Source organism: Microtus pennsylvanicus, chromosome 1 (genome assembly GCF_037038515.1).
Source record: "Microtus pennsylvanicus isolate mMicPen1 chromosome 1, mMicPen1.hap1, whole genome shotgun sequence".
Taxonomy (NCBI): domain Eukaryota; kingdom Metazoa; phylum Chordata; class Mammalia; order Rodentia; family Cricetidae; genus Microtus; species Microtus pennsylvanicus.
Genome location: NC_134579.1, coordinates 59,239,806 through 59,382,888, shown reverse-complemented (window position 1 = coordinate 59,382,888; position 143,083 = coordinate 59,239,806). Strand labels below are relative to the sequence as shown.

Here is a 143,083-nt window from a genome sequence, read left to right as displayed (position 1 = left end):
ATGTTCATCATAAATTGCAGAGATGGGACAGTGAGCAAGAACATGCCTATGCAAACCTGAGGGCCTGTGTTTGAATCCTTAGCACCCACATAAAAAAAGCCCAGCATGACTATGGGTGTCTGCAACCGCAGCATTGAGACAAGACAGGTGGATCCTGGGAGCTAGTTGGCCAGCTAGCCTAGTCAAAACAGTAAGCTTTCCATGCAGTGAGAGACCCTGTCTCAAGCAAGAGTCCCATGCAGTGAGAGACCCTGTCTCAAGCAAGAGTCCCATGCAGTGAGAGACCCTGTCTTACAGGAATAAGATAGAGGAAACCATCCAACGTCTTTCTCTAGCCTCTGGATGAGTGTGTGTTGGCATTTGCACCTACACACTCATGTACACAACACACCCATATACCTATAACACACATGGGTGAGGAAGAAAGAGAGAGACACACGCAATGTACCCCCACTAATCAAGCTTTGTAACTTACAACACTGTGTGTAGTTCCTTCCAAGACACCGAGGCTTAATGGGAGCTGCCACTGCCAAGCCTCCCAAGGGAGTACAACACTACAACTTGCTATCTTGCTCCAAAGTTCCATGTCTTCCCAATGCATGCTGCCTTCATGTCGTAGTAAAGTTGAAAACTCACAAGTCAAGCCATCCAATGTCAAAGACATCCATCTGCACCACTCTTTGAAAAATAAAATCATAAAAGCAGCACGTGACTGGGTGTGGTACAACTCAGGAGGTAGAGACAAGAAGAGGAAAGGTTAATGACCAGTCTGGGCGAAGTAGTGAAAAACAAGTAAGTTTTTAAAAAGCAAACAAGCTTTAGCTAAAAAGATCACTCAGTGGATGAAAGTGGTTGATATTCTTGCAGAGGACCTGGATTCAGGTCCCAGCACCTACATGGTGGCTCACAAGTATCTGTAATTCCGGTTTCAGGGGATCCGATGATCTCTCCTGGCCTCCACATGCACTAGGCACACATGTACTTCACAGATATGCATGCTGGCAAAACACTTAGACCCATACAATTTGAAAATTAAGCAAACAAACAAAACCACATGTCAGAGGCACAGGAGCCACAGAGAAGGGCATGGAAAAATGATTTCAGGTCCCCTTCCTTCTTCCGAGCTGCCTGGCCACAAAGATATGCTTCTTGAAGTGGTCATAGTTCTTTGTCCCTACGGGATTTCCAGATACCTTCTGTGTACAGAGAAGCGAATATGTAATAGGGTTCTTTTCACCCAAACGTAATGCATTTCATTCTTGTACCTGGTCTTCTTCATTCAGCATTTTGAAGAGCTTTCCATTTTTAGCACAAATAAACTCTTTTAAATGGTTGTATGAGATGCTAGAACAGTGGTTCTCAACCTATGGGTCGCAACCCCTTTAACAAACCTCTATCTCCAGAAAAAATATTTGCATTACAGTTCATAACAACAGCAAAATTACAGTTATGAAGCAACAACAAAAATAATTTTATGTTTGGGGGTCACTGCAACATGAGGCTGTATTAAAGGCTCACAGCATTAGGAAGACTGAGAACCACTGCTCTAGGAATGGACGTGTTGTGAAGGGTTTACCAATTCCCTCCAGTTGAACATGAGATTGTCATTCTCTTAAATCCCAAGTAGGCAGCTCAGAGACTCCATAGTCATCCCTGACTTTTCTCACGTCCTCATTTGGTCCTCTTAGGAATCCTTGGAACTCCAAACTCTGGGACCGTGGGAGCCGGATGGAGCCGACATTTCTGGTCTCAGGATGGGAGGAGCAGGGAGACTTGTTGGCACCCACGGGCTGAGGTCTCCCGGAGCACAGGAAGCTTAGAAGGAAACAAACCCAGGGAAGTCATCAAGAGTCTTTGTGTCTTGAAATCGGCAGCCTCTCGACCCATGCAGGGGTGTTCAACCTGCGTCCCATAGAAGCACCTGGGGAATGTCTCCAATCTCAGAGCCAGACCACATTCAGGGCCCATCTAATTAAACCGGAACCTCTGGGGGCAGCCCTGGGTCTCCACTGTCTGACAGTATTGGAGTTATTTTCTTGCACTGCCAGAAGAAACCACAGCACTGAAGCTTGGAAGTAATAAGAGCACAGCCAGCCTGCGGCCCTTTATTTTCCTCTTCTTTTCAACCCCGTGAGAGAGAGCTCTGGTGTCCCCACGGCCTACAAGTCAGAATGCGTTTAACCACCCTGCCTACAAGACCAAGTATATGGAGCGGTTCTTATTTAATTCCTGGCTAAGTTTTTATTTGGTCACCTTTTTTGACTCTTATTCAAAATTGTTTATGTAAATTGGTAAGAAGCTTTTAGCAGGCAATTTGGCAATCTGTTTCAAGAGCCATAAAATGGCTCAGGATTGTTGGCTTAGATATTCCATTTTTGGAAGCTAGCCTAAAGAAATAACATAAATATGGAGAGACTACTATATGTGTAAGATGTTCATTGTACCATTATTTATGTTAATTGAAAATTGTAGGAATCCAGTGTCCAATGTTAACCGGAGTGGGTAAGCTGTAATACATCTTTTTGGTAGAATATTAAGTAATCATCACCATTACAATCATGAAGACAAAGTAATAATATGGAAAATGCTTGCATTATAAAACGAAATGAAAACACAGGACCTAAGACTGTGTGAATTGACTACAATCTGAAGTGCATGCATAGGAAACAAAATATAAAGGAAAACTCAGAAGAGCTAAACGCTCATGTAGATTATTCTAGGACAACAGGCTCTTCTTTGTCTTATTTTTAGAGGTTTTATAATATAGTGGTACAACTATTTAGGTGAAACAAATGGTAAAATAAATCTCCATATCTGCCTGAGACTGGGGATGCCTCAGTGATGTTAAAATTACTATATGCAGTACCGAGGCCACTCTACGGGGCCCCGTGTCTCAGGCTGCCCACAAAAGGCTTGTTAATAACGTTCCAAATCAGACTGTCTTTGGCCTCTGCTCCGCCCTCATAGCATGGTACCAAACAACTCATTCCTCCTTCGCTTGCTTCTCTATTTCCCTTTGATGACACTGGGAACCGAACCTTGTGTATGTAACAAAGGTGTTCTACAACTGAGATAATCTCTGGCCCCCGTCGTCTTTTTGATGGGGGAAGAGGGGAAAGGGCTCTTGATAGAGGGTCTCACTGTAGCGTGGGGCTGTTCCAGAACTCACTATGTTAACCAGACCCAGTGCAAATTCTCAGGAATCCTCCGACTGAGCCTGCTGAAGGCTGGGATTACAGGTGTGAGCCACCAGCCTCAGCTTACCTCTCCTTTCTAAACCTCACTTCCCTCATTTGAGACGTAGTGGACTCACTGGGCAGACATGCAGGAACCTTCCAGTACTAACACAGGAGACCATGATATTGATGACAACTCTAGTGACAAGTGTGCTCAGATCCCCTGACTGGGAGACTGAGGTAGCAATTCCCCGTTGGGCCATGTGTGTGGGCAGGCTGCTTTCACTCCTCATTTCTCCATTCAGAGCTGCAGCATCTCATCCTGTAAATCCTGAAAAGCAAAACTGAATGAGTGCGAGGCAAATCACACCTCTGGTGATTCCTCGGTGTCTCTCCCATGCAGTCCCGATAATGCTGCAGAGATATGCAGGAGGGCCATTCGCAGCCAAAGGGGAAATCCGGCTCCACCCCCACCCACTTTTCATCTTGATAAAGTGATTTTCCTCAACAGGCAGAGGATGAAGAGTCATAAATCAGTGACAACATAGCTCCTTGGGGTCTGAGCAGCCCTCTGCTAGAGAGCGGTCGGTGGATGCTCCAGGCCCGGAGCTAGAGAATTACGGGGGAAGGCCAGGGTGGTGAGAAGCAACGATGGCTCTAATGGGAAGGAAAATTGAAACCCCAGGGTTTAAAGAGAGCAATAAAGGTGATGATGGGAGCTGAAGTCTACAATCCACAGAGCGCCCTCAGTCATCTGGCAGGAGGCGGAGAGAGGCTAGGCTTAGTGCATTTTCCACATCACTGAAGCTAACTGTTGCTATGCAGGGACCTGACCTTTGAAACCTATTAAAATGCGTTTTCATCTTCATAAGTGTCTATGCGGGACGTATTTCAGTCCTTCAGGGAAAGGAACTGAGAGATTTCTCATTATATATTTATTTGAGTGATTATTTGTGTGATACTGGCATTCCCCGCTGCACCGTATGTTCGGCGAGGGCAGGGACGTCGTACGAGCTCCACCAACTTGTCCGAGAAGGCACATGAGGAGTGAAGAGAGGCCCCCGGCTGTAACACACTGGATTCGTTTGCTCAGAAACAGTTTGCTAAGCTACACAGAAATGGAGCTGCACCTGAGGGCTGCAGTTTTGAGTGTGGGGAGTCGTAGGACTGCGGATCGACCAGGATGAGAGCCTGGAAGCCCAGGAGGTGTCTCACCTCTGCTTTGGACATTCCCATCTTTTTCCTCGTTTTTATTTTATTTATTTGTTATTGTTTGTTTGTTTTTGTCTTTGTTTTCTCGAGACAGGACTTTTCTGTATAGCAGCCCAGGCTGCCCAGGAACTTGCTTTGTTGACTAGGCTGGCCTCAAACTCACAGAGATCTGCCTGCCTCTGCCTCCTGGGATTAAAGGCATGCACAATCACCACCCAGCAACCCTTCCCTTTTTATTGCCTCTCCATGCTGGGCACCATCTCCTGCTCTGCAGAACAGAGCTGACTTCATCTTTCAGCTTGCTGGTTCTCAGTGTCTGGAGACTGCCCCTTGTCCCCTGTTGTTTCAACCTCTGTGCTCCCAAGGACAGGACTCCAATCAGCATAAACTGGGACCAATCAGGTCCCAGTCCTGGAAACTATAGCGGTGTAGTGGAAGGAGTGCCCTGGATACAGACACTTTGTTGCCTTTACATACGACTAACAGCCTTGAGGGGCAGATGGGCCTCTGCAGACAGAAAGCAGGATGAGGAAGGCACGTGTATAGATAGCAAGGGGGAGGCAGGAGCAGTGGGTGACGTGGGCTTTGGCATCGGCATCCACAGTGGCAGCCGTGTCTTGGCACTACAGTAATGGCATCAGACAGGACGACCCATGGGACTGAGTGATCGGTGACCCCAGGAAACGCCTGTAAATTGCTCTTTTGGAAAAGCCCCAAAGTCAGCTTTGCGTTTGGCTATGTGTTTCTCTCCAGCGGAGCTGGGTGAAGGTCATGGCCTGCCTGCTCTTGGGGGCAATGTTCTGCAGGTTGCCTTTCTGCAAAATTAATCAGCGAATCAAAGGTCAGAGCTGCCTTCTCCCTGGCAATTGCGGCTCCTCCAGAGGAGCTTTTTCTTCTCCACCGTGGCAACGTGTCTTAACTCTTCCACAGCCTGAGGACCCACATCGGTTCCTGCTGCGCTTCTGCCCCTGGTGACTAGACCGGGAGCTCCTATGCCTACCAAAACACCAGGTGTGTGTTTCTTTTGCTGTTGCCAAGATGGTGTACAGATCTATTTTGAGCCAATTTTATTGCATCACAGACAGCCTCTCTTCCTCAGCAAGAGACACATGTCTTCATACATGATCCTGGTCAGGATTTCCTCGGGTTCATTTTAATGTTTGACTTTGAACAACCTCTCAGGCACAAGCATTATGAAAGCCCTATCTGTAATATTGTCACAAGACTAAATAAAAAAAAATCCTCCATAGTGTCTACATGATAGAGCAGCCAACTCATGACATTTGTTTTGTGATAATACTTCATATTCGGAATATTCCCCTGGTCCATAGGTCGGACGAGCAGAGTAACTCAGAGCAGGCAGGCAGGCGAGGGAGGAGGGCAGGGAGATGGGAAGATGCTGTGAGGCCACAGCCTCGGGGAGCAGTTCATAATTATCTAAGTAATAAGCTGTTCTGCTTACCTAGAGAGGTCCACAGTTCTCAAATAATCATTTTGACAGGTTCAAAAGAATGTTAAGCCCAGTTAGGAAAAGTATCTTTGCCGCCTCATGACCAGCCGTACAGATATGAAAGAGTCCTTTAGGGGAATTTCTAGAATGCATTGGGAACTACCAAATGGAAAAGGCTTTCATAAAACAATACAAACCATCAATAAAATGATTGAAGAAATGAATAGACTTACCGCTAATTCATATAACAAGAAACAAAGACCTAAGACAGTTTAGGAACTCTTCATTTTTTTTTTTTTTTTGGCTTAACAATGTCACTAAAGAGCAAGTTCTATCCTGTCTCATTCTTTTCCATCTTCAGTTCACTAGCCTGCATTGCTCATAGCCAGCAAAAGCTGCACTATCTCTGGGCACCACATACTCCACACATCAGCTTCCAGAGACAGAAAAAGTACAGTATTCTCCTTGTATCTTATTTAAGACTAAAAAAAAAATTCTTATTATGGTGTGGTGGTTTGAATTAGAACGCCCCCCCCCAGGTACATTCATTTGAATGTTTGAATGCTTAGTTTGCAGTTAGTGGAACTGTTTGGAAAAGATTAGGAGGTGTGGCCTTGTTGGAAGAGGTGTGTCCCTGGGAGTGGGCTTTGAGATTTCAAAAGTCCAAGCCATTGCCCATCCAGTTAGTATTCTCTCTCTCTCTCTCTCTCTCTCTCTCTCTCTCTCTCTCTCTCTCTCTCTCTCTGGAATCTTTAGAAATGGGGCTTAGAGGGAGGAAGAAGGTTGCAATAAGGCAGATCTTGAGGGCTATAGCTCACCCAGCTTCCGACTTGGCTTTCCAGGCTTCTTGAGCCATGAGGTTGAGACCAGCTCTTCAGCAAGCTGCCCCTGCAGGTGTGCTCCCAGGCACACAACAACAGCTGTCCTGGGCTGTGTCCCTTTGAACTGCGAGTCAGAGCAAACCTCTCTCCCTGAGGCTGTTCTTTCCTACAGTGTTTTGTCATAGATAAATGGAAAGTAAGTGTCTCATGTCCCACCAAGCAAATGGCTGTTAGTGACTCTCTGAAATTAAGTCAAGTGTCTTTCCCCAAACTAATTACTAACAAATTAAGTAGTATTCTGAATGAACTAAGATTGTTGATTAGGTTGGGGCAATCCACCCCTAAAATATAGATTTGTGTCTGAATAGTATACACCATTATACTAGCAAGGAGATAGTAGAGGAGGAGGGCTACTGGTTAGAGAAGCAACAATGCCTGAAGCAGAAACAAATACATAAGTGTGTGTGAGGGAGGGTGGGAGAGGGAGGGTGTGGGGGGGGAGGGAGTGTGTGTGGGTGCTTGACACAGGGAATTGAACTTAACACCTCACACATTGCAGCTAAATATAATACCACCAAGCTAAATTTCCAGCCCTCAATACAGAACTCTTGATTCTAATCTATTTTATTCTGCTTGAACCCCAGGACATTTGATTCACTGACTTCTACTGAGATAAACATCATTAAGCCAGACATAATAAAAACCCAGTTTCAATACATAAAACTGCTCAAGAGAGACCGTAGACAACGAAGAGTTTCTGGAAGGAGCTACAAAATCGGTCCATCGCTTCAGGATGAAGTGACTTTTTTTTTTATGAACTCCATCTAACTGTGTCCTACATGGAAACAGCACAGCAGAACTTCGGGACCTCAGGCTCCATCAACTGCATGTGATGTGCGGACTCCACTCAGCTTTTCAATTGGCACCAGGCCACAGAGAGAACGACCGTATGCTATTAGAAGGAAAAATGCATGCACCTTTACCTATACATCTGTCTATCTGCCCACCTTTTGTAACTGTCCACCCTCCACGGGAGCTGTGATGTGCTCTGTGACACTTCTATTAGAGGAATGCAGGACTCCCTCCCCGGGGATAACGTTTGTCACATTGCCAGCTCTGTTCTGCCACATATGTTTCCCCTCCAGTTTGACAAGCAGGATCTCTCTATTGCAAGAAGCAAAAACCACTTACAGCTAATGCATGAAGAAAGGGAATGTCTTTGGAGTAACCATAGAATCAAGGTACGTTCCGCGGTTCTGGGCACAGGGATTAATGGCGGCTCCTGGGAGTAATTAATTCTGTATGATGACACCCCTGCTGTCAGGGTTCATGAGTCTTGTAAGAAATTCTCATTGGCTGAGCTTAGATACAGGACTCTCCTTCTAGCCACATGTGAGAGAGAATGGCCGAGTTGTACTGAACGTACAATGAGGGCGCTCATTCCTTGGATGAAATTGGGATCTCCCATCAGCTTGGGGTAGTTGTTAGGTAGACAGATACTCCCCACCCACCCTCTCACCCTCAACCATACCGCCCACCCCCAACTCTACCCTCACCCCCGCAAAACAACAGCAAAGCAATGACTGCTGGAGCTGGGAGCCATACACAATCAACACATTGAGCAAGCGCAGACTCAGAGAATGCGATAATAAAACATTTATTTTATTTCTCATGTCTTTCTAAAATTACTTGATGGAGCTGACATGGTGATACATACCTGTGGTCCTGGCACTTAGGAAACTGAGGCAGGAGGATTATGAGAAGGGCTAGACTGGACTACATAGCCAGACCTGGTCTCAAAAAAAAAATCAATCAGTAATAAGCAAATAATTAGATAAACCTGCTCATTGGAAGAAATCTACAGTCCTGTTTCAGGATGTAAAACTCTAGTCATTTCTCCTTAACAAAACAGCCTGTAATCACTCTAAGGTGCAAGCTCAATCCTACATTCAGTCATAGAATTACAGCAGGTAATCCTGTTAGCGTTTTGCTCCTCATTCAAAGATGGCTCCTCCTCCATTCCCCAAGTGGGATGAGCCAGGCAGCAAGCTGTCTGCCTTGGCTCCCATCACGAAAGGGAAAAATGGAAGGGAGGAGAGAGTGTTTATTTGACTGGTACTGTCCTAAAATGGCCTCGGGTTCTCATAACACAGTGGATACTCGAACCTGGCTCTCTTGTGGACACCGTCATGCACTTGGAACCATTTTTATTTTTCACTAACGTGTAATAATTATACATGTGTGTGAGACAAAAAGTGAATGCCACACATACCCTATTTAAAGCGTAACGACCAAATCAGAGTAATGGCCATAGCCACCTTCTCAGCCACTTCTCTTTTCTTACTGCGAACACTCAGTCCTCCCTTCCAGCTGTTTTGTAGACCCTTGAATGTTTCAATGGCGCTGGTTCTCACATGTGCTCACAGTGGATTCTCGGTATTTGTTAAGACACCATAGCCTCTCTGCTCGGCTGTCAGCTCGTTTCAACTCATGGCTCATTAGAATTTGTTCATTTACTCTTTTGAAAGGGTTCCATTTAGTCCTCAACAGTCATCTTCCTGCCTGTTTCCCAAGTGCTGGGATTGCAGATGCGCACGGCCACATCCAGCTCTCCCAGCTTTGTGAAAAAGTCACCCTACTGTGCTAAGGAATACTAGGGTGTGCTCCATTTATTAACCTGTGACAACCCAGTGCCCAATAAGCAACCTTTCTCTGTTCCCTCTTTCCCCTTACCTTTCTCAGCCTACCCATTCTCTACGCCTGTGCTATCAACTTTTTTAACTCTTATGACTGATATCACTTTATCTGGGCCTGGTTTATTTCATTTAACATGGTGTTCTACAGGCTCATCCATGTTGCTGCAAATGACAGACTTTTACTCTTCTCATGGTCGCATGGTAGTCCACCGAGTATGTACTTCACATTTTCCTTATCCACCCCTTGGCTGATGGTCATTTAGGTTGCTTCCGTATCTTGGCTATTGGAGTAATGTTGCAGCGAGAGTGGCAGTGAGGATGTCTTTTGACACTCCAATGTCGCATCCATGGGCTGTACACCTGTGAGTGTGATGGATGCCCCTTATGCTTGTTTTTTATTTTTCGAGGAATGTCCATACGGCTTTCTGTGATGGCTTTACTAATTCTGCTGGTGTGTGCAAGCTGTCTCTCTCCATCTTTGCTGTTGGTTCTTGGCTTTTGTCCTTTTGATGGCTATCGTCCTTACTGAGGTGACATGATACCTTGCTGCAATTTTGCTTTGCTTTCCCTGGATGATTAGCGGTGCTTAGCATTTTCCATCTACCTGTTGGCCATTTGTGTGTTTTCTTTTCGTGATACCTATTCTGATCGTTTGCCCATTGTTTAATTGGATTGTTTGCTTTCTAACTGTTGAGATGTTTGAGTTGCTTATATATTCTAGATATTAATCCCTTGCTGGATGAACAGTTTGCAAATATTTCCTCCTGTTCTGTGGGCTGTGTCTTCACTCTGCTGATCATTCCCTTCGCTGTGAAGAAGCTTTGTCATTTGATGTAAGCTCATTTGTCTGCTTTGACTCTTGTCACTTGTATTCTTTGGGTCATATCAAAAACAGCTTTGCCCATTCCATTGTTTTGAAATGTCCCCCGTGTCTCCCTCGTTGTGACTCCCCTGCTATGTCTTGGACCACAGCACCCTCAGGCTCCTGCTCACCACTCCCGTTCTTCAGCTGTAGGGGGTGGCATATTGACTTTTCTGAGAGATCCTAATGAACGCCTCTTCCTAGGCTTAAGCTGAACATAGGTCATAATGGAGAGTGTGTGTGCACATGTGTGTGTGTGTGTGTGTGTGTGTGTGTGTGTGTGTGTGTGTGAGAGAGAGAGAGAAAGAGAGAGAGAGAGAGAGAGAGAGAGAGAGAGAGAGAGAGAGAGACTCTTGGCCCAACTGTCCCTAAAGAAATCATCTTAAGGGCTGCAGAGATGGCTCAGCAGTTAGGAGAACTGACTGTTCTTCCAGAGGACCCAGGTTCAATTCCCAGCACCCACATGGAAGCTCACACTTGTCTGTAATTTCATTTCCAGAGGATCTGACGCCCTCATACAGACGTATATGAGGGTAAAAACACCAATGCACATGAAATAAAAATAAATAAATATTTTAATTAATTTTATTTTTTGCTTTTACTTTTTATAAAGAAATATTTTTTTAAAAATCATCTTAAAATAATTCTCTCTTTCCATTTGATATTCACTTTTGTATCCCATAGGATGGAAACAGTTCAAGAACTGCAGGTTTTTAAAAACATTTTGGCCAATAAATGACAATAGTTTTTGTATTCATTCTTTATTTCTTTAATTTTAAATGAGAATATACATTTTCAAGTGTCTCGTCAATGTGTACAATAATGAAAATGATTGATGGAGTTCTGGGCTGGGGATGTGGCTCAGTAACAGAGCACCAGCCTCACACAGGCAAGACCCTGGGTTCTGTTCCCAGCATAGTAAACAACATCAAAGCAAATCAAAAGTAAACACAGATGGTGCATATGACAGTTCCTTAATCCTCCGTGGATCCTCTGTTATAGGTATTATCATTATTCATCATTATTATGAGTGTCGTCATCGTTATTAATACTATTATCTCACTTGCCAGGTGAGCCCCAGAAAGATAAATTGAGGTGTCCTAGGTGATCAGTAGTGGGTGTGGCTCCTGCCAGGGTCTTCCTCCTCTGTTCATTTGGCATTGCCTTGCTGCCTTCCCTCCGTTTTTCCTTCCTCTCCTCTCCCTCTTCTTGTAGTTTTCATTTTCCCAGGGAGCACTCCAATTTTACTAGCTATTGTCAACCTGTTCAGTTCAGTTCTACCTACACACACAGTAACAAATATTCAGCAAATGGTGAACAGACAACGGCAAGGGTCAAGACTCAAATGTAACTCTGCCTGAGTCCCAAAAGAGTCTTATATGATAGAGAAGTAACAACTAACACCCCCACAGGGCAAATGATGTTTCAGGCATCCTCATAGTTCTCTTGTTATAGTTCTTGATCTCAGGTTAAATGATGTGCCCAAGGTCACACAGCTGAGATGGGGTGGAAGAGAGAAGAGATAAATAAGGACTTACAACACGGAAGTCAGCCAGCTTCTAAGTGTGTGCTATGTGCCCTTTTCTCTGCACCATCTTCATTACTGTCCCAGATTTGAGGCATTCTCAGCACAAGAAGGAGCTTTCAGCTTCTGTTTAGCTTCTTTTCAGGCCTCCTGAAGCTGGGTGCTCATAGAAGGAGCCTCTCTGGTTAACTGAAGTGTAACTATAGCAACAACAACACTGAAAACCAGAACGGGATGTTACACCCACAGACTCAGGTGTACAAACATGTAACTTTATTTTCTTATAACTCAAGTTAACATTTGACCTCAGGCCTTTATTCTGCCTAATTCAAGAAATGTTATATTCCTGGCACAGTTAAGCACATTCAACAAAATTCAGTCTTTCTCAGACCGTTTTGATTTAAAAGTTACTAACTCGGGATGGTCTTACCTTTCCAAGAATGGGTCATAAGATGACGGGTGGTATAGGGCTGAAGTTCTTTGGACCTTAGAGGCTGGCTGTGGTGGTTTGAAAGAAAATGACCCCCAAAGGGAGTGACACTATTAAGAGGAGTGACTTTGTTGAAGTAGATATAACCTTGTTGGAGAAAGTGTGTCACTGTAGGGACAGGCTTTGAGGTCTCTATTGCTCAAGCTTCTCTCAGTGCGGCACTCAGACCACTTCCTGTTGCCTGTGGGATCCTTTTCCATTCTCAACTCCTCTCCAGCACCATATCTGCCTGCATGCCACCATGTCCCACAATGATGATAATGGACTTAACCTCTGAACTGGTAAGCCATCCAGTTAAATGTCTTTTAAACTTTATAGGAGTTTCCATGGTCATGGTATCCTTCATAGCAATGGAACCCTGACTAAGACAGTGATGTACAAGATGTCCTTGAATAGAGCCTTCACTGTCCTGGTGCTGAGTTGTGGTCATATCCCAACAAGATTCCTTGTGGGGACAGTCCTTACCATGTTTCTCTTGGTTTGCTCTTCTCATCCATCCTAATCTGAGCTCTGACTTTTTCCTCAATTTTCTTGCTCAATTCATAAGCACAAGAAGTACCTCCCACACCACTCTCGGAGTAGAAAAAAAAACCAGAAGTTTTTATCTTTCTATCGCCTTGATTTTAGACCAAAATAAGATAGAAGGAAACCAATATTCAAGATCTGAAACACCAGGCCAAGGAGATGTAACTTTATTTTCTTTACTCTTCTCACGGTCGCATGGTAGTCCACCGAGTATGTACATCACATTTTCACATCAGTGTGCAAAGGTGCTTGCCACCAAGACTGATGACCAGAGTTCAATCCTCATGACCTTCACAACAGAAGGAAAGAACCAATTCTAGTAAGCTGTCATATTTATGACCTCCACAAATGTGGTATGGCATAAAAATAGATAAACAATCATAATCTTTTTTAGAGGTCTCAAGTATTGCTTTGTGTGATGGTTAGCCACTTCACTAGATTGAGAGCTACCTAGGGGATTAATGAAGCACACTTCTGGGTCTGTCTGTGGTGGCATTTACACAGATAGCTTGCCTACAGAACAGAAACTGACAGATGAAAGCCTTGTCTGAATGTAGATGGCACCATGAAATGTAAGTGGAGTTTTTCTGTGCTGTCCCACCCTCTCCCAAATTTCTGGTGACTGCTTCCCAAATAATTGCCTTAGAGGCTTAATATTACTTATAAATGCTTTGCTGATAGCTCAGGCTTGTTACTAGCTAACTCTTACATTTTAAATCAATCCATAGTTCTTATTTACATTCTGTAACATGGTGGTACTTCTATTAGCAGGCATGTGTATATCCTGCTCCTTCTGCATCTGACTGATGTGACTCTGCCCTTCCTTTTCCTCTTCCCATCATCCTTAGTTTGGTCATCCCACTTATACTTCCCTCCTGGCTACTGACCAATCAACATTTTATTGAACCAATTCAAGTGACAGATCTGTACAAAAGGATTAATTCAAAGCAGTGAAGTAAGGGAGAAGTCTGCTAATGTGATCTCTCTCTCTCTCTCTCTTTCTCTCTCTGCTTCCTGACCACCACTAGGGAGCAGCTTACTCTTCCATCTGCTCTTGGCTGCCAATGCCCATCACAGGCTAACAGCAACGGAGTCAGTCCGCTGATCATGGGATGGAACTGTAAATCCAAAGAAATCCTTTTGCCTTTTCAATTGCTTCACTCTACTCCAATATTTTGTCACAGCAATGAAAAGCTAACACATACATTATATCAGTATATCTTGTCTTCCTCAAAGCAATGCTCTTTCTCATTTCCAAATTTAAATACATCTGCATGCCTATCTGGTTATCTTCTCGCTTTATTAGAATGATCAAACACTGAGAACGTTCTCCTCACCTAGGAACTTCACAGGTGTACACCTTTGGACTCCATCATGAATAGGCCAACCTGTAACCAGGTCATTCACTGCCAACCATCTTGATCCACCTCAACCATAGCCTACTGCCACCAGAGCCTGTGATTCTTGTCATGGACCATCTCAGCCTCTGCCTGGCCCCAAGGTTTACTTCTTTCATTCTTGAATCCATCAAACCCACCAACTAGCTGGTGCCTCATTTGTTTTTGTTTGCTTGCTTTTTGTACTTAAATGTCTGTTTGTTTAAAAACTTGTTTGACTTGCCTTGAATCCTTTTTGGAAATAGTGAGGCCTATAGTAAAATTGTAACAAAGGACACTATTATAGTCTTTTCTGTTTCAGTGGCTAGAACAACATATTATGCAAGCTGTGAATGCACCATGGTCTCTCCAGATTGCTTTCATTTGGATGCCTTCCTTGTTTAAAGTCTCTATGTCTGCCTGCCCCTCTTAGGCAGTTATCCTAGTTAGGCAAAAGAAAGAAAAAAGAATAATAGCATTGGGTTTTCTATTACAGCCCAGGCTCTGTGTCGAACCTGTGTCTACATCATCTCTTTGGGACATCCCAGGTGTATAGGGTCCTAGATGGAAGTCAAGCCATGTTCACCCTAAGACGACCAAAGAACGTTCAACAAGAATATAGGGATTGGTTTCAACCTCCTGTAGAGGGGAATTACTTTTCTGTACTTGAGGTGAGAATCCACCTGGAAAAGAGGAATTTTCCACTAATTCATTCAACAAATATTTGTTGAACTTTACACTGTATGCAGCTCGGCGCTATGCACAGGAGGTACAATGGCTGCCGGGATGCGGCTGGTAAGAATTATAGCGAGGAATTTGGGGAGAGCGTCGGTTCCCACTAGTTAAGAGAGGAAAGCCCAAGAAATCAGCTTTGTGATTTTTAAGTCTCTCCTTTTCCCCCTAAGCTAATGAGGCTGAGAGAGGGTGAAGTCGTCTCACACTGGTCTCAGGGGAGGTAAGACACTGCTCGAAGTTCACTGACTTAGTAATGAGTTTTCCCCACAGACCTCTCTGCTCCAGCTCACCCTGTGTAGTAAAAGAGCCTTGGGATTCTTGTGTTCTGCTGTCAACACTCAGGGCCTTGGTATTTATCACCTTTTAAAAATCTTTTAGAAGGGGTTGGGTGAAAGGGATTACAACCCCATGGGATTCTTGGACTATCTGCAGTCCCCCACTATTGGTTCTGAATATCTTAAAAATCTGATTTTAGTCTTGCATACAAATTCCCTTTCTGGACTGCTGGCTTTGGCCAAGCCAGTAACCCCTGCATCCCTGAAGGCAGCAGACCAACAGCATTCGGTTCTGCAGTCTGTATCCGGCTCTTCACTGTTGAGGGGCCACGCTCACTGCCTTCTTCATTGCCGACCTTCTAGGTGGACATATGTCAGCCTCCCTGGGTAGCCGTTTCCAACTCTGACATTCCTCTTTCCAGACCCTGTGTGAATTCATTTATATTTCCCTCAGGTCCTACATCTTGAAGTAATGTGCTCCAGGAGTTTATTACCCATTTCTTTTATTTGTTCTAGCTGTTCCTTGATCATCTTCCCCTCCAGCGAGTACTTGGCTTGTGTGAGTCCATGTTCACCTTCTCCCCGGTTATTGATGAGCGTGATGAGTCCCACCCTGCCCTTGTCCAGTCTCGGGGTGTTCTTAACCTTTGCAGCTTGTCTTCTCCAGTCGCACTACTAGCTTGTTTTTCTCTCTTCCTCCACCAGGAACAGGGATGTGCATGGGTGCACTTATTTTGAATGTGTCCCTCCCCTTGCTGACAATGGCATGTTTTCTGAGAATTTGGAACTGAGGAGTACTTGAAACTCATATACTGGGAGCTGGGAATAATTTCAGACATTCATTTCAGACATATCATTCATTGATAGCAACTCCACAGGGTTTGGATTTATTTGTTTGTTCGAGACAGGTTTTCTCTGTATAACAGCTCTAACTGTCTTGGAACTCACTTTGTAGACCAGTCTGGCCTCAGACTCACAGAGATCCATCTGCGTCTGCCTCCAAAATGTTGGAATTAAAGATTTGCACCACCACCTGGCAGATTTGTTTATTCTTTTCCTTCCTTCCTTCCTTCCTTCCTTCCTTCCTTCCTTCCTTCCTTCCTTCCTTCCTTCCTTTCTTTTTAATGTGCACTGGTGTTTGGCCTGAATTTATGTCTGTGAGGGTATTGGTTACCCCGGAAATGGAGTTACAGACAGTTGTGAACGGTCATGTGGGCGCTGGGAATTGAACCTGGGTCTTCTTGGAAGAAAAACCAGTGTTCTTAACCCCTGAGCCACCTCTCCAGCACCCAGATTTGTTTATTCTTAAGCATACTGTATGCACCATGTTAAACTTATCTGCCCTCTTTCAGCTGATTTACACAAACTGGGCTGATAACAATAAAAATGAATGTTTAGTGCAATTTTTAAATGTCCCGAGTGGAACTTGTGGTGTCTCTCTTAATCTTTTCTTTCTGCAACTTAACGGTTTATTAGCACCAAATTTTGGAGCCGTGGACATAAGGAAACAGAGATTAAGTAGCTTGATCAGCACACGGCTGGCAAACGGCGGTGCCTAGATGGAACCCCAGGCAAACGAGTATTTTCAGCCTTGGTGCTCCGAGCACTCAACCCTAGTTCTGTGTGAGGATCATGTGGAAACTTTGGAAAAGGTGAAAAACTTCCTCATCTGCACATTTGCAAAGGGGTCCATCGCCCCTCTAAACCCGTAATCCGTGCACCCAGAGAGACTGTGGGGCTCACCTGGACAACATAGCAAAATCTTATCTTAAAAAAATAAAAAATGTAAGCCAGGCATCAGTGGCTTGTGCCTTTAATCCCAGCACTCAGGAAGGCAGAGGCAGGCAGATATCTGCTGGTTCAAGGTCAGCCTGGTCTGCAGAGTGAGTTCCAGGACAACCAGAGATACACAAAGAATCCTGTCTCTAAAAAATAAAACAAAACAAAAGGTAACTTTTAAATATATGAACTGCATCATTCTATTTATATTAATTTCCTACTTTGCTTAAGTTCCGGAGTCACCGCCATAGTTCTTGTGTTTGGTTACAGGAGAATTTGTTTGCTGTAAATCTTCCTCTGTATCAAGGCTGAGTCACTCAGAGCACACTGCCACAGCTCACCTTGGATGTGTGCCTCTCCTGGCAGCCTCCTAAGAGTTGAGCCACCATGCCTGCCTCGTGGTAGTGAGTTTTAAACACACAGTTCCGTGTGGCATTGGACACATTCACATCGTGCCCCTGTCACGCCTCCATCCCCGGGCCTCTTGCATCGTTCCCAATAGAAATCTCTATTTGCTAAACCATAGCTCCCCCTTTTTCCTTCCCCCAGACAAAGGCATGTTTACATGCTCGTATGTGAACACATGTAAGCTTGTGGGTGCATTGTGCATGTGGAAGCCCACTGATCATGCTGGGATTTATCCTTGATTGCTCTTCTCTCTTATTCACTGAAGTAAGATCTCTCAGTCAAACCCAGAGCTTCCTGAGATGGCCAGTCTCAACAGCCAGGTAGTTCAGGGATTCTAGTGTTTGCCTTCAGAGGCAGGGATGATTGGCAGGAAAACCATTTTGTTGTTGCTCGTATCTAAGATAGTTAGCCCAGCAAGGACTCATCTCACCTTTCCCTTGGGTCTTGGTCTATCCTTCTTGTAGAAAAGACTACCTTGCCGATCTGCCTTTGCTTTGGATGTAAGTTCCTTTGTGTAACACAAGAGTCTCCTTTGTTTTTAACATTAGTAAGCATCTACAACGCACCTAACATTTGTGTGGGTTCTGGGCCTTACACTTTTGCGTGCAGAATGCTTCCCATCTCCCCGACCCCTCACTTCTTCTATGAGTAGGATGCCATATACATGCAGCAGTGCAGTATTTGCCCTGCTGTGTCTGGTTTTTTCACTTCATCTCATCTCTTCAAAGTCTATTCTTATTGAAGCACCGATGAGGACAGCCTTTGTTGTTAAGGTTGAACACTACTCCATTGTGTGTCTATATTATATTGTTTATTGATTTTGTTTTCTTTCTAAGCTCAAATTGGCCTTGAACTTTCTATGGGATGTAAACTTCACAATATTCCTACCTCAGTCTCCCAAATGCCACACACCCAGTCATCCTTGTGTGGATTCTTGCATGAAAGAACTTTCCGTTTATCTTCTAGAGGAGGCTAAACTTGCATTGCTCTTCGTTTTCTGTCATTGAGTTTTCTTTCTGTCTGTCTGTCTTTTCTTTTTCATCTTTTTCCTTCCTTCCTTCCTTCCTTCCTTCCTTCCTTCCTTCCTTCCTTCCTTTCTTTCTTTTTAATAGGGACAGAGTTTCTCTGTGTAACAGCCTTGGTTATCTTGGAACTCAGTCTGTAGACCAAGCTGGCCTCGAACTCACAGAGATCCACCTGTCTCTGCCTCCTGAGAGCTGGGATGAAAGGTGCACCACCACAGACTGGTGAATCTCTTATTCTTTTCTCTTCTTCTCCATCTTATTTTGGACTTGTCTGTCTTCTGCAAGCCACTGGACAGTCACTGGGGCTGTCACACCAGCCTTATAACTGTTCCTCTTCCTCTAGTCTGCACGCTGTCACCTGTCTCACATGATCAGCCTCTGCCCCAAACCTCGAGGCTTCTGTCATCTCAGCCATTCATGACCCAGCAGCAGCCCCTCTCATCCTTCTGTGTACCCAGTCAGTACCACTGTTGTGAAAGCTCCCTCTCTGAAGGTTGGGAACTAGGTCCCTGTATCATCATGTATGAGTTACCTTGTCCAGCTAAGGCATTTTGCCTGCCTCTTGTTTCCCCAGTGTGAGAATCCAGCGTCATGGAACAGCAGAGAGGAGTCATTTGATTCTGAGACTGGAATTTTTCTGGACCTCTCAACCACTTGGGGGATGGGGTCCATCCATCTTGGCAGGAGGTTTCCCCTTATTCTCTGTGACCTCTAAGCAGAGGTGCAAACCCTTCTTGATGACAATCTGGGACCCTCTTAGTCAGATGTACCTCTCTGGGTAACCTCCAGCCACATTCATCCTATCCTAAGCCAGTTCTGGAAAGTTATCACAGATACTGGAGAGCACTGAGCAGCTTTCTCTGGGCCCAAATGCATGTAAGAGACCCCGGGTCCTGGTCTGTCACTGAGTGCTCCCCTTTGTCCTGAGTGCCAGGAAGTCTGGTGTGACCCCTAATTCAGTCATGCTTTCAGCCTGTCTTCTGGCCTTGACACCTCTCCCTTGCTCCTGATTTACACTCAGCCCAAATCTACATCCTGTACCAGGACAGTGGGAAAGAGCAAGGGAGAGAGGTGCTTGGGAGGGCCCGAGGAGAGAAATGATACCCTGGTATCAGCCCATGGGCAAGACTGCAATCAACACTCCACATTTCTGCTGTAAGGTCCATCTTCTATTACAACCCACTTAAAGTACCAGTGTAGGCGTTATCTAAGAGTAAACCAGTGATTTCACAATGAAACATCTGGATCCAAGTCTGAGCTCTAAGAGGACCAGCCCTATCACCGTGCCTCAGTTTCCCTACTTGCAAAATGGGGACAGTTAATTCTTACACACACTAAAACAGTATTCTGAGCTTCTTCTGTTAAGTACTTTTCTGTGGGTGGGAGCTGCAGCTTTGCTGAGGCCGATTCTGCCTTCACGGCGCGTAGATTCAGGTGAAATGTCAGGTGGCAATAGTCAATAGCGGAAGCTGAAGTGAGGAAATGACCCGTGTGGGCATTTGGCAGGAGAGCTGTCCAGATGGAAAACGTCAAACACAAAGGCTCTCTGGCTAGAACCTCTGATCTTTGAGAAACAGCGGAGAAACAGTGGTGGTGTGGCTGAAGAGAAGCTGGGGAGGGGACATGGGGAGTGCATGGTGTCAGAAGGAGCCGCACATACCTGGGTCTGGAAAGAACACGGCCTACGTGGGGATCCACAGAAGGGTTTGGAGCAGAATGATGGGACGTGACTTAGGAGGGCTTCTGTATTAAAAGTGGCCCAAGACACAAAGATGAAAACAGGAAAAGCAAACGTCAGGGCAGAGGAGAATGGCAGGAACCGGAAGCTGGTAGAGATGGTGGTAAAAGTGGTGAGCGGAAGACAGGCCTGCAGACACAGCAGGGGTTCCTGATGGCTTGCCTGCGGGTTACTTTGGCCTTGAGGAATTAGAAGAATGGAGGGCTTTGTTGGTTGGTTGTTTTCTGGGGCTCTGCATGTGCTGAGCAAGTTCTCTCCCCCTGAGCCACAACCCCAGTCCTAAGTTTTTATTTGCTACAGTGGAGTCTCAGGGAAGCACTCATCTGATGCTAGGTGTCACTCAGGGTGAGCGTGGGAACTCAGCAGGCATTCCTAGAGAGCAGTGGTTTTCCTTCTCAATGCTGCGACCCTCTGATACAGTTCTTCATGTTGTGTCCCCAACTGTAAGATTATTTTCATTGCTACTTCATAACTGTAATTTTGCTACTGTTATGAACTGTAATGTAAATATCTGTGTTTGACAGAGGTTTCTGTCCTGCCTGGCCTAGTAGCCATTCAGTCCCAAAGAAAAACATAGAGGCCTACATTAATTATAAGCTGGTTGGACTATTAGCTCAGGATCTCTTATTAACTAACTCTTACATCTTAAATTAACCCATAATTCTTGTCTGTGTTAGCCACGTGGCTTGGTACCTTTAATCAGTGAGGCATTCTCATCTTGCTTCCTCTGTGTCTGGGTGACGACAGCAGACTGAGGATTTCTTCTTCTATTCTTGTTGTCCCACCTATACTGCCTGGCTACTACTCATCAATCAGTACTTTATTAAACCAATACAAGTGACAAATCTTTATAGGGTACAAGACCATTGGCCCACCGTATGTGTTTTCTAGTAATCTTAGGTGAACCTTATGAAAGGGTCATCCGAACCCCAAAGGGTAGCAACTCACAAGTTGGGAACCATTTCTGTAGAGGGAGGAACAGCAGTTAGTTATATTTTTGTGTGAGATCAGAGCTGCAGGCATGAGCCTGAGTGTTAGCAACACAGAGATGGTGTTTATAGACAGGTGACGAGAAAGATCAGCTCCAGTATGCCTGTCTCCTTCATATGCACATGAAGGTCAAAGAGACAGCAGATAGAAGACGCCTTTTTAAACTATAAAGTGCTATGCACATTGCAAGAACAAATTATGACCATGGCCAAGGGCATCATATAGAGCAGGACTGAAAGAAGTATGGGCAAATGAAGGGAGCATCATGGAATCCTGTGGACCTAAGAAACCAGTTATCAACCCTTTCACCTTAGCCACAAGGCACTGAGGTCCAGGAGGTCATAAAAGGCTTGTTCAAGGTCACCCAGCTCCTCAATGACCTAGCCACCCTGGAGCCAAGAAGGCTGAACTGCTGCCGTCATGCTGTTTTCACCACACAACGCACCTGCTCACGTTTACTGCCTCAGCTCTCTCGGAATCTGTTAACCAGGACCAAGTAATTCTTCAAACACAAATCTAATTATATCGCCTTGCGCTTTTACACATGCTATTTCCTCCGCCTGGAATACTCTGCTTCCTCCCACTTCTCAGTCTGGCAAATCCCTGCCCTATCTTTCGTTCCCAGTTAGAATGGCCCTTTTCAGGGAAGATGTCCTTAGCTTGCCTGGTAGAGCCGGACATTGGCCCTCTCAGTGCCAGCCGAGCCCTTGTCCTGTGGTTTCTCTTGCATTGACTAGAATTTTACCTTCTTCCCGGCCTGCCTGGGAGGGTCTTCCCATGAACTCTGCACCTCACATAGTGAGTGGCACTTAAATTTAGGGGGAAGGAAGAAAGGAAGGAAGGAAGATCCCTCACGGTGGTTGAGGACAATGGCAGAGCTGTCATTTAGTGACACTTCAGTTCCTCTGACCTGAGTGTGTTTTTGGTTCACAAAGTGACAGTGACTTCTGAGATGGGAATTTGCTTTTTTTTTTCCCTTTGTCATCTCACTGCACAATGAGTAGGCAATCCTGGGACCAGGAAACTATTTGGACGTTATAAGTGATCTCTGCTTTTTTGTTTTGTTTTCAATTTTCTTTCTCCTATCAGTATATTGCTGGCTGTTGTTTGCCTTTTGCTGTAAGACAAGATTTGTGCTAGTGCTAAGGCTATGCACAGGCATTTACACACACACACACCACACATACACACACACATAAGGCATGTGGGTGATACACATGTGTCTCTTGGGAGAAGCTGCACTATATTCTTTTTCAGAGAGAGTTCTGTCACCCAGGAGGGAGGAAAGGGGACAGCCTTGTCCTCCCCTCAGCTCTGTCACCCAGGAACCTGAAAATGTGTACTCTTCAGTCTCTTAGAATCTCAGTGCTAGGTAACACTGGAATTTCCCCATCAAGAGTGAACGCTAAGACTCAGCTCACCCCCTGTGTTCACAGCTCTTTGACTTGTTTGTTTGGGATAATTCGGTATTAATTACTGTATTTACATTCAGTTTAATTAACAGTGTTTGAGTAGGTGGAGGATGGCTTCTACCAGAGGTGATTATCGCAGAGGTGATTGCAAAGGTCTAAGGAAGTGGCAGAAGCTGCCGATGATGGGACCAAGACTTGGGATTTTGTTCCAAGTAAATAATTCTAAGATTCTCTCCAGGATGGGTTTGCCAATCACTAGGGAATGCCTGGAGTAGGTGGTGAGGCAGGCTCATAAGGAAACTAGCCCTTCTTTATAGTGTCCAGCTTCTGGAACTCTCTGATATTGAGAGCCCTTGAGTAATCACTGATAATCAATACAACACAGTAGGATGCAATTAGGATTAATTAGCTCAGGGTTGCACGCAGGCTTGCTCCCCACCCTGTGCCTCCGAGCGTCTCTCCTTTGCTCTTCCTTGAAGAGGATGGTTTCCTTTCCTGTTTTCCCAGACACGCGTGTCATCTCTTCTCTTCCTGCCCCAGAAATGGGTATCATCTCTTCTCTTCCTGCGCCACCCACACCCAGCTCATTCATAAGATGTAGATGAAAGCTAGGAGGGAATTAGGGATGACAGTGGGAAGAGAAAACAATCCAGACAGTGGGAAGAGAGAAGGCTGGTGAGAGGCTGTGTGAAGGACAGAGGCTTTGAATGCTTTTAAGAGAGAGTTGTAGCACACAGAACCATCCAGAAGGCATTTGTCTACTCTCTCCTAGTCAAACAAATGAGAGGTTCTCTTCATTCCATGCAGTTAATGAAACTAATTTTTTTTTATTTTAATCAAAATATATTTCTAGGGGTTGGAGCGGTGGCTCAGCAGTTAAGAGCCCTTGCTGTTCTTGCAGAGGAGCTGAGTGTGGTTCCCAGCACCCACATCAGGTGACTTGCAACTGTCTCTAACTCCAGTTCTGGCGATCTAACACCCTCTCCTTGTCTCCATGGGTACCTGAATACATAAGGCATTCACTCACACAGACACACAAACATACATATAAAATAAAACCAAGTCTTAAAAAGAGACATTTTATGTCCCACGTACTTGTATCTTTTCAATGGCAGAAACAACGCTCTAGGGCAGTGGTTGATCCTAACACTGTGACCCTTTAATACACCTCTTCATGGTGTGGTGTCCCCCAACCATAAAATTATCTTCATTGCTGCTTCATAACTGTAATTTTGCTACTGTTATGAATCATAATGCAAATATCTGTGTTTTCTGGTGGCCTTAGGTGACCCCTGTGAAAGGGTTGCTTGACCCCAAAGAGGGTAGAGACCCACAGGTTCAGAACCACTGCTCTAGAGGTTGAGAGTGTGTGGGAGGGTTGGGGCAGCGCTTACAGTATGGAAAAGGTCCAGATTGGGCATCAGGAGAACTGACCACCCGCCCTCCCCGGAGATTCTGCCAAGTGGCTTCCACTGCTGACCTTTTTGTCTTCGCGAGGTTTGATCTGTGTTCCACCGCATTGCTTCTTCTGAGCTGATCTCTGCATTAGACCTGTCTCTGCCCAGGCGAAGCTCTCTCCCCTCCCCTTCTTTGCATCTCTCTCTGGGCCCAGAATAGGCTTTATCTTTGTGAGTTCCTCTTTATTCAGCACATTATGAGTTTCAGCATTTCTGTTGCCCTAGAAAGTCTTTATCTCTGCGATCTGGCACCGGTTCCCGTTTCACAGCACCTCACAAAGGGCTTTCTTAGAGCACAGCCTTTCTGTTCCATCACCCTGGGGGTGCTGGGCGGGGTACTTCCCGCTGCCTCCATCCTTCGGCTTTATCCAGGGCTTCCTTTACCCAGCATTTTGTGACATGAAGTGCTTCACCTGGAGTTTATTCTAGTCCTCCAAGGCATTCCAGAAAGTCTTCTAATGTTTTTATTTCCCCAAAGTATTATTATTTCGCGGTCCTCTCTGATTCTCTCTTAGAAGCACACTTCTCTTGTTTTTAATTTTTCTGGTCCTTTGTCTTTCCCACTGTTTCACTTCCTTAGGTCACCTTATTTGATAATTAAAGTACCCTTTTCGTTCAGCAGAGGGCTCCCTTTCCATCCGTGCTTGCAGCGGTGGCAGCTAGGGCTTGAGGCTTGCTCTCCACGACTTTTCCCTGCCGACTTCCAGCCACCAGAAACACGAGATCGCTGAAACTTGGAAACAATCCCACCCCGCTTGGCGAGGTTGTGCTAAGGGTCTCTCTGCTGTGGAGATTACTCCGCCCCTCGTGGGTTCGTGTAACCCATGGACACCTTCCCAGTGTCCCTGAGGCAATTTCACTCCCTAGATCCGCTGCTGGTTCTTCTTTTTAAGGTTCGGTAGGGTGCACGACACCAGCTCCAGTTTACAGCTGAGGAAACTGAGGCTTGAAGAGGCTCTCCCAAGGTCGTGTAGCGTGTGAGGCTGACCAACAACTCGCCAGTTCTGGCTTTTCGGTCCTACTCAGCAACCTAACATCTGTTACTGGAGTTTATTACAAATCTACCGGGTTTGGTACGCGGTCCTTTTCTCATTCAAATTTCAATCCACAGGCAGGAAAATGTTTTTCCCTAGCTAAAAGGGCTGGAAAATTGAGCAACCCTACGTGTGTGTGTGTTGGGGGGGGGGCGGCGGGGGTTCTCAGGCTCCAAGTTGGTGTTGGTTTGAGATGGGGTGGCAGAGCACGGTAAAGGTAGACAAAAGATGGCAAGGGCTCAGAGACCTAGGACAGAGGCAGCTTCTGTCCACCCTTCCGGGTACCAAGGAGATCTGGGGCCCGAGCCCTGCTAGGGGGAAATGGGGGTGCAGGGCGCCCCCTCGCGCTCTCCCGAGCTCCTCGGGGCTGGCCGGTGAAGCTCTCGCAGTGGCAGGTCCTCTCCATCCCCCTCCTCCTTTTCTCTCCCGCTCCCCTCCTTCTCTCCTCTGGCTTCCAACTCCTCCCCCACCGCTTTTCCCCCCTCCCCTCTGCTCCCTCGCTCTCCTCCTCGCGGCTCTCTCAGGCGCGCGGGGTCTGGAGCTAGTTGGAGCGCGGGGGTTGGTGCTGGAGCCCAGCTCCGCCGAGCCCGGTGGGTCGGCGGCGCATCCAGCGGCTGTTGGAGCAGCCGGAGTGCAGCGGGCCCAACCGGAGTCGGGGACTGCAACGAATCGCTGAGCCCTTAGCTGGAATCCTTCCTGTTCGGGCGCCCCATTCCCAGACGGGCCGCCAGCACTCGGGTTCGTCACCGTGGTCTGCACCGCCCGGAGCCCAGGGCCGCGAGGAACCCCGCACCTGCGCGTGCTGCTGCGGGGAGGTGAGTCCGGGACCTCCCGGCGCTTTTCCCTCGCCGGCTGGGGCTGCAAGTTGCAAACTTCAGCAACTAGGGTGGGTTGAGGGGTGGGAGTCCGGGGCCGCTGGTAAGTTGGAGGCAGGTTGGAAAGGCTGCAGGGGGCAGGAGAGCGGGTTCCTGGGCTTCAACGCTGTCCAGGGCCACCTCAGCTGGGGCGCCTTTGGTGCTGCTGCGCTCCTGCCACCCATCCTGCTCCGGGTTCTCGCTCTGCTGGGCTGCAACAGTGGCGGAGACCCAGAGCTTCGGCCTGGGGTGGGAGACCGACGACGGAATGCCTGGGACAGGGGCGCGGAGACTGGGCCGAGATGGAGGCTCAGCAGAGGGCGGGCGGGTAAACCTGGCAAAGGGAGAGTGAGGGAGGCGAGGCGCGTGGGAACGCGTGGCCGGCTCAGAGTGTGAAATCTCCCGCGCAGGGACGTCCCCGCGCTACCGCCACTAACTCGGCCCTCACCGGATTCTCCCCCCCCCCCACCATAGGATACTCCAGCCTTGACTGGGTCCTACGTAGCCCAAGGCCCTGGATGGAGAAGCCCGGGGACCCTCGCTCCCGCCTTGGCCAGTGAAGTGGGTGCGGCGGCGGGAATCCGGGACTAGAGGAGCGATTTCTTGATTTATTTTTCTCATGGTAATTTGTCTTTGTGATTGGGGCTGCCCATTCACTTTCTGCTCACGTCGTGCGGGAGATCCAGCGCGGAGGGAGGGAGCAGGGGGCGCTTGGGCACAGTGAGGGATGCGGACTGGAAAGGGGATACGGGGACCCGAGTCGGGCGGGAGCGGAGGTAGAAGTAGCCGGAGGACCGGCAGAGAAAGAAAGCGAGGCTGGAGAGGATCGGCCAGACGCTGTGGGTTTCCGCTGCCTGCCTCAAACTTTAAAGAACCAGACGACCACCTGAAGCGCCAATTTCACCCCTCCTGGTCCCCTTTCCCAAGCCTGGTTCTAAGTCGTCTCGCCCTGCTTGCGCCAGACAAGAGTGGGCCTTGTGTTTGGATCCAAAGTGGTGGCCTCGGGATCTTGCCCCCAGGCCTGCGGTCCTCTCCAGGTTTTCGGTGGGAGAGGAAGAGAACCCGCAAAGCTCATCTGGGCAGCCCACCTTCGTGGGCCGCGCGTTCTACATCAAGCAAATAGGACTAGGGTGCTTGAAGTTTACCTGTGTCTAGAACCTACAAGATCCTACCTTCTCTGGCCCCAACTGCGTTCTGTTTCCTCAGCCCTTCTCTCTTCTCCCATTGCCCGCCCCCACCGTGTACCAACTTCCATCTTCCCCATCCTCACCGTTCCCCAGGCTTTTTAGCCCACCCTTTTCAATCTTAACCCTTCTCGCCTTTTTCTTGGCATTTATAATTGGTTTCCCTTCTTCCGGAGCCCACGACCTTGAGGAAGGGGCAGAGGAGAACTCGACTTTAGAATGGGATCTAGTTAGTACGAGTGGGGGGATGGTTGCGAGGGGAGCAAAATAAGAGGCTTGAGGGGAAAAAAAAACACCCTGACTCAAATCGAGCTTCTTCCAAGTGCAGGGGGACGAAGGATATAATGAGAGTAAAATGGGGGCGGGGTTGTGTCTGAGCAGCAAGAACCTTCTGACCTTTATAGGAGGAAAGAACACCTGTACTGTAACAAATCATGCAAGGTATGTGTACCAGGTAGAGTGTGTGTGTGTGTGTATGTGTGTGTGTGTGTGTCCCTTCTGCTTATCACCAGCTACCACCACCAGTTTGGGAAGGAATGGCAGATCTTTCATCTCTATATCTCCTTCAATGCAAGCCTCAGGCATTTTTAAAGCACCTATGGTGTGCAAAACTCAGTACTAGGTGCTGATTAAAACAAACCAACAAGTCACGAGCATGCCTAGGGCAGAATTTCTGTCCAGTGAGACTTGGTGCCCAGGGATGGACATAGGCTCTCCTAGGAGAAGCCGACTCCTGGGCACAGGATTGGGGCCCTTCCTCACAGCTCTCTGTATACAAGGAGGGTCCTGTGGGTAAGGGCCTGATGGGAGGTGTTCCCTTATTTCAAGAGCCAGACTGAAAGGCAGAGAAACTGAGAGGCCATCTGATTCTTCTTTCACATTGGGGTTGGAAGAATCCTGACTTGAAAGTCCTTCCGTCTACTGCTGCTGCTTCTTCTTCTTCTTCTTCTTCTTCTTCTTCTTCTTCTTCTTCTTCTTCTTCTTCTTCTTCTTCTTCTTCTTCTTCTTCCTCCTCCTCTCCTTCTCCTTCTCCTCCTCTTTTTCTTCCTTCTTCATTTTTTAAAAAATTTGGTTAGTCTTAAATTTTCTTTTAGATTTATTTTACTTTATTTGTATGAGTGTTTTACCTTCATGCATGTATGTGTACCATGTGTGTGCCTGTTGGGTCCCCTGGAACTAAGATTATAAATGGTTGAGGATGCTGGTAATTGAATCCAGGTTCTCTGCCCTTAACCCCTGAGCCATCTCTCCAGCCCCCCTCCCAGACCCTTTGAGACAAGATCTTAGTAACTTAGGCTGACCTCCTCTCGTACTCCTCCTGCCTCGGCCTCCTGATTGTTGGGATTATAGATATGAGTCACCATGACTGGCTTCATCTCTTACTTCTTACCAAGGTTCAAAGATGGGAGAAAGTTCAGAGATTGGTGTTGGGGAGATCAGAAACTTAGACCCTGCAGAATGTAAGGCAGGTAGCAACATGCTGATCAGGCAGGCAATTAGAATAGATTGGTCCAAGGACAACTGTATGTTTAAGTCAAACTGTTTGAATGAAATGATCCAAACAAACCCAACTTATAACTTTGGAGCTATTTGACTCTATATCTACAGGTCAAAAAGAAAAATTTGCCAGATGGTGGAGGAGCATGCCTATAATTCCAGCACTTGGGAGGCAGAGGCAGGCGGATTTCTGTGAGTTCGAGGCCAGCCCTGGTCTACAAGAGCTAGTTGCAGGACAGGCTCCAAAACTACAGTGAAACCATATCTCAAAAAACCAAAAGAAAAAAAATTAAGATTCCAAGATATGAGAGTATCTGCTCTGGAAGGGCTTGCTATTATGTTTCTCTGTACCTTGGGGTCCACTGGAATAGTTCTTAGCCTGCTCTAATTTGGATCCCAGCTTCCTCTCGCTTTCAAGGCCTATAAACGATCTTCTGAGATATGATAATTCCTAGGTCAGGGACTCTGAGCACTGTGCACCCATTGTTACGGTTCCAGATATGGAGCTGAGGCTTGGACTCAAGCTCCTTTGTCAATCTTCCCACTGTAATCTAGCAGATGTAAACTAATTGTATACTTTACTGGGGAAAAATAACTATGGCATTCCCCCACTTTCTAATATAGAAAAACCTTCAGAAGTATGAAGAGGGAAAGCTGGAAATTCATGTTAATTCTTCAGGACTCCAAGGGATAGCCAGAAAACCTTGAGCCCCGGGTATGGTTCTCAAAGAGGGGAGGGAGTCCCTAGAAGAAGTGGGGAGAATGCTAGCCTTTGTAGAAAGTCACACTAACAAGGCTGAAGAAAGGTTGCTCTGTGGAGTGTGTGGATTTGGAAAGAAAATGGTATTCGTCTAGTTCTTTGGTACTTTGACCGTAAAACTCCTTTCCTTGGGTCAGTTCTCCTTCTATCCCATAGGGGGTCAATTAGATACTATGGCCAACCAATTCATTGCTTTCACTGAGGTCTGAGGTGAGAGAGTTGACATAGAAGATGAGAGATCAAAGTTTGTGACCAGAAGCCATCTTCTATATATACTTCCTCCAAGGACCCAGAGCCAAAGTCTAAAATCTACCACTCACGCCTGCTTCAGTAGCCAAATGGGTCTCATGATCCTCAAATGTTGATTTCATTATTGTCTGGGTACAGGGCAACAGAAGAAGAGAAGTAGGCAATACACTCCTCTTCTCTAATTACCTGCCACCCACCCTGTGCCAGGCACTGTGCTGGGAGCTGTAGATACAATAGTGAGCAAGTCTTGTCTTTAGTCACCCTTGTGGGTGTGAATCAGCATCCCCAGGAGAACGCCTACATTGCCTCGATGCCGGTGCTAGGATTTACTGTGTCTGTGCTTCCTCCCTGTACATTTGTCTAGGTGACCTGACATCTAAAGTCAACTTGTCTGAGGGATTTGGGAGCCCAGAGTTTCAAATGAGAAGGCTAGGATTCCACTTTCTCAGCTGATACTACAATTGCTTCCAGTGACTTCAGACTTGTTCTTAATTTGTCGTGTGACTGGGCATCTCCCTTCTACCTGGGATGTGGACAAAGGCAAAGCCAGGCCTCTGGCGATGACAACTGTTGGAAGGGGATATTGGTTGGTAATGTACACTTCAGGGTTTGAATGTCCCTGCTCCTGGCAACATCTCTGTCTTATCCAGCTACCCGATCAGTGCTTCCATTTCTTATGACGTGTGGGATGGATGTGTGCACGGTAGTTACCTCTATAGAAGGAGTTTTCTTTGAATTCGCTGTTTTCCATTTGAGTTCAATCATCACTTAGGATGGTCTTGCATTTCTGACAGTGTTTAACTCGCTTGGTTTTCAATGTATGACAAGATCCCAAAGTGCGTGTCTTAGCTAACATGGATTCATTGAATAGACAGAGCAGAGCTCTCTTTTAGCTTGTATGGGCAGCACCTTTTTAGAAGCAGAAGGCTACTCTTTCCAAACCTCCCTCTCTGTGGCTGGGGTTTGATGACATCTGCTCAGCTGAGGGTGTTTGTGTCATTCTCTACATTGGACAGAATTCCTTCGTGGGCTCTTCTGAGGAAACCTTCCTTCAACCAGCTTGTTTGCTAGAAAGTGGCAGCCTGAGACGTTCCAACTGGAAGCAGAGTTCTGGAAGGAATGGGAGAGAAGGAAGCTGTGTGCTCCGTGCCTCTGCCATGCCCCTTCTCTTCTTTTCTGCTTTGGTGTCTTTGCCTTCCTGTGCTGAGAGATATAAGCCAGACCTTGAAGAGCACACACTTTAATCTTGACAGGAGCAGGGAGCTTACTGACAAGAAATTATTAGAGTTGATGACTTGAAAGTGGAGGGAAAGGATGGTAATTTCCCGTCCTCTTTGCTATTGGGTATCCTAGAGAAAGGAGGAGGGATCCAGGACTAGGAACAGCATGTGAGTATTTGATCTTGAGTTAAGAACTCACAGTTGGTCCATGTCTCGTTCTCCACTGTCTGGATTGAAACTGGGGGATTGAGGATTCTACCTGGCCTTCCCAGAGTGTACGGACAGAAGGCTTCAATCTGCATATGCTGAGTCCCGCCATGAGCTGCCTCATTGATCTGGCTTTAATAAGGACGACTTAATCAGACTCGTACATAGAACTTGCTTGAATTTGAAGCCCTGTCGATAGCATCGGAATATCTGTGCATCTGAACCAGCACTTCTCTGGCTGACTAGCGTCTTTTGTGATGGGAAAGGTTGGTTCTTGGAGGACAGCTAGTAACCATCTGTTCCACCCATCCCCGGAGGATCAAATGAGAAGAGATTGGTTTCAAATAGTGAGGAGGCTGGGTTAGCACTGGGGGCGCTCTCTGAGTTGTCTGCAAAACTATCAGATTCCGCCTCTAGAAAAAGGCCATCTCTGACATTTCAGTCACCAGTTTTGAACAGAGACTGCTGTAGCTTCTTGACCTCCCAGGGGTCCTGCCTTGACTCTTTCGGATTCTTTGTGGGGGATGTTTTCTTTAGGCCAGTTTCTAACCCCCCCACCCCCCCACCCCCCGTTGGTAACTCACCTGACAGCCAGTCTCTGACTTCACAGAAAGCAAGCATTCCCCTTTAAACCTCAGCCTAAGCTGAAAGTCCCATGGAACTGAGTGTGCTGTTGAGGTGTGGGGTATGTGTGTGTGTGTGTGCACACTTGCATATGTGCAGTGTGAGTGTGTGTGTGTATGTGATGAACACATGTAAAGTACATTGCACGGCTGTGCACTATGGTTTTGACCGCTAGATTTATTGTTTTGTAGATTTAGTTTTTGTAGCTTCTTCCTTCCCTAGAGCTGACATGCGGCCACCAAAGGGACAACTTCACAGAAACTGCTTGTGGAATGGCAACGAAGGGCCCGTATCCCCTTTCCAGCCCAGCTGTCTACCTGAGCCAGACACCGCCCCGACGCCCCCCCCCCCCGCACTGTTGTGATGACTTTCCTAAGGACCCTTCTGGATCCAAGCTGCAGGGAGAACAAAAGAGCTGCAGTTGGTTCTTGATTATTCAGGAATGGATGGATCCTGTGCTCAAAGCGCAGCAACCAGAGGCCTCTTCCTCTTCTTCGGGTGTCTTCAGTAATTCTATATCTGGAGCGAGAAGCTGGGAGATCTTATCAGTTAGTACCAACCTTTGTTTCTAGCGTCCTGTCTCTTCTCTTTCTCCAAGGCACCTGGAAGAGACAAGAAGCCTCCGAGAGGCCTCATCCGCCTAAAGCAGACTACTTTCAGGGGCCACAAATTTGCTTTGCTGACTGACAGAGTATGTTTCTGCCCAAAAGCAGGGCAGAAGAGGAAAATACCACTGGGGCCATGCTCTGGTAGATACCCCCAAATCCTGGCATCTTCTCATCCTGCCAGCTTTTGTTAAGCTTGTAGTTTGTTTTCGGAGTCAGTTGGTACGCTGGGTCTCATCAGGATCTGTAAGCACACTGCAGTGTCCTTGAGCAAAAGCCTCCAAACCGACCAAGACCTGATGAGTGCCTCTGCTGATGTCCCCAAGATGGAAGGTAATTTTCTTGCATAAGGCAGGTGCTTTAGGCTGTAGCTCTCTAGAGGCTTGGCGTGCTAGGTCCAGGGGACAGAAGGCTGTATACTACTGCATCCTGGGAGCACAGACTTGGTCCTCTGAATCCTGGGAGCACAGACTTGGTCCTCTGAATCCTGGGAGCACTGGCCTGGTCCACTGCCTCCTGGAAGCACTGGCTTGGTCCAGGCTAGTGTTGAACTTGCCAGTTCCTATAAGAGCCACCTGAGGAGCTTTGGATATAAATGTAATGGGGGTAGGAAGACGGATCGGTGGTAAGAATGTTTATTTCACAAGACTGACCATCTGAGTTCAATCCCCAGAATCCATATAAAAATCCAGTGGCTGTGAGGTATATCTTTAACCCCTGCACTCTTACTGCAAGCTGAGAGCTGGAGACAGGAGACTCACCTGGACGTTCATGGGCCAGCTGGCTTTCAGTATGCTGTGCAGTGGTGGACACTGAGAACCAGCTACTGAGAGCTGTCCTCTGACCTACACACACACACACACACACACACACACTATAGCATGTGCATGCATACACTCACATATACACACACAGTAAAGCAGAATGTGTAACTGAGCATGGTAGCACATGCCTTGAATTCCAACACTAGGGAGGCAGAAGCAGGTGAATCTCCAAGTTCGAGGGGCAGCCTATCGCTGTCCACATAACTGATTACTGTAGGCAGAGACTGTTGCTCGTTTTCTAGCCACCCAGACCTGAAATAATCACACAGAAACTGTATCAATTAAAACACTGTTTGGCCAATAGCTTAAACTCTTTATTAAGTAACTCTTCCATCTTAAACTAACACATTTCTATTAATCTAAATATTATCACAAGGCTGTGGCCTGTGTGTAGGTGTCTCTTTGACTCTGCCTTCTTTTTTTCCTCTATCTCTGTTTGGAATTCCTGCCTTGTCCTATTCTGCGCTGCCATAGGTCCAAAGCTGTTTCTTTATTAACCAATGGTAATAAAACACATTCACAGCATACAGAGGAGAATCAGAGTACAGACCAGCCAAGGCTATATGGTGAGACCCTGTCTCAAAACAAAACAAAAATCTGAAATATATATATATGTGTGTGTGTAATATATTTTATATATATGACAATGTATATGAAAATGATAATTATACATGACTGTTCTATCCTATACCTCAATTAAGTTAGAATTAAGTACAGCCTGGGCATCGGTGTGTGTGTGTCTCCCATACGCAGTCCTGGTTGGGAGCCACTGACCTAAATCTTTCCTAGATTCCACCTGGCCTCACGCCAAAGGCATGCAGCGTTTCTTCGCCCTGGCTCTTCTAAACGGTCCACTACTTTTTCATCAGCACCAGCTCCTGGCATTCAGTCCCGGCCACTGCTTATGCTCCTGTATTCTGAATTTAATGACTTTTTATTACAAACTGATTATAGGAGCTCTTCTTAATATAATTTTTGGCCATTTTTTTCTTGGAAAGCATTTATAAAAATAACACATCTAGCCAACACTTTAGCATATTTTCTGTAGAGTGGTATGTACTCAACTGTGGTCATATGTCTGGGATATTTTGCATCCAGCTCTTTCACTTAACAACATATTGTGATAATTTTCCCACGTCTTATTTGTTTTTTTTAAACGGACTTCTTAATGGCTGCCTGTATTTCATCATATAGATGCACCATAATTTATTTAGCAAATGCTCTGTGGTTGGACATTTAGACTGTAAGCCATTTTTCACCATTATAAATAATGCTGCAGTGAACATCCTTGGACATAAATCTTCAGGCTATTGATGATTATTTCCTCAGGACAGATTTCCTGAAGTGGAATATTTATGCTCTTTTTAACATGGTCCATTAAGACCATTTCTGACTGATTTCCTATAGCAGTAATAAGTTCTTGAATTCAGAGCTAAAAAAGCCAAGCTTTTCAGTGAATTCTGGGGCTGCAGAATGACCGCTTTGCCCTTCCTGACATGGGACCAAACTCCCTTGACCGCTAGATTCTTCTAGGTTCACCCTCCAGATGAATTTTATATAAAGCTGCCTTGGCCTTTAGATGTACACTCGGTGTCTTCTACCTCTGACCTTTCACCTTCTCAGCCCTTGCTCTTCCACATCTGATCCTTGAACTCTGCATTCAGAGCCTTGATGCAGTTATTCTATAATAGCCACTATCATTTATTGAGCTGTTCCTATGTATCAGGCAGGGTGCTAAACATTTTAAATGCATTGTCTCCTTTCACGCTCATGTGCTCTATGTACAGATATTATTTTTATCTCCACTTTCCACATCAGGAAATTGAAACCTTGGAAGATAAAACAATTTGGCCAAGGTTACACAGCCAATAAGATGTGATTTAGACCCAGAATCTTCATGCTTAATGACTGCATATACATTTCTTCAGTCTTTTTAGTAACTTTGGCTTGTGATCTCAACAGTAAATGTTCCACCAACATCCTATGGGTATGTGTTGTGCCTTTCTCTAGCAGAAGAGGGGAAGCTGCTCACATATGAATGGCAGAAGAGTAGGTGTGTTAGACATTCTTTCCTTTATTCATTTGTGTTTTTGAGACAGTCTCACTATTTACTTCAGGCTGACCTTGAACTTCTGATCCTCTTGTTTCTGCCTCTGGAGTGCTAGGATTGTAGGCGTACATCTCAACTCCCTTCCTGTTTACTGCCTGGATTATGTCCTTGTTCCGTCTTCCCGAAGAGTCTGCACTAGGAGACACTCTTTACCTCCTCACCAACCACTGCCAAGTTCCCAGCATACCTTGTAGCAGAGCAGATCCAAGTATGACACACCTCTATTACAGCTTCTCCTGCAAGTTGGGAGGAGTGAGCTGCCACTTTCTCGGGGTGGGTTATCAAGCTGCCAGGGAGGTATGCTCTGATATTACGGAGGAGAAGAGACCTCATTTTGTTGGAAGTCAAATATTGCTTCACGTACAAGATTGGGTATATTCTTACATCTGTAACATGTCATTGCTGAGAAGGCTGCAAAGGGGTAACCACGTCTGTCTATTCTGATTGCATCCTGGCTATGACCAAGCACCAGGTAGAAACGTGACACAAAGCTCAGATGAAAGAGAACATATCGACTGGTGGTTACAATGTCCACGGAAAGAAGTGACACGTCAAGAGACCTTTCTTGGGCTGTAGGGAATCTGATTTGGGGATTCCAAAAGAAAAGCTGCTTTGTGGCAAGCGAGCTTCCAGAAAGTGAAGTTTCCCATTTTTAGCCAGGATTTGGATAAGACTGGAGTAATTGAGCTTATCAAATTTGTTGATGACAAGGCCATAATGGGCAGCTTCTATAAAAGACAGAATAAAGATTCAAAAATGATCTCAACAGACTGGAATGCTGGGTTTAAACTAACAGAATGAAATTTAACAGGGGCAGATGGAAAGTCGCATTTAGATCACAGAAATTAATTACTGAAGTTCTTGAGGGGGCTGGGAGTGGGGGCAGACCTGATTTGGCTGGGAGCCTGAGAAGCAGATCTGAGGGGTTTGATGCTGCACAGACTTCAAAGGAACCCCACAAGGTGATTAGATCACTCAAAACAGCACCATCTTAAATGTCACAAAGAGAGGAGAGAGGCAAGACCTGGGGCGTGTTCTCCCTGGTCATCTGGGATCATCTCTAGACTTGGATTCTCAAGGAGACCTTAGCCAAGTCAGTGGAAAGCACTTGGCTTGAGGAGGGCGTTGGAACACTCAGCCATGGAAGCATGGGTAATAGCAGTGACTGTGCAAAGAGACGGGGAAATACCTGTGGTCGCTATCATGGTGGCCGACTAAGGGAGGAGTAGGTGTGCACTAGGAGAGAATATAGAGCTCTTCAGCCTGGGGGAAGCAGAGGACTGTGGAATGGAGAAGTTCTAGAACTCAGGATTTCTAGAAGGCACCAGACGGCTTCAGTGAGGTAACTGTCTATTCAGTGAAGTGGTATTCCCTCTGTATGCTGTGAATATTATTGGTTAATAAAGGAACTGCTTTAGGCCTATAGCAGAGCTATAGGGGATCAGAGTTAGGTGGGGAAAACAAAACGGAATCCTGGGAGAAAGGAGGCGGAGTACAGGAGAAGCCAGAGACAGACACCGGAACTTTAGCCGGTAAGCCACAGACACATGGCGATACACAGATTAATAGAAATGGGTTAAATTAATATGTAAGAGTTAGCCAATAAGAAGCTAGAGCTAATGGGCCAATAAGTGATTTAAATAATACATTTTCTGTATAATTATTTTGGGGCTAAGTGGCCAGGAACAAACAAGCGGCCCCTCCTCCAACAAATTCTCTTCCTCCTTTAATTCAGTTCTGCCTGGGAACTCCCGTCCTGGAGACAGATGACGGCCCAGCCCCAGGCTGGAGCATTCAGTTCCCTTCTGATACCTTCTGAATCAGCAGTTTCTGTCACCTAGCTCTTTAAACCTCTAGGGCCTTGTACTTCTTGTTGGGGTTGGAGGCACCGCTTTGGATCTTGCTCCTTCTGTTGCTGGATGCTGGTGACACTTATTTGGAACTCCTCCTACAACTGGTTGTTAGGGGAGCTGGGGAGAGCCTTGGAATGAGTGTAAACTGAAGGGTTGAGACAGATGGGATCAAAAGCAGGGTGACTATTTTTTGGCAGTGGGTTTTATACAAATTCTTAGCCCCCTCCCCTGCCCCACACTTTATGATTAAGGATGATGGGTTTAACAGAAGATGACAGGATGTGGTCAGCTTCCCACTACTATAACACCTCAGATAGTCATAAACACCAAAGATCTGTTTTGGTTCATTGTTTCTGAGGTTTCAGCCCATGACTGGTTGGATCGCTGCTTTTGAGCCTACAATAAGGCAATATATGTTGGCAGCAGTATAAGACCAAACCATTTATCTCACAGCCAGGACATGAGAAAGGAAAAAGGAAGAGGCCAGGGTTTCACAGTCCCTTTCATGGGCATACCCACAATGGCCCAAAGACCTAAGCTCCATCTTTTAAAGAGTCCGTCACTTGTCAGTAGTGCCATGCTGGGGAACAAGCATGAGCCTCTTGGGGACATTGCAGACCCGAACTCTATCTGTGCCTCTCGTGGATTCTCACCATTGGAATCAGACTGGGCTGGAAGGTTTTCTCCCCATCGGCATCATAATCGCCCGTCTGTATGAGTGATCCTGGAATCCTGCAAAGAGAAGCCTCGGGCATGTGCTCCCCTACTCCCCTCACAGCCCACAATAGTGTGGGGCTCCCTCAAGTTGGATTTATTAACTTCTTTTTACTTTGAGGTGAGGGGCCTTGTGCACACCAGACAAGTGTTCTCTCACAGAACTTTATCTGCAGCCTCTTTACTCTAAGGTACCAACTCCCAGCTCTGAATAGAGAGAGCCAGGGCTGCGATCCTCATCCCGTATGCCCCCGAGTGCTCCTGAGAGCACCAGCAGCTTCCTCCTCCTAGCTCACCAAATCTCATCTGAGTCTTGCCCTTAGTCCACAGTTCAACCTGCTAAAGCTGACTAGGAAAAGCCTTGAGGGTAAAACGTCTATCTCACGGTGGCCTCTAAGCTTCAATAGGTAAGAAGCCTACATTGGTGGCATGCCAGGCAGGAAGGGGAATGGCCCCTTCTTGGAGTTATTAAAAGGTGTGAATCTTGAGCCCTTCAGAAATAGAAAGCTTGTTTTTCCTAATACGCACAAGGTATTTGGTTTATTATGTATTTACTTATTTGCGATAGCCCCTAGTAGAAAGCTCTTGTCTGTTTCTCTCCCTATGAGCTGCCGTGCTGTCTCCATGAGCTTGCTCCTAGCAAGTTCAGGCCCTCTCGTCTCCTCCCCTCTTCCAAACAACGTTAATCCTCTGATGCATCTCTTTATATCTGGAGCCAGGACTCTGAGATTCCCCCATCACCCAAGGCTTTGAGACAAGATTGGGGATACGAGTGTTCTGAGGGTGGGGGTAGCGGTGGGGCTGACCAGTCCAGGTACCACACCTTCTGTTAGGGTAACTTCAGTTTTGATCAGATGCTTTGAGCAGTCACACTGTTGTTTTTTGGTTGGCCTTACAGTCAACCATCGACCACTTCCAGGTCCTTTTAACATAAACTGTTACAGTCCATCTTCCTGATTTTGTCGTGATGCTTCAGGAGCTTGCTAGGCCTGCCATGGCAAAGTTCTATCAGCAGGTGGACCACACAGCAGGTATGTGCTGTCTCATAGGCTGAGAAGTTGGAAGTCCAATACGGGCGGGGTTGGTGCCCTCAAAGGGATGTGATGGAGGATTTTACTGGTGCTGCTGGTATTGACTGGCAGTCTTGAGTGTTTCTTCACTTATAGATTTAATCTATTTCTGCCTTGGTCTCCACTTGTAGCATCTGTCTCCAGATTCCCCTCTGCATAAGGACACCATTCACAATGGGTGAGGGGTTCACACTTCTCCTGAATGACTCCATCTAATTCGATCTGCAAGAACCCTATTTCCAAATAAAGTTCTTCTGAGATATCAGGGGACTAAGATATTGATAGGTGATTTTGTGGGGGACATGATTCACCCTGTGAGTGTGTTGTAGCTTTTTGGTGTCCTGGTTGGGACTTTGCTGTTTTCCCTAAATCGTTTTCTCTAGTTGAGTTCCATCTATCTCTCCAGCTGATTGGAATCTTGCAGGCCGTGTTTCTGGCATCCAGTATCTCTGCTGTTGCTCCTGGCTTGCACTGCTTCCTGTGTGTTGATCCAAGAGACTGATAAGACATTGAAGTAGGTTGGAGCCCTACAGCAGGCCTCCTCGTTCCTTCCAAGGCCACTTGGGAAGCACTCCCAGGGTATGATCGTGCAGCAGGGACACGTTTTGCCAACTTCCCACCTTCCAGCTTCCTTGTCTAACTTGGACACATGATTTTGTGAAGAGCTCAGATGTTTTGCTCGAGATCAGCGCTGTGAGTAAACCCCATTTCCCTCGTCTGCAGTGTGGTGACCCCGTCAGTGGGAGAGATGGGCTCCGCCTGACAGAACTTTATTACAGCGCACGAGCTGTCTGCCTGTGATCTCAGGGTCCTGTCCAAGTGCCCGCCACCCTCTATTAACAGTCTCCACAGGACTTTTTCTCAGGCGGCACACTGGCTTTTCTGCTCCGTGGTTTGCAAAAACAGCCTCAGACCCGTCTGGAAATGAGGGCTGCAGTGGCCTGTCAGAGCCTCCCCACACCCCTGAGGTTTGCCAAGATCCTGTCAGGACTCCTGTAAGACCCCCACAGCTGTTTGGAACCTCATCTGCATGTTCCCTCTTCCTGGGGCCAAGTGGCTTGCCTGCATTCAGAGCAGCTCAGACTGTGGCCTTCCTGGCAGCCTCTGGGGGCCCTCGGGTGCCTGAACTGTTGTTCTCTTGTTCCCCTTCCTGGGGAGGCTCATATCCTCCCAGATAAGATGAAGCGGAGGATAACTCAGGACCCGACCCAGAAGCCACTGGATCTGTCGCTGCCATCTTAGTTCCTGTCTTCCCCTCAGATGTGAAGGTCGGGCACCTACCAAGGTGTGCTCTTTGGAAGCTGAGTTGGGGCAGAGAGAGGTACCGGTGGGAAGATCTCACCTCTGCTGAGGCAGCTAGACTAGAAGCAGCATGAATGACAGAAAGAGCCAGCAGCCATGTAGACCAGGGTTCGAATCCCCTCTCAGCCATTTACCCCTAGGGTGACTTAGGTCAAATCATTTCTCTTCCCAAAGACTCAGTTTCCCCACCTGCAAAATGGCCATGGTACTTGCTTCAGGACTGCTGTGGAACTGAACAAAATATGTTCCTTTTTGTAAAGCAGGTGACCTGCAAGAGAGCCTGATGAACCTCAGTTTTCTCAATAAGCCAGTGTGTCTGCAGCGCGCAGGAGGGAGCTGTAGTCTGACCCGGCTGGGGAGGGGAGGCCCGGTAAAGCAGGGTCCAGTGTGAGGGGCTGAGTGCCTGCTGTGTCTGCCTTGAGAGCACTGACAGAGAAAGTGTGATTCTGAGAGAGGCCAGGAACTCCAAGCAGTTCCAGTAAGGGATGCACAGTGCGGGAGCTCATACTGAATGAAGCACATCTCTTAAAAAGCTGTATGCATTTCAGTTCATAAGTCCCTAAGGGTAGATGTGGCTTTATTACCCCATCTTACAGATGGGGCTACTGAGGCACGCCAGGCTGGGGAGATGTTAAGCTGTCTGTGACGGAACACTGGGCTCTTCCTGTGCGCCTTGGCTGCCTCCAGCTCTCTCCTCTTTCTGCTTCCTTTCCCGTCATCTGTCATGTCACCTGCCTCCTTGGTTCCACCTACAGGATTTTGTATTGAAACAAATCATCAGACTATCTCCTTCTTGGAGATGGGCTCGCAGCTCTGCTCCAATCTAAGGACCAGGACGCATATGGGGCCTCACGCTGACCCTGTCCCTTCCCCCACTCCTCATTCACTATGCTTGAAGGGAGGATTTGAGGCCACTCTGACTATCCTGGTGTGGCTTAAGGGGAACTCTTTAGCATTGGGGTAGTGGGTGGAGAAGGAAGAGGAGGGAGGTGGTCCATGTCGGCTCCCATAGTCCTAGATCTCAGGGACTCCAAGGATGAGAGGGGGAGGCAGCTAGATGGCTGCTACTACTAATTAATCCGTGATTTTAATTACACTTCACTGCCCTGTCCTGCTGTGAGGAGGGATTACTCAGAGATTGTCACACCGGGCTAAATGTCTGGAACCTTTCCACTTCAGAAACTCCTTTCCTTGTGAGGGCAAGCCTGGGTCTGAGGTGGGGTAGAGATGGAGGGGACATGCTGGTAACTTACTCATAGCCTGGTCATCTGCGGGGAAGACCTTCCTGATGGTGACTGAAATTCTCTGTTGGTGGTTTGGTGCTGTGGCCACCTCCAGGGGTTCTAATTGGAGGGAAATGAGGGCGGGGGGACACAGAGGGAGAAGGGAGAGGTAACCTTATGGTGGATGAATGCCTCCAACTACAAGAAATAATTCTGGTGAGACCTGAATTATATTCCCAAATAAAAGCCACCTTGTGTGAGAATCTACTGTGAGCTAATCTCAACTCCTCAAGAAGGACTGGGAGAGGAGAGAGAGAGGAGGAGGAGGAAGAAGAGGAGGGGAGGAGGAGGAGCAAGAGGAGGACAAGGAGAAGGAGAAGAAGAGAGGGAGGGAGCGAGGAAAGAGGGAGAGAGAGGGGAGAGAGAGAGGAGAGGGAGGAGGAGAAAGAGAGAGAGCTTGTCTTGTAAGTGTAGGAAATGACTTCCATCCCCAGAACCCGATAACAATGCCCGGCATGGTGATATGATGGTATACACTTGTAATACCCATGCTAGAATGCTGGAGACAGAAAGATCTCTGGGGCCTGCTGGCCAGCCAGTGTAACCTAACTGGTGAGCGCAAGGCTAATGAGAAACCCCGCTTCTAAGAAGGTAGACAGTTTCTTGGGGAATGACACTCAGGGTTCCACTCTCGTCTCCATATCTGTGCACAGCACTCACATGAATGTGCACATATATGGACGTGCACATACACACAGGCACATTTAAAAACATTACCTGCCATCCCATGACCAGGCTACAGGCTGGTCTTCTTTGGTTGCTGGGCCTCTTGGGAGGAGGAGACAGCCCGCAGTCTCCCAGTGAGTGAGGTTAGAATGAGGTCCCGAACAGAGTGCTGCTCTTGAGATGGAGGAGAGGTTGAGAGCCTCTTCTGGCAGGAGAGGCTCAAGTATTTAAGGGATGCAGCATTTTCCAGTGAGGATTTGTTCCTGGGAATCAGGGTGACTAGGGAATGGTCTAGGTCCTTCTGTGTCTTGGCAGGTGATGGGTTTCACAAAACCCACTCTGCCCTTTCACCATAGGAAATGCTTCCTCCACCAGCACAGACCCAGGCTTTTTTCTCTCCTACCCTTGTCTCTCACCTCTCTGTCTTCTCCTTCTCAGGCTCCAGAACTGGTTCTCTCCCAATAGCCTCCCCAAGACAGCATCCTTGATTTCGTCCTGAACCCTCTAGCAAGTTGGTCCTTCTAGTTGAGTGACCATGGACACTGACGGAAGTTGGTGCGAGGAGGCCACAGCATCCTCAGGGTTTGCTGAGAAGGCCTGTGAGCTCCCAGTGTTTCCCCTGTTTGCTGGTAGTATTTGCATCTCGGAATGAGTCATCAGGAACCAGGGTCTCTGGTCACAGTCAGGTGTGTTGGGGAAGAGGATGGGAATGTGGAGAAATGAGCACCTTTCTATGTGGTCACTGCAGCCTACAACAGCCTCTGAATATGAAGGAGCCTACATGGGGAAGCAGACACTGCTGCCCAGGATCGTGATTGGCTGTAGGGATCTGACAGCTCTCAGTCAGCATAGTGCTCCACGGAATGTTATTGATTAATGAAGATCCCTAGGCTTTCCCATCTCCAAGTCCCCCTTCAAAGCCTGGCACACACTTCCTGACATTTTATTAGCCAGATCTTGTCATGAGCACACCCATGTCCCAGGACTGCTGGGCTTTGGGGAGATGGGTTGAATACAGTGTAGCTCTAGCCTCTGTTCCCCTTTGCCCAGGCCACTGCTAGGTGACGAGGCCTCGGTCACTATGCGCTGAATTCTTAGCACTAACTGAATTCGTAAGCACCCAACCCCCACTACTCCTGAACCATAAGTCTGTTTGCTTCCCAGAGACCCCTGGTTTTATATTTCCGTGTAGGCCCAGGGGTAGATGCTTTGCACCCCCAGGACCTTAAGGTGACTTTCTGAGTGTTTCTCTCTGTATCTCTCTCTTTGTTTTGAGACAGGGTCTCTCTACATGGCCCTGGCTGTCCTGGAACTCACTATGTAGACCAGGCTAGCCTCAAAGTCTCATAGATCCGCTTACCTCTGTCTCTTAAAGGCATGTGCTGCCACCCTAGCTTCAACTTTGTGATTCTCAGTACCAGGAGGCAGAGTAGGGAACCCAGGACTCTGTCCCGTCCTTTGTGGGGCAGTCATAGAACACACACAACAAATTCTCTCTCCTCTTTCCCTCCCCCATCTCTCCATCACCCACTCCCTTCTGCTCACAACTTTGCTAAGGAGACAGTAAATCTCTAAATGCAGAGGTGGGACTGGTGTTGCAAGGGTTGCACTGTGCACTTAGGCATAATGTCTGTGGGACTTGCAAGGGAAGCTGGTAATTAGAACCTGCAGAAAGAATATAGACTCTTCCTCAGCCTTGGTCCCTTTCTTGTTTTGTTTTTGTTTTTCAAAACAGGGTTTCTCTGTAGCTTTGGGGCCTGACCTGAAACTAGCTCCCTTAGACCAGGTTGGCCTCGAACTCACAGAGATCCGCCTGCCTCTGCTTCCCGAGTGCTGGGATTAAAGGCGTGCGCCACCAGCACCCAGCATTCAGTCCCCTTTCTTTAACTCACCAGAGGGATGTGAGGACGTGTGAAGGGAAGGGAAGCAGGAGAGTCTCTAAGCTGGCTCCCCAAGGAGTGGAGCCCTGAGTGTAGGTGCACTTGACAGGAGTGGGGTGAAATGCCCTTTTATCTCCAGCTGAACTGCTGAACCTTGATTTCCTGCTAGCAGCTCTGCCTGCAAAGCGATGGCCCTGTCACAGGCTCACCGGCTCAAGTTTTCCACAGCCTCACTGGAAACTGGGTGGCATTGATGGAGCGGGCTACCTGGATTAGCTCTGGCTCCCCCTGCCCAATTGCCAGAGGACCTAAGGTCTTGTCCTAGCGACTGTTCCTGGGTGACATCCAACTCAGGGCAAATGCAGCCCTCCTAACTCCTGCCGAAGTCTGAGTCACCACCTTTCAATATGAAATGAGGATCCAGGAGAGACCACTGCCATATTCTGCTGCTTGAATGATCATCATTCTACCCTACCTCCAGCCAGACCCACTGGCCCTTCTCCACAAGGAGAGCCTCCTCTGGCCCGGTAGGCTCGAGCTTCTATTGTCTGCCAGGTTTTCCAAGGTGTGCTGTACACCACCGCATTATATAGCTACACAGAGTCCACGCTGCTAAAAACCCTTCCTAGTGCAAGGTAGAGGTTGGTACTTAACACCTGAGGGGCCCTGGGTTCGAGTCCTAGCATTGGAAATAAAGAAAAGAAAACCCAGTCCTTCCTGGTGTCCTTTACACCTCGTCTTCATGGACCACCCCTGCTTTGGGTTCCCCTGCCCCTGGGTTTCCAGCCAAGGTGGATACAGTGTTCCTATTTTGTTGGGTGCAGTCAGACACCTACTCTGCACTCACAGGAACCAGTGCTTCCCTAGTGCTGGGGAGGGGAAAGAATTGACAAGAAGCCCTGCCCTGTGAAGCTGTTTTCTGAGCAGGAAAGACAGAATTAGTAGTGAACTCAGTGGATCGTTTGATGAGCCCCATAAATCCTGTCAGTGTGAGATGTTGATAAACATGCTAAGATGTTGTCTTGGTTTGGCCATCCACATGAAAGCAGAGAAGGAAATTCGAATTCCCATATAACGCTCTCCATACTTCAACCCTCATTGGACCCATTTCCCCGATTTTCCCCAAGAGGTTTATTTTTCCCTATCATCTTTTATAAAGGTTATTGAATTACAGCTGTGTCCCTGTCGTGTGTAGGTGTGTGCATATGCGCCATAGCTCAGGAGTAGAGGCCAGAGGACAATCGGCAGGAGCTGTTCCTCTCTCTACACCCCATGGGTCCCAGGGACTGAGCTCAGTTGCTGAGGCTTGGTGGCAGATGTCTCCATCTCTCCAGCCCCTCTCTGGCATATTTGAAAGCACATTTCAGATATCACAAAATTTTGTCTATAGCTACTTCAATGTGCATCTCGACTGATAAGGATAGATTCCGCTAACAAAAGAAAAAGAAACAGACTTGCCTCACTCCATGTATTAAAAGCACCTTGAGGGGAAAGACAAGAGGTTGAGAAAAAGTATCGGGGCTTGGGAGTGAAGCAAGGGGCTGACTGTGTGCCTAGCAACATGCCCAGCTCCACCCTGCGCTTGTTTGGTTAGAGGCAGGACGCTCCTTGGATACTCAGTTTGTGACTGATTAGGACCAGACCTTAGGAAGTGAGACATTAGCTTGTAGATCAGTGATTTTCAAGGCTCAGAGCATACAACAAGTGTGTGTTTCACCTAATAGAGACACGGATGATTTCTATGCCAAAGAAAAGATAGCTCCATACATCATGATTTCACTGCCCTGGAGCATGTCGGCCAGTTCCGTCTCTGTCCCGGACTAATTTCTGCATACTTTTTCTACGTGATTGTCCAGACCCCCCCCCCCAAAAAAAAGACATCATTCTTAGAATCCTCTTTCAAATCAGCTTTGCTCTTCCTCATCTGGGAGTTGGGTAGCTGTACTCACAGGACCGTTCTGATCTTTACACTAGAGACAGGCTTTTACGTGGCCTGTGTCTTTCCTTAATCAGATGCCTACCTGGACTGTGCATTGGTGGATTTCTGGTGGAATGGACTTGCAGTCTATGAGGGAGGAATCCAAGTGGGGGTCGCCTAAAGAGAGGGCCTGGCTCTGCCATGTGGTGTCTCATCGTCGTGAGGGAGAACTGTGGTATGGCAGAGATGTTCCGGGAGGCTACACAGAGAGCCTTTGACTGTCCTTGATTCCTGGGAGCAAGGTCTTAAGAGTTGAGTAGTAGAAGGAAGAGGGCAAGAGCAAGATGTGTGTGTGTGTGTGTGTGTGTGTGTGTGTGTGCATGCACGTTCACGAACATGCACTTGTGCGTGTGTACGTTAGAGGTTAGGAGAGATGTGCCCAAGAGGGTGTACTGGTTTGCCAATTTGTCCCGTGCTTAGAGGGCAAGGGTGGCATGATGGGAACGTTCTTTTATGTCTAAAAATTACCAGCCTCATGCTCCTCTGGGTGGGAAGTTCTCTTTTATATCTTATTCCAATTATTCCATTATAGTTCAGGCCCCGGGATGCAGAGAGAGGCGGGGAATATCTGGAAATGCAGCTGCGGCTGGGCTGTGGGAGGGCTTGTTTGTAGCTCTGAGCAGCTGCCCTTTTCATCCTGAGAGGCAGTGTTTCTGTGCTGAGAGCCCTGGGGGAGGGGCAGAGTCTTACTTGAAATCTTGCTGACTACGGTTGGGGCTTCCCTGGGTTTCCAAGTCTGGGATGCTTAACAAAGAGCCCACAACTTCCCTTTGTTTAAAGATATGTATTTTCCGATCCCAGCCTTCTCAACCTTCTGGGAACCTGGGGATTAAAAGTAGGTTTACCCTCTAGGGTCCTGCCCTAAGGGGAGCATCCAGTCTCCAGTTTCCAGTCTCAGCCTCAAAGGTACAACAGCAGTCATGCAAAGCGGATACCCTAGCAGGCTGGAAAGGGGAAACGCTACTGTGCGTAAACACTGACTGTTTTCAATATTTAAAATGGCCTGGAGTAGCTTTAATGACATCCTTTTCTGTGGAGCGAGGATGACTTTTGAAAGTTACGCTGTCAGAGGCTGGGAAACTGGCTCAGGATCTACCTGAGTTTGGATCTCCAACATCCACGTAAAACATTGGGCATGATAGCATGCGTGTAATTGCAGTGCCAGGGGAGTAGAGGCAGGAAGATTGCTGGGGCTGCTGGTCAGCCTGTTGATGAGCTCCAGGTTCCATGGGAGACCCTGTAGAAGGGTTGGAGAGATGGCTCAGCAGTTGAGAGCACTTACTGTTCTTGCCAAGGACCTGAATTTGGTTCCCAGCATCCGTACCAATGCCTCACGATTGCCTGTAACTCCAGCTTCAGGGATGCAATGTCCTCTTCAAGTCTCCATGGCACAAACAAACCTGGACACACACATACATAAATAAAAACAACCAGAAGAAGAGGAGGAAGAAGAAAGTAGAGAGTGACAGGGGAAGAGACCCAAACTGATCTTTGGCTTCCACATGTGTGCAAGTGTGCACAGACCACCCCTCCCAATAACATTGTACATGCATGCCCAAACACAACAAACATGAACACGTACACTCACGCAACCCTCACACAATTTTTAAAAATATTTTTTTTATTTTTTTGTGTATGAGTGCCTTGCCTGTATGTGTCTATGTGTACCACACATGTGTCTGGTGCCAATGGAAGTCCGAGAGGACTTTGCATCATCTGGAACTGGGATTACCGGTGGTTGTGACCTACATGTGAGTGCTGGGGACTCAGCTCAAGTCCTCTGCAAGAGCAGCAAGTGCTCTTAACCACCCAGCCATCTCTCTCTGGTGCTGCATCCTCTCCACGAATTTTAAAAATATCTAAAATGTAGTTGCCTCGTTAGCAGTGTGTGGGGGGGTGCTCATTAGTATCTGACCCCCATTGGGAGACAGTAAGGGGACTTTTTTCTCCTCCTTGACCATCCATCATCACTCCATCATCTTGCCTCCTGTCCGTCACTGCTCCCTTCTTTATCTCTTCCCATTTCTGCTATCCCATGGGTCACATCTAATAACACCAGGCAGTGGAAACACCAACACGGACGGCCCATTCTTACAACTGTACCCAGTGCACGGTGGTCCTTTGGGAGGGACAGTACTGTCTGGCTGATGGATCAGTCACATTGGTTGTGAGCCTGGAAAGAACTGAGGTGGTGAACTCAGGGAGCTGACGGGGGAAAGTGCCAATGAAGCCAAAACCTGGCTACCTCTGCTGGACGAGACTCAGGAGTCGGGACTCCCTGGTAGGAGTGTCTCAGGGGCAAGCACTGCTTTCTTCCTTGCCTAGAAAGAAGTAAAGAATACAGTCTTCTAGGGCTGGAGAGATGGCTCAGAGGTTAAGAGCACTGACTGCTCTTTCAGAGGTCCTGAGTTTATTTCCCAACAACCACATGGTGGCTCACAGCCATCTATAATGAGATCTGGTGTTCTCTTCTGACATGCAAGCACACATTGAAGGAATGTTGTACACATAATACATAAATAAATCTTTAAAAAAAAATAAACCAGTATTTAGAAAAAAAAAGAATACAGTCTTCCCTCAAGGCCAACCTCTATTTTATCCTTGGGACAGCTGCTGTTCCCCAAGGAGTCCTGTGTCCTAATTCATTTCCTCTTCTCACCTCTCTGACCCCCAACATTAGTACTAAACATAAAGTGAGCAACTTATTAAAGATGGAGTCGGGATGGCATGGGAAATCAACTGCAACAGGAACCTATGAAGCGGAAATTGGCACAATGCCATATAATAAGAGGCTGTGCCCTTTTTGGCTGTGATGGGACCAGGTCTGTCACTCTTGGTTTTCCCAATGACCCAGATGCTGTCACAGGTGGACGAGGTCTCCAAGTAGGGGAATGTGGGAAGGGGAACAGTGGGGTCTGCCTGCAGGTCATGCTTTTGAGCATGAGGCACTGAGTGGATGGGCTTTACCAGACTCAAGGGACAGAACTGTGCCTGTCTCCAGAGCCCCCTCATTTTATGCTGACCTTCCCAAAGGCAGAAGAGAGAGTTCCATGTGGCTCTGGCTTTCCCTTCCAGAGAGCTTTTCCTACAGAATATCCTGGCTCCTCAGGAAGGTAATGGTAGGGTTGATCATCAGATTTACTAGAGCAACGTTCATAAAAGACAGACTTCTGGTCCTCCCATGCTGTTTGGGTCTGCTAGGTCTAGGTAGAGCAGGGAGTCCCTGTGTTCTGAAAGAGCAGCAACGTGAAACAGATGCCCACTACTCCCGCAGCATCCGGAATCAGCTGCCTGACCCAGCGAGGAGGTGCAATCCATTTCCTTCACAGGACAGAGCCTGTGAGGAGTCTAGCAGTTGACGCATTGTTGCCCTGGGTATCATATTTGCAGTCTGCACCAAATTCCAGCTCTCCAGAGAGGCTGGGTTAGGTCCTTCCTGACTTCGAAGTTGTCTAGCTCCACATTTACCCCTTAAAGCAGCAACACTTTGACATTATTAGCCACTACGTCTGTGCTTTATAAAATAGATTGTGTGTACCCTGCCTTTTTAAACAGAGTAATGCAAGCATAAACATAACCTTTTCTGGATGCCCCAAGGGATGTTAAAAACCTTAATTAATGTACTAGGCTATAATTCACTGGGGCGTGTGGGACAATTTGCTTATACCAAATGGCCCCCTGAGGTTCAGGGATTTGGTTCCTGCTTTTTAGTTTTTTAGCTGTACTTCCTGCTGATGGATGTCCCTTCCTGCTAGATATGGTGTAGCTGCCTAAAGCCCGTTTGTCTTCACTTTTAATTTGCATTTATTACACAGGTTTAGAAAGTAGATAACTCGGGCCAAGAGATGGCTCAGTATGCAAGTGTTCTTATTTGGAAAGCCCAACAGCTTGAGTTTGATCAGATGTGAGCCGGGCGGTGGTGGTGACGCACACCTTTAATCTCAGTTCTTAGTAGGCAGAGGCAGGTAGATCTCTGAGTTCGAGGTCTAGCCTGGTCTACAGAACAAGTTCCAGGACTTCCAAGGATACACAGAGAAATCCATTCTCGAAAACAACAACAAAAAGGACGTAGTGGTGTGCGCATGTGATCCCAGCGCCCTATGGCAACCAGGCAACTGGAGATAGGAAGCTCATGGACCTCAATGTACGCAGCATAGAGGCAGAACAGTGAGGCCCTGCCGCTATACACACACACACACACACACACACACACGCACGCACGCACGCACACACGCACGCACCAAGCACTTTCGCATGCCCCTAGAAACAAATGATCTAAAAGAGTAAACGGGTAACCAGAAGTTCTTGTGAGTCAGTAGGACCGAGTTCTGTGCTTAACTTCCCTCTCTTATGCCACAGTCATTTTGAATGCCGCGTGACCTCAGCCTAAGGAGGCAGTTCTGATGGGCTCGAGAGCAGGGCTTGCTCAGAGATGTAATTTCAACTGAAGAGATTGGAGGAGAGGGTTTGGACTGGTTTCTAGGAAAGCTCTTCCTCTCTGGCAGCAGAACCGCCGGAAGTCACTCTCCAAGTATCCAAATCATCCAGGCTGCCCTGATTGCCCCTGGGAATCAAATCATGACCTCGGCAGCTTCCATGGGAAGAGGCCTCCTGGGGACAGAAGGGCGGGGTGTGGGATTCTAGCAGCTGGCAGAGGGGAGCAATGGAGAACCCAAACTGCAGGAATTTTTTGAGCCTCTGAACTCCTCACTTGTAAGTTACTCTGTTTGCTTTGGCTTAGGGCACTTTGCAGGGAATTGGGCTTTAGGGTGTGTGTTTGAAGCACATTCAGTGGTGAGTCCCGAGGCTTTGTGGTGCGTGCGTGTGTGTGTGTGTGCCTGTGCACATGTGTGTGAGTTTGGAGGCCAGAGACTGACACTGGGTATCTTTCTCAATTGTTCTCCACCTTATTCTTTATATATAAATAAATAATTTATTATACTATATAAAATAATAATATATTATTTATTGAGACAGTCTATCACTAGTCCTGGAGATTGCCTGATTTGGCTAGACCAGCTGGCAAGCAAGCCAGGAGGTTTCTCCTGTCTCCACTCCCCAGGAATGGGGTAACAGATTCCATTACCACATTACCACCCCTGGCTTTTACATAGGTGTTAGTGGTCCACCCTGTGCTCACATGGCAAGCACGTTACTAATGGAGCCATCTCCCTGGTTCCAGGTGTTACATTTTGATCGTGAAATGAGGCTTATCTCTTGGTGAGATTTTTCAGATGGGAAGTGGCTACTCCTGCCTCTGGCTCCTTTGGCAGCACCCAGCCCTGTCTGGGCAGCCACTGGACAGATGGATTTGAATTCAGCCATCTGCATTCATCTGCAGTCTGCCTTTTTCCTGGGTTGCATTTATGCTGGCTGCTCTTTCCCGAGACAGGTTTATTAGGATGTTAAAGACATACTACAAGCTATCAGGGCTAGCAGTAATGTCTCGGGGGTTCTGGGATTGTGTTCACTGGTCTGTCGCCGTACACTGGGAATGACAATGGCCGGATCCAGCCCTAACTTTCTGTTTGGTTTTATTTTAGACAGTGCTTCCTAACTTATAGAGTGCTGCCTCATTCTCATCATAGGGCTGGGGTTATTACCACTTTACAGATAAAGGGCCAAAGGTCTTCAGATTTACATTTCATAACTGGGTTTAACACGTTAAATTTTAAACCGACATCCCAAATCCTTTCTTTTGAAATAAATGATCCTGTGTTCAAAAAGGAGCCTTTCTTTTAATACTTCCGAAACAAACACTCCAATGTTCTCTCGGAGACATAAATAACTCCTCAGATCACAGGTCAGGGCGGCAGGAGGCCCCTCCCACTGGGGCTGCCTCTGTCCATGTGTGCCCCCCCCCCCCCCCGTCCCCATGCTCCCTTCTCCTCCTAGGAACTGCAATTTGCCATCAGGTTAAGGCGCTTCAGGATTCACAGCCAGTGCTTCTCACTTAACTAATTGGTGCTTGTTCTTCCAATCGGGTGGAAGCGGTGTTTGCCTCTGTCTGTCTGCTCAGGCAGGCTTTGCAGCTAAAAATGAACTGTGAAACCAGGGGGGTTCTTATTTCAGACGTGTCCACACGGTGGTTAGCTGCACAGCAGGACTCAGGCAGGTCCGTTTCCGAGGAGGAGACACCTCCTCCTGACTCTGTCAAGAGTGTAAAGAGCTTCTTGGCAATACCGTGCGCCAGATTCATGGGGAAATGAGCTTTTCTTGCATTCCTCATCTTGATACCATGCCTGTGCTCCCTGACTCCAGCATTCAGCTCCAAGCCGTACTCACAGTCTCTTGCCTTGCTCTCTCCCCATTGCTCCGTGGGTGTGATTCATTCACATTTCCTTGCCCTTCGGTGTCCCCATTCCTGTGATCCACGGGTGTCTGGATAGTTGGGCAACTCAGCTGCGCACCCTGTTCAGCATCCAGCACCTCTGGTTATCAGGCTGATCTTTCTCACTTTAAAACATATGGAAAAATTATCGTGTGGAACACTCTGACGTTGTTCTGAAGATGGCATTGCGTGTCTCTTTGTCCCTTGGAGCACAAGCACCGTGTTCTGTGGTGCTTTTGTAGGATTCATCCCATCTAGCATTCACCTCGAGTAGAATTTTAGAAATGTCATCAGTTTGTTTCCCAATAAATACCCGAGGAATGTCTTCACTTTTCTCTGCTTCATGCATTCTCAATGCTCGCTTCTCCGGACAGTAAGTACCTTACCCGGCTCCTCAGTGTGAAGCTGAGAGCAGCGTGTGTCATCTGAGTAGAACTTTAAAGGGAAGGAGTGGGTGTGGATTCAGCTCTTATTGTCTGAATGCATTCTTCAGTGTGTTGAGAGTACACTATGGTTTTGCATCTTGAAGGGAGACAAGTGGGAAGGGAGGAGCTAGAGGGGAACAGGGTTGGGTGGTTGAGTACGAAGAGAGGAAGATTTGAAGGCTCCTCCACAGGCCTGCCAGCATATCAGATGAGAGATGGATGGGTTTCCCCAGGCAGGGGACAGAGGCTCTCCTAGTCTAGGTGTGGCTTTGCGGCTCTGTGAATTTTCTGCTGCTACCCAAGGTTGGAAAACATGGTGTGGGTAGTGTCTTCCTCAGAGCCCACAGATCTTGGTTCTCTGGCTTCGTTTACATCTTTATAAAGTTCTGGATGCTGCCCAGCTTTGCTGGAAAGCTCACACTCAGAGATTCTGAGCTGTGGCCAGGCGCTGCTTTCCACTGAGTGAGAGATGCAAAAGTGCGGGGTGGCTGGTAGGAGGGGAACCCCACATTCCCAGTCACCTGGGGTCACCCTCGGGAACTCTGAGTGCTCAAGTTTCTCATTCCTTCCCCCAGGTATCACTTCCATCTCCTTCCTGCTGTAGCTCAGCACTCTGGAATTTAAGGGGCTCTTGGACACAGAATATACCTCGTTCCTCCCTGATATACCTTCCAATGGTCCAGCCTGCTCATTTCCAGCCATTAGGCCCTGGGGACTAGTGCGCCAGCCAGTCCCTTCTTGTCTCTCACCTGACACAGTTCTCCACCATCACCTCAGACACTGTATCCAGAAGTTATCAGAGTCACTTTGCCAAACCCAAACCATACAATAAAACTGGGAAGCGATGGAGGAGATTTCATATGTGTAAGAGACAATAAGAACTGTTCTTAGAGACTCTTTTGGAGCCACAACCTTGCATAAAGGCCATTGCAAAGTTACAAAAGGGTACTCCTGCAAAAATCTATTCAATAGCTGTGCAACCTTGGACTGGTGCCATCCTTGCTATCGAACCTGAACAACCTTGATTTTAATCCTGTGGCTGAGGATTATTACAAACTATTTTATGTAATCTTCCTTATTTTACTTAAAAACAAAAAATGGCAAAGGCTCTCCCTTGCATTAAGCTCACCGAGTGTGCACACTGCCATTGTTTTTCAAAAAGAAACGCCTTCAGTCTTTTGAGAAACTATTTGTCACTGAGTTTGACAGTGTCAAGGTGACTGGAGAACTCTAGCAATAGTCTGGTGGCTGGGATTACTAAGGTCATTCCTTGGCTGGTGCCTCCCCTTTACTGTCCAGCAACCCCTCAGTAGTTCAGGTGAGCGACAGGCTTAGTGTCGGGGAGAGTTGGGGGAAGCTCTAGTAGGTCTGAGACTTGGGTTCCTGCTCTGTCACTTCCTGGCTCTGTGACTTTAGTTTGCTGACTTCTGTGTCCTCATTTTTCACATAGTTAGGTTTGTTTGGAGGTGCAAAGCACTTGGGATGGTGCTGCGTGTGTGCTAAGAGCTCTAAGGCATTTTGAAAAATTGATTTTTTTTTTAAGACAGGGTTTCTCTGTAGCTTTGGGGCCTGTTCTGGAACTAGCTCTCATAGACCAGGCTGGCCTCGAACTCACAGAGATCTTCCTGTCTCTGCCTTCTGAGTGCTGGGAATAAAGGCGAGCACCACCACTATCCGGCTTAAAAATTGATTTTTATTTGTATGTGTTTGTAGGCATGTACATGCGCACACACTGGTTGCCCTCAAGGGTCAAAAGAGGACATTGGATCTGGGGCTGGAGTTATAGGCAACTCTGAGCAACCTAACGTGGGGAACCAAACTCAGGTCCTCTGCAAGCAATATCAGTATGTGCTTTTGGCCACTGGGCCATCTCTCTGCCCCCCCCAAAGCCCTGGCTGTTCTAGAACTCACTTTAGGGGCCTCGAACTCCCAGAGATCTGCTTGCCTCTGCCTCCCGAGTGCTAGGATTAAAGGCATGCACTACCAGCCGACTAAGCATTTTCTATTATTTGGTTTTGTAAGGACTAATTCTTCCTGAGGCTGCCCACTAGCCTCAAGTGAGACTTGTCCTGGCAGACACTTGCCTCATGAGCAACAGGTCCTTGGCCAAGAGACTGAGAACCTTGATCCCACACCCACCACATGCACCTGCCCATCCTGGCCTCTTCCCTCAGCCTAGCTCCTCCATCCTGCCCTTCCTCCATTGGGTCTTCTGGAAGGCAGCTCATCTGTTTATTTCATTCTTTCTTCCTCTGCCCTCAGAGTTAGCGAAGGTGTTTACTGCCTTCTTTCAGATCATAGTACTTGAAAGCCAGATTCTGGGTGCCATTCCAGAGATCCTGCTCCAGGGTGTCCAGGTAGGGGCCAAGAACGTGTGTGCCACCTGATGCTGGTGGCATAGCCCACTCATTAGCTCCATGGGTTCTATCTGGCTGCTCAGGCTCAGGAAGGGAAGGGGAAAGGCTTGCTGACCTTACTCTCAGGAGGCCCGGGGCTCATTAGCTCGTTCTGCAGCTGGGCACCATCTGGCTCAGGTACACACGTCATCATCCGTGGTGGGTTCTTAGAAATTTGCTTAGCATTTCACTCATGTTTTCTTGTGTGCCTCAGCTTAGAAGGGCTCCTTTGGAGAGTGGTTGGTCCTGGAAGCTGAGGGGTGGCATTGCCTTCCTTTGGGAAAGCAGTGAAATGGGAAGGGGCCCTGGGCTCGATCTCCTGGACCTCTGTTGTGAGCTTCAAGCCTAGACGCCACACACAGCCAGCCGCTGTGTGACCTCGCTCGAGTCACTCGCCATCTTTTGACTTCACTTCTCTGGTCTGTAACACGGAGGGCTACCCAGGTATAAAGCTGTCTTTCTTCTTTAAAGTCTGGAAGTCCATGAGCCTATTTAATTGTGCTGACAGCTTTAGAACAGCTAATTAATGAGAGTTTAGTGGAAACACAATTAAGTGATAATGAAGGCCTTAGAAGTACATCTCTACTTCTTGTAATGAGTTGAGCCTATGAGACTACAGAGTGTGTTTTCACTGAGTGAGCCCCCGAGAAGAGAAACAAAGAGCCACAGGCTCCCACCCTCCTACCTGGGGACAGAAGGAGGCCAGGAGTCAGGAACGAAGTCACTTGCCGGAGGAAGTAAAGTGACAGACTGTCCTACATGAATGAATCCATTGACAGACAGGAAAGGGTTAGGAACTGTGTGGGTGGAACAATATTTCTGCAGGGGTGGATGTCTTCCCCGGTGGTCTCCTAACATCCACAATACCATGTTCTATGCTCTTCCATCCAGTGAGATCGATAAGCCCAGAAGTGTGCGTGCGTGTGTGCATGTGTGCATTGCATGTATGTGTGCATGTGTCTCTCTTTGTGTGTGTGTGTGTGTGTGTGTGTGTGTTACTCGCACTGAACATTAGGCCTTGTTCATACTAGGTGAGCACTCTCCCACTGAGTAGCATCCCCATTCCTCTTTTTATTTTTGTTTTGAGAGAGGACTTCATCAAGTCGCCCAGTTTGGCCTTAAACTTATTGGTGTAGCCTAAAATGGCCCTGACCATTGCATCGTCAGACCCCAGGCTGCCAAGTTTCTGGGATTATAGGCCTGTACCACCGGTCTGAATTTAGAACTTTCTGATCAGTCTGATGATGAGAAATGGAGTCTTGAAGCAGTGTCTATCCTGAGCCAACAATAATAAGAGACTGGGATTCTTTTGGGCTTCTGAGTTCTGCATGGCGTCAGGGAAGGGCAGGGTCCCCTGCTCCTAAAGACTCTGATCCCATGAACTTCTCAAAGATTCTCAAAGACAGCTTGTAACTTTGGCTGCAGAGACTTTCTCTGGGAAATGGGGCATAAGCATTATGCAGAAATGCAGTCTCTTTGCTGCAGAGGGAGGGAGGAGGAGAGAGCATTTGTCTGGGTCCTGCCCTAGAAATGCTTCAAGTAATAAAATCAGGATGGCTTAAGAATCCATTACCCCTCTGGGCCTCCCACAGCCAGCCTCGAAGCCGAGGGGGAAGAGGCCTGGGGACTGGCCAGATCGTGTGGCTCCAGACTCCTCACCTGTACTGCAGAGAGTGAGGTGAGGCGATCTGAGGCTCCACCAGCTCTGACCTCAAGTGGGTCTGGAGGACATCATTGGTGGAGGTAGGGGCAGAGCCGCGACTGAGAAGAGATGCCAGAAAGTCAGTGGGGGAAGGATGCAGATAGAGAGGAGCTAGGAGATAAAGGGAAGAGTCCAGCGGGAAGTGAGAAGCCATGATGCCCCTGATCTTGCCCAGTCAGTCACCTGGCTGTGACCTTAGTCCACTTAGGACCTAGGGACCCTGGCTCCTACACCTAAAGATGGAGGTGCTAACCTCCATGTGGTGAAGCTGGGATCGATAGAATGTCATACAGGTATATAGGGACTTTAAAAGGGGCTGGGACTTGTTAGAGGGGAAATGCTACTTTTCCTGCCAGTGTAAACAAAGGAAGAGTTTGGAGTAGGGAATGAATGACCTGAAGGTATACGAGGAAAAAAACGGAACCCTCCCTTGGTGAGGCATTTGCCTGCCCTCCAAGAGTCAATGATTCGGGGCCCGCCTCCGTAGCCCATTTCTACATCTCTGGCTGAGGAGGCTTTACCAGGCAAGCTAGGAAGGCCGATGGCACTCAGATCCCCTCCCATGGGCACACATCAGGCAAAGAGCGGCCTTGGTGTACTGGATGGCTCTTAGAAGAACAGACACATAGAATGAAAATGTATCTTAAAAGAATTTCTTAAATCAGCTGATGTCAAAATAGTACTAACAGTTGCCTCATGCCTGAATGGCTGAGAACCCCATAGTTGCTGCTGCTTCATCCACAAGGCTGGTGTCTCAGGGATCCCAGTCTGGTACCTGAAGCCTAGAGGCTCCTGAGAGCCGCTGGTCCTTCATCCACACTGGAAAGTGGGAATGCTGCCTCCGAAGTGACGGGAGGAGTCAGCAGCAGCAGAGTCTATCCAGAGGGAAGGGCAAGCAAGCACACCTTCCTTCCGTCACACCCAGTCCAAGTCTGAACTGCTACAGAAGGAGCTGCCCATGTTTGGGGTGGGTCTCCCCACATCACTTAAGGCAACGGGGGCAATGAGGTAGGCGAGGCTTCCTACTCAGGCAATTCTAAGTCGCTTGAGAGTAAAGCCAACCATCATTACATTTAGGCTTTTGGTGCCTGGAGAATTTCTCAGTGCCTGTCAGACCTAGAACACTTGAATGATTGAGAAAGCTGGTGTAAGAGGCTGGGGGAGGGAGGGTGTTAGCCATGTTCTCGTACCACGACAAAACACATGATGACCACAACTCAAGCAAGGAAGGGTTTGTTTGGCTCCCACTTTGAGGGTACAGGCCACCGTAGTGGGGGACATCATGGCAGCTGCAGTCAGCATCCAGAGAGAGAGAGAGAGAGAGAGAGAGAGAGAGAGAGAGAGAGAGAGAGGAATTCTGGTGCCTCGCTCACTCTCTCTCCTTTTTGTTCAGTGCAGGTCATGGGATGATGGCATCCACATCCAGGGTTAGTCTTCCCTGGTCCGTGGAACCTTTCTAGAAACACGCTGACAGACACACAAGAAGTGTTTTCCATGGTGATGCTGAGTCCCGTCAAGGTCCCACAGAGGCTGTGGTAAAACCTGTAACAGAATCTCAGACCAAGGGAAGAAGGGATGGGAAAGTAAAAGGAGAGAAATCTGGGTGAAGAACATTCTGGAAAGCCTAGACAGGCCCCTAGTCCAGACATGTCTGGCCTTCCAGGCCTTCCATGGGCCATTCGTGCCTACATCTCATCTTGGCATGAGGCAAGGCCAAGGTGGGGAGGCACAGGGCTGGGGTCAGGGCAGCCGACTCCCCTGGCAGACTAGATTTATGATTTGGCTGAGCTGGGGAGAGACGGAGCCTGCAGCCATCCGGGCCATGAAAAGCAGCCCAGTGTTTCTTGGAGGAGCCTCGGTGCCAAAGGCGGGGGCATCCATCTGGCCTCTCTGTGTAGTACATTTGTCACCCTGGAGCTCAGGGCCTGGCTGGCCTTCCTCCGGCCTGCTAAACCCATTGAGGCCAGCTCCCTCCTTCAGAGGCCCTTGCTATGGGACCTGCGGTCCCAGGAGGAGCTGCAAATAGACATGGGGCTGATGCCTACCTGGAGACCTTTTATGATTTCCATGGAAGCCTGTGTCTGACTGTCACCCCCTGGGATTTGAAAGCCTGGTGTGAGAGAGGTGCAAAGCCTTCGGGGACGGCCAGGCCTGTGGTCTCTCACTGCATTCCACTGCTGCTGGGGAAAAGAATTGAAGTCTACACATCTGATCTTCTCAATTCAAAGAGCGAGAGAGACAGGGTCTGAGAAGACCAGCAGGCCAACCAGTCATTGGTAGCGTGGGAACTAGAACTCTGGCTTCCTGGCTCCCCAGCATGATCTCCCCATGACTTGCTCATCGTCCACCCCTCTTCCCCATCTCAGGCCTGCTGCTACCCTGTTTCAGCCTTACCTCTTTGGGAGAAGCTTCAGGATGGGTCACATGTGGCCCAGGCTTGACGTAAGCCTCTGTGGTCACCTGCCCAGGGTGACCTCTATACCCAGGTGCTCAGGCGGTGGCTGCTCTTCTCTCCCAGGACATTTGGGGTTCCAGAGAGTTTCTTGTGGGATACAAGCTCTTTCCTTTCCTCCACTTCACTCTCAAAAGCCCTGGTCTCTTGAAGCCATGGTCTGTCTGTGTTGGTTCTGGTTGTATATGCCCTCTTGACACCTGGTCTGTTCCAGAAAAATCCAGACTAATGCATCTTAGGGTAAGGGGCTCCCTCCACCTCAGAACTCCATTCCCTTGCTCACAGAACCCCCAAATCCCCCGGTTCTCTTTCCCAGCTTCATCTGCCCAGTTCTATCTTCCACTTGGTCTCTTCTCTCACTGGATATATAAAAGTGTCTCTGCTTTTTTTTAACTACCGGAACTTCCTAGAGCTGGGTCTTTACACATTTGTTTGTTTAAGAGAGTCATACGTAGCCCAGGCTGGCCTGGAGCTCCCTATGTAGCTAAGGATGATTTTGAACTCCCTGATCCTACTACCTCTCCAGTTCCCAAGCTGAGATTACAGTCAGGTAACACCGTGCCTGGTCTCATGTGCTGCTGGGGAATTAAGCCCAGGGCTTCGTGTGTGTTAGACAACATCTCTACCATCCGAGCTGCTTGTACAGTCTCACTACTTTGCTTGTAGCCTCCCTGAAGGCCTCCTTCCCACAGTCTAGCTGCACGTGGGCTCTGGTGTTGTCTGAGGCCAGATCTGCTGGGTCGGTGGCACCTTGACTCTTGAATCCCATTTGCTCATCTGACAAACTAGATACTTAAGAATCTATGCAGTTGGCTTTCTGTTTACTTGACACAACTGGGTTATCTGGAAAGAGGGAACCTTAATTGAAAAAAAAATGCCTTCACCAGATTGGCCAGTAGTCAAAACATCGGAGCATTTTCTTGATTAATGATTGACGTGGGAGGGCCCAGTCCACTGTGGGTGGTGCCATCCCTAGGCAAGTAGTTTTGAGTTGTATAAAAAAAAGCATACTGAGCAAGCCATAGGGAGCAAGGCGGTAAGCAGTGCTCCTCCGCGGCCTCTGCATCAGCGCCTGCCTCCAGGTTCAAGTCCCTTCATGACGAACTGTAAGCCCTTCCCTGCCTCCCTCTGATCTCCCCTCCCACACACAAAGTTGCTTTCGGTCTTGGTCTTTACCATAGCAACAAGCAAACTAGGAGGGGTTCCCAGTCTCCATACAACAAAACTAACAGAGACTCAGCACCTCATTCAAGGACATGCAGAGTGTATATACAGTGCTAGCTATGCCTAGCTGGTGAGCATAGGCAATTCCCTGTGCGGAGCTGCCTGGTCTAGCTCGTGACCTTTAGACCCTGGCTGACACTGAAGATGGTGGTGATCTGTTCTAGGACACTCATGCCCAAATTGAAGATGTCACCCCATTGCTGCCTCCTTGCCCATTTTTCCCTTCAAATCCAGCAACACAAACCAAGCATGAGGTGTGGGAGGGGGTGGGGAGATAGATGGAAGATAGGCAGGAGCCTGCTGCTGGTTTCCGGGCCATGCGGGACTAAGTACGGAGGCAAGCCATGGTCATTTTCCAAGGATGTTAGAGCCACAGATGGAATTCTGAGCTTTGTCATGCTAGCCAAGATTGGAAGGTGGCCATTCTCACAGGAGAGGGTGAAAGTAAGGGCTGCATAGCATTTCCTCCCTTGGCTTTCCCCAGGCCTGCCTTTTTCAGCAGGCATTGTGTGCACAGCTGAAGTCCCATTCACTTTTTCCTAGGGTCACCAGGGCCTGGGGCCAGGTAAGGTAGTGGAGGAGGAAGCCCTAGGCTCTGCTCCTCCCCTGACCCAGGACTCTCAGCAACTAGAGAAGAGGCCTATGGCTCTGGATGGGAGCAGGTACTAAGACGTTCTGGACTGTCCCAGAATGGGCATGGGGCTAGGGGCAGCGTGTGTAAAGTGAAACAGGAAAGCACCGGACTGGAGCAAGGGAGGTCCAAACTGCTGGTTTCCCAGAAATGTGGCTTCTTTCCAAGTTGTTCCCTGAGAATATTTGGCAGCATCCGCTGTGGGGGAGACAGGAGCAGAGCAGTGGCTTTATCACCCACCCTTCCCAGCGGGCAGAGGAGGCATAGCATTGTCTGCTCGTTCTGGAACCTGGCATCTAAGGGAGCTGTTTGCTGGGCTCAAAACCAGGAGAGAAGTCTGGGGAGATTAGAGTGAGGCCACAGACTCGCTCTGCTTCTCATCCTCTTCTCTAGTACACACACAGACACAGACAGATGCACACACATACACACACACTCACACATACAGACATATACAGATACCCACATACAAACTCACCCACAGACAGATACACACAGACACACATACACACACTCAAGCTCACACACATACAGACACATACACACAGACATACATGCTCACACACTCAAACTCACACACAGACATACACATAAACTCACAGAGGCACACAGACACAAAGACACATACACACATATGTATACACAGACACACCCCACACAGACACACACGGACACAAACACACACACAAACCCAGACACACAGAGACAGAGAGATACACACACACACACAGACAAACTAACACACACACACAGACAGACAGACATACAAATAGACACAGACAAACCGACACACACAGATAGGCAGATAGACATGTATCAAATAGACATGTAGACAAACACAAAAACTCATACACACAGACACAGATAGATACACACAGAAACAAACTCCTCTCTCTCTCTCTCTCTCTCTCTCTCTCTCTCTCTCTCTCTCTCTCTCACACACACACACACACACACACACACACACACACACACACACAGATAAACTCAGGTCACACTCTTTCTGCCTGTGTATCCTACCACTACTTCCTTGTGCAGAAAAAACTGCAATCTTTTCTGGAATGAACTAACCAATCTGAGAGAATAAATCATCTTTAATCACCCCTGGGCTGCCTTTGAGGAAACTCCAGAGAAGGAGGCCAGCCCTTGGTGCTGTGGCCCTGGGCCCAGCCAGCCAGGAGGACAGTCCAGGAGCTGGTGATTGGTGTCCCACCATTGAGATTTGAGAGCTGCTCACAGCACTTTTGTCTAGTACTGGGAGCAAGGCCGGGCAGTGCGAGAGACAATTGGAGCTGTTTAGGCCTGGCTCCAGAGCTGTGTCTTGCTTTCCCTAGGGCTGGACTCATCCACCCAGAGCTGCCAGGGAGGATGGAGATGTTGTTTTCTTGCTGATCCCACTTGAGTACAGCAACCAGGATCGATTTTTACAGGCAAATGTTTTCCCTCTGATCAGCAGACCCGTCCTAGCTCCCCTGGGCTGAGGCACGTTGGCAGAAGCCTGAAGCTCTGGTCCCTCATCTGCTGCTCTCTGGGACCTGGGGGCCTATGTGGTCAAAGCCCTGCTCTGCCTCTAGGCTTGAGCTGGATTCTGAGCTCTGCTTCTGGGGGTGGGTGAGTGGCCATCCAGGCTGTTGTGTTAGGAGATCATCTCCTGCCTGCCGTCTCTGTCCCCCACACCCCGTCTAAGCTGCTTATGGTGAGTACTGGCACGGATGTCCCTTCTACCTTTGTTGGCTGTGCCTATCTGAATCACACTTCTGAGAAGTTCTGAGGCATTGGAGACTGCATTGTTCCTTGGCTTTGTGCTGTCTGCAGGGGGGGATCCTAGGGAGGGGAGTCCGCATGGGGTGAGGAGGTAGGATGCTGGGGGTGGGGTCTGCAACTAGTTATCTCAGGAGTAAGGATCCGGAAGAAGTTTCTTACACTTCTCTCTCTCCTGGTTGATAAAAACACACCTTAAGAGTTTGTGGAAGGAGCTGGGAAGACGGCTCAGTGGTTAAGGGTGCTTGACTGCTTTCCTAGAGGACCTGGGTTCATGTCTCAGCACCTACATGGAAACTCATTAACTGTCAGTAGCTCCAATTCCATATGGACCAGGCAGGCATGTGGTGCATATACATACACGAAGGCAGAACACTCATACACATAGATAACTACATGTAAATAAAATGACTACATGCTAATAAAAGTGCATGGAGTGATGGCCATGCCAACACGCCTGTTCTCACAGGGGCTTCAGGTTTCAGAGCCAATGGGTCTTTCCCAACAAAACGATGCTGGCTGAAAGTGAGAAGGGCCGCATGAGATTTAGCACTTTCTCAGGCTGTGGCTCTCTACCCTCCTCCGTGATGTCACCACCGGTGAAGGTTTCTGCCCTCCTGGTCACTTCCTCAGGGGTCCCTGTCCCTCAGGCTGCAAGGACAGCCATCAAAATCATCATTTTTTTTCTAACAATGACAAATCCCATCTGGAATGTGTATAAAATAAGACAAACTATGGCTGGGAGTGCTACAGCTTTGGGACTTGGGGACCTTTTTACAGCTGTGCCTTTTGGTGGGCTTGCTGTTTCCAGGTTGGGTTTCCTCTAGATGGAGGTCGCAAGGTTGCTATGCTGAGTGAGTTTAGCTTCCTGTATCCTTCCGTGGGCTCTCCTGTCTCTCGCCTTCACGGCTAGAAGGGCAGGCTGTCTAGCTTTCTGTGTGTACCTCTGACCCTGTCTTGTCTGGTGACTGCGAGGGCTTTGCACGTCTCGCTGGCAGTTTCATAGGATGAGTGTTTTGGACAAGATAACCTCGAGGTCCTGTTGGGAACATCTCCAACTTTCCAGAGTGTTGTTGAGGGGTCAAAGCTGAAGGATACCTTGACCCCGTTCTCAATAAATCTCAATCACCCTGTCCGAAAATATGAGGCAAGACTGGAGGGCCGTGATTCTGACTCCTTGGAGGACCCTTTCCTTGCCGCTCAACACTGATGGCAGGGACACTATTTTGTGGGAAGGGTTTCTCGAAACGAGATCCAGCGGCATCCCCCGCCTCTGTCTGCTAGATACCAGTAGCATCTTGATTTGTGGCAACCAAACTGACTCTAGACATTGCCAGAGGACCTCTTAAGGCAAAAGTACCCCTAGAGGAGAATGGGGGGTCTACACTTACCCTGCTGCCGGGCATCTGTTCCCCCTAGATCTTTATATGCCCTTGGCCCTCATGACACTGGGTCTGTCAGAGACAGGTGAAGCATGGTATCTGTGACACCAGTGCTCTGGGCTTTGGGGAATCTTGTTCATGATCTTACCCATTCTAGGCTGAAGAGTTATTTCTGGTCTTCCCCGTGGTCACTAGGCTGCAGACTTCCCAGTGGAAATGTGGAGGAGTGGCTTCGGGTGCTGGCCGGGAGTCTCCTCCTAGGAAGTGTGAAGTCTGGCAGGACAGCCCATCTCAAGGCTACCTCTATTCCTGCCTGTCCCTTCCAGAAGCCAAAGTGTCACCAAGGCCAGGACAGGTACAGAGCTGCGTCAATGGTGTGGAGCTCTGCCTGCACAGCTGGCTGAATGAGCCAAACACCCTCTTACGCACAATGAAGTACCAATTGAACCAGGGGTGGAAGCACATGCCTGGAATATCAGCATGTGGGAGGTAGAGGCTGTAGAGTTGGGAGTTCAAAGCTAGCATTGGCTACTTAGCAAGTTCAAGATGAGCACTGGTTACACGAGACCCTGTCTCAAAAAACAGCAAAGAGATAGATAGAAGGAGAAGAGGAATAAGAAGGAGAAAAGAGAAGGAGGCTGAGACAAGGACAGTCACCAATCGAGGGGATTTCTCTTGCTTTCCTCGGATTGTGTTACCCTTTCATACAAAATACTTCCGAGGAAGCATAAACAAGGGCCAAGTAACCTTTTGACTCTCCAGGAGGACTCCACAGAGATGTTCAGATGCTGTAATCCAAGGCATAGGGAGCCGTGTAGTGCACATGCATGCATGTGTGCATGCACAACTATTTCAAATGCTGTAATTCAAGGCACAGGGAGCATGTGGCACGTGTACATGCATGTGCATGCACAACTTGAACATACTGTGAAAAACTTGGATTTTTTTTCTTATTTGGTAGTGCATTTGAGAGGCAGGAAGGATAGGTGGCTCACGGGTCCCCTTTTCCCCGTCTTCCATCCACTGCCCTCAAATGTGTCTCCAGAGCTGACACATTAGCACCAAGGAAGGACTTACAGACAGCCCCCAATTGCAGGAAACTTACAGCCAGGCTCTGATTTGTGGAATGAGGCTGAGAGGTGCTTCAGGTGCCAGAGAGGAACAAATCATCTGCTAATCAGCCCGCTGGGCTTCTCGGTGCCCATGGGATCCACTTGGGCACAGTTGATTGCGAGGATGCCTGATTCTGGCAGGTGAGAATCCTAAACAAACAGCTGCTAAAGATCTGGACCAGAAGTGATGGGACAGTGCTTCTGGAGTCTAGGCAACTCTGAGGAGCACAGCATACTGTCCAGACAGCTCAGGTCTGTATGGCCTGTGCCCAACTTCATGGGGTCTGTCCCCCGCAACAGTTACTTCAGGGCCTCACCCCTTTCTCTGGTTTTCTTTCTCCCTCAGTGAGCTGATTTTCTCCAGACAGCTTGAGGGGAATGGGAACAGGGAGAGAAATCTCACCAGATGGGCAGCTTCAGGGCCATATACAGCTCCCCTTTTCTCAGCTTTCAGCTTGTGGGGTGAGGGTGTGCTGAGGTGAGGGTTTGCAGACCCCTGTGCCGGGGACAGAGCTGGTCTCCACTGGGGCTTTGAGTGCTTTGGAACTGCTCTTGGTAACTTCTTGGACTGGTGTGAGACTTGCTCAAAGTGATCCAAAGTTCAAGAGGTTTTCTTGAGGCCCAGAGGCCCAGAGTGCTCCCACAGAGGATAGACACAGGAAGTGCACTCAGAACTCCTGATAGGCCGGTCTAGAACCCACCCAGGTTCCGAGTGAGGACGATGCCTCTGCAGGCACAGTGCAGCCCTGTGTGGTCCTTCTACACTGAGTTTAGATGACACCAGTTACAGATTCCAAACTCCAAGTCCTTCCTGGTCTGTGTGGCTTCTGGGAAGCAGCGGAGAAATGAACCCTTCCATTCAAAACTAGATGGGACTGAGGAACCATGAAGCAGGCAGTCAGCAGGTGTTCTGGTCAGATGCCAAAGGGTTTCTTCCTTGATTGGAACAGGGAGAGGGATGTGCCAGGGTGAGGGCAACATGGGGCCGAGGGATTTGGGCCCATGCTGTGCCACTTAGTAGAGGCCTGCTGTCTTTCCCAGCCAGGAGGTCTTAGGTAGAAAGCTTGCCCAGGTGCAGTTTCTCATAGGAGGTACGGGAAGGAAGGTCTGTTACCTGGGGGACAGGATGCTGTGTTCATTGCTGAATTTCTTTCTTTCTTCAATTCGCAGTGAGTGCTTACTAGTCCTATGTGGGGTGATGTTGTCTCCATGGACACTGAAGACAAAGACAGAGCCATGTGGCAGGTGGGGTGGGGGGATATGTGGGCATGCACCCTTACATCACAAATCCAGATATGAGATAAATTGGTTTTCTGGCTTTCCTCCAAACAGAGCTCTCTGAGCCCTACCCCCAAGGCCTTCAGCAGATAACAGATGTAGGGGGTCAAGTCACAGCTGGAAGCAACATTGCCCCTGGCTCCCAAGTCCTATGGAGGCTTGCTGATCTCTGCCCCACTGCCCTGATTGTTTACTCTGGGTTAATTGCTTTCCATAATCCGTTAACTCCCCCCATCTTCTACTCTTTTCTACTGCTTCACTTGGGGGCAAACCTCTCCTCGGTGTCTTTTGGGACCCTCCAGTGAGACTCCCGTGGGTCCTTGCCTCTGGGTTCACCCTACACTGGGGTTTCATGCTAGAGCTGGGACCAGGCCGTCCTGTGTCCCTGGGAAGGAGGCTACCAGGGCCTGGGTCTGCCATCAGATCCCCATCACTTCAGCTTCTTTGTGTAGAAAATGAGGAGTTTTCTAGAGTGGCTGATCCCACAGCGAGGACCCTGGAACTGCAGCAGCAGCATGGGGGGATTTGTTAGAGAGTTCAGGGGTCAAAGTAGAAGTGGGAGTACCTGCCTGTACTCTTAGCCCTAGGGAGGCTGAGACGGGAGGATTGCCCCAAGTTAGAGGCTACCCTAGAGCTACATAGCAAATCCTAGCTCATAAAGATAGATAGACAGACAGACAGAGAAATAGATAAATAGATAGATAGATAGATAGATAGATAGATAGATAGATAGATAGACAGACAGACAGACAGACAGACAGACATCTGGGCTCAGGTTCAGCAAGCAGGCGTCCCTCTGGTGATGCAGAGACAGCTGGGGTTGGACTGCCTGGTCCCCTCTGGGGTCCCCTACGATCTTAGTTCCCCTTTCCATCCTCTCATCCTCTTCCAGCGTGCAACTCTGATGACTCACAGAAGTCCTGTGACTATATCCTAGACTGCTGACAGTTATCTTAAGGGAGCCATTAAATTCTCATATGCTCTCAAAAACCCCACCATGCCCTTGCTCATGTCTCTCACCTACTCAGCTCCTCGAGGCCTGGCCTGCTCCCTAGATGGCCTCCCAACCTCTTGTTTTATATAGGACCATTCCCATTCTCACAGACAGTGCCACCAAGTTTGGGGAACAATGTCACAGGGCTTTTGAAGAGGGTGGAGCAGATACAGGGGTTAATCTTGGCTGGGAGTTTTTCCAGGGCTAGTTTATGTCCCTCTCAGTCTTTTTCTAGAGGAGGCTGCTGAGGTGCCCTCTCCCCACCCCCGCACGTGCAACCAAATGAGCAATTGGGAGTATCCAGTGCTCGCAGCCCCCTGAGAAGTGTGTAGCCTCCCAGGATGCTGTAACATAAACACTCCTGCCCTTTCAGTGCCTGTGGTAAGAGCTAGGCAGGGATTTTCATGCTGTCTCACCTGGGTTCCCAGAGGGACAGAATGCCCTAACATCTTTCTCCTGCTGCTGGCATTTAGCCCATCGCTGAGTTAATCCAAGCAATCCGAATAACAGGTTTGCAGGAAGAAGACCTCTTGAGACCCTCAAATCCTACTCTCTGGGGCCCTGATAACAAACTAAAAATCCTGTCTGGCCCCCCTGCAACCATTCAAACATGGTACGTTCAAGCCAGTGTGGCTGAATTCTGCAAAGACACCCAAAGAAACAGAACACTCGTGTGTATCCCCTGAGAACAGGCATCCAGGAGGAGGAACTGGTCTGTGGTTTCAGGTTTAGAAGAGCTCCTCTCTCCTACTGCCCACCCCACAAGGCTTCCCCTTCCTGAGTCTTCAGTCTCTTTCTTCCCCTGTTAGGTGGAGGGGCCTCAGTCTCCCGCAGGTCGTGAAACGCCAGCCCCAGCTGGCTCTATAAGCTCAGGCTCCCTGTTCCTTTTCTGCTGCTTCTGCGAGGGCCTGGGCCCCAGTGGAGACCTCTCCGGGCCTCTGTGCGGTCTCCAAGGAGCCTGGAAGAAATGCAGTGTGAGAAAACAGCCTCCCTGCCCTTCCCCCACCGTGCTCTTCTTGTCCACGTCTCCCACCCACTCAGCTCCTTGAGGCCTGGCCTGCTCCCTCGCTGCCCTCCCAGACTCATGTTTATGCAGGAACGGTCCCATTCTCATGGGAAGTGCATCAAAGTTTGGGAAAGAATGTCAAACCGCTTTTGAAGAGGGTGGAGCGAATGCAGGGTTATAGGGTTAACTTCAGCTGAGAGATTTTCCTGGCTGAGTGGATGCCCCTCGTGTGTGTGTGTGTGTGTGTGTGTGTGTGTGTGTGTGTGTGTGTGCGCGCGCGCGCCTTCAACATGGGAAGAGAGAGAAGGCAAACACTCAAGACTCACTCCCTCTCTCTCTATACCCCTCTGGAGCTCACTTCAGCTCCAGTGACCTTTATACCTTATCTGGGGACACCAGCAGGGGCTTACATTGGATTTAAACATTCATTCTGGTTCATGGGTGAAACGAAGCATATTTTTTTGTTTTCATATATTAGAAAAAATGAAAATATGTGTGAGATTCTGGCCTGAAGAACTTTCACAAGCGCGGGGATCCCTTTGCTTTTGAAACATGAAACTGGGTGAATATCATTGATTTAAATAAAACCTGGAGTCATAGTTGTTGGATGTGTCAAACTGCACGTTACAGGTTGCTCCGTTAGTAATTCCGAGAGCACCTGTCCCTTCCAAAGTGTGGCGGGTCCCTCCCTCCCTTCTGACAGTTTGTGAGTAGTGGCCAAAACCTTGAAGAGAAAAATCCGTCAGAAGCACGTTCTTGTGTAGGACAAAAGACAGCCTTATGTTTTCTGGTGAAGACAGACAAGTCCTTGTTGCCAGCCCAGGAATTGTGGGAAGCGGAGGAAAACTTCAGACTGCGGTGCCCACAATTTGCTCACTAGAACAGTCAGCTAATCACATTCACTCCCTCAGCCCTTACCTGGACTCATCGCTGATTGTTCTTCTTCTTTTTATTGTCCTGAAGACTGAAGAGTTGCCTACCCCAACGCAAGCTTCCCTTTCTTTTCACGTGTTAATTTATTCCTTGGTTTGTAGCATGTTTTTCCAAATGTGAGCCCGTGTCTTTCACGTGTAGCAGGGGTCTGAGGAGACAAAACAGAACTCTAGAGTCGTGTGACCACCTCGGGAGGGGATCTGGAGGGGACTGGCTTGACAGACACCCTAGGCTTCTCAGGGCCCAAACCACTGCTGCAACTTTGCAATGCTGGGCACCTGTGGACTTGGAGGATGACCTCCCAAATGTCACAGACACCCTCCCCCCTCCCGCCCTGTGATCTTCATTCCCTGGTCCAGTACTTTCACAATGATTTCAATGGCTGAGGACAAAACTTTCCCTTTTTTTTTTCATTGAAGTAATCGCTTTATTTTCTTCTATACTGATGAGTGGAAATGTACTGTGATTCCCGGGAACAATCGATTCTGTAGGTCATTTAGAAAGGAATGTCAAACAAGTTGCATCCTCACGCACACACAGGAAGATTGATGGAGGCTGCCTGCTTTTAAATCCTATGGTGTGCTTTTTAGAAAGAGTTTGGGCTCATTAAAACACCCTATTCTAAGCACTGCGTTCATTCTAAAACAGTTTTAGGATCCAGAATTGTAACTGAAATCATATAATTCAAAGAAGTCTTAGGGACCAAACAAAGAAGAAAATAATATATTTTCCTCCCTTCTGTATTTTTCCTATGCCTTCTTCACATTTTCATCCACGTCCCTGGGGGAATCCCGTGCTGGGCAAATTTAGAATAAAATCTACTTTGCGCTCTCCTGCTCAGTGGCTTCCCTTGTCGTTATTCTCGAAGAAAAACATGTGCATGTGCCTGGAATCCCACCATGGGTTTCTGCTGCAGGAGAGATGCCCAAGAGCTGCAGAGACCTAGCTGTGGGCCCAAACCAACCCTGGATAGACACCAAGCGATCCTTAGGTCAGCAGCTTCTGATTGACAGAGGGGAGGAAATAATGGCCTGGGAGGCCCTTCTCACAATGACTCCACCCCTCCCAGCCACACTGGGAGTCCTGGGGGCTCCCAAGCGCTTTGTCTACAGTAGCTACCAGGATGGAGAGGTTGAGCACATGGAGGTGGTGTAGGGGTTTAGAGCCTTTAGAACATGTCTGCAGCCCTCAAAGGGTCCCTCCCTGAGCCTTTAGACCATGCCTGTGGCCCCAAACCCTGGAGATTGGCCCAGGGTTTGGAATGGGTTTACAGGTCTGCTTGGGAGAGTCAGTAGCAGAGAAAATCCCTCTCGTGGTTCCTGTAGGAGGGAGAGGGTGGCCTCCTTCAGCCCTGCCTGCTGCTTGTTTGCTGCTCTACACAGTAAACCAGAGTGCAAGGCTGATGAGTTAATTTCCTACCAAAGCCAAACTGGGGGCGACCTTCCCTCCTTCTCTGTCCTTCCCCCTCTCCTTGCTGCTTCCCTTTCTTGCCTCCACAGCAGGCAAGGAAGCCAAGGGAGCAGTCTATTGTGCAGTTACTAGTGTTAGGCTGAGGAAACGCTGGCAACAGCTCCTGTCTGACTCCATTGTTGTCTGAGTAACTTCAGGAGCCTTAGCCTCCTTGTTTTGCTCAATTGCTGTGACAGCCCACATCGTCAAGTCGAACCCCACAACTCTCCACACCCAGCACAACACAATCTTGCAAGCTGTTGTTCTGGAAGCTCACGGAAGCCCCAGCTCCCTGTCCTTCCATGTGCTCCCGATGTACCTAAAAAGTATTCTAAAAAGTTACCTTGAGCAGGGACCATGACAACAGGCTTTGGCCAGCCAGACACAGCAGGGTTCAGAGCCTTACGAGGGACACTAAAGGAGTTTGGTTGTTCACCCCAAAGAAGAGCCCCAAGGAGAAGGGACCAGAAAGACAACGTGAGTGAATGGATGCTGTTAAAGCTTGGCTTTAATTTTTCTTTTCATTTTTAAGCTTTGAAATATTGTTAAGAGCAAAACAGAAAGGCATCCAAAGTAGGCATCTTGGTAATGGAGCATGCACAAGCTTAGCCTCTTTTCACCCATATCCAGGTCAAGTCAAGAGAGAATCCTGGCAGCTAGTTCTAGAAGTTTCTCTGAGCTCCTATCTCTACCTTCTCCCGCCCCAAGGTTGCTAGACCTCCATGTGTGTCTTTCCAGGTTGGTTTGTTCATCTTAACCATCTTAACATAGAGAAGGCAAAACTTCATGTCCACAGCTCAGAACAGCACACGCCACGGCACACCTACAACAGAAAAGATTCAAGTTAGACCATTAAAGGAATTTCTAGCATTTAAAAGGCCTAGAAATTGGTGACCTAGTGACAGAAAAAAAATGAAGGGAAACCTCCATACCCTTGAGATGACCCAGGTGTGGTTTTACCAGGGGTCAGAGATGAAGAAAGGTTCCTAAGAGGTCATCCAGGGGCTGCCTTCCAAGAATGAGGCTGGTTATGCAGCTGAGAGGTCCGTAATTGAGTGGGGAATGGAGACCCATGGTCACTTCATCCTGCAGTAGCTCTGTCTGGCCAGCCTGAGCCTGCCTGGGTCTGGAACCCCTCCTTCTGTGGTTGGAGGCATGCTCTCACTCCCGAAGCCTTTAATCCTGCCTGAGACTCTCAGAGAGAGTGATTCTCCAGAGAGAATGACCGGCTGGTGGACAGGCCTGGGATCCGAGCCCACCCCATTCCCGGGTGACCAGGGCAGCCGAACAAACACAGTCTGGCCTCAGGCCCAAGAGACACCAGGCAAGGTGCCTGGAGGAAATGGGGCAGTGGAATACGAAGAAAGTGAATGGTCTCCCCGCTTTCTTTCCATTCAGTGTGTGGTTTCCATGGGGCCCCAAATGTGTTTATAGGCAGGAGACCCCGGGGGTGGAGGACTCTGGGGGATCTGGGCTGCAAGGGAATAAGAAAGGGGAGGTTGGGAGGGGAGGGAGAAGCCTGGGGCACTTAAAAAAAACAAGTAAAAAGTTGGCTGTTGAATGCTTTTTGCTAACCGTAGTCAATTCTTAATCACCCTCGTAATGGGAGGCAGCAGTGGCCAGAATGATTCAAAGCACCAAATAATCCCAAACCATTTAAAGGACATGATTTTTAAGAGAGAGAGAAGGAGGTTTTCCTTCCTAATGATGTCTGGCTCGGGCTCATGTTCAATGAGGGAAGTATTAACAGCGAGCTCCCCAGGGGCCAGGGCTTATTTAACATGTTTATAAATTATTTAGGGTTCACGTTTTCTGATTTTGTGAATGGGTGCTGGGACGGAGGCTGTCAGGCCTCTCAAGGACTGGGTACTCCTTAGAGGAAGCCCCTGAGAAGGAGATAAAGGCGACATAGAGATGAGAGATTAACCAGTATTGGCCCTGGGATGGGGGAAGGGGTCCCCACCTGTGTCCCCAAATCTGTGACTCAAAGGAACTGTGATGTCCGCGCTAAGGTGGGTGTCTCATGGCTCCCAGCATCTCCTGGATTAAGTGCACTCCAGGCCCCAGCAGTAGGGTCCCTGCCCGCACACCTGTCGCTCCTGCCATGCTCCTGATGTGACCTGTCACACTCTCCAGCTAAGACAAAGCCTGAGACCAGGCTTCTGGCTTGAGTTTCTCCATCTGTTTATGCCACACTGAATCCTGGCTGCCACCCAAACTTGCCTCTTGCCACCTTCTGCAGTGTGATTTCTAGCCATGGCCAGGGTTCTGTGATTTCCGGTGGGTTCTCTCCTCCTTCCCGGGAGCCTTCCCTAGGCACTGCACTGCTAGAGCATCCTGGCTGGGAGCCTCTCCCGGTTTGGATCAAGCTCTGCTGAGCGACAGCCAAGGTGTTCCTGTCTCCCTCTGGCTCAGATGCCTCCGGAGCCTCCAGAGCCTCCAGACACAGCCTGTCTGTGATGTGGGCTGTCCAGGTGTTAGCTGAGACAAGTGGAAACTTCCTCTGGAGGAGGTAGCTCAGCTTGGATCTAACTTTCAGGGTCAGTCAGGTCTGGTGGCTCACACCTGCAGATTCCAACTGCAGATTCAAGGTCAGCCTTGCCTTAAAAACGGGACGGTAACAATCACAGTAGCAACAATTCGGTGACTCTTACTACACGGGTGAAACGCTCAAAAAGGCATTTATTCATTTCTTTTAAATTTTATGAGTGTAGGTGTGCATATCTATGTGAGTATTTGCCACATAAGTGTGGTTGCCCACAGAAGCCAGAGGAGGGTGTTGGAGCTCCTGAAACCAGAGTTCCAGGCAGTTGTGAGTTTCCTGACGTGGATAGTGGGAACTGAACTTGGGTCCTCTAGGAGAGCAGTGAGTGCGCTTAACCACTGGGTCGTCTCTCCAGCTCCAATCTTCATTTTTAGTTTTTAATGTATGTGTTTTTGCCTGGATATATGTATATGCACCAAGTGCGTGCAATGCCTACAGAGTCCAGAAGGGGGCATGGGATCCCCTGGAACTGGAGTTAGAGGTGATTGTGAGCTTCCAGGTGCTGGTGGGACCCAAACTTGGGTTCTCTACAAAAGCAGTAAGCGCTCTTAGCTCTGAGCCATCTCCCCAGCTCCAACATGAGGACCTTATGCTGAGAGAAATAGTACAGTCACAAAAGGACACATGCTGCATGATCCCGCTGGAATGCACAATCAACGACAGAAATAGAACGGCGCTTCATAGAAGCGGGGGAGGTGGAGTGTGGAGTTGCAGTTTCATGGGCATAGGGATTCAGCTCGAGAAAAACGAAAAACTCTAGAGAAGGGCAGTGTGCTCAGTGCCACCGAACTGTGGCCGAAAAAGAGAGTGAAATGGTTGCTTTTGTGTTCTTTATATTTTGCCACAATAAAAAACAATAACAGTGATTTGACCCATTGCCCTGCTTGTAGGAGGAACACTGCTTGTGGGAATGATGGGCATTGACCTTGCAGCCATCAGAGAAGGTGGATTACTCTGTTTAGCCTATAATCCCACACACTCAAAATCAGAGAAAGCATCTATAGGCCTTGAGGACCACACCATAGTGAGTCTCTTTGGACTTGAGATGGCTTTTGTGTCATGAGTCATGTGCCATGGCTTAAGGAGGAAATGGGCTGGGAACCACTGGCATGACACATTGGATAAACATGAGGGCCTGAGTTCAGATTCCAGAACTCATGTAAAACTGGGTACGGTATCCATAATCCCAGTGCGGAGGGGAGGCAGAGGCAGGAGAATCCCTGGAAAGTCACAAGCCCCCTAGTCTGGTATAGACAGCTGTAAAGAGCCAAGAGGATCTCTCTCAAATAAGGTCGGAGGCTGGGATGGATCCAAGGCTTTCCTCCAACCTCCACCCTCGTGCATACTGCAAATGTAAAAGAAGAAAATCGGAGCAATAGGGCAGAGCTGGCCCCCATCAGAGACCACTCTGGACATCCACCCGACAGGCTCCATCTAGAGGGACTACAGACGCCCATCACACAACCCAGCATCCCTGACCGCCCACCATGGCCGCCATCCCCCGGCTGCTTCCACAGCATCCCTGAACCTAGTCCTATATTTAGCTTATACCAGCTCTGGGGGTTACAAGCTCCATATAAGTTAACTACCTGCTGTGTAAATAGCACTTGCTTTCATTTGTGCTAATGCTGCCTTTTGTCTGCTTCTGGGGCCGCCCTTCCCCCTCTCTCTGATTGCAAGCAGGCACTCACAGGTCAAAACCACATGTCTCTCAGCCTCAGCTTCAAGAGCAGAATTCACAGTCGGGACATCCCCCTCCTATGTCCTTCCTGAATGGAGTCAAAATGTTCACTCTTGCCCCAGAGAGGCAATCCCTTTCAGGGAGAACAGGCTATACACACAACCTGGAGAGAACCATGTTTCACAGGGTCCGGCTACCTGACTGGTCAGTTTGACAAACCCAGGGGGTAAGGCCAGAGCTTTCCGGGGGGGGGGGCATTCTGGATGCTTAGCCATGATTATGGCTTCACTTATTTTCCCCCAAATATGTGTCCTCACATATGCAGGGTACTGCAAAGCTGGCACTATTATTGCGGGGCGGGGGGAGTTGTTTGTCTACCGCATACACAGCTGACTAATATTTTGTCATTTGGGAGGCTTTGATGTCATCCCCATAGCCTGCTAGATCCTACTATCCCTTCCACCATTCACAAAAGACCAGTTCATTATTTCCTTCTTCTTTGAGGTGGGGGCAGGGGTGCGTGTCAAGACAGGGTTTCTCTGTGTAGTCCTGGCTGTCCTGGAACTCGCTCTGTAGACCAAGCTGGCCTTGAAATCACAGAGATCAATACTGCATACTTTTTTTCTTTAGGAAAAAAAACAAAACAAGCAAAAAGCAATAGGAGGGGACACTCTTGCCACAAAATACTTGTGGAGGTCAAAGGACAATTAGAAGAAACTGGTTGGTTGGGGTATTTCTTCTTGGTGGGCTTGCCTTACTTTGCCATTAGAGTGATAAGGAGTCCCTGCTCGTGTCCTCGATCTATAGCTCTTCAAAGACCTGGGGACATGAGTTCTTCCTGTCCTAACGTCTAACCTGTTTTATCTCATTGTCTGTCCTTCAGGCTGTGGATTCTAGTCCACTGTGATTTCTTTTCTTTCTTTCTGTCTATTTTTCCTTTTTCCTTTATTACTTTATTGTTTTGCAAGGTTGAGGGGTTGTCTGCATGTACTGTATATCATGTGTGTGTGGTGCTCTTGGAAATCGGAAGATGGCATCAGAGCCCCTGGAACTGAAGTTAAAGTCCTGAGAGACCATGTGGGTGCTGGGGATTGAACTCATGACCTCTGGAAGAGTAACCAGCACTCTAACCACTGGGCCACAGCTCCAGCCCCTCTATCCTTTATTTGCAGAGAGTTCTTTACCTCTGACCACCTGATCTCTGGAGCCCCTCCCCTGCTGCTGTGTAAGCGGATGAAGGCTGGGCAAGAGCTGGGCAGGACTGGGTGAAGAAAGTCCAAGGAGTGTTTGCGGTCACATGGGAGGGTGGCTACAGAGCATCTCAGAGCTGGGGGTCCATCAGCAAGTGACTGGAGCTGCCAGAAGGAGCCACCTGCCGCCATTTCTTACTTGAGTGTCCCCCTTCACTGGGGTAAACAGAGCACACATTTTTGAGCACCTTCACCTTGCATCAGGTGCTAAAGGTGACATGTCTCTGGAGAGACCTTGCTCTGACCTCTGCCCTGTAGAGGGCTTGGCAGGAATCTCACCATCCCTGGCTGATGCCTCTGTCCGCTGCTGCCCTTGTTCTTTCCAGGTGATTAACAGTGCTGGTGCTGGGACCTAAGCAACGGCCCAGTTTCTGGTTGAGTCATCCCCTTTCCATTCCCATTTGGTACCCAAGCGGCCGTTAGATTTTTGTTGTCATTGTTGTTTTTTCAAGGGGTGACATAATTTTGACCCATGGACCACAGCCATACATTAAAAATCAAGCTGTGTCATAACAGGCTTTTACTGCCTTGGATCGATTTTTCTTCCTTTCTGAAGGTGCTTGGGATGCGGTGCGGGTCCCCCACAGCCCTGTGCCCTGCCTCCCCAGCTGGCCTGTGTGCATTCAGCTGCTGGCTTCCCTTCCCCAGCTGAGTGAGCGCTTCTTTTCAGGAGTAGCCTAGTGCATGCAGCTTCCCAAGCCATGATCTCATCGGTGTGTGAGGCCAAGCACGTCCACGCTACCACCCCACCAACACACACAGAAGACTGCCCGAGGGCTGGTTTGGGGTGGTTTCGGGGACACCTGTAGCTCTGCTTGCTGTTTGTCTGCAACCTCACCTGCCGATCCTCACCTGGGACCAGACTGTGGGCTGGTTCCCCAGTACTCGGAGCCCCAGGGACACAGTCTGGCTGGAGATGCCTTCCTGCCTACGCTCTTACCTCCAGCGTTCCTTTAGTGAGTGCCAACCGCACAACCTCCCAAAGAGGGCGGATGGGAACCATCTGGAGTGATGCTGAGAGTGTTGGCTGCTGGGCTCTTTGCCAGACCTGAGGCATCGGAATTGCGGTGGGGTGGGGGGTGGGGAAGGCATCTGCATTTTAAGGAGTTCTCCCAAGTGATAACCCTGGGGTCTTAATGTTGAGATACGATGATTGTCATTGTTAGTTTTATATGTGTATTAGGCTGGGCCACGGTGAAGCCTGGATGTTTGGGTATTTCTGTGTAGGTATTTTGTTTAGATGAGATTTAACGTTTAAATCCTTGGAACATGAGAGGCTACTTGACCCAGGCAAGTCCCTGTCTCCTAGCCCTGGCTTTTCCCTAGGTGGAGGGTTTCACACCTACTGCCTATCACAGAATAACACTTAATTTTAGGATCACCAGACTTTGCAAGCACAAATATAGACTGTCCAATTAGCTGGATGTGGTGGTACATGCTTTGAACCCCAGCTCTTGGGAGGCGGAGACAGAAGGATCGCTGTGAGTACCAGGCCAGTCAAGGATACAAAATTAAAAAAGTAAAATTAAAAAAAGAAAGAGAAGAAAACGAGGAACGAATGGATTCCAGAAAGCAATAATATTTCAGTTAAGTGTGTTTCATTCAATACTTGGAATATACTCACCACTGAAAACATGTCATTTATCTATGATTTAAATTTTATCTGGCAGTTACAGCTCTGGCCACTTGCTCTGTAGCCTGGAATCGGAGCTTGCTTCCTGACTCATGGCCTTTTTCAAAAGGTTTTCTCCTGCGCGGTTCCCTTGCATCCTTTTGTGGAAGGGATGGGGAGGCAGAGCATCACCACCGTCACCATCACCTTCATCCCCATCCCCATCCCCAGTGCACAGCGGGAGCTGAGGCTTGGAGGCTGTCAGAGCTTCCCAGCTGGGATCAGAGCAGCCCTGGCTGCACAGTGTAACCACCTGGAGGGCTTTTAAATCACTCACATGTTTGTGCGATGTGTATGATGTCTGCAACCTACTTTGAAATGCATCAAAAAATGAAATGGATGAATGCACGGTAGAGGGATGATGGATAGATATGATAGAGGAAACATAGCAAAATGTTGATGATAGAATCTGGGTGGTGACGGTACAGGGCTCACTCTGCTATCTTTTAACTGCTTTGTGGGCTTAGAAATATTTCTAATATAATGTTAGAAGGAAGAAAGGGAGGGGGAGGAAACACCAAAAAGCAAATGAATTTGTATGCATGACTCCCTTCCCATGCCAATTAAATCCAAATCTCTGCAGGTCAGGCTGGGGCAGCTTTATTTTTTCAGCTGCCCAGGTGATCTGATTGGGCTCCGTATACTCAGTGCCACTTGTGGGGTATAAGTACCTTTCATCAGTGATCCCCCAAATGAGGGTGAGGTTGGTTGAGGCAGATTCTGCTAGCCTATCTCCAGAGTTCGGATGCAGTAGGTCTGGGTCTGGGACTAATTTGCATTTTAAACAGTTGCCAGGGAATGCAAATGTTGCTGGTGCTAGTACCACGCTTTGAGAAGAGCTGCCCACCTGTGCTGGGAGCAGGTAAGCCACATGCTGCACCTGTTGGCAGAGGGAGCCAGATTTCAAGAGAGGCTGGCATCTGTCGGAGCCTTGGAGGACAGGGGTTCTCATTGGAGGAGAGCCATTCTAGTCAGACAGCTAGGTCTGTTTGTGATGGGGAGGTAAGGACAGAGGGAGAAGAGGAGACAGGTTTGTGCCAGATGGAAAGGGCCTTGCTATTCAGGGCATTTGGATTTGATGGTGTCAGCAGTAGGGAGCTGGTGGGGGTTTTTCAGCAGCCGAGTAATGTGCCTGAATTGTCACTGGCTCGTTGTCCTGGCAGCTCTGTGTACAATGGGATGGAGAAGCGAGAGGAAAGATAGAAAGTAGACCGAGGAGGCTATTGTGAACGTCTGGAGTGAGAGATGGAGGACCCACGTTGTCACAACACTAATAAGGATGATAAAATAATAGCTGACATTTATTGAGTGTTCTCTAGATGCCAGACAGTGCTGTGTGCTTTTGCAAACATTATCCTTGCATCTTCGAAACTGCTCAGCGTTCTCTTCCAGATGAGGAAACTAACTCAGAGAAGTAAAAACGGATAGCTGGGCTAGGATTTGGGCCAAGTGTATCTTGAGTCTTCAGTGATGACCCAAGCTGAGCCTGGGAAGAGAGAGAGGTAGTGAGAACGAGGTCTCAGCATCCTTTCGTTGTTGTTATTGTTGTTTGGTTTTTTGAGACAGGGTTTTTCTGTGTATCTCTGGCTGTCCTGGAACTTGCTCTGTAGACCAGGCTGGCCTCGAATTCAGAGAGATCCGCCTGCCTCTGCCTCCCAAGTGCTGGGATTAAAGGCGTGCCCTACCATGCCCGGTGGTCTTTGCATCCTTAGAGAAGCATGGCTCAGGGTTGGTGTCCTTCCTTTCCCTGTCCAGGCTGAGGCTTGATCTGAGAGAGGTACAACTAACAGTGAGCATCTTCTGCCTTCTCCGTTCACGCACGGTGGCAGTGGCTCCAGTCACACAGGCAGGAGCCAGCAAGGCTGCCTTCCACCCTGCCTCAGCCCAGCGGGAGCCCTCCTCTTCACCTCTCCTGCTGTCCAGCACTTCCCAGGGCTGCCCACACGCCACACCTGCAGCCACTCGCCTGAAGCTTCCAGGAGGATGTGGCATGGCTTCTCTTCTAGCTTCCAGGCCCCTGCTTTCCTGGGGACTAAGCAGAGACCATTTGCAGGCACTATGGACTTTCTTCCAGCAGATCTCTCTAAAGGCTCTTCTGTCCCCAGGCTGCCCCAGCAAGGCAAAGGGGAGCGGAGTGGGCATAGATGCAGGCCTGCACATAGAGAGCCTGTTGGCTTTCTTACAACTGAGCTTCATGGATGTGGTGCCAGATTGGAAGAGAGGCATTCAGTAAGTACTGGGGGGGGGGGGGCTTTGTCATCCCTTGCCCATCGTTCTGTCTCAAAGAAGGGCGCTTTGACACCCAGTCAGAAAGCGTCTCACTGTACTTCTCGTCAATCCTCTTTTGCTACTTGTAGTTCCGTTATCTGGGCTTAGGGCTCCCTGCTCTGCCCTTACCAAGCCTTATAACCTGCTGGCCTTCTAGGCACTTCTACTTGAAGGGTCTGTGGGCTGGAGCTCTGTCAAGTGCACATCTATGTGTTTAGGGATGTGTTTGGGACAGCAGTGGGGTGCAGCCCCAGACCTAGCCTTCATTCAAACCTGTCTCTTACCTCTCCATGCAGGACGTAAGGGGTCCCTTGGGTCAGAGGCCTGGGATGGGAGCCATTCCCAGAAAGATTGGTGAACAATGGGCTGGACTAGGCTCTGTCCAGGACTAGGCTGTCCTTCCCAGCCTGTCCTCATCAACCAGCCACCTGCAGCCTCCCCACTCCCAGTCTGTGGCACGTGGCATGTGTTGGGAACAGATGGGGAGGGTGCATGGGCTCCATCTCCCAGCTGCCCTCAGCCAACCATTTGCTCTCCAGATGGACCTGGGCACTGTGGGGGTGGAAACCCATCACCAGCCAGCCCAAAGCCGTGCCCTGATGAGCTGGGACACAATTATGCTTTAGTTCAGGAATCTGAGTTTATAGCTTTATCCCCACCTCCAGACCAGGAATTCTGCTTTGTAAAGAAAGTCACCTGGCCTCCGGGAGAAGATCTCTGCAGTGTTTGTTTTCTCTTCCACTCCCACACCACTCTGCCTGGGTTCTACATGGTCTCCCTTCCCAGGACCCTGCTGCCCATGATGTTCAAGCATCACCCAGCTCCATTGCAGGCTGATGATTGCAGCCAACGCCACCCTAACAGCAATAACATAAAGTCCAAAGGAAGAAGCTCCGTTTCACATCCTTCGCAGTTCATCTTGCTTTCTGGTCCCCATCCATATTCCACCCACATCCATGTCCCTACAGATATCCATGTCCCCACCCATGTCTGTGTCCATGCCCTTAGCCACAAGTAACTCTCAACTAATCCAAGGTGCACCCTCAAAGTGGGACTTGGGGCACAGGAAGGAGACAGGGGCCAAGGACAGACCAGAGGATCTGGATCTGTGGGCTCCAACTTCTCATCTGTCAAATGGGAGTCATGGAAACCCACCTGCAGCTTTCACAGGACCCCGGTGGCCTCATAACTGTGAAGATGTGTGACAACCCATGCAAAGGAGGGACACAAGGATTCTTCATGAGAGCACACTGCAGGGTCACCTATGTGCCAATCAGCCTTAACATTCAGATGAGGCTCTCCCCTCTAAATCTGTGGGATCCTTTGGATCAATCAGTAATAGAGAAAAAGGAAAACCCGGTGTGATCCAAAGGCAATTTTTATTTGACTCAAACTCTGGGGGTGACTGACCCAGGTTGTTTTGCCCACAAAACTGGGTGTAGGGCTAGAATTTGAGTGTGATGGATGTCAGGGGAAAGAGCGTGCGTGCATCATGTGGGACAGTAGAACCATTCATGTTACCCTTGCGTGGTGGTTTGAAGAAGAGTGGCCCCCACAGACTCAGGTTTGAATGCTTGGTCATTAGGGAATGGTGCTACTGGACCAGTATTAGGAGGTGTGGCCTTGTAGGAAGTGTGTCATTAGGGGTGGGCTTTGCGGTTTAAGATGCTTAAGCCAAGCCCAGTGTTGCTCTCTGTCCTTCCTGCTGCCTGTGGATCTTGGTGTAGAACTCTAAGTTCCTCCAGCACCGTGTCTGCCTGCGTGCCACCATGCTTCCCACCATGATGATAATGGACTAAACCTTTAAACTGTAAGCCGGTCCCAATTAAACGCTTTTCTTGGTAAGAGTTGCTGTGGTCATGGAATCTCTTCACAGCAATAGAACAGTGACTAAGATACCATGGCTATAATCTGCACTGGTTTGCACATACCAAAGTTAGAGTGTGTTCCTAAGCATTAGTGTGGGGCCTCGGGGAGCATATTGCTGGGCTCCTGGAAAGGCAAAAGAAACAAGTACTTAGAGACTTACTTAGAGAAGCACCATCACTGGCTGGCCTATCTCTGGGTGCCGCGGGCAGTGGGATCAGAGGACTTATGCTGTAGTATGAGAAAAGCAGGCAGTGGAAGAACTTCCTGCTAGAGTATAAGCATTCTCCATCCCATCCAGCTATAAGTGGCCGGGCCATGGAGGAGCTATTGAGAAGCACCTGCTGAGTGTGGCTCCTGTTCACAAGTACTTCATCTTTGCTGCCAGTGTGTGAGGTCTTTACCCTGACTACATGATGCTGTCACAAAGAGAAGTGAGGCACTCAGCCCAGATAACTAAGAGTATCCTATGAGACTGGAGAGATGGCTCAGTGGTTAAGAGCACTTATTGCTCTTTCAGAGGCCCTAGTTCAATATTCAGCACCCATGTTGGGCAGCTCACCCCTGTCTCTAACTCCAGCGCCAGGGTATCTGACACCCTCTGGTAGTCTCCAGGGGCACTTGCATATACCTGGCATACATACCCATGGGAATTCACACAGATACATAAATGAAAAATATTAAAATGCATGAAAGAGCACCATGGCCAGTATGGGTCCTGTCAGGGCAGTGTCTTTTGACTAGTTTAGGGTGGCTTGCCTCAGGGCTTCTCGCTCACAGTCATGCTGTTCCTCTCACACCCCATCTTCCTTCTTGAAAGTTCCTTGGACGACTTCCTGTGTAGAGGCGCACCACCACCCACACAGCAGCATGTGACACCTTTTGCATTGGGCATTCAGAGTGAGAGACACATTCATTCATTCAGCAGACATGGAGCTGGGGATCCCAAGATGAATAAAACGAAATTCTTGCCAGCTTTCTGCAGGCCTATTAATATCTTGGCTCCTCGGTCCGTGATGGATTTGCAAAACATTCCTGATCAATTACCTTGAACAGAATATCACCTGCCACATCTCTCTTCTCGAGGCCGACTGCTTTATGGATGTCTATACTTTCAGTTATGAGTGGCCACATTTTCCAGAGTCCCTTTGGCTGACAGCAAATTCCTTACTCTTTGTTCTGCCTTCTTCTCATCTCTCATTCAACAAATCAATCTCAGGGTGAATGACACATTGGGTGCTGGCTTAGCAGCCATCCAGGCAGCTCTCCTGCCCACATAGACCCCCTACCAGACTGTTCTCTCTTGCTCTGATGCAGGCCCTGGGATTCAGGAGTTGTCTTTGGACATAATATTTTGTGTGGCGATGTTGCCCCAAGGCTAGGCAACCTGTTTTCTTTCACAGGCCAAAAGATTAGCACCCAGGGACCACATCTTGGCTGAGCCTTCTCTTTAGAAGGAGGTAAAGAACTCTCCCCTATTTCTCACCTGGCCATCTACCCTTCCTGTGAGAGTGGCTGCTAATGACTGTAATCTAGAAAGGCCCCTAAATAGGAGGCCATTCTGCTCAGCACCATGATTGGGCATTGCTTCTCTGTTGAGTGTGGTAGCTGAAGAAGCCATACCAGCGGAGTCACACTGGTCACGATCTTAGTTCCATAGCTGGTGAGCTCTTTGCCCTACAATTTCAGTTGGACAAGTCATGAACATAGCTGGGCCTTGGATCCTCTGGAGTAAAAATAGGGCAATGGTACCGCCTTGCAGCAGTGCTTTGGTAGTTAGATAAGATGTTGTGATATTCCTTTATCCTGCAGCCAGCTTCCACCCTGAGAAGCATCCCTTGGGAACTTACTAGAAATGTACATTTCGGCCCCTATCCTAGTCCTGCCCAATGAGAAAACAGAAAGGAACCCGGTGATGTGTAAGCAAGCATGGCTGTAGATTCTAATGTCCACAGCAGGCAGAAACCACCAGGCCGGAGACTACAGAGCAGTTGACAGTGGGCCAAATCTTCCACAGATGTGTTTTGTTGGCTTCTGTCATCAGCTGGAGCAGAGGAGCAGCTGTCCCCGGGGCTGCCATGCCTCCCGAAGAAGCACACAGTTGTCACCCTGTCCCTGCTCTGGGTTCCACCAGCTGGCCTCGCTCACTGGCTCTCTTGTCACTCTGGGCATCTGTGTCTGCAGCCTGGGCTCCAGGTCAGGGTCGCAGGTGATCCGTCCCCAGGCAAGGAGAGCTCTGTGTGTGCTGGCCCCGACGCAGATCCACAGGAAATAGGAACAGGGTGGACCACATCCAACAATCGGGTCCTGCAGTTTTCCTTCAGTATTTTGTTTGAAGTGTTGTGAAATCCCAGCCCATCACACACACCCACATTCAACTGTAAGTCCAAAAATACCCTCCCTAGCCAAGCAGATGATTTTTTTTACATTCTCACTACCTCGGATTATCTGCCTCGCCGATCTCGGCCACCCCCGCCGCTGGCACAGCTAATGAGCGGTGATATTCCCTGTGCTGGTAATGGTGGAGGAACAGAAAGGGCTGATGGCTCCAGAGCTCACAGTAGTGACCCGCTCAGTGGGTTACCACAGGGACTTGACAGGGCACTGGAACTCCTAAGGACCTGGAGACTGTGATGTCTGGGAGGCCAGACTAGATGGAAGCTGCCTGTGGTCTCACTGGAGAAGCTAAAATAGGCCAGCAGCAGCAGCAGCAGAAATTCTGACCATGTTGAAGAACATGGGTTCAGATGCCAGCATGGGATAGGACATGAGGACAGGACTCTGGGGAAGGGAATGTGAGCTTAGCTGGACCCAGCCTGGGATCTCAAAGGAGAAGACACCTGAGAGACAAGCAGCTCTACTCCAGTTCTCCAGCCTGGAAAGAGCCCTGGCCTTCCTGGCTTCTGCCCCTTAGGGAAGCCTGTTAAGAGCCTCCCTGGAAGCAGCCTAAAGAGCCTGGACCTGTGCGTCCAACAAAGCCTTGCTTTGTCACTGCCTTGAGCCCTGGCAAGTCATCTGGTCCTGCAGTCATTCAGTCCTAAAGAAAACACACAAAGGTCTACATTAATTATAAACTGATTGGTCCGTTAGTTCAGGCTTCTTATTAACTTTTTTGTTTGTTTGTTTGTTTTTGTTTTGAGACAAGGTTTCTTTGTAGCTTTGGTGCCTGTCCTGGAACTGGCTTTTGTAGACTACACTGGCCTTGAACTCACAGTTCAACTCAAGTGCTGGGATTAAAGGTGTGTGCCACCACTGCCTGGCTTCTTATTAACTCTTATAGCTTATATTAGTCCATAATTCTTGTCTGTGTTAGCCATGTGGCTTGGTGCCTTTTTCAGCGAGGCAGTTACATCTTGGTTGCTTTGTGTCCGGCTTCCTCTCTGTCTGGGTCACAGACTGCAGACTGAAACTTCCCTCTTCCCAGAATTCTTGTTCTCATTGCCCTACCTCTACTTCCTGCCTTGTCTCCTTGCCTATACTTCCTGCCTGGCTACTGGCCAGTCAGCATTTTATTAAAAATAATACAAGTGGCAGGATAAAAGACCATTGTCCCATAGCAACCCAGCTTCTCTGAACCTCAGGTTCCTCATTTTGGAGACCACACCCCTACACCCCCACACCCAAACATGTGATTTTTTTTTGAGACAGGGTTTTTCTGTGTAGCCCTGGCTGTTCTGGAGCTCACTTTGTAGACCAGACTGGCCTTGAACTCAGGGATCTGCCTGTCTCTGCATTCCAAGTGCTGGAATTAAAGGCATGTGCCATCACACCCTGCTAGAAAAATCTGCTTTATTGGCATATAGAGAAAATAAAAGAAGATCCCATTTGTAGACCAATTACTACATCCTCTCCCACAGAACAAAGGACACAATAAAACGTAGATGTAATTATAGTTATTAGGAGGTACACACTGTGTGTTTTTGTCAGAAGACCTAGTATCTGGGATTTGATGAGTCGAGGATCACTTGTTAGGAAAAATGTAATTAAATATAAGCATTAATTATGACCAGAAGGTCATAGAATACTCAAAAGAATGGTTCCCCTGGGAACCTATAATCCCAGCACTGAAAGATAGGAGGACTGCAATTTTGAGGTCAGTCTGCAACTTTGTGAGACCTTGTCTCAAAATAGAAAGTTAAAAAAGCGCAAATTTTTGGGTGTAGCTCAGAGTCAAGAGCAATTACTTAGCATATGTAAGGTCTTCGGTCATCCCTAGTAACACACGCACGTGCACGCGCGCACACACACACCCACACACAGTGGATTTCCTAAAAGATTTACAAAGACACATACCATTCCCTATGGTCCCTCCTAAATGTTTCAGTAGCAGAGAAACATGCAAGGTTGCTCTGAGAGTGGTAGGTGCCGTACACTACTGAGGTCACCGAAGAGTAGCTGCAGTGAGGTGGTCCTTCCTTTCCTTAACCCAGATGCCTTGGATGGAAGGAAGAGCTGTCTTGCCTGGAGTAAGGACAGAATGACCTCAGAGCGTGCCCACACAAAGCATATTGTAGGGAGACACATACGGTAGGGAGATCAGAATTGAACTGAGGTCCCTGCCCCTTCTTACCGAGAAATGCAATTCCAACTGTCAGGGGTTGGGGTGGGCTTCATAACAGCAGACCACCTCTCCTTTTACTTTTCAATCAAAGAAGCACAGCAGTTGGGGTAGGACCCTCTAATCACACCCCATTGCTAGGGGATAAGATCACCTTCCCTTTTCTGGCTCAAGTTCATCGTCCCTCGGGCAACCAAAGCCAAAAAAAAAAAAAAATGGGCCCTGAGTGAGAGATTAACACTCATGCCTGACTCTTTGAAGCTTTGTCAATGGTTTAGAGGAGAAGAGCGCAGACCACAATGACCAGAGGAATAATGAAGAGGCATAGATGAAGAAGCCAAATTAAACTGTAAAGGGCTGTCCCATTCCCTCCTAAGGCCTTTTCTAGGTTAATACTTATGAATCTATGAGCCAGTGTTGCTGGGGCTTGTCTGGATGATCTGGTAACCTGGAGGCCAATTGAGTTTGGCGTTTGCAGCTCTCTGGAGAAATGTTTCTTCGCCTTGGAGAGGATCTGTAGTTTCCTTGGAGAGAAGGGGTTTGGAAAGTCAAGAGAGCAGGAAGGATACTTGGTGATGGGATGGGTGCCTGGACCCGGGATGGGAGCTCAGCTGACTCAACACCAGCCTTTCTCCCAGTTCTGAGAGAGCTTTAGAGGCCATTAGGGAGGTGACTAGAGGGAGAAATATTAAGTTTTTTTTCATCCAAGGCAGTCTACAGGATCATACTCAAAAGTGCATAATTGCTGAGATAAATCTTCTAAGGCAAATCATGTTTAAACACTTTGGTTGTATTACCTTATTATAATAAACATTCTTAATTGAACTTTCATGCTGACTTGATTCTCATAACGGTACATGAAATATAACTTCTGGTGACTTCCCCTATTCAAAATGGTTGCTTGGAGTGGCTGAGTGTTTGCCTGAGGCAACTCACCTAGTCAAAGTAATCCATGGCTAGTAGTAAACTTTCAGATAGTACTCCTGACATCTGGGAGAGAGAGATAGTACTCCTGACATCTGGGAGAGATGATAGTACTCCTGACATCTGGGAGAGAGAGAGATAGTACTCCTGACATCTGGGAGAGAGAGATAGTACTACTGACATCCGGGAGAGAGAGATAGTACTCCTGACATCTGGGAGAGAGAGATAGTACTCCTGACATCTGGGAGAGATGATAGTACTCCTGACATCTGGGAGAGAGAGATAGTACTCCTGACATCTGGGGGAGAGAGATAGTACTCCTGACATCTGGGGGAGAGAGATAGTACTCCTGACATCTGGGAGAGAGAGATAGTACTCCTGACATCTGGGAGAGAGAGATAGTACTCCTGGCATCTGGGAGAGAGAGATAGTACTCCTGACATCTGGAAGAGAGAGATAGTACTCCTGACATCTGGGAGAGAGAGATAGTACTCCTGACATCTGGGAGGGGGCCAGTATATTTAGGACAACCACTCTGTTGTCAGTCTTTTAGTATTCATTCTAAATGTGAATCTCAAATGAAAATATTTTTCACTTGTCTTCAGTGCTGGTTCTGGGGGCTTAGAAAGGTTGATGCTATCTATCCCAGCAGTCTGGGAACCCTACAAGGGAGCCAGATTAGGAGCAAGTGGGGAGGTCTGATTAAGTGCTGGTTAAGAAGGTAGATGGGCACTTTTGGGACTAGTAAGGGGGTGGGTACTTACGCAGGGAAGACGGTCTAGGTTGGCCTTCTTGGAAGAATGGATCTTGAATCAGCTGGAGTCGGGCTAGCTGCTAGAGCCTTTCCTGCCAGCTGGTTGTGATTGGGGAAGCCGTGCCAAGAAGTGGTACATCCATCCATTCATGACTTCATTTACAGAGAAGTCCTCGTTGGCTGAACTCCCATGTTGGGGCAGGCTCTGTACTTTGCTCTTGGGAGACAGAGAGGAGAGAGTTCCTCAGAATTCCCATCCAAGGCAGACGACCATCATTGGTGTTGGTGTCTACTCTAGTTCCTAAACCCAAGGCTTAGGCCATTCAGAGTTGGAGTACAAGATGCCTGCTGGTGACTTCACCCTTATTAAATGATGCTCACTTATCTTCTTGGAGAGAAGGTGTTAGGGGAGGGAGTGTACCATGTAAGAATGCTTTGGGTTTCCGCTAATAGAAAAATACCCACAATAACTTTAAACCAAGGGATTTAAAATCACTTTACAAGAGGTCTAGGTCTTTTCCCGGTGGCTCATCAGTATCAGAATATTCTCTTGCCCCTCAGTTTGTCTCCTGCCTTGTCTCAGTTAAACCCTGCTTGCTCTAGTTGAAGCTATCACACACATGTACTAGACAGAGGGTAGAGGCAGGAAAGAGGTTGATATCTATCTTTTCTTTCCTTAAGAACTTCAGCATCTCCCCAGGACTTGTAGCAGGCTTCTGTTTAGGCTCCTCTGGCCAGTTGCATGCCCCTCACTGAAAGGCAAGCATCTGATCTGGGCTAGGAACATTACCACTCTGTGCAATGAAGGGCAGAGGTGTTGGGGGATGGGGAGGAAACATCAGACCGGGGTGTTCTTCAAGTAATGAGACCGACTGTGTGTTTGTTTGTTTTTGGTAGGTGTGTGTGTGTGTGTGTGTGTGTGTGTGTGTGTGTGTGGTGTGTGTGTGTAAAATGCATGGGCTATCAGGTGCCCTAGGAGGCTAGAAGCATTGGGTTCTCCTTGGAGCTGGAGTTTCAAGATGTTGTGAACCACCTGATGTGGGTGCTAGAAACAAAACTTGGGTCCTCTGCGAGAACACCACGAGCTCGTGTGTTCTGAAAATAGGATTGACACTTGACTTTTCATTAAATATTAGAGAGTCAGGGACTAAACCCCAGCCCCTCTGGTTCTCTCTCCAACTCAGCCAGGAGCCGGCTTTCCTGCTTTCTCTTCAGCTTCACCCACCACAGAGGCCCTCTGGGAAAGTTAAAGGGAAAGCGATTGAAGGCAGAGAGGGTGTTAATTAAACACCAGATGTTTAGCTGCGTTAATTAATGGCTCTGTCACCCTGAGTGGCACCAGCCTTCACCCTGGTGCCTCTGACCGCCTCTGGACTCAGAGTCTAAAGCTGACGAGCTCATGCTGTCCGGTGAGGCCCGAGGACAGGAGAGGACTATCAGACCAGGAGAGAGATGTCAGACATTCTGGTCTATCTGAGTGACAGAGAAGAAAAGCCCGGAGGTGACAGACATGTTTTGTTTGCAAATGTAGACATGTCAAAAAATACAAGCGGTTGACATCATTTAAACACGAGGGAATTGAACATACATCAAGATGTGTAGATTTTCTTTAAAATGGATAAATCTGGACCAGCATCCTCAAGGCAGCAAGCAGTTGAAAGCAATGGGCTGGAAGGTAGCTGTCTGCCCCACCCCACCCACTCTGCCAGACCTGCAAATGTCTGCAGTGGAATCTGCTGTCCAGGTTCAAGACCTAGACTTGGCGATGAATTCAATACGGTAGATTGGAGAGAGGAATCTGAGGATGCTGCAGTACGAGGTGAGATGTCTGGAAGGATTGCAGGACCATGATACAATTGGGGAACAGTCCATCTGTTGGTCATACCATCAAGGTGGAGCCGGTTAAGGAGAAAGATAGAAGTCCAAGGCAATAATGAGAGAGAGCTGTCCCTGTAGTCAACAGCCCAGAAGAGAGCACCTGGAGCTTTAGGAAGCTGATGCCCTTCGGGGAGGGGCTGAGACCACCCAGGAGCAGCCAATAGTGATGGGAGAGGAGATTCAGACTCCAATCTTGAGAGACATTAGGTCTGGCTCTCCAGTGAGACTGAAAATCAGCCACCGTGTCTTGGTGCCTTATCCTCTTTCAGGAGCGTTATCACGGATACCTTCAGAACCAAAGGCTTTAGTCCCAGACGGAAGTGTGGATGCCGCTGCAGAAATGGCCCAGTAGGTAACCATGGCTGAGGAGCCTCTGTTCAGCTTCGGTTACTGACGGTCTCTGAAAATCTTTCCTTTCGGTGGAGAGGCCAAAAAGGCAGAGCTTCAGGGCCAGGAGCCCCCGGGCCAGCCCTGGGCTTTCCACTCCCCTGACATTAGTGGCCGTGCATGGGGTGGAGGAGTCTGAGCCTGCCTTCCCTGCTCGGTGGGTCTTCCCATCTGCTGGTGTCACCAGCAGCACAGAAGGCAATCGGCAGATGTTCCTGGTCTCACTTCATTTCCATAGATTTACAAGCATCCTCGTACGTGTTACTGAGAAATCGGGTGTAAATCCTATTTTAAGAATATAGAAAAGCCTGCTTGTCTACTTGAAGAATGCTTAGGAAAGTCCTTTTGGGAACCCTTCCTGTAACTCTTGTGTCGGTGTTCATGAATTTCTGTGGCAATGCCTGTCACCTATGCTGTCACTCCCATAGCCTCCTGTTTGTATCTCGTGGACACCCTCTTCCTCACGGACAGACATTGTCACCCTGGCCAGAGCCTGTCCCTTCTCTCCTTCCTCTTTGCTGCACACTCATGGGCCCCGATTGTTCCTTTCTGACACTGGAGCTCTGGCTTACTGCTGACATTTACTGGCAACTCCTCCCCTGTCCTAGAAGTCAGGACAGATGACTCTCTGGGTACCAGGAATGCGATGGCTGGGTGGGAATACCTGTGGTGGGTGTGACAGATAATGTCCACCAAAGGTGTCCCTGGCTTGATCTCAGAAACAATGAGATATCACCTTACCTAGGAAACAGGACTTAACAGAAGCGATTCAGTTTAAGGCTTGGGAGTGAGGAGTCTTGTGGGATTCCCTGGGTGGGCCTTATATAATCTGAGTCCATGGAAGTAGAGGGCCTTTCCAGGCTATGACTCAAAGCAGTAGTAACAGGGCAAGAGTGGGTAGGGGGATGTGAAGTTCCTGGCTCTGAAGCTGGAGAGTGGGTAGCTCCTTCGGAGCTGCAAAAGGCCTCCAGATCCAGACTCCAGATCAGGTTACAGCAGGAATTAAGCCCTGTGGGACCTGAGATGGACTCTAACCCATAGAACTATAAGATACTAAGTTCCTAATTCTGTGATGATTTGTCTCGGCCGCAGCAGGAAAGGAATCCGTTGGGCACTTGGCCTCCCGCCATGGCCATGCTAGGGACAGACTTGCTTAGAATTCTCCCCTGCCTTTGTCTCTCGGCTTCACTCCATCTCCTATTATCCCGGCCAGATGGCTAAATTGTGATGGGCAGTGGCGGGGACTAGCTTCATTTATCCAGGGGTGAGTGTGCCCCAGGAGAGGAAGAGTGGATGACAGTAGGCGCCAGACGGAGGGGCGAGCAGAAAAAGAGCTCACTATCCAAAGGGGAGGCCATCTCACACACCTCCAGAAACCTCAAACCAGCATATTTTAGGAATCACAATTTTTTTAATGAAAAAATATCATTTTATTTCATATGTATGGGTATTTTGCCTGAATGATGTCTGTGCACCAAGTGCATGCCTGGTGCCCATGGAGACCAGAAGGGGCACAGATTCCCTTGAATTGAAGTTACAGATGATTGTGAGCTGACTTGTAGGTACTAAGAATTGAACCTGGGTCCTCTGGAAGAGCAGCCAGTGCTTTTACCTACTGAGTGGTTCCCTCCAGAGCCAGAAGCTAATATTTTTAAGAAATTATTGTAACAGATATAGAACATAAAATTTATTACCTTAATCATTTTTAAGCCTGGGGTCCACGGTATTAATGCCACTCTCCCTCACCACCATCCATCTCCAGAACCCCCTTCCTTCTTGTAAACGCTCCCCACTTAGGGCGCACTAGGTCTCCTTTCCTCTCAGCCCGTGGCGGCCACCTTCCTTCTCCCCGTCTCCATGAATTTGACTGTTGTAGGACCCTCGTGTAAGTGGAGTCATGCGGTCTTTGTCTTTTTATCTTAGCTCATCTCACTCAGCATCATGTCTCAAGGCTCGTTCAGGCTAATGAGTTTCCTTCAGCACCTTTCTTTTTAAGGCTGAAGATGAGCCCAGTTTGTACCGATCGTAGTTTGTCTAGACATTCATCTATCTAATGATGGGCGCTCGAGCTGCTTCTCCATTGTGGCTGTGGTGACTAATGCTGCTCCTAACGTGTTGCGACAGACAGACAGACATATACTCTTAATTTGTACAGATACTCTAATCCTGTTTCCAACTCTCTCAGGAGATACCCAAAAGTGGACTTGCTTGGTCATATGATAATTCTATACTTAGTACTTAAAACAACAGTTCTCACAGGGTCACCTATCAGATACCCTGCCTATCAGTTATTTACATTACAATTCATATCAAAAGCAAAATTACAGTTATGAAGTAGCAATGAAGTAATTTTATGGTTGGGGATCACCACAACATGAGGAACTTTATCAAAGTTGTTTATTTATTAAAGGAAGGTTGGAAACCACTGACTTAGAAGAAAGAATCTGGCTGTCCCTTTCTCTTCCCACCCCCTCATCTCAACCATAGGTAAGGGTCCAGCTTCAGGGGCATCCACATTGTTGTGCCATAGCCAACACCCATCTGTTGGAGTTCTTTCAATGACAGAAGCAACCCTGGCCTTGGAGGGGAAGGAGGAGTGGGCTCTGTCTGCTAAGGTCTGTGTTCAACAGATGAATCCGTGCTGGGGAACCCAGCAAAGTCCAGGCTTTCTGCTGCATTCGAATCTGTTTTTGAGCAGTGGGCATGTTTTCAAATGCAGTTCCCATTTTCTTCAGCCTCGGAACATCTGATAGCAAAATGTTTTCACAGAGGGTGCTTGCCCATAGGGAGGGGACAGGCGGCTGCTCTAATGAGTAGATAAGCGGGATGCGTGTTTGGCAATGTCCTTAGCATTTAATTCCAGTAATTAAAGTAGGCAAGCCTCCTTTGTTTTCTTTTTCCTTGCAAAAACAATGAAATATTACAGGCCATTTGGGGAGCAGGGAATGAAACCCCACTCCGCATCATCTTGTCACAGTGCCACCATCATTGTCCCACTTGTGATACTGATCCATGCAAGGCACAAACCCAACCCGCTCTCCAGCTGATCCCCCTAAGCCGTGCTTCACCCCCATGAGGTGCCTTGACCCATGACCTTCTCCCTCCTACGACTGAACCGTGCATCTGGTCCACCTTCATCCCCCCTCTAGGCTTTCGCTACAGGGCTTCCTCAAGATGATCACACTTGAAGCATGGCGCTACACGCCTGCAATCCTAGCAATAGGAAGGTAGAAACAGGAGGATAAGGAATTCTAGGTTATCCTTGCCTACATAGCAAGTAAAGGACAGCCTGGGCTACATAGGTCTGTCTCAAAACAAAGAAACAAACAAGCTTTTCCCTCCTTTGTTTTCCTAAATGATGTAGACACTTTCTGCGGCTCTTGTTTTCAGGTCTGACCTGTAGTTGACTCATTCAGAGAAGTAAGTCCAGGGTCCACATTCACAGGGTAAATGAACTTCAGAACATGTTGAGGAGGGTACCCCTGGAGTGGCCTGGGCTCCACTCACGGGGCTCCAGCAAATGCCGTACCCGAACACCTGTGCTGTGTGCTGAGGGCCAGCTGTAAAGCCTGGCTGTCTGAGTTTGTATCCGCTTTCTCCTGGTTTGGCATTTTCCAAATTACTCGTCTGTGCCTCTGTTTCCGCATCCAGGCAATGGGAATAAACATTAATCTGTCTGGTCCATAAAGTTATGTGGATTAAATGGTGCGTCATCGAGAGCATGGTTACATAACACTGTCGTGGTGGTTTGTTTTTCTGAGTCTTGGTTCTGCCACTAGCTCTCTACCTAGTCTTGGAGGGCTGGACATGCCCTCAGTTTCCTCCAAAGCCTCAGTTTTCTCTGAGCTAAAGCCCCGCGTTGAAGCCAGTGACCTGTGAGAGCTTCATACGCTAAGCAGTGTGAACTCTGTTCCGTTGGGGTGTTTGATGGCAGTTGGGAGGTATGGGGAGGACTGCACAGATGACTCTGAAGTTCACGCGGGACAAATGGACAACTTGGAGGTTTCTAGAACCCTGGGAGAGAAATGCAGCTGCAACCTTGCAGCTCCTCATGCTGCTGAATGCAGAGGGGATGCTGAGGTCAGTCAAGGAGCTTGCTATTGGGAGCATGTTAGAGGCAAGGAGGGAACGCTCCCCAGACCCTCACTCCCTCGGTTCAGAGTTGTAAAATGCTGTGGGCCCTCCCAGCCTTCAGCAGCTGTTCTTTGCCTATGTGGACCAACCTTCCCTCTGGGCCACTGGGGCCCAGAGGGCCCAATTGAGAAGAAAGGAGAAAATCCGTATCCAATCTGTTCTATTCAGAGCAATGGATGGAATCTGCATCCCAATGTTACCTTTGTGTGAGTTTGGCCAAACTGGGCCCCCCAAGTGGTGAGCGATGTGTGGGTGGAGAGATGCCTCCCATGTCTGGCAGAGAAGCACACAGCTGAGTATTTGGTGGCCTGCGCAGGGTGTGGGAATGAGGGGCAACCTCACACCTTTGCCTGCTGCCAAACCACAGGCCAAGGGACGTCTCCTTTGCTCTTGCTCCACCCCGTCTTCCCCTGCCCCGTTTCCTCTTTTCCTTTCCTTCTCTTTTTCTCCTCCTTTCTGGGGCAGACAGCCAAGTGAAGATTTTGAGTGGTAGCAGAGCGAGGGGTGGAGATGGATGTTGGGCCGGAACTCCTCCTGGACAGGTCTTAGTGGAGCTGAGGGGGCAAACATCTCTTTAGCTGATCCCTTAGCTTGGCCCCTGGCTTGAGGCCTGGGCTGGGGGAGGCATCCAGGTGGCTGTCAGCCCTGGCTGGAGATCTGCACTCTGCCCCGTCCATCTGGCACCCCTGGCATTTGTTCCTCCTCCCATGCTCAGGACCTGGATAAACGGGCTCCTGCAGCCCGAACTCGCAGGAGGCTGATTTGTAGCAGGAATCAGCTTAATAATTTATAGCTAGAAAATGCTCTCCTTGGGAAAAAAAAAGAAAGAAAAGCCAACTCAGGAAACCAAATTAGACTCTGCAGGCTGCTGAGAGCACGTGAAACCAGGGCTGCAGAGTGTGCCCACAGGCCTGGTGGGACTGTGTCATGGAGGGAGGTTGACCAGGACTCCCAGTTCCGTTGTTAACAGTGATGGGACCTTGGGCAGGTTCTTCGGCCTCGGTAACTTCTTTTCTCCCAGCCAGCTGAGCAATGGGCATCTTGCAGCAATCTGACAAAGTTGCCATACGATCTTACACGCTATGAGCTCCGTATATTCTCTCTGAACATGGTCTGTACACTCTAGCCATTTTGGTTCAAGTCCTTATCTTTTGGGTTGAGAACTGTTTTTTTTTCTTCTTTGATTTTACTCCCCTGCCCCATTCAATGAAAAAAAAGTCCTTGCTTAGTCTGTGAAGTTTCTGCACCCCATAAGTCTTTCCGCCGACCCAGCAATCTAAATCAGACCAAATCAAGCCAAATTAGAAAAAGCCCAGGTTTAATGGATAAAATGCTCCCGATGATTTTCCAGCCCCTCCCCCTGCCCCGAGAGGCGACAGGAAAGAATAACGTGAAAACCACAGATCTGTTTTCTGGGGGGCAGTTTAAATTTCCTATGGGAATGTCCCCTTTTTGTCTAAATAAGACAGAACTAAACCAAATACAACTATACACAATAGTAACAAATAAATATAACAATCAATATTGAGCAAGAAACATATAACAAAAGTTTTGCTAAACATTCTATCTCAAGGAGTCTAAATAAGGTAGAGAGTAACTACAATTATCTAATCTTTAACTCCGCCAAAGATCTGAGAAGGGAATTAATATTACTTAACAAACGAGAGATATCCAAGATGTGCAACAAATGACAGAGACAACTGACTACCTGAGCAACCACCCAAAGTCTCGTTTGCAATGTTGAGTCAACCAACTTTGGCTAAGGCCTAACATAACTGACATACCATTATTAAAGGCAAGGAACTTTCTTAGAATTATCTTATCCTGTCTTGGCAAGATAAGACAATCCTGTTTTATCCACTTATGGATATTTTGTATCTTTGTCAGTAGTTGAGGTATGGGCTTTTCTTAACCCAAAGGCCAGTTCTGCCAAGAAGACAAGCTCCCAGTGGAGTGTCTTTGGTGCTCAACGTTCTCTTAGGAGTAGAGTGGTGTTGTCAGGAGCGATTGTGAAGGGGGGTCATCATTTGGCAGGCTTTCTGAGATGCAACAGGATTTGGAGAGAGATAGGGGAAGGGGCTTGGAGTAGAACTTCCACCAGAACATTCCAGACTCTTTGGGTATATGGACGCCAGGGGCTGGGGTGAAGCTTCCCCCAGAACAGTCTGGGAACCCCTCCTCAGCAGCAGCCATTTGAGGGTTCCCAGTGCTACTGTTTGGGGGCAACTCTGTGGTCATTGTGCCTGTCAAGGCCTCTGGCCTGAGCTTTCAGCTTCATTTCCCTTGTCTCTGGTGGGTGTGGGAGGCCCCAGATTCAGCAGTCCTCCAGGCCTGGGCTCTTTAGGGGGCAAGATGCTAATTCTTAGAGTTGTCTGTGACAATGGCCTAACCCAACTCCCCTCCACCTGTTCCCTGGCTTTCTGAAGTGCCAACATGACCACATGCTTGCATTGTCCCCAACCTGTAAGCACAGGACCCTCCTGTGATTAGGGTTACCCTCAAGAACTGTCACGATGGCCTCTGACTTCCTTTCCAGACTCCTCTCCCTCTGTCCGCGTCTCCAGCCTCAGTGGCTTATCTGAGGATGTCTGGAATCAAGTCTTTACCTGTGCTGTCCCCACTGGTGTCTTCTTGGCTCCTGGTGACTGAGGCGCTCTGCCCTGTGTTCCTCCAGGCCCCACTGAGCTCAGCTTTTCGTGTTGGGTATTACAGCATCCCCTGCTTTAAGTGTCCCAGGGTATCTTGTACTTCATGGACATCCTAAGCTGCTTCTGCACGCTGACCGTCTGTCTACCCATGCTCTGGCCTCCTATGTAAATGGTGGAAGATGATTGGGACCCATTTGCTCCCCTCTTCATTTCCAGTGGAGCCAGGGATGAACTTTGCTCCTCCGATGGTCTGGGTAGATGGCTATAGCAAGCTGAGAAAGGCAGAAAATACCTACTGGGGTTCTGTCTACATTCTGTGGGAGCCCTAGTGGAAATGCATGCTCTGTCCTTTTCCCTCCCCTCCTTCACCCTGCACTAAGGGCAGAGGTCCATCTAACTAAGCTCCCAATGGCGCTGGCCATGGCCCTCTGCCCTTCCCACTATCCCTGTGAGAGTCCATCCTTCCTTTGTTCTAACTCATCTTTTACACAGGCACTGCCCAAATCCTGAAAAAGTGGGTGCTTGCGTGGGTGTGTGTTCTCTCTCATACACTCCGGCCACTACTTACCTCCAGGTACCATCAGAGTGACCCCATAGAGAGCCCCCATGGGAAATGGGGGCATCTGTGCGAGTAAAGGCAAGAGAGACACTGGCCAAGAATGGGAAAATGCTTTCTTCCTGGCTCAGGGTTTCCCAAAATAGAAGGAGTCAGATGATGCGGTACCTCCGTCCCCCACTCCTAGAGCACCATCTCCTAGACACCATGCAAGTCCAACCTGGGGACAGAGTGGAGACCAGCTTCTGTGTCCCCTTCTCCATCTGGCTGTCAGGCCATAGTCACTGTCTCCACTTTTTGGGGACATCTTTCGTTTCTCCTGCCGTGTCATGTGGCCTCTCTCACCCTCATGACCCAACCATACAGGGCCTGGCACATAGGAAATGTTTGGTCACACTCAGTGGAGTACCAGGTACACAAATGGCAACTAACTAAATGTTCTAGACCTGCGGTTCTGAATTGTCCTAATGCTGCAACCCTTTAAGACAGTTCCCCATGTTGTGGTACCCCAAAACCAAAAAAAAATTATTTTCGTTGCTACTTCATAACTCTAACTTTGCTACTGTTATGAATCGTAATGTAAATATCTGATATGTGGGATATCTGATATGTGTGTGACCCCAAAGGGGTCGTGCCCACCACTCTGCTCTGGAGTCTGTAGAAGTGTTTCATAAGAGGCCTGCCCGGGGCTAACCTTCATTCTTGGTGCTCTCTAAGGCGAGGCATGTTTACCCTTATTTACAAGTAATGAATTTAGATCCACACCTAGAGCTGGCAGCTTTCCAAGCTCAGGGATTTCCGTAGTGCTGTGCAACCTGCAGAAAAATTAGGCGGCCTCTTGCTACGCTCTACTGGAAAAATCTCCGTTATCCTTTTACCATCAGATCAGATGCGTATTAGAAGTGGAAATTCCTATCTGTTCTGAAAACTTTGGATTTTAAGCTTAGGGAGCCAAATTGTATTTGGGTGGTAATGGTGTTTATCGAATGCTAATTGAGACCTGGAAAGCAAGCTCTTGAACAATCTCACCTCTAATAACAATACTGGTAAGACTCGCCACTTACACAGCACTTACTCTGTGGCAAGTGCCCATTAGATGGAGTAATGCATTTAACATGTGCAATGATTCTGAGGGATAGATGTTACCTTTCCCCATTTGACAGGTAAAAAAAGCAAGAGGCACAGAAATGCAAGGTCAGGACAGAGCAGGTGCAGAGCTTGCATGTGGCCTTGGGTACGACCCCCAGAACCTGCGGAAGAGGCCTGGAGGTCAGCAGAGGGGGCTGATCCTTTGCCATCCACCTGGCTTCCACTTCCAACACCACCCTCCTTGGCATGAGGTTAAGAGGTGCTAAGCAGCTGTAGGTGGCTCCAGGAGCTCTGTGCATCCTGTATGAGCCAGGTGGGAAGAAGTGGTCCCCACATGCCCATCAGTGACTACCTCTTCTTCATCATTGGTCACCTATCTGCAGGACTGTGCCCCAGTCCCACAGCCACCCAGAAACTATGCTGGAAAGGAAGTAGACACAATGGGCCATGTCTGTGACCAGTTTAAGTGAAAAACAGCAGGACTTCGGACAGGAGAGATGGCTCAGTAGTTAAGAGCACTAATTACTTTTCCAGAGGACCCATGTTCAATTCCCAGCATCTACATAGAGGCTCACAACTGTCTGTAACTCCAGGCCCAGGGGATTGGAAGCCCTTTTCTGATCTCCTCTGACATGTGCATGGTACACATGCCTACATGTAGGCAAAACACCCTCACATAAAAATAAATCTTTAAAACTGGGGTATAGCAAGGGGTGGGTCATGAAAGTAGAATGTCATCAGGTCTCAGGAAGGGGCTAGAACCGGGCACTGGGAGGCTGCTGGCATCTCCAGGAGTCTCTACTCTCTGTGTCTCCTGTCACTTTAGTGTCTTCAGACTGTGCTCACCTACAAGTGAGGCAGAAGGTGGCCACACTTTCAGGACCACATTTCAGGTTCCTCTGTCAAGACTGACTTGACCCAGTTACCAAATTGCTATAGGAGAGTTCCTTATTGGTCTGTTTGGATCACATGACTGCTTTTGCATGAGCAGCTGTGGCTAGGGTGAGGGCCACATGGTTCATGTCAGGCTGGGGGAGGGTCTCCCTTTAGCTGTAGGGATAATTTCCAAATATAAGAAAGTTGCCTCCACCAACCCCCAAAGTATCTAGATCTCAGCTCCAAAGGTCTGACGGGGGAGCAGTCTGTGCTGTGCCCACTACTCCCCCCTTTTGGTATGGTACCCTATTCTGCTGTAGCTTATAAAGCCCTTGTTTGCTGCACTCTGCTTTGGCTCAGTACCCCATATTCCAGCCCTTTCCTCTTTGCCCCTCAGATCCTGGACTGCACCCCTCTCGGGCTCTACAGGCCCCCTAAAACAGGGAAAGAAGGCCAAGGTAGAAAAGGCTTGTGCAGGAGCCCCTGTGAGCCCCAGGGTCAGGCCCAGGCTTTCCTGTAGCCTCCTGATGTGTTTCTGTGTGCCTCTGAGTGACCTGGATATGTCCTGTGTACTTCTGAGTGCTGGATATGTGCCACAGGCCTCCCTCTCTGTCTCCTCCTTCTCTGGAGGCCTAGCCTCTTCCGTTCCATTCCTCCATTGTGTCCTGCCCCTGAATTACAGGTGGATTGTGCCGGGCCCAGGTGAACAGTGTGACTTTGATCTAGCAGTCATTCATTCAGGAAAGACTTAAAGAATAAATGTACATAAAAATCATAATGAGAATGCAACTTCTGCTATAGAATTTGGGGACTTTAGGGCCTGAGGACTAGAGCAAAGAAGAACCCAGGATATGTTTCTAACCTAGTCCCTTTGGAAACAAAATCTGGCCACAGAGAACGCCAGGCCTGGAGCTGAGGGTGTGATCTGACCTGGGCCTGAGGCAGAGGTGTGTAGGAGGGGATTGGGGCTGGCAAGGGTGACTGTGTTACTTAGATTCCTCCATGTGCCCAAATACCCAACAAAGGCTTTCTTCTGCCACACAGTTCACGGGCTACAGCGTGCTGTGGCGGAGGAGACACGAGGCAGCTCAAGCATGAGAAGGCTGCCTGCCTGCGTTGGCCATGAGGGAACAGAGAGCCAGACAGGAGGCAGGATTTCACATTCAAACCCTAACAGTGGGATTAGGATGGGTCTGGTCACGCTGTCTTAGACAACCTTACGAGTTGATGGGAGGAAACGCGTGTGGGCTGAGAACTGGGTATCCCTAGTTAGCAGCCCCCTCACGCCCAGAAAACAGGTGGCACCATCCAGCAGGGGAAAGGGATGGCATCTTAGCCAAACCACTGCTTGCAGAGGTGTGGGAAGAGGTTTAGGAAGCCGGGGATAGACCCATAACCAAGGCTGTGGTTCCCCTTTGGTTCTGAGGGGAGAGGGCAGCCATGGTTTAGAAACCCAGAGGCAGAGGAACAGGGCGGGTGCCTGATCTGGGTGGCAGGAGTGGGTGAGAGGGAGGGAAGGGAGGTTGCAGACACATCCACTGCCTTCTCCTTCTTGTGCCTTGGCCAGACTCACTTGGCAATGGGGTGCCCTGGATGGAGTCCCTGCAGTGCCCAGTGTGCACGGAGAGAGAGGAGGGGTGGCAGGGAGGAAGAGAGAGTAGATTTGGAGGTGACAGCCGTGGGTATCGCGACAGTGTCAGAGGGCAGAAAGGGTTCTCCGTGCTTTCCCGCCTCCAGACACATCACATCATGCTGGTTTACTGTTGGCTCTGTTGCAGCCAGGCCTTTGAGAATGCTGTCTCACTAATCCTCGCTAATCCTCACAGTGCTGGTAAAGCTGATATTGTCACCGCCATCCCCAATCTGGGGAAACCAAGGCAGAGAGGGGCTAAGGTTTATTTTTCCCCTCCAATCACTGGTATTTGACCCTGGCATTTTGCTTCCTGGGAGTGGGCCCTACACCTTGATAACTGTTTCTAGACTATGTGACCTGTTGGAAGGACTGAGTGAGGACCAGTGTGGGGAATGGGTACAGCAGGCACCAGTGATGGAACAGCCCTGAACTGAACACCTAGGAAACCCACCTAGTTTAGCACTAAGGAGAATGGTCTTGTGACTGCAGGAGGAAAGATGAAGAACTTCCTCCCTCCCCCAGGGTCTCTGCTGGAAGCTAAGAAAGTGCATCTGTGTGTGCCAGAGGGGGACGGGATCCGGAAGAGCTATGAAGCCAGTTCTCCCTGGGGTATGGAACCGGCAGTGCCAGCAGGCACCTCCTGGGTCTTTGTTGCTTCCCTCCAGCCGTGCAACAGTTCAGCCATGATGTACTCTGTTCATCAGTGTCTGCAAATAGTCAGGAAGAATATTATCCTACCTGAGCTGGGAGCAAAGGTCCCAGGGCAGAAGGAGCCCCAGGAACCCCTCTCCTCCAACATCCACCTGCTCAGACAGTTACCTTCAGGATCCCTCACCTAGGTTGGTCCAGGGGAAGTGATGCTAAGCCACTGCCTTCCTGGTCAGCGGTCCAACCTAATTCATTTCACTCTTTTCCACAGCTTCATAGTACTCCACCACAGACACATAGACAACTTGTTTAAAAAGTGCCTATTTCTATTTGCTTGTTTGTTGTTGTTGGGGTTTTTTTTGCTGTTTTTTTTTTTGTCCTTTTGTTGTTTCTGAGAATGCCACGGAGAACTATCTTGTACTTTGTGCTCATACAGATGCCTCTGTGGTCTATTTTCTCTCCTCAGCTATGTGTTGCGAGGGAGCAGGTTTGACTTCTCAATTTACAATCTGTTGCAGATGGATGCTTACCTACAATTCAATAACAGTAAATTACTAGAGAAATGAATTGAAAAGCAACATGCAAAATACAAGCCTAAATGTCTTTGTCTTTTCTCTTTGTTTTATGGCGCCGGGATGGTTGGCTAGGGCCCCGCATGTGAATGCCATAACTCTACCACTGAGCCATACTCCCAGAGGCAGACATTCGATTATTAGAGTTGACGTCCATAAAAATTACTCCCATTGCCATTTGGGATTTTAAACACTAACTTCTAAATGTCTGCATCTGTCTTACCATGGAGTTATTGCTGTGTGAGACTCAACGCTTTGAGGACCAAGAGCCTAGAGTCCTGTATTAGGCTAGAGGGTCAGGGCAAATGTGGGGCTCTTTTACCAGTTACCCAGGTTCCCCTCCAGAGGGGTTGTGCCATTTGACACACACCAGGTAGAATAGGTTAGGGTGCTTTGTTTCCTCACAGCCTCTTGAGGAGGAAAAGCTGTCTGGCTTGAATCTCTGCTGACCGTGGAGAAGGGCTATCTATGCCAGGCTGAGTGTTAATTTGCATTGGTTTGGGGGTGTGAGAAAGAGTGTTATTCAGATTTTAAGCCCTATTTGGATTTATGTCCTTTACCCATTTTTCTACGGGAGTTGCTGATCATTCCCTTCTAGATTCCTAGGCGTTTTTTGCATATTTGGGAATATTATCTCCTTGTCTGTTATCAGAATCACAGATATTTTTTCAAAAGTTTGTCAGTTGCCTTGTGTGTGTTCATGTGTGTGCACGAGCACTCATGTTCATGTATGTGTGTAGAGGCCACAGACTGACCTTGGTGTCTTTTCGAAGGAGCTGTCCACCCTGTCTTTTCAAAGTGTTTTATTTGTCCTACATCTTCCCATGTAGATTATGTCTATTATCCAGCAAGCCCCAGGGATTGGCCTGTCTCTGACGTCCCAGCATGAGAAATACAAGCCTTCAGCCTTTCTTATTTGGGGTCCTTGAATCCATCTCAGGTCTGCAGGCACTTTACAGACTGAGCTATCCCCACCCCTTAAGAGATAAGATCTCACTATGTAGCCCAGGCTAGCCACAGATCTTCAATCTTCCTGCCTCAGCCTCCTGAGATTGCAGATGTGACCACCATGAGTGCTTTCTGTCATCAGCCTTTTGATGTTATCTTTAGTGGCAAGGGGATTACACTCCCCTGCAGATGCTTGCACTTTCAGTGACTTCAAGTTCGTCAAGATTTTCTCTGACGATATCTGGATTTTGTTGTAGGTTTTCACTCCAAGGTCCAAAGGAATCTGTTCAAATTTTCTTCTAGTATTTTCATGACTTTACCCTTAACACTCAAACCTTGAATTCAATTTGAAATTTTCCTGATACAAAATGTGAGGTCAGAATTGGACTTGAGAGGCTGGAGAGATGGCTCAGCATTTAAGAGCATTGGCTGCGCTTCCAGAAGACCTGGCTTCAATTTCCAGCACCCACATGGAGGCTCACAACTGTCTATAACTCAAGTTCCAGAGGATCTGACACCTTCGCACCAATGCACATAAAATAAATTATAAAAAAAATTGGACTTGAACCTGAGCTTTTCTTTATCCACATGATTACCCACTGGCCCCAGGTCCATTTATTAAATGGATCCCACCTTTATCATTAAAGCTAATTTTAAAGCGTTTGGAATCATAACAGAAAAGGTTCTATAATTTGTCAATTTTGTCCAGAATACCATTACAAGGGAAATTAGCTTTCAAGATATGATCTATAACTTTGCATTATTAGAGCAGAGTAACATAAATACAATATAAATGTATTTTTAAAAAACCCTCTGGGGCCGTTGACAACCCTGAGGAAACAGAGAGAAGCAGGCATTGATGGAAGGAGCACTTGATGAGACTGAGTTTTTCCCTGCAGGTCTTTCCCCTGGCCGGCCTCCAGGAGCTAAGGTGGCAGAGGGGCCCACCATGGTTGTCCCAGGACCCCTGGCTGTCTCGCTGTTGCTGCCCAGCCTCGCCTTGCTGGTGTCTCACCTCTCCAGCTCCCAGGATATCTCCAGTGAACTCAACAGTGAACAGCAGCTGTGTGCCCAGAAGGAGCACCCCATCGTGGCCTTTGAAGGTGAGAGCGCCCCCACTGTCCTGGAGGACTTGGGTCAGTCCTTGGGAGTGCCTTCCAGGTTGTCTGAAGCCCTTCCTGTAGGTCCTGAGACCCTTCTTCGGATAGCTGTCTTAAGGCCAGGCAGCAGTGGGCTGGAGAGCTCTGATGTCTCCAGATAACATAGATGATTTACTCGGGTCTTTCACCCACGCCTACCCCAGAGCAGTTATTGGCTTTCAGTGAGCTCTTTGGATGGATTATGAAGTTAATGGATGTCCTAGTGGGAGTGACTCAGATTTGCTTGGTGGTCTCAGCTTGGGAGATTCTCAGAGCACAGGCGCCTATTCCTGGCTTCTCTGAGGGCAGGAGGAAGATGACTCACTCATGAGGAAGAGCCTAGAAAATTTCAGGGGGCCTCCTTCTTGCTCTAAGCTGGCTGCAGAGATGCCTGTCGTTGGAGCCCTGGGAACCCCCAGCAGAAGGGGCCCTGGTGACTCATAACTCCTTCGCTTGTCAAGGGAGACCGTGGGAGTGTCCTACTAAAGGGTTTCCCAATCTTGGATGTGCACATCCCTGGATGTATTCCATGGGGTCCGCAAGTTCTCCAAAATTTCTAAAATTAGGACAGCTAAACTTGATGATAACCAGAAAATAAAATACCAATCCCAGAGAGGCCCGGATGATCTCACATGACCTGGTAAGCCCTGGTCACAGTCATACTCTGGGAACTGCCTACGTGGGCTCACACTGGAATCTGCACACGAGATGACAGGGCCCCCTGGTTCTTAATACTGACTGACAGTGGCTTGGTCCTTCCTTATACTAACACTTATGGGGTAGGGTGGGCAGGAAGAGCCAGGCTTGGGTACTGACGGGACTTGTCAGAGCCAGGCCTCAAGGCCAATCACCTGATGTCACTACTGCTGAAAAGCCACCAGACACTCAGCCTCGCAAGATCTGGCCTGTCATGTGGAGGAAGCAGTATGGAAACTGGAGGGGAACTTCAGCCCCTGAGTCCACAGCTGGGATGGGATTTGACGGGTAGGATGGGGCTCGTGGACGGGAGGAGAGGCTGGGGCGTTCTAGATGTACAGGCTCGCAGCTGTGTGCTGACTCCCTTCTCGAAGAGGAAAACTTCCAGCTGTCTCCTCCACGCTGACTTGTTTGAGCTGGGATCCTGGCTTTGAAGGCTTAAGTGGATTATAGTAAATTAGCAATGTCTTCAGTGTACAAACCGTGCGCACACCCTCAGACTTCTGATGGCTCCTGGTGGCTCTGAAGGGAAGGAAGGACCAAGTGAGGCTGCAGAAACTGAAGGGATTCATGTTCCTAGGGCTGTTGTCATGCCAGGAGATGCCTGTGACAACTCTTAATGTAACATTTCCTGTCAGGGACTTTGCTCGGATGATAGGGGTCCAGCTGACCCAGAAGGGTCCCACTCCTCCCCCTTGTCAGCTGGTCTGTATGGGGCACTGGGCTGAAGAGGAGATAGGAAAAGTGGAGTTGTGTTCTGAGTTCCTGAGTTTCCAGTGAGCAATTTTAATCACTGTGTGGGAATTGAATGCACCTGACTGTCCACCCCACCTTCTTACAGAATGAGGGACTCGGCAATATCGCCACTATCCTAACAGCTTTGGGTTGTCACATCCATTCACAAAATTAGTGTGTGAGTGTGTGTGTGTGTGTGTGTGTGTGTGTGTGTGTGTGTGTGTGTGTGTATGCACGTGCTTGTGAGTATTTGTATGTATGTTTTCCTGGGGACCGGGACCAGGGACTCGGGCATGGGAGGCACACCATATTTTAATGACCCTGCTTGGTGCCAGGCCATGAACAGTTGCTATGGGGCCTCAGAGGCGAGCACATGTTTTCCCTTGGTGCTCAGTAATTTTCTATTATTCCTCAAAGGTCAGTGCCTCTGTTCCACCAATCCAGCTGAACCCTTAGGAGTTGTGGTTCCTGGGTCTCCTCACATCCGTGGTATACCAAGTAGACAGTAGGTCCCATGGGTCAGGAGTTGCTCCAGGGAAGTTGTCCGAATCTGGCTTAGTCCCAGCCACTTCCAAGACCCCAGACTTCATACTGCGTATCTGAGTGAGCCACGGGCCTCCCACCTTGCAGCTGTGAACTGCCTTCTCCAATCCCCAGACACCTGACAGATCTGTGAATAACCCCTGAGCATCCACAGGCATCGGGCAGTTGCAGGAGCCGACTGGAGGCTTTTTGTTTTATACGGTTCAATTTCCTTCTGTGGGTTCCTTTTAAGGAGGCCCACCTGGGTTTCTCTTTGGCCTGCGTATTATTCCGTTTGCCACAGCATGTCCTTTCTAGATGGCAGGGAGAAGCCAGCCTGGAATTAACACTGGCAGTGGTTAATCCACAAAGTGGGTAATTGAATTGACTATAATTAAAATCATAGGCGCGTCATGGAGAATGTCATTTTTCTCTTAAAGTCGCCGTCCAAAGCCTCCGCTGCACACGGAGCTCAGAACGTGCTTGGTGTTTTAAAGCCTTCTCTCTGGTCCCCTTTGCCTGTTTAATAAGAAGAGGCTGGCTCTCTTTCTAAGGCCTCCCCAGGATCGCGGCACCGCGCCCAGTCGGTTCCCCTCAACTTGACTGTGTGAGTTCCTTCAGGGCTGGGGGAGAGGGACACAAACTGAAAGAGGCCCCCACCGTCACATCATCAGTGTCATAGAAGCCTAGACTGTTTTCTCCTTACCTCTCCCCACTGAGAACAGACCCGAAAGGAGACCCAGCTGAGTCCTCAGGCAGTGTCAGCGACAGGCCCGTCACCCCAACTCCCTCCTATTTTGCTGCCTTCACCTGAAGTGCCCCTGCCCACGGAGAAGTGAGGAGTTAAAGGACACCTGTTTGCTACTATTAGGGGCCACCTGGTCTGGGGAGACGCACCCCTGCAGAGTGACCTTAAAATGCAGTGTGACTCGAACCCGGAGCCTGAATAGGATGTGGAGACAGACCAATCAATCAAGAAGGTCTTCCTGGAGGAGATGTGGAGACAGACCAATCACGGAGGTCCTCCTGGAGGAGATGCACACTCCCTGTGGCCCTGGGTCAGCTGAAAACGAGCCCGCTAGACTTCAGACTCCACTCCTTGCGTGGCCCAGATGCCGGGAGACTGTATGACGATGATTCTTGCCAACACACAGCCACCTGCTGGGGCTTAAAGGGTTCGCTTCATTTTGTTGCAGGATTTCTTCCCCCACCCTTTTTTTTTATCGCGCATATCGCAGTTTTCTGAAAAACATCCAACTCGCAAAACCTCCAGCTCTCCCGGGAGTGATTAAGTGTTTGCCTGTCGTGCAGAAATGAAGGGCCGTTTTTACTCTGTAGTGGAGGGATAATGAGCAATGATTTATATCCCTTGGATCATGCCACACACACACACTGGGCTCTGGGCGTCGTGTGACAGCTGCTCACAGTGGAGAGAAAGCACAGGGCTTCCCTCTCGGCATCCTCCCCTCTCCCCAGTGCTGGCCGGGCAAGAGTAGTTCCAGTGTTTTGGGTCGACCTGGGAGAAGTGTGTCCAGGAGAGGGACTGAGGAAAACTCAATGAGCTTCTACCCATCAGTTAGACCGTGATGCCTGTTCTTTGCCCACCCAGTCCTCATGAAAGGCTTTGGCTTTGACCAAACACTCTCAAAGGAGGAGGTAGACACTGACCATCCAGCTTCTGCCCCTTCCACCTCCGTGGTATCTTATCAGAAAGCCTGCTCCTCTTTCTAGAGAGGAGTTGAGGGGTAGTCAGTCACGTATTCAAACCCTGTAATAAGGGTGGGGCCCAATGGTTCTAGCAGCAAGGTCTTACCTGGAGCCGGGGCAAACTGGTTTGCCAGGCTGAAGACACACTGCCATGAAATAATGATGTCAGGTAGCAGAAGCCTGTAGGTAGTAGTAGGAGCGGCGGGGCTGCGTCCCCGGCACCCGGCCGCCTGCACGGCTAGCTTTACCCGAAATAATTACATGGAAACTATATTCTTTTAAACAATGCTTGGCCCATTATATCTAGCCTTTTCTCAGCTAACTCTCGCACCTGGACTAGCCCATTTCTTATAATCTGCTGTAGCCCACGAGCTGGCTTACCAGGAATGATCTTAACCTGCATCTGCCTGGAGTGGGAGAATCATGGCGACTCTTTGACTCAGCTTCTTTCTCCCAGCCTTCTGTTCTGTTTACTCCACCCACCTATGTTTTAACCTATGAGGGCTAAGCAGTTTCTTTATTGCTTAACCAATGAAATCAACAGATAGAAAGATGACCCTCCTCCATCACCTGTAGGGTCTCTTCAATCCTATTGGGTGGGGTTGGGGAAGTCTTGGGAGAGGTGGGGATGGGGCTGGCATAGCTAACTGTATTATTGAAGGAACCACAGAGGTCAAAGGTCTGTGGCCCTATGGAACGGATTGTAAGTATGAAATGTTTTAGGTTAGCGTGGGTGGGGTGAAGGGTTTGAGCAAATGTCAACTGGTCATTCAATAAGTAAATAATGACTGCCGGGCAGTTAGCTGGGGAAGTCAGTGGGGCCAGAACCCAAGGTTATAGGAGTTGAGACAAGTTTGGGGTTGCTGGGAAGGGATCTGAACCCTGAGACTGGTGTAGCTACGTGGAAATACCACTCTAGTTGCCCTGTGGGAAGTAAACCAGAGGGACAGGTCTGGGAGGCAGGTCCGGAGGCTGTTGGCAGCAGTCTAAGCAAAAAGGTCAGTGGCCTGCACTGGGGTGAGGTCTGGGGTCAGAGAAGCCAAAGAAGGGAGTGGAACCTGGAACCCGGAGGAAGAGCAAACCGATGTGTGTTGAGGTGACCGTTCAGGGTCTACTGGGGGCTGCGACCCTACTCCACCCCAGCTGCCACTGATCTCTGGGTTGATACTGGTGAAGCTGGAAGCTCCCAACAGTAACAGAAGGTCTCTCTTACCAGATTTGAAGCCGTGGGTCTCCAACTTCACCTACCCTGGAGTCCGGGATTTCTCCCAGCTTGCCCTTGACCCCTCCAGGAACCAGCTCATCGTGGGAGCTAGGTAATGGGCTTCAGGAGATGGGGGGAGAGAATAGGAGCACTTGGAATGGGGTAGAGGGAACATTTTTGGGATGAGTGCGCTGTGAACACATTGTTCTCCCAAGTCCCTGTCCTCCGTGCCAGGCCTTGTCTGTGTTAACAGCTGTCTATCATGTAGGGAAGTTGTGAGAGCTGGGGGAAGGGAGCAACCCTCCACCTCGCCATCTCAGCTAGATTCATTCATCAAAAGTTGTTGGGGTAGTAAGAACAAGGACGGCAGCCCTGATGCCAGGATCAGCCCGGTTAGAGGTACCCAGGAGCCCCCTGCTGGCCAAACGGCTGCCTGCACCTAGGGTGCTGTCGTAGGCCCTATGCTTCTTTTATAAAGGGCTTCATTTATGTTGTTGGCCCATCTTTGCCCCCACTGTCCAGATCCAGATTCAGAAGGAAAACCCCATCTTACAGGCTTCCAGGCAGAGTGGGAGGAGCTAACTATCACGAATCATTCATTGCCAGCTTTGGAACCAAGGAGCTTAGAGACAAAGCAGGGTGTCCCTGGGCCAGCTTCACCCATAGCCCCTGGGAACTTGCTGAAAGGTAATACTCGAGTCTTCCCCAGTCTCATGGCCCGGAAACTCTAGGACTAGGTCCCAGCCTTGTTTCAACAAGCTTGGAAATGGTCTGACCCAGCACCACACACAGGAAGACACAAGAAGCTTGGGGCTAGAACCAGGTCTCCTAACTCCAGGGCTATGGTTCTGTATTAGCATGACATTCTGGCTGAGCTTGTGCTGGTGAGAAGGATTTTTCCAGGTGACACTATGGAGCTGGTCGCACCTGCCCTTTGGTTCTCCCCGTTTTGTTTGCTGTTTGAAAAGAAGATGAGTCACCTTCAAAGCTCCGGTCTGCAGTCAGCTGAGCTGGGTCCTTAATCTGGGAAAATTCGACTTTGGAGTCTCAGTTTTCTCTTTTATGGCCAACCTCCCTGAATGCTGGATCTGAGAGCATTTAAAAATGTTCTGAATGAAGTATTAATTTATCATATTGTTACACTGTAACATGCCAGCAACAAAAGAATACTCAGTAAGAACCAAGCCACACTCCGCCCCCCACAAGCAGGCCTCTCTCTCCAGGTGCTCCCAGCATGCTCTGAGAGGTGGTCTGTACAGATGCAGACAGACCAGAGTATGGGGTTTCTTTCCCAGTAAAGATAGTACTTGCTCTGCTTTCTATTTTGAGAAGGTTGCCCACTCATGAGCAGAGATATCTCACATCCTTGCTCCCAGGCCTCACTAGTGTCAGCTACATATATATGTATGTGTGTGTGAATGAATATATATGCACATATACATAATATATACGTATTACAGGAATGTAATCTAGAAACTAGTGTTCATGCCGTCCTTTCTCCTGACTAAGGTTTTAACAGCCAACACTTCTAGCTGAGTATGTCGACTCACATCTATAATCCTAGCATTAGGGAGGCTGAGGCAGGAGGATCACCTTGAGTTCAAGACAAATCCAGGCTACATAGTGAGGCCTTGTCTCCAAAAATTAAAAAGCAAAGCAAATGAATAGGGCTAGTGAAATGGCTCAGCAAGTAAAGGAGCTTGCTGCCAAACCCGACGATCTGAGTTCCATCCCCAGGACCTACATGCTCCCTCATATGCATACCCATACACGTTCACACACACACACAATAAATTAAAATATAATAACTACTAAAACAAACCAAGAAACATACATTTTGTTGTATGCACCCTATTCCAAGACTTCGCTCTGAACCTCAAAAAGGCATTTTGGGAAGAATGTTTGTTTCAGGGCAGCCACATGCATGATTTTATGTAGCATCTGTGTGATGAATGAGAGGACACATGTAGGACATCACGCAGCAGATAATCTAGTATATGTAGTAAGCCTCACATGCAGAAAATAATCCGGGCTCTACTGTCATCACTCCCCAGTTTGTAGATGGAGAAACAGCGACAGAGAGGTCGCCACCTGCCTGTGACCACACTGTCGCGCTTTGGGGCTCCCATGGAAGGGGTGGTTATGTTTCCTTCACATAGCTAGAGGCACAGCTTCTCCTGAGCCTTTTCCTAGCTCTGCCTTTAGATGTAGAGGGTGACATTCCGTCCTGGACTGGTTCCTTCTGCCCCTAGAGCCAGCGTCCTGAATCCTGGACTCTCTCTGATGCTCCACCCTTTTTTTTTCTGAGTGCTTTTTCCCCCCTCTGTCTGATTCTCTGCTCTCTCTCCTCAACACCCTTGGCCCTCCAGAATTCAGGCTGGAGAAATGTTTTTATCCATTTATAGCCCGCCTTATTCCCCATGGGATCGGGAGCTGGGCGGGATACAGCAGTTTCCTGCTCGTGTCTCCCGGCTCCCCTAAGAGCTGACTGAACTGTTCTGATGAATGATTTTTGATGGGATAAAAATGAATCGAGTGATGCGAGGTTCCCTGTAATCTGTTAAAGCTGTGTGCAGATGCCTGCATTACCTGAGCACACAGCTGGGGCAGAGCCACAAGCTGGAGCCCCATCTGTCCCTGGGCCAGGAGTGTGGAGGCCAGGAAGCGCTGCCAAGGACCTGGAGAGGGGGCTGGGAGAGGACAGCGGAGGCCTGGAGCCAAGGTCATGGGCAAGGCCACCCCACCCTAGGCCAGTGGAGAAGCAGCCAAATCATGGAGAAGAATCTTCCAGCCTCAAGTGTCCCATTCCCATCCCTGCCTTCCTTCAGCAGGGCCCCTCCTTCTCTTTCTGGCCCAGTCTCTTCATTTCTTTTCACTACAGCTGAGGTGGCCAGAAGTTCCTAGATTAATTATTCCTAAAAAGTTCAGGAACCCGAAGGGAGATGGCCAAAGGCAGATAGAAAAAAAGGAAAGAACGTTCTTTGGAAAAAACCATGCTACATCTGCTTGTCATCAATAAAGCATTTTAATGTGTCTCCACGGGACCATGAAGAAGTCAGGCATGAACTAGTTCTCCATTTTACAGACATAGACACGGAGGCCCACCAGGCCCTAGGAAACAGTGAAGCTTGGAATCCTACCTCTTTCTGCCATAGGGTATATTCTCAAAGCCTCAACTCTTTGTGCTGATACACTCTGACCCAGTGGGTGTCCCCACCACCCTCGTCACTCTCAAATTCTAAGTCTTGGCCATCTGGCTGCAGAGTTCAAACACAACAGGATCAGTGGTAATGCTGAATTCTCAATGGCATTGGCATCACCACCACCACCACCATCATCACCATCATCACCACCACAACCATCATCATCATTATCATCACAGTAAAGGCTCGTGAGCCACCGGCTGTTATGTGAAAGTGGTGTAGAGGCTGGCAATGCTGTGCTGGATGGGTCCAGGGAGAGCCTGTGAAAAAGGCAAAGCCAGAGTCATTGGCTAGAGATGAGGCTGCACACAGGGCCCTAGGACCTCTGTGGGAGGCCCATCTGCAGCCCTGCAAAAGGTCTTGAGGTTTCAGGTGAACAGAAACAGGCTCCATGAGGTCACAAACTAAACAAAGCCTTTTAGTTGGCAGATAATAACTAACTGTATCTTGATTCTAGAATCAGATGGACATGGCCAAAGAGGTTGGCTTTATAGGCAGAGAAGGGAATGGGTGGATGGAGGAAGGGGAGTGAAAACAGCAGAAAGTAGACCAGTCACTTCCCAATTACCTTCCCTGTGAAGTGGGCACAGCAATAGAAGACGAACTGTCGTAACCTCAGGCAGAGAGAGCAAGCACTTCACTGTCATGGCAATGGAAACTAGCCTGACTGGGAATGTGGCTCTTCTTTTTGTCTAATTTCTCAGAAGGCCAGTTTTGCTTTAGCAATGAGCATTTGACATGAGCATGGGTGACTCCATTTTGATTTCTCAGTCTGGTCAGCTGGGGCCCCTTATGAGAACTTAGTTCAAAACAATGGAATCCCGTTAGTTCCATTCAACAGTGGCTTCAGGCAATTCCTTCCTGGGTCAGGAACAGATACACCATGAAGTCTGCAGGTAACTCCCAGCTCTTTGATTTACCATTTCTGGGACTTGGGCCATTACACAACCTGCCTCCCGTAAAATGGAATTTCTTATAGCTACTGCCCGGCTGGGTGAAGGTTCATTGAACTAATCAAGGTGAAGTTCTTTCTTGAGGTTGGCTCACCCTAGGTCCTGCAGAGGACATATTCCCAGCACTCCATAAGACCCGGGCTGGGAGGTTGCCTCCCACCTTCCTCCCTACAGAGCCAGAGTGACTTGTGATTTCTGTTCTGTTTTCACAGGAACTACCTCTTCAGACTCAGCCTTGCCAATGTTTCCCTCCTTCAGGTACATTTGCTTTTCTTTCCTTCCTGTGTTTTTTCTGTGTGTGGAAACTTGGGGCTGGGCGGTGCAAATAGCAGGATACCTGATAGTCAATTGCAGGAGCCCCTGGTTTTTTCCTGGTCATGAACTAAAACCCTACTATTAAAGCTACCCCTGGGAGGACTCGTGGAAGTGCGGTGCAGAGCACTCTCACATGGAGGTGCACACAGGCCTCCTGCATTGTGTTGAGGAGCTGACAAGGAAAGGAAAAGGGGGCACCAGGCTGGAGTGCCCCCTCCCTGTCAGCTGGGACTGAGGGCTTTGCCAAGATGCAGAACTTTCTACAGGGCAAACAAAACCAGTGAGTCACGCTAAGTACAAAACCAAAGTCCACAGGAGAGGTCCAGAGTTTGGGCCTCAGGGAAAATGGTATCTCTGGCTCCTTTCTTAGCTTGGCCTGAGAGATCCTCGTCTACCTCGGCATTTTCATTGAACTGTGATTGATTTATTATCTGCTGCCAAGCAAGACTCCCCAAGCATAATTCCCTAAGTGCTCTGAGAGGCTTTTTAATGGGACTCCTTGATCCAGAACAGCTATCCCAGATTGAGAAACAGATGCCAAGCCATCTCACCGAGACCGACCATTACAGAGGAAGGACAGCCATTCTTCTTCAAGGAGGAGAGAGCTTCCATTGGCCTGCCCAGGGGCTGTCTTAACAGTCTAGCATCCGCTGGGCACGTATTGGCTACCAGCACTGAGCTGGGAGCTTGGGGCATTAGACAAGCAGAATCTCTGACTCCAGGGAAGGATGATGATGGATGCAAACAGTCTAGTTAGAATTCGGGCGTTAATCAGTGCTGAACTGTTTGGTGTGAGTTTTTGCAGCAGCAATCAGTTGGGGGGGTGGGGAGACCTCCTTGATAAGCTAGTTTGACCTTCTGGTGTCCTTGTATCCAACCTGGTCCATACTCTCAGTGACTGTTGTGCCAGAGGAAATATCTAAGTGTATAAGGGATCTGTCCATTGGAAAGGAGGGGGTCACAGGAACTCAGGGGGAGTTGAAAGGAAGTGCCATGTATCCATTAATGCATACCTTCCCGAAGCCAACCTGCAATGCATCTGATAAACATTTAATGAATATTTCTAAAGGTCAGGTCTAGTCTATGTATACCATGGGGTAAAGGTGACGTGTCTCCCATAGGCTCATGGGTTTTAAACACTTAATGGCTCATTGGTGGCACTGTTTTGGGAGGTTGTGGAACCCTGAGGATATGGAGCCTAGCCGGTAGCTGTAAGTCACCTGGGCCTGGACAGCTATAGCATAGTCTTGATCCTGGCCCCATCTGTTTCCTGATCTATCAAGATGGGAGGAGCCAGGGGCTGGAGAGATGGCTCAGCAGTTAAAAGCATTGCCTGCTCTTCCAAAGGTCCTGAGTTCAATTCCCAGCAACCACATGGTGGCTCACAACCATCTGTAATGAGGTCTGGTGCCCTCTTCTGGCTTTCAGGCATACACGCAGAAAGAATATTGTATAATAAATAAATAATTAAAAAAAAAAGATGGTGGGAGCCTCAGACATAGCTCCAGCCTCCATGTCCTCTGCCCTGCCTTCCCCACCAGGATGCCCTCTGGTAAGGGATCAGGAGCCGCACACACCCCTTCTTCCCTTAAGTTGCTTCTGCCAGGTCTATGGTCACAGTGATGAGGAAAGTCACTACGGCATGGTGCTCGGCATTCACATTGTAAAGGTGAGGCCTCAAGGAACACGCACAAGATGGTATAGCGTTGCTTTTCCTGTAAAGGGACCATGGGTCATGTCCCTGCATGCCAGGCTCAAGGGAGGCATGCCAAGTTCCCAGAGTCAGCAATCCATGCTCACAGTGGACAGCCCAGAGACTGACTTCTAATTGGCATCCGTAGGCAACAAAGCCAAAGCTGACAGGTCGGGACCTGGGGAGCCAGTGCACAGGTTCACAATCAATGTGAAGCGGTAGATCCAGGGTGCCTGCCCTGAGCACCTGGTTTCCCATGGTCTGCAAATGAGAGTCGTCTGGCCCTGGAGAGCGGGTAGAGGCGGAAGAGTGAGATGTAGAGAAATAATGGCAGAGCCCTGAGAAACTGCAAGGGAGGGGTGGCCCGGAGGCAGAAGAAACCCTGCAGGCCCAGCAGGGTCTGAAAAGCTATCCAGAGGTGTTGCTTTTGAGCTGGAACTCAAAGGCTGTGTTTGCCTGGAAGCAAAGGGGAGAACAGAGGGATAACACACGGCCCTGGGGAGGAGGGCAGGATCAGAGAGTAGGAGGCGGGAGGTGAAGCCCTTGGAGACAGTGGGGTCTTCATTGCTGAACTGTGGAGGGGGCAATCCACATATTATTTGGAAGGCAATAGAGATCCATTAATGAGTTTAAGCAGACAAATGACAGGAATAGACTTGTCATTTAGGTCACCTGACCCAGAGCAGGCACTGGAGACATGGAAGAAGCAACCAGAAGACAATTGGAATTGTCCAGTGGAGTGATGGGAAGGTTTGAGGGGGGCAAGGAAGAGGGATGGAGGGCAGGAAGGAAATCCTAGGCGGCAGGTCATACAGGGCCGTAGCCTCACATAACCTGAGAATCGCAGGCACGCTGGCTTCTATATAAAGGTGAGCCCTAGAGGAGTTAGTCATGCTTGGCCCACAGGGGTGACATCTAGGTTTCTGGCTTACACAGCTGGCTACCATAAATTAGGATGAGAATTGTGCTGACACCAGGCCATCCTGTCCCTTGCCTATGCCCCAGAACTCCTAAGGGAGCTTTGACAGGCACCGGTGCCTCAGAGATGCTCATCCGATTGCTCAGGGGTACAGCCTGGACACTGGGGGTTTTAAAAGCTCACAAGTAATTGCAATGGGTAACTAAATTTAGGACCACTGCTGTAGGGGGTCAAGACAGCCTTATCTGGGGTGCCATCATGCTGCCAACGGCCTCCCCTGGCCTCTGCACTAGCTGGTCCACGGGACATAAGTCATGGACCTTTATGGATGTTTAGGCTCCGGCCTGGGCTTTGCTTCATCCAGTTCAGTGCTGATTTAGTTTCAGGATAGACAGACACCTATGGCACCCCCAGAGCTCATTCTTGGAGTAGGGGTTCAGCTTCCATAAGGTTTTCTAAAGTATCCTACACACCAACTCCAAGAACACCAAGAAGCCTCCTTCACCAGCTTATCTCCTAGAGGTTTAACCTTCAAATCCAGGCTGGGTTCTTCTGACGGAACCAAGGAGGGAGATTAACATGTTCATGTCATTGTTAACTACTCTGGGAGGCACTGTCTGGCCACAAAGGCGAGTGAGCAGGGGAGAGGTTCCTCAGACCTCCTAGAGCCTCCTCCGTGACACTGGTGGCAGACCTGGGGCTCTGGTCAGTTGTCTGGCCTGAGTAGAAAGTCTTGGCTTTGGGCTCTAAGTGCCCACTTTGTCATGTGACCTGGCACGCCATTTTTGCAGAACCTCAGACCCTGTCCTGGGTGTTGACTGTGGCGAGCTGCTCAGCAGTATTCGGAGGCTGAAGTGAGCTGTATAATTGCAGTGACAGGGGAGGGGACACCGAGCTGTCCAGTGGACCCCAGAGTGTGATTTAAGTCCAATTAAACCTTAGTGTTTTATTGATAATTTAAATAATTGACATTTGTTTAGAAAGAAATCTAACTGCAAAGAGTTTATGCAAACTAGTGTCCATTAAAGGGACCTCCACAAGCCCTGTGAAACAGTTGATGTCAGGGACTGTTCCCTAAGGAGAATTGAAATCCCCAACTCCTTTCAATCCTCAAGTACTACAGAGAGGGAGTGTGTATGTGTGTGCATGCATGTGTGTGTGCGTGTGTTAGAGTGTGAAAGTGTGTGTGCGTGTCTGTGAGCGTACATATGCGTGCATATGTGTGTGTACATGTGTGTGTAAGTGTGTGCACATCTGTGTGAGTGTGTGGTGGGGGAGTGGGGACAAGTGCTGAGGAGGACGGTGAAGGAGGGAAATCAAATCGTTCAGCTGCTACAGTTATTACCAGCATAACTCAGCCAGTGGTCATAGGACTCTTCAAAAAGGAGATGAGTGAGGTGTGTGACCTGCCTTGATGGGGACTGGGGGCCAGCATGATGCTCGCTTGAATTTGGCAAGTACCTATTCATGAGTGACCTTCATCAGTCCAGTTCCAGGGCCTAATTGCTACAGTGTTATGATCTTGGGCTACCAGAAGGCCTGTAGGAGCAGAAATGATTATGATGGTACCCTACACACCAAAACATGTAATGGGACTTTCAGAGGGTTGGGAAGACATTTGGGGGTGGTCCTAGTTCTCCTCTAGCCTCCCTCACATCCTCCACACTTGGGCTCAGCAGCCTGGAGCTATGGGTAGTTTAGAGTCTGCTCCGTGGTGAACTCAGTGCTCAGATGGTGCTGATGCAGAGCGGTCATCTCTGGTGTGTCTAGGGGAGCTGCCATGTCCACACAGAGACCATCCCGTTCATAGCCTGGTGATCTGCCTGCTCTTCCTCATAGCACAGAAACCACACAGCTCCCCCTGACCTGAGATCATGACCTGGAATTTCCGGGGCAGCACAAGTAGCAAGCATTCGTCGTGCTTCTGATGCTCAGTATGTGCCTAATCTCCATGCCTTCACAGGAACCCACCAAAGGCATCAGGGAGTCGGAATAGGCACACATCCATACAACAGAGAGGGTGAGAAGGCGCATGTCTGTGGAGCAGAAATCCATTCTTTCTGGGAGATGGAAGGGCCTCTATAAAGCAAATTTCTTTGTTATTTCATCACCCAACAATACAGTTGTGTACCAAAGGCAAGATAAGGGTTTGCTAAATGTTTCCCACATTTGCGTATTTTGTTCTTGGGTAGTTTTGACAGGGTTGGGGCATTTAGGAGGTGGGTCCTTGTGGTAAGTGTGAACCACTGGGGGCAGGTCTTGCTGTCTTTTGACCTGTTGTCTGGTTCCTGACCCTTCCAGATGTGAGCAAGCGCCCGCTGTCACTGCCTTGAGACATAAAACACCATGCCAGCAGGGCAGTGGTGGCACACACCTTTAATCCCAGCACTCGGGAGGCAGAGATAGCTGGATCTCTGTGAGTTTGAAGCTAGCCTGGTTTACAGAGTTAGTTTCAGGAAACCTGTTTTGAAAAGCTGATAGATACATAGATGATAGATAGATAGATAGATAGATAGATAGATAGATAGATAGATAGATAGATAGATAGATGATAGAAAAAACACAATTAATGCCTTCCCTGCTATGATGGTCAATTCTCTTTGACACTTGGAGACAAATAAATCTTTCCTCCACTAAGTTGCGTTAGCCAGGCAAGAATACTGAATAGACTATGTTAATATAGACGAGAAAGACATCCCTTGTCCACTCTCTGACTTCTTCTGAGGGTTTTGGCCAAATGCGAACCAAAAGAATACAAGACTGATTAACCAGAGACAGCCATATATGTTTTCATGATCCGCACATACCTGGGGAATCTCTACACAGCAATGAAATCCAAAAAGCTGACCAAAGCAAGAAGCTTTTATACTTTTAAACAAAGAACAACCATGAATTTATCGCAGGCATGGTAGAAGAAATGGACCTTTGAACTAGGGTCTAAATTCTTAGGGATGGTGCTAAGATACATGGGGGTGTATAAAAGCTAGTTGGAGACAAATGCTACACCAGCGAGTTACTGATTTTAATTACTGTTCTAGCCACCACAAGTCTCTGGTAATGAAAGCTATTGTCCTATCCTGGTACAGAGAGGACCCCTCTGCTGTCAGAGTCTTCATGGTTTGCCACCTGTAGGAAAATAAAGCCAAATGGTCCTTTCTCAAGTTTCAATTCCACAGGTAGTTTCAACTGGAAACAGGCAATATACCAACTTGACACACTGTTGCAAGGCATGTCCTGTTCTCTTTCGGTCTTCTGCTGCCGTGTACTGGTTTTCGGATGAAGAGCTGGATCCCTAGTACCTTTCAATTGTGGGTTATCTGTCTGTCTATCCACCGTCTGTCTGTCTGTCTGTCTTTGGAGACAGGGTCTTGTGTATTCCAGGCTGGCCTCAAACTCACTATGTGGCCAAGGATGAGGGTGAAGTGCTGACCCTCCCTGCCTCCATTTCCCGAGAGCTAGGATAATAGCTATGCACCTCCATGCCGGTTTGATGCAGTGCTAGGTCGGGACCAAAGCCAGGACTTTGTGGATGCTAAGCAAGCCCTCGACCCAGTGAGCTGCACCCCAGCCTCTTTCATTTATTATTAATTCCGAGTCATGAATTTGCACTTGTTGATGTGTTTCCGTCTATGGCTGTTGTTATGGTTCATAGCTACCCCATCTGTCACAGTGGGAGGCCTCTTCAAGTCGGCTTCTGGATCCTCTCGGTCCAATTCTATCTGGTTAGTGTGGCATCCTAGCATTCTGGAATGACAAGATGTTCTAGGCTTGCCTTGTGCATTTACTGCCCTGCATGGAACCAGCCATTTCTTCAAGAAGCCTCCGTTCTTTCCCGTGGAAAATGCCTAGTGGCTTTAAAAAAAAAGTGCACAAATAGCCAAAAGCCAGCAACCCAAGGAAAGCCTTAAAGTAAAGGGGAAGACCAAAATAAACATGAGACGGCACAAGCTGCAAGCTGCAGAGAATATACAAGAAACTGAAAACATTTTAAATTCCATTACAAACTAACTTGTATCTCCTTCCATATGAAAAATATTTTTATACAGCAATAAGTTGAAAGTATGACAGCTGACATTGCAATTAGAAAAATAAGAATTGAAGGATTCAAAGATAAAAGTTGAAGAAAAGTCTCCCAAAATTAGAACGACAGGATCAAGATGTGCAAAATGCGAATGCCAGAAAACTAGAGAATGTGTCAAGTTATACGGATCAACCGGGGCTTGAATGAACACACTTTCCAATATAAACAAAAGGAAAGGTGAGAAGGAAAAGGCAAAATATGCAAGAAAATTTGCTACCAAGTCTCCAAGTCAAGAGTTAGCTACGTTTTCAAAAGTAACCCAAACTTACATCAAAAGCACTGCTTTTATGGGGGGAGGAGCATAAAGCTTCCCCTAAAGAAATCATAAAGCAAGGAATAACCAGCCTACAGTCCACAACCTCAGAGAACCTAGACAACGAAGAGGACCCTAAGAGAGATATGCATGGACTCACCTAGGAAGGAGAAAAAGACAAGATCTCCTGAGTAAATTGAGAGCATGGGGGGCAGGAGTGGTGGGTGGAAGAGGTGAGGAAGGAAGGAGAATGGGGGAAAATGTATAGTTAAATTAAAAACAATAAATAAAATAACAATTTAAAAACAAAACAATGAAAGATAACAAAATGGGGTCTTCTGAAAGCTGAAGAGAAGGAATTATTATATCAGATTCTTTGGGTGATCCTGGAATAGAGAAGACAATGGATAAACATTTATCAAACTGGGTGAAGGTTATAGTCAACCTATAATTCTGTATGAAAGCAATTAGTATAAAGAAAGAATAGATCAGACACACGTGAACTTTAAAAATTGATCTACAGCATTTCTTCTTAGGAAGATACTGGGGTTGTATGCCACCAAAGTAAGCAAACAAATCCAGAACCAAGGCAGTGTGGCTTCTGGAAACAGAAGAGGGGCAAGCTGCTGGTTTTAGCCGGCAGGAGGCCTCACAAGCAATGGGTTCACTGGGAGGTTGGAATACAAAGATGAGGAAGGAAACTAAAAGATTATTAGAATCACTGTGCACACAAAAATTATATGGAATGGCATTTCTTTTGGAACGTTTGAGAAAAATCAATGGAGAAGGCTGTTTGAGAAAGGAAATTGCCTCCGATCTTGAGTGTTTGACTGACTTTCAGATAACCATTCCCCCAACTTAATGAGTCTGAAGCCAGGTGTTCTCACAGTGGACAGCACCGTCTCTTATCCACTGTCGGCCACTACTTCGGTCCTGATGTAGCTGCTGTAGCCTGAGCAGGTGGCCATTATCTACGCTGTCTGACTGGACAACAGCCCCTTTGACACGACAGTCATCGTAAGCTCATACAAGAAAGATTGACTCTGGATTGGTCAGAGACCTGTGGACACCTCTGGTGAGATCAAGAGAGCATCACAGCCAAACTTGCAGAACAGGATCAGTGGCTCGGAAGAAAGTCCTGCAGACCAGAGTGAACGGCTCTGAGGATTCTTGCCTTGCTGACGCCAGGGCAGTTCAACCAATGATGTTCTATATAAAAGAAGAGCAACAAAATGAATGGCGACAGCTCCAAATTCGGAAGAGGGGTGCACGGAGTGTAAGAAGGTTAGAGACTCCTGACATTTTCTCCTTTTTAAATGTGTAAGACCAACGTGTGATAGAAATACATCTAAATAAGAGCTCTTCCAATAAGTTTGCATTAGAAAGTTAGGGGATGGATGAAAAGTGTTGGCTGGAAGCACAGTTCCTTCACCGTGGTTTGTGTCACAAGTCAATGGCTCACAGTCAGGGAACTCTGAGGCATTAGCTGTTTGGAGAGAAGAGCCTAGTCTTTACAAGAATGTGAATACCAATGTTGGATCTTTATTAAAATATGAACTGTTGAGGAAGGATGGATAGAAGGGAGTTGTATGTGTGCTCTGGGCTGGAATAAAATGGAGATAGACAATTAGGAAAGCCCTTTTGTATCTAAAGCTCACCAGCAGCAAGGGAGCTACAGATTTGGGACTCTTAGGTTTTGGGTTGTTTTGGTTTGATTTTGGGGTGTGTGTGTGTGTGTGTGTGTGTGTGTGTGTGTGTGTGTGTGCACGCGCGCGCCCGTGCGTGCATGTTGGTGCTCAGAGAGGCCAAAAGAGGACATCAGATGCATTTACAAGTAAATGTGAGCCACTCACTGTGGGTGCTGGGAACTGAACCCCTCCTCTGCAAGAGCAGCAAATGCTCAACTGCTGGGCAGTCTCTCGGGCCTTGGGGTGTGGTTGCTGTAAGGCAAAGCCACCGTAGCATGGAAGGAATGGGTTACTAGGGGTTGTTGATGTTTTATGTTTTTAAAATTTGTGCTTCGTTACTTTGATAAAAATAATTTTCAAATAAAAATGACTCCAGAAAGCCCCTTCTGTGCTGTTACTGTTAGAAACATGCATGTTGTTTTTAAGCCATGTGTTCTAACTTTTGGCTCATGGCATCCGCGTACTGTAACAGGAGGCGGAAGGCTCCTGGGTGCCTGGATCAGGGGTCTGCTTCGCATCCTGTTCCGAATTAGCTTTGTGACCTTGGTCAGATTGTTCAACCTCACTGGCTTTAGTTTTCTCCCTGTTATACCGGAGGTCAAAGAGACATGCACGAGTCCCTGGCATGTGTCTGTGTGTGATGTTGTTGAGTTCCATACGACCTTAGGCTGGTCCCTTCAATGTGCCCCATGCAGGAACCCCAAGGCTCTGTGCAGTTTGCCATCAGTCACCTATTGTCTGTTTCAGTGTTGGGGATTGTTGACCCTTCCTGCCTCCAGAAATCTCAAGAACTCTTCTCTCTTGTGAGGTTCAACTTGATGGGTCTTGAGAGAAACAATACTTAGTCTTTTCCATCCAGATGAGCCCAGACCCTAAAAGTCATCTGCCCTTCTTTAAAGTTAAGGAGAAGCAGGCCTGGAGGGGTAGACGAGGCATGCTTATTGGAGACCAGCTCCTGGGTGCAGGTTCTTGCAGGGGTCAGCCTCTCTCTGCTGCAAGCATCCATGCTTCTCTAGAGGTGTGTGTGCCAGTCTGGAAAGCAAGAAACAGCCCCATGGCTCCCTCCTCGTCCCCTGCTTCCCATTGTCTAGCAAAGAAGCTTAGTGTAGAATTAGAGCAGAGTGTATGCGGGAGGGGTGGGGAGAGTGCGATCTGCTTACTCAGGCCTTCTAGGACAGGTTGTGTGGTTCATGTTTATACATCAGTGCTGTTGACAGTTTCCTGAGTGAGAAGGACCGTCCTTCCCTTCAGTGCTCCTCAACGATGGGGAGGGAATAAACGGGAGCGGGGGATCCTGGCTGGAGACAGCCCTCTCCTAATGCCCTAAGCACAAGAAAGCTGTGTCTCCAGTCCCTTAGCCCATGGCAGCATGAATGATGCCACAAGGGACTCAAAAAGGAAGGTAGACAAAAGCTTGGGTTTGTTCCCGGCACTCTATAAAGTGGGGATCAGAAGTGACCCCAGAAGTCAGTGTCTGGAGAATCCGAGGTCCAAGGTTCTCCTCAGATGATGTCTCAAATAACAAAAAAAGAAAAAAAAATAGAAGAAGGGAATGAGAGACTTCATGAGAGGAGCAAGTGAGGCCAGAAGAAGTCTTCATCCCTGGAGACAGTGGGGTAAAGGGCACAAACATGCATAGCCTGTGAAGACTCCTACCCATGGCCTACCACGCGCCTTAAATTGCCCCCAAGAACCTCAGTGTCTGCAGAGACGGAGGGAGAAAAGCAATGTGTTGCAAGGTGTCAGTGAAAAAGCACAACTCCTATTTCTAAGATTTTTGAAGCCTGACCTGTGGAAAGAGACCCAGGGTAGCCTCCTATTCCTTCGAGGAACATTTCCTTCAAGGCACATTTCCTGTCAAGACCGGGGTGGCACTAAAAACCCTTCTTGGACGCTTGCAGCTTCATAGGTGATGTGGGGAGAAGTCTCAGAAAGCTGTGTGAGGCTTTCAACCTGAAGTTGAAATCAGGTCTCTTAGGTGTCCCCACCCCAATCAAGCGGAGAAGGTGTTAGGCTGAGGGATTACCCTCTAGGTAAAGACCTCTGGGTGATGGTCTCTCACAGCCCCCAAGTACCTCAGGTACTGTGAGAAAAAGCCCTAACCTTTGGGCTACCCAGACCTTGTCATCTGCCCTAATGAACACCAAGACGATGTCCCCATTCCTCCCACAGGCTACAGAGTGGGCCTCCAGTGAGGACACACGCCGCTCCTGTCAGAGCAAAGGGAAGACTGAGGTACATGCCCGAGGCAACATGGGTTCTTCTGGAAGCTTCCGGTCAGATGTTGGGGGTCCCTGTGAAACCTGACTGGGATGAGGGTGAAGGAGTCGGTGAATTCCCATAGACACAAGCTGGACCTCAGAGCAGCTGGGTCCAGGGCAGGGTCTTGTAGGGCATTCATTGGTGTCTGTGATGCAGGGGTATGAAGTAAACATTCCCAGCCATACATGCAGAGCTGTGGTCCTCTGTCTTTCCCTTTCCCACCTCAGGAGGAGTGTCAGAACTATGTGCGAGTCCTGATTGTTTCTGGCCGGAAGGTGTTCCTGTGCGGCACCAATGCCTTTTCCCCAGTGTGCTCCAGCAGACAGGTGGGCCGTTGGGAGGGGCAGGCAGTCTTGGGGTGGGGACTGACAAATGTAGTGGGTGGACGGAGAATTATGTCCATGAAATAATAGGACAAATGTAAAATTCATTCTTAATCTGAAATTCAAATTGAACCTCTCTTCAGTATTTTCTTCATCATTGAAACGTCCGTCTGGTGTCCAGCAGACACTCTTGAAGGACCTCAGCCTTTGTAATGGCTATGGGTACACAGACTGCAAAGTGATGAGAATACTTGAGATGTGGGGTGGAGGAGCACAGGAACCAAGGGTCCCAGAGGAGACGATTCTAAGATGGAAACAAAGATGGTCTCAGGACCCCATGGGAAAGCTCTCTTCTCCCACCATCTCCAGGTGGAGAACCTCAGCCGGACTATCGAGAAAATCAATGGTGTGGCCCGCTGCCCCTACGATCCACGACACAACTCTACAGCCGTCATCTCCTCCCAAGGGGAGCTCTATGCTGCCACCGTCATCGACTTCTCAGGTCGGGACCCAGCCATCTACCGCAGCCTGGGCAGTGGGCCACCGCTTCGTACTGCCCAGTATAACTCCAAATGGCTCAATGGTAAGGTGGCCCAGGCCTGGGTAGGGCCGTCCTGCCTTTGAATCCCCAATGGCCTTTCCTGTCTCAGTTGTTTCATCAATAAAGTGGATGGGGCAGGGAAGATATTCCCCAAAGACTAAGACACACTGGAGCTGAGCCCCAGATATCCCAAGGACCCAGGACAGACAAAGGACAGGCTGTTGGGGGAGAGAGTTAGAAACTGAATAGAATAGTGCTTAAGGGAAGGAAGAAATCAGGAAGGAAAGAGGAGAACAGGGTGAACTTCCTCTTCCTTGAGGTTGAGTACATTTCTTTACTAACTAGCTGTATGGCCTTGAGCAAGAGCCAAGCCGCTCTCTACTGTGATGCTCTCATCTGTAGGGGGGCGGTAGCCCTAGGTCTCTCCTTGTAAATTGTAGTGAGGTTTAAATGCGGGAACCAATAAAGTTCTTATGATGGAGTATTTTATCCAGTGATAAAATGCTATTAACAATGGCATTATTAACAAATACGAGCGCTTCTTTAGAGCCCCTGGGTCAGCAAGGAGGGATTGAAGATGCCTATCCGAGGACACTGAAGCAGTCAAGTCCTTCCTACCCTGCCTTCTTCTTTCCATCCCCACAGAGCCAAATTTTGTGGCCTCGTTTGACATTGGGCTGTTTGCCTATTTCTTCCTGCGGGAGAATGCCGTGGAACATGATTGTGGGCGTACTGTGTACTCTCGGGTGGCTCGAGTGTGCAAGAATGATGTGGGGGGCCGTTTCCTGCTGGAGGACACATGGACCACATTCATGAAGGCCCGGCTCAATTGCTCCCGCCCAGGAGAGGTCCCCTTCTACTATAACGAGCTGCAGAGTGCCTTCCACCTGCCCGAGCAGGACCTCATCTATGGCGTCTTCACCACCAATGTGTGAGTGTCCCAGTCTCTGCTGCCAACCTTGCCTGGCATGCCTGGTGGGCTCAGCAGACCCTTTCTCAGTGTCTGGTGTCTTCATCCATAAAGCAGAGAACTCCTTGCTCCTGCAGCTGGTCGTTTGTGGCTTGCCACCTCTGGAGTGGTAAGCACCGGCTCTGAGTTGCAGGGAAGGGCAGGCCCAGGCCAGATATGCAGAAAGGGAGGGGAGCTGCATGATGGTTCATAGAGGGAGAGCATGCTGGTGAGGACAGTGGCGACGCCTGCATGGGATGAATGGGTGGCAGCCCCAGGAATGGATTCTCTATGTTCCCTTCTAAGAATCCTGCCGCTGCCTCCCTCCTGGCTACACCAGAATGTGTAGGCTGGCATTTGGCACCCCCGTTGTTCCCAGGGATGCCCAGACTCTCCTCTACTGCCCCTTCATGTGGAGGCTAACAAATTGAGGGACCTTCAGGTTAAGAGTGATGAATGGGCACCATTGATACCGAGGAAGGCCTTTGCAGTGGGAAACACTGTGCAGGGTGTTTTGTAAGAATATCAGGAGCTTTGTGAGCCATGGAGTGATTCCAGGTAGCAGGCACTGGGTACCCCAAGTTGTCTACAGAAAGGGTAGTCTGGGGACAGGCAAGGATGTGGGTAAGACTAGCAAGCAGCAGCAGAGAGGCCATCCTGGCCAGGGGATGGATATTCAGTACAGCTCACACAAGCCGTGAGCTGAAAGCCTGCTGACCATGGCTAAGTGTTGCTAACTCTTGATGTGTGTGTGGGGGGGGGTAGGTAATGTGAGCAGAGGGCAAAGAGAGCTGGAGAGACATCAAGGAAACATGACAATATCAGTGTAGACTATAACAGTTTATTGTGTAACCTCTCCATGCCAGAGGCTTGTCCTGCAGTGGGGGTAGACAGCAGTGAACAAAAGCAGTCATGGCAATGCCATTAAAGGGGTGACATTCTAGAGTGGGCAAGGCTATTTCAAGCAATCCATTTTAGCCATGGGAACTCCTACAAAGGGAGAAAGCAGGGTACAGAGTGGAGATCACAGGAGGCTTCTTATGGGAAGGGAAGTTTCTGGAACTAAGCATTCCAACACCTATGCAATAAACTGTGCAAAACTTTGGGTGGAAGAAAAAAAAAAGGTTCATGCCCTGAGAAGAAACTGGTGTGACAGGGGTGCTGAAGGGAGGTGGGAGAGAAGCTAAAGAGTCAGGGCTGTCCCGAGGACCTCGTGGACGGCTCTCAGGGTTTTGATCTTTACCCTGTGGACAAGGAGACATTACTGGGGGATTTGAAACAGGCCAGTGAGCAGCTGGGCGTAAATTTGAAGACTTTCGTGCTGACTGCTTTGTGTAGAACGGATTAGGAACCTATCCCGGCTGTGGGAAGACCAGCAGAAGGACAGGTCAGGACCCAGAGGCATGGAGTGGGGCTCTGGAACCAGGCAGAGGGAGAGGATAGTGAACACATTTGGGAAAGAAACCAAGGCAGAGACTAGAGCTGGACAGGTGGGTGTGACGGTGTCATCTCTGTGAGCGGTTCACGTCACATTCATAGAGACGTATGATTCTGGACCCAGAAGGGTTGTAGAGATTGTCTAGCTCTGAGAAGTTGCAGGTTGCAGCATGAACCAGTGGTTTGCTGCCCATTTATTTAATACATATGTGTAAATGACAGGATAGATTGGAATCAAATATCAAAGTGTAAAATACTTAGCTTGGATAGTATTGTTTCATGAGGCTTCCAAATAGATCTAATATGAAATGTATCTCTTAATGTGGGCCATTGACTGTGTTCCACCCCTCACTGAATAAGGGAAGGGGCTGAAGAAGTGGCACAGAGGGACGCCCCAATGTAGCGTGAATTCAAATCAGTCTTAATAATAAAAACTTGGAGTCAGATATCGGGGTAAATGCTGAAAGATCAGAGAAGTAAAGGAGCCAGGTAAAAGGCATTTTACCTTTACTGAATCCTCAGATTGAAGGGGGCAAGATCCTGTCTCCATGTATCCTCAGACTGAATGCCGTAAGCTTCTGTATCCTCCCGCCTTAGCCTTATATCCCTCTGTCTGCCCAGCCATATCCCTTCCTGTCTCCACTTCCCAAGTGCTGGGATTAAAGGTGTGAGCCACCACCGCCTGACTCTGTTTCTCTTTTAGACTGGATCAATCTTGTGTAGCCCACAGTGGCCTTGAACTCACAGAGATCTGTCTCCCTCTGTCTCCCGAGTGCTGGGATTAAAAGTGTGAGCCACCATTGCCTGACCGCTCTACACTCTGATCTTCAGGCAAGCTTTGTTACAGTGCAAGCAAAATCTCACCACACCCTGGTGTTTCTTGCCAATGGAATCTCCCTGCTGTAGGGTGGGAGAGTGTGAGGATTACATATCCTTCACTGTGCAGAAGACACCAGGTTCATCCTAGCCACTTCCTGACCTAGGGGAATGAGGAATGGTTGTGGTTTGAGGGGCCTCAGAAGAGGATGCTTGATCCACAAGGAGGGCGGAATCTCAAAGGGAGGACCACATTCCACCACCTCTTTCTTTTTAGAAACAGCATCGCTGCTTCTGCCGTCTGCGCCTTCAACCTCAGTGCCATCGCCCGGGCTTTCAATGGCCCGTTTCGTTACCAGGAGAACCCCAGGGCTGCTTGGCTCCCTATCGCCAACCCCATTCCCAATTTCCAGGTACAGTTTTTTTTCCTTTTCCTCTTACTAGCCACAAACTCACTCTCAGCACAGGCTAACATCAGCCCGGTCCTGTGGCTGTAGGCTTGTCTTAGGGGTCTGTGATGGGTCGCCAAGAGAGTATAATCCCCCAGGCTGCTATTAAGGAGATAAGAAGAGGCAGAGCTAGGGAACCTACCCCCATGCCTAGAGAGACTGGGACTTCAACTCTACAGCATAGGAGAGACCAGGAGGGCACTGATAAATTGTGGCTAGACTTTGGGAGTTTTATCTGGAGAGTATTCACAGTGTGTGTAGTGTGGTATGTTCTAATGCCTGTGGAATCTCTGAATACAGCCAGCGGTTAGGGCTATTGTGGTTGATACATGCATCCCCTATCCTGTGATGGGAAAGCATAAGGGGACTGATGACAGACTTCTTTATTTTTCTATTTTATTTTATTTTTGAGGAAAATAATTAATACAAAATATTTATTTTATTTTTTATTTTATTATTTCACTGTGTTGTCGTGGTTGGCCAGGAACTCACTCTGTAGCCAAAAACTCAGAGTCCTCTTACCACTGCCTCCCATATGCTAGGACTGAAGATGCGGGCCACCATGCCCAGCCTAGATGACTGACTTTCATGTCCTTCCAGTTGCCTACTTCAGGGGCCTCAGGAGAGGCTTCGGCTTTCCAGTTCAGCAATTCTGAGCAGATCCAACCCAGTGATGTTGGGCAGGTCACCCAAGTCCCTTGAGCCCTTATTCCTTTGCTGGGACCAGGGCCAGGACTATACTAGGTCATCCCTCCTGGGTCTGTGCAAGGTTGTGATGCACCATAAAAAATGGTTACCATTCGGCTTTAAACTAGGAAACACGAACTTGGAGCTGGTTGGGATATAGGAGAAACAGCTTGGCACGCTACGGGAGTGGGTGCCTATGAAGCAGCTTAAAATTACAAGACATCGTTTACATTCAAATGATTTGTCTGGACAGACCCCTTCGCCCTCCTATTCTCTTCCCAACCCTGGCAGTTCTCTTCTCCTCCACCTTCCCAGCCTCATTTTAAAGAAAACTAACTCATCCTTCCCTGAAAAGGATTCAAAGGTCCACAAAGAATGCTGGGGAGCAGGGGTGTTGGAGAATTAGTGTCTACCCAAGGTCTCCGTGGGTGGGAAGGAGGCCATGGCAGTCCCTGCGTGTGAGGACTGGGCTCCAGTGACTGGGTTCCTTGTGGCAGTGTGGCACCCTGCCTGAGACTGGCCCCAACGAGAACCTCACCGAACGCAGCCTGCAGGATGCGCAGCGGCTCTTCCTGATGAGCGAAGCCGTGCAGCCGGTGACACCAGAGCCCTGTGTCACCCAAGACAGCGTCCGCTTCTCACATCTCGTGGTGGACCTTGTGCAAGCTAAGGACACACTCTACCACGTACTCTACATAGGCACGGGTGAGCTGACTCGGGCCCATTTGCTCTGCAGATGGGGAAGTGGTTGTTGCTGGGTGGGGAATCAGCAGCGAGCTGCCACCGCTTCAAGGCCACTTTCCTCTGACCCCCAGAGTCAGGCACCATCCTGAAAGCGCTGTCCACCGCCAGCCGCAACCTGAGGGGGTGCTACCTGGAGGAGCTGCACGTGCTGCCCCCTGGGCGCCTTGAACCTCTTCGGAGCCTGCGCATCCTGCACAGTGCACGTGCGCTCTTCGTTGGATTGAGCGACCAGGTGTTGCGGGTCCCATTGGAGAGGTGCTTGACCTACCGTAGTCGGGGGTAAGCCAAGGCAAGAGGACAAGAGAAGGGCTCCGGGTGGTTGTGGTGGTTGGTATCCTGCCAATCACTCCTCGGAGGTGGTGCTTAAGGGATGTGTCTTTGGAGTGAGCCACTTGCCCTCGTATCCCTGCATCCCCGTGGGTCTCCAGTTGGGTGGTGCCTTTGGACAAGTCACTTAACCTCTCCAAACATTGGGTTCCTGCTCCTGAAACATCTTGGAAGGATTTTGTTGGTGTTAGTCAGCCGTATCACTGCCTAAGAGAACCATGCACTTAGTGTATTGTGGTGGCTGTTATTTTTGTGGGCAACCCCATAGTTCTGGCCTGCCAGCCATCTCTAGCTCGCTTGATTTGCTCTGGGGCCCTTTAGTTCAGAAAGAAAGATCTTTGCCTTTGAAACCGCAGCACTTCTTGCCCAGGTGTGGGGCAGTGGGGAGATGATGCCTGGATCAGAACAAGTCTTCAGCTTTCTTGAAGGTAGACAAACCAGATGGGCCAGCCGTGTAGAAGAACTGCAATGTCCCATTGCTTTCGGTCACATTAGCTTTAAGTGGCGTCACAAATTTGGCAGCAGTGACACCTGTATTTAAGAAGAGAAGCCAAGGCCAAATGGAAGTGTGTCCCAGACTCCCAGCCCTTGAAGCCACCCTGGCTGCCTCCCTTCCTCTGTGTGGTCATCAAATAGCCACGTGGACTTCATGGCCTTTGCAACAGAGTCTCCTGGCTATGCCATCTGTCCTTGGGATTTGGGAGACAAATGGGATCTATGCTGCCAAGGGTTGCTCTCGGAGAGTGCTAGGAGCTTGGACAGAGGCCTGCAGACTGGGGAGGAGGAGGGACGGATGGCTGTAGGAGGCTGCTGGGGACAGGCAGTCGCTGGAGCTCCTCTCGGCCCCATACGTGGTTCCATCAAAGAAACACACATTTAAAAAGCCCTGCTGGGCACAGGGCGCCTTGCTAAGATGTTGATGTGAAGGAAGGCTGTGTGACAGGGCCTCCATAACTGGTGAGGGAGAGAAACCCTGGCCTGGATCTACCACATGGGGAGAGGCAGAGGGTGTCTTGGGAAGGGGGACCCTACCTCGGCTCCACTCTCCATGAGCTGCGTGAGTTCTCTCGCCAGAAGATGAGGGATTTGATGGCACAGTGATGTTTTATTTTGGCAGAACTGTAAAGATCAGGCCTGGTACTCATGAAGGGCCTAGGCTAGTGAGCCACAAAGGATAGGCAGTATCTTCATTCCTTTTTATTTTCTGCAGTGACTTTTAGGAGGCTCCAACCTCCTGGGCACTCTGGCCTCTGAATCTGTGACACCAAATCTACCACACAGCTCTGTTTAGCGAGAAAGCTGTGGCCACCTGCGGATAGCATTTCCCTCATGTTCTCCTTAAATACTGTGTTGCCATGAAACTTTTAACACAGGCCTAATTCTCCAAGAGGTTATAAATCCTTGAGGGAAAACCCAATAGCCCGGTATTTTTTAGTTCTTCTCTAGTCGACAGGGTGACCTTCCTCCCAGGGCTGGTGCTTCAGTCAACTGATTATTCTGCTTGAGAAAAGGCTGGTGCAGGGGAGGTGTAGGGAATGGGCCTGGAGAGTGGGTCGAGGCCAGCTGAGGACACCAGAGGAAGATTGTGACTTGAATCATGGTGGTGGAACAATGGGCTAGAGTGTCAGAGAGCCGAGAGAGGCGGTCTTTAGGACAGGTCGGACTGTAACCTTGTCACGAGGACATCCGTGATGGGTTAGTGGGGCTAAGCCAGGTCTCCACAGTGGGATGAGAGGGTGGTAAAGGGCGGGAAAACTTCCCCACTCACAGGAGCTGGCAGAGGAGGCCAGGAGCTTGTGTAGTGTCCCCAACACGCTGCCATTCTGCAGTAAGGTGGCAGGAGCTCTGCTCAGAGTCTTGTTTCCTGAGTTTGGCTTACAAGCTGCTGAAGTGTACCATGAAAATCCTATCATAAAGCTACAGGTGTGGGCCTCCACACACATGCCATGGCAAGAGCATGCCTGCCAACTACATAAAATAATAAACATGTGATTAAAAAAACCAGTTTCTAAAACCTAGAAACTGTAGAATCCTATTATTGCAAAGCTAATCAAATGAGACCAGCAAGTATGTGCAGCCAACAAGCTGTGCACTCTATATGTCGGAGCCAAGTGCTCATCACAGCACATCAGAACTAGTGCTAGCACAGGGAGGGGCTTCATTATGTTCTAGGCATTTCGCGTTTATCCCTGTTCCTTTCAAAGTTGGCAGGAAGATGGGTAAGCAGAGACAATACCCAGCCTCCTCCTCTGCCCAGTATCCAGAAGCCTGCCTCTACCCAGCCTCCTCCTCTACCCAGCATCCAGGAGCTTGCCTCCACCTCCTTCAATCAGAGCATTCTCAGTTCACAGCATATAACCAATACTCTGGCTTGGCCAGAGAGTAGCTAAGATGCTCAATCCATAAGTTAGCCCTTTCCTCCGTCCTGTAGCTCTTTCACCTCAACCCTAGCTCACTCACAGATATCCTCTGCCTGGGGTTCAGAGTTAGGCCCCGGGCTCAAGGGCTCAATGGCATCTCTTCTCAACAGGTCCTTGTTCTGGGCAATCTTAAGTAATTGTTACTTTCTTAAAAACTCCACGATGCTCTTTCTACCCTGGACAGCTCCCTCCACCACTATGGCTTCCGGGAGCTACCATTCTTGGGCTTACAATGCCCACCATCCATCTCTGTCCTACTTGTGAGCCAGTGGAATAAACCTGTCCCCTTTTGTAATGGCAGCTTGAGACACTGCAGTAAAAAAGACACGGTGATGTATTGTGGACCTGACGGCTCTTTTCATGGAAGAACTCTAAATCCCCACCACTTTCCACAGTGACAGGCACTTCCATGCTCTTTAGCATGAAGCTTTCATTTTCCAAAGAACATCCCTTGTTCTGTCAGTTTTGAAGTGCCCTTTAGCCCAGAGGCAGTGAGCGTGGCCTTGCCTGAGCCATGGGAGTAGCGATCCCCTTTAGTTACCACCACCAGCAGCAGGAGGCACTGGCCCTGGAGTCTCAAAGGCCTCTCAGACCAATGGGACAGCTCTCGATAGAGAATCTGACATTTTCCTCAGGACCGTAACTAGAAAGGTACAGAAAGTGAGTGGACTTGGGATGAGAAAAGTGGGGCGAATTCCCACTCTGTCTTTCTGTCCTGTCCCCCTGTTCTGTCAGAACCCAGGGAAACAAGATCCCACTTGACTTGGGACCTTGGCAAACATGACCCTGGAACAGAAGTTTTCAACTTCTTCTGTCTCCCTCCCTCCCTCCTTCTCGCTCTCTTCCTTCTCACTCTCCCTCCCCCCCTCTCTGCAAGGCCACTTTTTCTCCCTGGTGCATGACATGATGATCTATTGAATTCACTAAATGTAAAGAACTTACAGGAGCCTAGCATGGTGGCTTATGATTCTAACCTGAACACTTGAGAGGATGGGAAAGGATCACTGTGAGTTTGAAGCCAGCCTGGGCTACATAGTAAGATCCAGGGCAGCCTGGACAATAAAGTGAAACCTTATCTATTAATTAACTAATTTATTAGTCAATCAATTAAGCCATGGCTGACAAATGACTGTCCCTGAAGCTTCAAGAGAAAATAAGAATTCCATTCTTGGGACAGCAAAAGCTGCAAGCTCATGCCTCTTGTGTGTATCCTGTTGGCTCTCAGCATCCTTGGCTCCTTTGATCTCTGGGGAAAATTCTTTTGTAAGCTTGTGTGATGCTGTGAACTCATCCGTCCATCTTCTTATTGCCTTTGTTCCTTCTCAAGGCCTCTCCTATTTCCTCACCTCCATTTTGGGAGCTCCTACCTTTGTGCTCCCTCAATTTTCCCCAGCAGATCTCATCAAAGCAGGGTGAAGCCCTGAGAAACAAGCGAAAGGGATCAAATGTTCCCTGGGGTGGCAGTGAATTCACTGTGGGGCTGAAAGGCCCCCTTCCTCTGCCTCCAGGATCTGGTACTCTTTTCAGTTAGCAGTGAATGGCCCATCTTGACTCCGTAATCCCCACAGACTCTTTTCTTCCTCCTTGAAGTCCTCCTAGCAGATAGTTAACTTTCTTATTTTAAAAAAGGAAAGGGCCATGTTGCCAGAATGAATCAGAGGAAAAGAAAGAACGAACTCCTGGAGTATAAGTGGAGGCACCTGGGGCATGCACTGGGGTGTGAACCACTCTCTTTCCTGGGAAATTGCAGAGGGGCCAGCCCTGTAGCCAGGAAAGGGTGGGGTAACGTCCAGTCCTAGCGGCTCAGCTTGTTCTCCCAATGCTAAAGTGCTAACCGCTGCTCTCTGCCCCCAAACAGCTCAAGCATGGGGAAATACACATAACCCTAGACTACACCAGGTATCCTGTGTTTTGAGAAACAGGTCCACACACCAGTCAGGGTGTGATGGGTAATGGGACTTCTGGCTGGATGGAGGATGAAAGTAAGGGGGATGATGGTCGGGAAGCCTTGGTCCAGTTCCCCAAGATACAATTTTTGTGATCCCTGGGAAACCTCTGCCCTCTTCTTTGCTCCATGCAGTGATGGCTAGCTGTCCTGGTGATTCACAACAGGACTTCTTTTAGCATTGCCCTGGACTTTTAAAAACCACCTGGCCACAGAGACTTGTGTTTGGGAAGACTTGGGTACCAGTGTCTCTCCTAGCTCCTCAGGAATTTTCATATGAGCCAGGCTTAAGAATGTATGCTCTGAGGGTCTGACAGGAAAGGACTTTCTCTTTGCATTTCTGCTGAAGGTCCCAGGTGAGACACAATGGGGACCTTCAGCTTGGGAAAACAGTCCAGTCTCCTTGATAAGTCTGAGTCCTTGCTGAGCTCTCTGGCTGGATGGAACAGTTAGAAGCCTACTTCACTGGGTTATGTACACTAAACTCATTCATGCTTCCGGAAGGAAGGTGACACTTCATGTTTTTTCTCTCAACTTTCTGGTGCTGGGGTTGACTCCACCGCTGAGCTAAATCCCCAACTTTGAACTTTAATCTTTTTCATAGAGGAAATTCAGTAAAGAAAGAGGTGCCCAGGCTGGGGTTGTCAGGTGTTGTGTAGAGACAAAGCTGAGACCTGGAAGCTTGAGTCTCAGGACTTCCATCTGGCAGGGCATGCCTGGGAGCACGGGACCCATACTGCGGCTGGGACGGGAAGCGGCAACATTGCAGCACACTTGAGGATAGTTCCAACATGAGCCTCTGGATCCAGAACATCACAGACTGTCCTGTGAGAACCCTTGTGTGCCCTCCCCTAGCCCTTCCCCTCGACGCCAGCTATGACTCCCCATTGGTATATACCCCGTGTGCCCTGGGATTTCATCCCTCCCCTGCCTGGGCGTTGTGTGACAGGAGTCTTGCCCCTTATATGAGTCTGCAGGTGCGGAATGTGACACGGGATGGGGGCTTTGGCCCATGGTCACCGTGGAAACCGTGTGAGCACTTAGATGGAGACAACTCGGGTTCTTGCCTGTGCCGGGCCAGATCCTGTGACTCCCCAAGGCCCCGCTGTGGGGGCCTGGAATGCCTGGGGCCAGCCATCCATGTTGCCAATTGCTCCAGGTAGGTGAGGACGGGGTTTGTATAGCGTCTGCTTAGGACTCATATGGAGAGAACTGGGGAATGGGGCACCTCACCCAGGGGTTTACACTTCAGTGCAGTGCTGGGCAAGATGCTATTGTCTGAGGCAGGAATTATAAGCACTAGGAGTTTTCACATCAACGGAAGAAGAATCTCTAGCTTGTGGCAGGAAATGCAGAAAGAAAGACTGAACAGACATGGGAGTCACTGCCAGAACTAGCTTTGCTAGAGGGAAGGCAGGAGATGGTGATGCTCCCTGGCTGCACCATCTAGAGGCGTGACCTTGGACAGGCCTCTGGCCACTCTTGAAAACAGCGGATGCCTACCTAAGGGTTGCTGAGAAGGTTAAGAGAGATAATATATGTTAGGAACCATACTGCCTACTACTTGGGAACTGCATAGAATGGTTATTATCACACCTGAGCCATAATTTTAAAGACTCTTAAAATAACTATTTTATCTGTATCCATTAATTTAACCCTCACAGCAACCTAAAGGAGGTCAGAATCCAACCATTAGTCTTATTTTAAAGATAAGGGTACCCAGTTGGCAGGAGAGTCCAGTTTTGATCACTGAGGTCAACTTGGGCATGGATGTCTGAACCGGGGAAAGCTAATGCAAGGGGGAAGCAGGGAGACTGAGGTCTAAGAGGAGGCTTGGGTATCTGAGAAGGGGGAGAGGAAGGTTTCAGGATGCCATGGTAACTGAGACCTCTAAAGAGTGTGTCCTTTTGCCTGTCTGTGTAGGGGCCCGGCCCTATCACTGTGTCCTTGGCCCTGAGCACAGCCTGATATATGGAAGAAGGCTCTCAATACATATTTGAGGCATGAATGAGCAAACGGATGAATGCACGAATCTGCCTGAGCCAGCCTGGTTAGGAGCTGATATTTTCTGTCACTGTCTCGCCAGTCCTGACAACAATACAAAATCCATCTGCCCCAGATGCAGCCCAGATCTATGAAGCTAGGGCTCAGAGGGGCATGTGTCTCTGTCCCCTCCCACTCCACCAGGAATGGGGCGTGGACCACATGGTCATCGTGGGCACAGTGCAGCACGTCCTGTGGGATTGGCTTCCAGGTCCGTCAGCGAAGTTGCAGTAACCCAGCACCCCGCCACGGGGGTCGCATCTGCGTGGGCAAGAGCCGGGAGGAGCGGTGAGCTAGCTGTGGCCGCACAGAGGCGGGGATGGGGCATCCTCCAGCCTGGGGATGACAACCTGGGGATGGCAGTACCTCTCCCTAGGGTGACACGCCTCCTACCTCCTCAGGTTCTGTAATGAAAACACACCTTGCCCGGTGCCCATCTTCTGGGCTTCCTGGGGCTCCTGGAGCAAGTGCAGCAACAACTGTGGAGGTGGCGTGCAGTCGCGCCGTCGGACCTGCGAGAATGGCAACTCTTGCCCCGGCTGCGGCTTGGTGAGCGCCTGGGGAGCTGGGCCTGGTAGCCAGGTGCAGGGAAGTTTGCAGGCCGCGGGGCTCTGAAACCACCCCATCCTGCAGGAGTTCAAGACGTGCAACCCGGAGGCCTGCCCCGAAGTGCGGCGTAACACACCCTGGACGCCCTGGTTGCCAGTGAACGTGACCCAGGGCGGCGCACGCCAGGAGCAGCGCTTCCGCTTCACGTGTCGCGCGCCGCTGCCGGACCCGCACGGCCTGCAGTTCGGCAAGAGGAGGACGGAGACCAGGACCTGCCCCGCCGACGGCACCGGAGCCTGCGACACCGACGGTATAGCCTGGAGCGGTGGGGCGACCAGGAGCGCGGGAGCCGGGGAGGTCTGGGGGAGGAGCAGGGGCCCCCCAGCCCTGGGGTCGCTGAGCCCACCGGCCCTCTGCAGCCCTGGTGGAGGATCTCTTGCGCAGCGGGAGCACGTCTCCGCACTCTCTGAGTGGTGGCTGGGCCGCCTGGGGCCCGTGGTCATCCTGCTCCCGGGACTGCGAGCTGGGTTTCCGCGTTCGCAAGAGAACCTGCACGAACCCGGAACCCCGCAATGGGGGCCTGCCCTGCGTGGGAGACGCTGCGGAGTACCAAGACTGCAACCCGCAGGCTTGCCCAGGTAAGGTTGCGGAAGGAAACTTTAACCTCAGGCAACCTCGTCTCCCCAGGAATTCTGAAGCCTGGGCAAGTGATCTCTCTGTGCCAGTTCTGCAAGGGGGTTCATAGTCTCTCTGTCTCTATCTCTCCCCGCCCCACCACTCAGTAGGCCTGGGTAGCCTGGAACTGGCTTTCTAGAACAGCTTTGACTCACTGGGATCTGAGTTCTGCCCTCAGCATGTACTCACTCGGTGGCTACTGGGGTGGAAGAGAAACGAGGTTTCTCCAGCACTGCCTCGCTTTTTCTTTCCTCTACCGAGCTAGCCAAATAGGGAACTTGTTTGAGATGAAACTGATATGGAGTTGGAGGTGGGGCACCCTTTAATACATTGATCTGTTGATTTGAGGTAGGATGGACGTTGAGAAAATGAGGCTTAAGGTACCCTCTTTCTCTCTCACACACACACCCAACTCACACTTACAGTGAGGGGTGCCTGGTCCTGTTGGACCGCATGGTCCCAGTGCTCAGCATCCTGCGGTGGCGGCCACTATCAACGCACCCGTTCCTGCACCAGCCCTGCACCGTCCCCAGGTGAGGACATCTGCCTCGGGCTGCACACGGAGGAGGCACTATGTGCTACGCAGGCCTGCCCAGGTACTGGGTGCATCTGACTGGGGTTGGGGTGTGTTTGGGAGCCGTTAAGCCTCAACAGGTAGATCTTGACACTTTCAACCTCATCCTAACCCACAACCCACAGAAGGCTGGTCACTGTGGTCAGAGTGGGGTGTCTGTACTGAGGATGGGGCCCAGAGCAGGAGCCGGAGCTGTGAGGAGCTTGTCCCAGGGCCAGGTGCCTGTGATGGCAACAGCAGCCAGAGCCGGCCCTGTCCCTACAGTGAGATTCCTGGTAGGTCCTTTTGTTACTATTTTGCCACCATCTTTCCCTTGGTCCGCATTGCACATACTCCCATTCCCCCATGTCCTTCCCCTTCTAAATGTCAACCCTGGATTGGAGTACAGGATGAAGCATCAGGAATGATACTCTTGTCTCATGCTTGGGGCTGTCCTACTACACACCTATTCAATGGTCTACCCTTCGGGGGATGGAGAGGGTCTACAGAGAAACCCGGGAGAGTGAAGGTCCTAAAGCCATTAACCCACAGGTTCTCTTAGGTGACAGCCAGCCCAAGAGGGGCTCCTCCCTCTTCACGCTCTTCCAACCTTCTCCATTTGTCCCCCTGCAGTCATCCTGCCTGCTTCCAGTGTGGAGGAGACCACCGGCTGTGGAGGTAAAAAAGCCACTCGTGAAGTCGTTGCCCTTCATCCTTGTTACTAGGTTACTCATGTCACAGCTCCTCATCCACCAAGTCTGCCTTCTTCCCAGTTCTACTGCAGATGCCCGGGTGTGGGGAGGGGGGCGGTCCCCACCTGGCTTCAAGGTTGTGTACAGGGTTCCCCTCCAGGGCCTCCCATCTAGGAGGCGATCATCAGCCTGCGTTCAAATCCTTCTGCTGACACTTCTGACTCCACCTGCAGGCTCTCCTGGGAGTGAAGGCCCTGGTGACAGCCTCCCTAACCTATCTCTTTGGTTCTGGCCCCAAAGCCCTTTCCTTTCTCCACACCCTGGAACCTCTTGATGCCCCGTCTGTTCCCAGGACGGCAATCAGAAGGCCTCCTCCTCCACAGCGGCCCTTTCCTTACCCCCCATCTCTCCTCCCTCCAGGGTTCAGTCTCATCCACCTGGTAGCCACTGGTGTATCCTGCTTCCTGGGCTCTGGGCTCTTGACCTTGGCGGTGTACCTGTCTTGCCAGCACTGCCAGCGCCAATCTCAGGAGTCCACGCTTGTCCATCCTGCCACCCCTAACCACTTGCACTACAAGGGTGGGGGCACCCCCAAGAATGAGAAATACACCCCCATGGAATTCAAGGTGAGAACCTGTATGTGGAACAATGAGCAGGGTGAACAGGACTCAGGTCCTGGCTCTATGCTGGGCATCAGCGGATGGGGGAGCAGTGGTCCTGTGGAGGAGCCCTGTATCAATTTTCCTTAATGGCTGGCTTCCAGGACTCCTTGCCCCAGCCCGGCCCCTTCCTTATCTGGTTCATTCTCCTCCCTGCAGACACTGAACAAGAATAACTTGATCCCTGACGACAGAGCCAGTTTCTACCCTCTGCAGCAGACCAATGTGTATACGACTACCTACTACCCCAGCCCACTGAACAAGCCCAGCTTTCGGCCTGAGGCATCACCTGGACAGCGCTGTTTCCCCAACAGCTGATCCTGGAACTTCGGGCTCCTTGCCTTCCCAGGGCACAGAACAGTGGAATGGGACAGTAGAGCCATTTTGTTTTCCCTCTGCCCTGGGCTGAAAACTTGCTTGTCTGGCCTGTGGGGGTCCCATCTGGCTTCAGAAAACTCTCATTAACCATGGGAGAGAGGGCTGGCCTCAGACCAGCACGTGGCCGCGGATCCAGTTTGGCCCAGGTTTCATCGTCTCCTGTGACCCAGCATCACTTTTCCCCGCCATGTCTGACCTGTGAACCTCCTGGGCATGTGAGGAAATTGGGGAGTGGAGATGGCCGGAGAGTTGGCTCCTAGGTTTGGGTTGGAAATGACTTCCAATGGCCATTGCCAAGTCCTCCCCTTTTGAAAGACCCTCCAGAATGCCTGAGCTGCAGTCAACTTGTCAGTGAAAGGAATTCATCAGCTGTCACAGCAGCTTCAGATCCCGGCCAGGACTGGACCACTCTGATGCTGCTTTTAAGTGTCACAGGGGATCAGTGCTGGCCTGGGTTGACCACCTCTGTCAGTCTGTATCTTGACCAGGGGCATCCCTCTGGTTAGGGGCAGTGAGGACTGAGACTGGAGGCTGGACTGTGCTGAGAGACCCTTTAATGTGACTTGGTACGGGCCTTAGTCTTGCCTTCAGAATGCACGCAAGGTGGCCCGGAAGGAAGGAAGACCCAAGACCAGAGGAGGCAGAGTCTGGCCTTCATGCCTATGGAGACTGTTGCTGCTCAAGAGATGTTGGCTGAGAACTGCTTGGGAGTCTCTGCTGGCCCCTCATGTATTCAGGAACACACACACACATGCACACACACATACACACACACACCATCTGCTACAGCAACAAAAAGGATGTTAAGCTGTGGCATTATTAATTAAAGATGATATCCAGTCTCCAAACGGAGCTGTCTTTGTGCATATGTGTGTGGGCCCTCTTGGCACGATGTCGTCCATCAAGAGAATGCTCGAGGTAACAGATGGTGTCTGAAGATGGAGGAAATGACTGGAGTGGAGTTTGACTTTAATAGACGCCATCTTTCTGTGTGTGTGTGTGTGGGGGGGGTTCTGTGCACACACATACTCTTCTTTCAGAAAAGAAGCGGAGTGTGAACAGAGTTCACCAGTGAGGTCACTAGGTTCGGCAAAGGCGACAGCGCAGAGCGGTGTGGGCCTGCCCTGAGCAGCTCCTTCCTGGGGATGGGAAATCCAGCAGGAGGTCAATGGTGAGGATGATTCATGAGATACATTCGAAGCCAAGTTTAACAAAACCAAATTGAGAAATGATGCCTGGGAGGTGGGAAGCCCAATGGGGTTTGTGTTGGATTAAATAAAAATCACCTCAGAGCTTCAGCCGCCAAATCAATGTGCCCATTGTGGATGCGATTGATGGACACGTTAAATTTAGAGAACAATCTCCTAACTTAATTGCATAGATCCATTCTCATAAGGTTCTCAGGAAAATGGAAGGTAGATAGGCTAGGAAGCCTGGACGCTCTGTGGTAGAGGAGTGGAGGGTCTTGGGGAGCAAAGGAAGAAATACCTGAAGCTTGAATGTGTCTGGAGGAAAGGAGAGGTGGAGCCTTCCTGAGACTCTGGTGGTCACACGAGACAGCTCAAATGGCAATGTTTCTGGGCCAAGGGGAATTAGAGTATTATGGCTTTTGTATCCCTGTCTGGTTCTTGTCAGGCCCTGAGCTTCGAGCCTTGGAGGCCTGTGGGGCATTTAGATCCTGGAGTTTCAATTGCCTT

The 143,083-nt window shown here is 49.0% G+C and overlaps 1 protein-coding gene across 1 annotated transcript; it reads left to right on the top strand.

The window, feature by feature from the left end:
- The first annotated feature begins 25,332 nt into the window (after window positions 1-25,332).
- On the top strand, window positions 25,333-142,234 carry Sema5b (semaphorin 5B). Its single transcript, XM_075965336.1, has 22 exons — window positions 25,333-25,801; window positions 104,729-104,932; window positions 109,845-109,944; window positions 114,201-114,246; window positions 125,110-125,172; window positions 125,427-125,525; window positions 125,892-126,105; window positions 126,709-126,994; window positions 129,543-129,678; window positions 130,899-131,106; window positions 131,217-131,424; window positions 136,547-136,664; window positions 136,815-136,996; window positions 138,025-138,168; window positions 138,282-138,429; window positions 138,514-138,739; window positions 138,849-139,067; window positions 139,530-139,700; window positions 139,804-139,953; window positions 140,291-140,335; window positions 140,770-140,975; window positions 141,168-142,234. Exons 2-22 carry the CDS (start codon window positions 104,779-104,781, stop codon window positions 141,324-141,326), a joined length of 3,282 nt encoding a protein of 1,093 aa, XP_075821451.1. The 5' UTR covers window positions 25,333-25,801; window positions 104,729-104,778; the 3' UTR covers window positions 141,327-142,234.
- Window positions 142,235-143,083: the final 849 nt, after the last annotated feature.

What these genes read in the sequence shown, in the direction of transcription:
- Sema5b (XM_075965336.1), top strand. Translation starts at nt 104,779, where the DNA reads ATGGTTGTCCCAGGACCCCTGGCTGTCTCGCTGTTGCTGCCCAGCCTC. An exon ending in ACCCCATTCCCAATTTCCAG is followed by an intron (nt 129,679 to 130,898) that starts GTACAGTTTTTT and finishes TCCTTGTGGCAG; the next exon opens with TGTGGCACCCTGCCTGAGAC. An exon ending in GGAGACCACCGGCTGTGGAG is followed by an intron (nt 140,336 to 140,769) that starts GTAAAAAAGCCA and finishes TCCTCCCTCCAG; the next exon opens with GGTTCAGTCTCATCCACCTG.